The following is a 107,378-nucleotide window of genomic DNA, read 5'->3' as shown; positions in this document are numbered from 1 at the left end:
CCACCTTGATGATTATGGGGATAGAACGTATGGAGTGGCTGCGGATCCAACTTTTCTGGCCCCATCTTCCCAACAGCTGAAGGTCCCGAAGCTTTTGCTTGTGTGAAATTCTCTACTTTACACTCAGTCTTGGCTTTACAAATAAAGAACAGGCTACTGTTGTGACTGGCGCTCGTTTAGATAAAGTTAGATCAAAGCTGAAACAATGTCTGCAAAAACACTGATACTGGTCTACATAACAGAACCAAAAATAATATTGTAGTATGTTACTGTGTAATTTCTTCTGAGATTTTAGGATGATTGTACAAATGGTCACATTTTTCTACAACACAACATCATGCTCCATTAGGCAAAATATTTTATTTTATTTTGAACTAAGCACAGCTAGGCTATGCTACAGTTTGTTAACTCCGTCTGCTTGGTAACACGTTCGCTCACTACATAAAACAACACTAGGGTTCTTCGTAACTACACTGTAGGGTTCTTTGTAACTACACTGTAGGGTTCTTCGTAACTACACTAGGGTTCTTTTTAACTACACTGTAGGGTACTTCAAGTACACTAACTCAAGATCTAAATATGCATATCCCCCTGAAACAGATCATATGTTTGGTATGCAGATTCTGCATGGATGTTTTACCGGTAATACTTGAGTTATAGAATTGTGAAGGGAGGTTTGTAGATCAGAGACTGTAAAGTACAGAATCTTGCACATGCACAAAAGCTTCGCGACCTTTAACTGTCGGGAAGAGAGGTCCAGAAAGTCTTATTGACAGCCACTGCCTAGAAAATGGGTGTGTTCGGGGGATAAGACTTATGAAGCCAACTAGACAAAAGTCCTCGGGTGAAGTCTGGGGAGGTGCATCTGCAACAGCCGAAAGTTGGACACTAGTGGTTTTCCAACAGCAAGGCTCAGATCACATGGCAGTGTCAACATAGCTGCTGTTTGCAAAAGTTCTTCAGAATAAATGTAAAAGTTTATCACACACTCACAAACTGAAAACATACTGTGTGTACATTTAAATGATTAGAAAGTCTCGTATCACTTTCATTTGTAACCCCTGGAGCTTTAGAGTCGTGGCAAGTTGGTAATGTCTTTGGTCACGTTCCCGTGGGTCATTCAAAAACACCCTAATGATTGGTTGACAAATAGTGCCTCTCACAATACAGGTGATGGCTGCATGGTGCAGGTGATGAGAAGCAACTGCAACGACTTCTTCAAAAACTGCATGACGTTTGATCACATGATTCTTGTAAGGTTCATGCAGTCAACATGTAGGCGCAAGGCGGACACTTTTTATAACTATAATGCAACACACTTTAAATGGTAGTGACCAACGATGGTCACGATTTGGCAAAAGTGATCCACTTGAACGCGCCCAACTTTACATAAATCATGTGATCAAAGGTCATGAAGGTTTGACTGCAGTCGACAGTACGTTTCTGCAGGTGCTCTTCACCAACTCCATCCTGCAGCCATCACCTGCATTGTGGGAGGCTCTATTGTCAACCAATCATTAGGTTATTTTATATGACCCACACCGATGTGACCAAAGACATGGCTGAAACAGGAACCAACTTTGCCGCAATTCATGTATACAGCGGATATGTACAAATGAATGTGATATTTGAGGCTCTCCTTTGCCAATTGATAGTAAAATGTACACACATAGTGGCAAGAAAAAGTATGTGAACCCTTTGGAATTACCTGGATTTCTGCATAAATTGGTCATTAAACTTGATCTGATGTTCATCTAAGTCACAACAATAAACCAACACAATCTCCTTAAACTAATAACACACAATTATAAGTTTTCATGTCTATTGAACACACCGTGTAAACATTCACAGTGTAGGTTGGAAAAAGTGAATGTGAACCATTGGATTTAATAATTGGTTGACCCTCTGGCAGAAATAAACTCAACCAAATGTTTTCTGTAGTTGCGGATCAGACCTGCACAACGGTCAGGAGGAATTTTGGACCATTCCTCTTTACAAAACTTTCATTTTAGCAATAAGATGTTCGGTGTGAACCACTCTCAAGGTCATGCCACAGCATTTCCAATCGGGTTGAGGTCAGGACCACTCCAGAAGGTGTATTTTCTTCTGTTGAAGCCATTCTGTTGTTGATTTACTTCAGTGTTTTGGGTCGTTGTCCTGTTGCATCACCCAACTTCTGTTGAGCTTCAATTAGCGGACAGATAGCCTTACATTATCAATGTCTTGATAAACTTGGGAATTCATTTTTCCGTCGATGATAGCAATCTATCCAGGCCCTGAAGCAGCCAGCAAAGCAGCCCCAAACCATGATGCTCCCTCCACCATACTTTACCGTTGGGATGAGGTTTTGATGTTTGTGTGCTGTGCCTTTTTTCTCCACACATAGTGTTGTGTGTTCCTTCCTTCCAAACAACTCAACTTTAGTTTAATCTATCCACAGAATATTTTGCCAGTAGCGCTGTAAAACATCCAGATGCTCTTTTGCGAACTTCAGACGTGCAGCAATGTTTTTTTTTGGACAGTAGTGGCTTCTTCCATGGTGTCCTCCCATGGACACCATTCTTGTTTAGTGTTTTACGTATCGTAGACTTGTCAACAGAGATGTTAGCATGTTCCAGAGATTTCTGTAAGTCTTTAGCTGACACTCTAGGATCCTTCGTAACCTCATTGAGCATTCTGCACTGTGCTCTTGCAGTTATCCTTGCAGGACGGCCACTCATAGGGAGAGTAGCAACAGTGCTGAACTTTCTCCATTTATAGACAATTTGTCTTACCATGGACTGATGAACATCAAGGCTTTTAGAGATACTTTTGTAACCCTTTCCAGATTTATGCAAGTCAACAATTCTGAGATCTCTTTTGTTTGAGGCATGGTACACATCAGGCAATGCTTCTTGTGAATAGCAAACAAATCGAATCAAATCCAATTGTATTTGTCACATACACATGGTTAGCAGATGTTAATGCGAGTAGCGAAATGCTTGTGCTTCTAGTTCCGACAATGCAGTAATAACCAACAAGTAATCTAGCTAACAATTCCAAAACTACTACCTTATAGACACAAGTGTAAGGGGATAAAGAATATGTACATAAAGATATATGAATGAGTGATGGTACAGAGCGGCATAGGCAAGATACAGTAGATGGTATTGAGTACAGTATATACATATGAGATGAGTATGTAAACAAAGTGGCATAGTTAAAGTGGCTAGTGATACATGTATTACATAAAGATGCAGTAGATGATATAGAGTACAGTATATACGTATACATATGAGATGAATAATGTAGGGTATGTAAACATTATATTAGGTAGCATTGTTTAAAGTGGCTAATTATGTATTCTACATCATTTCCCATCAATTCCCATTATTAAAGTGGCTGGAGTTGAGTCAGTGTGTTGGCAGCAGCCACTCAATGTTAGTGGTGGCTGTTTAACAGTCTGATGGCCTTGAGATAGAAGCTGTTTTTCAGTCTCTCGGTCCCAGCTTTGATGCACCTGTACTGACCTCGCCTTCTGGATGATAGCGGGGTGAACAGGCAGAACCTCGGGTGGTTGTTGTCCTTGATGATCTTTATGGCCTTCCTGTGACATCGGGTGGTGTAGGTGTCCTGGAGGGCAGGTAGTTTGCCCCCGGTGATGCGTTGTGCAGACCTCACTACCCTCTGGAGAGCCTTACGGTTGTGGGCGGAGCAGTTGCCGTACCAGGTCGGCGATACAGCTCGCCAGGATGCTCTCGATTGTGCATCTGTAGAAGTTTGTGAGTGCTTTTGGTGACAAGCCGAATTTCTTCAGCCTCCTGAGGTTGAAGAGGCGTTGCTGCGCCTTCTTCACGATGCTGTCTGTGTGGGTGGACCAATTCAGTTTGTCTGTGATGTGTACGCCGAGGAACTTCAAACTTACTACCCTCTCCACTACTGTTCCATCGATGTGGATAGGGGGGTGTTCCCTCTGCTGTTTCCTGAAGTCCACAATCATCTCCTTAGTTTTGTTGACGTTGAGTGTGAGGTTATTTTCCTGACACCACACTCCGAGGGCCCTCACCTCCTCCCTGTAGGCCGTCTCATCGTTGTTGGTAATCAAGCCAACCACTGTTGTGTCGTCTGCAAACTTGATGATTGAGTTGGAGGCGTGCGTGGCCACGCAGTCGTGGGTGAGCAGGGAGTACAGGAGAGGGATCAAAAACAGTTGTTTTTTATAGGGCAGGGCAGCTCTAACCAACATCTCCAATCTTGTCTCGTTGATTGGACTCCAGCTTAGTTGATTCCTGACTCCAATTAACTTTTGGAAAAGGCATTAGCCTAGGGGTTCACATACTTTTTCCAACCTACACGGTGAATGTTTAAATGATGTATTATATATAGACAAGAAAAATACAATAATTTGTGTGTTATTATTTTAAGTACGCTGTGTTTTGTCTATTATGACTAAGATGAAGATCAGATCAAATGTTATGACTAATTTATGCAGAAATCCAGGTAATTCCAAAGGGTTCACATACTTTTTCTTGCCACTGTATATTTTCAGTTTGTGAGTGTGTGATATGGGAGTTGGAGACGTGTTTATTTTGACATGATAAAGAACTACTTTTCTAAGCAATGTCAACACTGCCATGTTACACTGAGCCTTCCTGTAGGAAAACCACATCAGTGTCTGACTTATGGCTGTCGCAGATGCACCTCCCCCAACTTCACTCCTCAACCTTCGTCTACAGTCGGTTGCTTTCACCTTACCACTCAAACGAGCCCAATATCTGACCCTGCTGTTTCAGTGTTTGGGGACAATGTCTGTATTCTCTCCCCTTTGCTGGCTTCTGCCAGCCCTTTTTACCCTAATACTGTTCTCTCTTTCTGGGATTTGCACAGCATGGGTTTATTCATTTGGGAAAACATTTCAGGCTGTTCATAGAGGTATAGAACATACATATGTCATACAGGGCTATTATTGTTTTGTCTTATTATCTTAGAGGTTTAACACCATGAATAAGCCCCATGCTTTACTGTTGGCTGAGAGGCTACAAGAGCTAGTATTGTAATCTGGGAGTATGATGTGCTTTGTCAAAAATAAATGAACATAGTCATTATTCTATGAAATCTAATGAAACACATACAAAAAAAAACCTTTATGTGTTTTGCACACTACATGGAATTAGGGATTCAAACTTCTCTCACTTCTTTGAAGACATCAGCGTCATCACATTTTAAAATTTTAGGCCTATCCGTCATTGTTGACAGATTCACTCACGCGCATCAGTGTTCTGGCTTTGCATTGCTGCTGTCCTCTTCCCCCACCCCGTTTTCATCCCTTTCATAATTGCCACCAACATAATTACACAGTTGCTGTGGCAACCGTTGGTGCACCCCTCTTTCTCTCTTTCGCTCTCTTGCTCTCTCTTTTAATACTGACATACACAAAAAAGATAGTGAGAGACTGTATCAAGGCAGAAAAATATCAAAGACCCCCATTTTTATGTATTTTTGCGCATTTATCATCTGATGACCAGCAGCATTATGATGACTGATGGCTGTCATGTTTTTCTTCTAACACCTGTGACACTGTAGAGCAGCAGGGTTGGACTACCTCATTTTGGGCCCCGGGGCCCCTACCTCCAGGGGGTTTTGTCATGAGGCTGAGAGAAAATGTTGCAGTTTTAAAGCTAATTTCAAGCAATTATACACATTTTGTCATGGGGCAAAGTTTAAAATGAGCTTTTTATAGTTTATCTCATGCTATTCTTCACATTTGACCATGAGGCTGAGAGAAAAAATTCCACTTTTAAAGCTAATTTCCTGCTATTCTACACATTTTGGCATTATGCTGAGAGTAAACTTAGCAGTTTTTAAGCTGATTTCCTGAAATTCTACACACTTTGCCATTGCTTATGACGTGTTCATATGCTATCTTGGGGGCCCCCTGGAAGTCGGGGGCCCCGTGGCACGTTTGCCGTACATAATGGTCCATAATCCGGCTCTGCATAGCAGTTGCAGTGCATCATTGAGAAGGATAGCTCATGTCTTCTGTATACATTCTTTCTGGTATTGGAACCAATCGTATTGGAAGCATAATCACTTCCTTAAGCCAATTACAGACCATCATGGATGAGTTGGAATTCAGCATCCGAAAGCCCTGGAGAGAACTCTCATCAACACCAGTTCGAGCGACCAATGGGAGCGCACTTGGGCTTTGCGGACCTTAGTGAGACCAGTCGTACAATCCCATAGGCATTTTATGATCGGGGTCGGTCGGAATTTCTGACTGAACTCTTATATCAGCCTGGAATAAATGGAACGTAAATTTGCAGAAGAAAATGTGTAGTTTAATTCAGAAAACAAAAATCTGGCGACCTTCCTTTTGCCGGTGTGATATACCTATTGTGCTGCACTTGCTTGCTATTGTGAGTTTCGTAGGATAGCTAGATTTGCGTTTTCTGGTACGGATTTTTTTTTACCAGACAATTATATGTGCAACACATGGAATTTATGCACATCGTTTAGTTACAAAATGTATTTCACCGGGAAAAGTTAGACAATATTTCCATAAACTTGCCATTGCACAGCTTGTAGGCTATTATAATAATAGTTTATTCCATCGATAGAGTCAACTAAAAGAGTTTAGCTCAGGCTAGTAAAAATAAATAGTGCAGATATGTCATATTGTCGACGGATATGCTGGTACACAACATTGGGCAGCAGTTTATCGACCACAAAATGAGGAGGGTTTGTCACAATAATCTTCCTTCAACAATTTACAAGACAGTCGTTATTGCCTAACCAGAGCGAATTTATCGCAGCAATCCAGTGCGCACAGTCTCCCCGGCTGTTATCCGGCAGAACGCGCAGGTAAGTCATGGCAATATAACCTTTTTTGATGCAGGAACATCATGAAACAAATGCTCAGTAATAGTTTAAATTGTCTTCGTGTTTCTCGTTACCTCGGGTTCCACATATGGCACAAAGTGATTTGCTATCAATATGGATAAATATAGGATACAGCAACAAAACGTATTGATTTGAAAGCTGCGCCACAGAAATTAATTTATCACACAAACACGCTTGTAAGACGCAGCTGATACACATTGACACAGTTTTTATACATTGATACTTCATATGTGATTAGACTACACACACGCAGCCAGTCAGTGTATACACACTCGGGTTCTTATACACCCACGCACGCCTAATGATACATGCAAGTCATACCTCCGTAACCCACATGCAATAATGTATGCGTGCAGTGGCTGAGCTACAAGTTGTTAACCTGTAAAAGATATAGATGTGCCGGAATCCATTCATACACAGACCGGTTACAGCCAGATATGGGTACACAAGCAGCTGCAGGTTCATTGCGCAGTTAAACTCACTATGGACATTTCAGATTGTTTGCACTAGGCTACTTCTTCTCTGCTGGCCTTTTATCAGAACTAAACCCATTTTTTTTGTGCAGTGTGCATATTAGACTCTATTGTTTTTCAAAATGGAATATGAAAGGAATGTTGTTCAAATGTGAGCATTTAACATTTTGCTCTTCACAGGGTGTGGAGATATTTCCCTCTCCACACCCAGATTGGATCAAAGCAATCTGAAACCAATGAGTCATGATGGACAAGTTTTGTTAACATCTTCTTCACACTATAGTATCATAAATCAATAAGCAAGATGCTGTTGCTGTGATACAATGGCATGCAGGATTAGTCCTGTGTGTTTGTTCTGAATAAGTTTAGTGTCATGTCATAATGTCCTTCCTTCAGTGGACATGGAACTCATGGATACATCATTCTGATCTGCACAGCACTGAGTGTTTTGTCCTTCACTTTTTGTTCCCATGTATTCTCTCACTCCCTCCCTCCTTTCCTCCTGTCCTTTAGCATGCAACGTTGTATGTGAAACAGCCTTGCCTCTGCCCCCACTCCTCATGCAACTGCAGTGCTTCTAGTCAGGAAAAGACATAACTATAGAGACATCTATAGAGAGGAATCTATAGAGAGGAATCTAACTTTCAATGTTACAGTATAAACTCAGTGGCCAGTTTAAGGTACACCCATCTAGTACCGTGTCGGACCTCCTTTGTCTCCAGAACAGCCTGAATTCTTTGTATCATAAAAACGTTGCTCAATTGGTGTCAAGGGACCTAACGTGTACAAGGAAATCATTCCCCACACCATTACACCACCGCTACCAGCCTGTCCATGCAGGATGGGGCCATGGACTCTTGCTGCTTACGCCAAATCCTGACTCTGCCGTCAGCATGACGCAACAGGAACTGGGATTCGTTGGACCAGCCAAAGTTTTCCCACTCCTCAATTGTCCAGTGTTGTTGATCACGTGCCCACTGGAGCCGCTTCTTCTTCTTCTTGTTTTTTGCTGATAGGAGTGGAACCCAGTGTGGTCGTCTGCTGCAATAGCCCATCTGTGACAAGGACCAATGAGTTGTGCGTTCCAAGATGCCATTCTGCACACCATTGTTGTACTGCGTCGTTATTTGCCTGTTTGTGGCCTGCCTGTTGCACGATTCTTGCCATTCTTCTTCGACCTCTCATCAATAAGCTGTTTTCACCCACAGGATTGTCACTTACTGGATGCTTTTTGTTTGTCGCAACATTCTCGGTAAAGCCTAGACTGTCGTGGGTGAAAAGCCCAGGAGGCCGGCTGTTTCTGAGACACTCGAAACCGCGCGCCTGGCACTGAAAATCATACCATGCTTAAGTTGCTAATTTTGCCCATTCTAACGTTCAATCAAACAGTAACTGAATGCCTCAATGCCTGTCTGACTGCTTTATATAGCACGTCACTACCATGTGATTCAATCTGTAGTGGCAAACTATTTCCGTAAACTGGCCATTGATTGTATAGTAGTAACTATACAGATATAACAATAGAGACTAACTTACAGTATTTAGTGGTAACTATAGAGATATAACCATAGAGATATCTAACTTAAGATGTTACAGTATATAGTGGTAACTATAGAGTTCTAACTATAGAGACATCTAACTTCTGATGTTACAGTATATAGTGGTACCTATAGAGATATAACTATAGAGATATAACTATAGAGATATCTAACTTACGATGTTACAGCATATAGTGGTATCTATACAGATATAACTATAAAGACCAACTTACAGTATATAGTGGTAACTATAGAGATATAACTATAGAGACATATAACTAATGGTGTTGCAGCATATAGTGGTAACTATAGAGATAGAACTATAGAGACATCTAACTTATGATGTTGCAGCATATAGTGGTAACTATAGATATATCTAATTTACTATGTTAAAGCATATAGTGGTAACTATAGAGTTATAACTATAGAGACTAACTTTAGATGTTACAGTTTATAACAGTAACTATAGAGATATAACTATAGAGATATCTAACTTATGATGTTACAGTATATAGTGGTAACTATAGAGTTATAACTATAGAGACTAACTTTAGGTGTTACAGTTTATAGCAGTAACTATAGATATATAACTATAGAGACTATCTTCAGGAAAAGGTGGTAACTATAGAGTTATAACTATAGAGACTATCTTACAGTATATAGTGGTAACTATAGAGATATAACTATAGAGACTAACTTATAATATAATATATAGTGGTAACTATAGAGATGTAACTATAGAGATATCTAACTTCTTATGTCACAGCATATTGTGGTAACTATAGACATATAACTATAGAGACTAACTTACAGTAAATAGTGGTAACTATAGAGACATAACTATAGAGACATATAACTTCTGATGTTACAGTATATAGTGGTAACTATAGAGATATAACTATAGAGACATCTAACATCTGATGTTACAGCATAAAGTGGTAACTATAGAGATATGACTATAAACATATCTAACATCTGATGTTACAGCATAAAGTGGTAACTATAGAGATATGACTATAAACATATCTAACATCTGATGTTACAGCATATAGTGGTAACTATAGAGATATGACTATAAACATATCTAACATCTGATGTTACAGCATATAGTGGTAACTATAGAGATATGACTATAAACATATCTAACATCTGATGTTACAGCATATAGTGGTAACTATAGAGATATGACTATAAACATATCTAACATCTGATGTTACAGCATATAGTGGTAACTATAGAGATATAACTTTAGAGATATCTAACTTATGAGGCTGTAGCATGTAAGGGTTATTATACAGATTTAACTATAGAGACATAACTACAGGGACATCTAATTTCTGATGTTACAGTATATAGTGGTAACTATAGAGATTTAACTATAGAGACATCTAACTTCTAATGTTACAGTATATAGTGGTAACTATAGAGATATAACTATAGAGACATCTAACTTCTGATGTTACAGTACATGGTGGTACCTATAGAGACTAATTTACGGTAAATAGTGGTGACTATAGAGATATAACTATAGAGATATCTAACTTGTGATGTTTCAGCATGTTGTGGATAACTGTAGAGATGTAACTATTGAGACTAACTGACAGTGTATAGTGGTAACTATACAGATATAACAAAAGAGACTAACTTACGATGTCACAGTCGTGGTAACTATAGAGATTTAACTAGAGTGATATCTAACTTCTGATGTTACAGTATATAGTGGTAACTATAGAGATATAACTATAGAGACTAACGTACGAAGTTACAGTCATGGTAACTGTAGAGATATAGCTATAGAGACCTACAGTATGCAGTGGTAACTATAGAGATTTAATTATAGAGATATCTAACTTACTATGTTACTGCATATTGTGGTAACTATAGAGTTATAACTATAGAGACATCTAACATCTAACTTACGATGTTACAGTATATAGTGGTAACTATAGAGATATAACAACTATGGAGATGTCAAATTTATGATGTTACAGTATATAGTGGTAACTATAGAGATATAACTATAGAGACATCTAACTTACGATGTTACAGTATATAGTGGTAACTATAGAGATATCTAACCTTCAATGTTACAGCATATAGTGGTATCTATACAGATATAACTATAGAGACTATCTTACAGTATATAGTGGTAACTATAGAGATATAACTATAGAGACATCTAACTTCTAATGTTACAGTATATAGTGGTAACTATAGAGATATAACTATAGAGACATCTAACTTCTGATGTTACAGTACATGGTGGTACCTATAGAGATTTAACTATAGAGATATAACTATAGAGATATCTAACTTCTGATGTTACAGTATATAGTGTTAACTATAGAGACTATCTTACAGTATATAGTGGTAACTATAGAGATATAACTACAGAGACATCTAACTCCTGATGTTACAGTACATGGTGGTACCTATAGAGATTTAACTATAGAGACATCTAACTTCTGATGTTACAGTACATGGTGGTACCTATAGAGATTTAACTATAGAGACATCTAACTTCTGATGTTACAGTATATAGTGGTAACTATACAGATATAACAAAAGAGACTAACTTACGATGTCACAGTCGTGGTAACTATAGAGATTTAACTAGAGCGATATCTAACTTCTGATGTTACAGTATATAGTGGGAACTATACAGATATAACTATAGAGACTAACTTACGAAGTTAGTCATGGTAACTGTAGAGATATAGCTATAAATCAAATCAAATTTTCAAATCATATTTTATTTGTCACATACACATGGTTAGCAGATGTTAATGCGAGTGTGTAGCGAAATGTATACTTACAGTATACAGTGGTAACTATAGAGATTTAATTATAGAGATATCTAACTTACCATGTTACTGCATATTGTGGTAACTATAGAGTTATAACTATAGAGACATCTAACATCTAACTTACGATGTTAGTAGTATATAGTGGTAACTATAGAGATATCTAACCTTCAATGTTACAGCATATAGTGGTATCTAAACAGATATAACTATAGAGACTATCTTGCAGTATATAGTGGTATCTAAACAGATATAACTATAGAGACTATCTTGCAGTATATAGTGGTAACTATAGATATATTACTATAGAGACATCTAACTTCTGATGTTACATTATATAGTGGTAACTATAGAGATATAACTATAGAGACATCTAACTTCTGATGTTACAGTATATAGCGGTAACTATAGAGATATAACTATAAAGACATCTAACATCTGATGTAACTGTATATAGTGGTAACTATAGAGATATAACTATAAAGACATCTAACTTACAGTGTTACAGTATATAGTGGTAACTATAGAGATATAACTACAGAGACGTCTAACATCTGATGTAACTGTATATAGTGGTAACTATAGAGATATAACTATAGAGACATCTAATTTACAGTGTTACAGTATATAGTGGTAACTATAGAGATATAACTACAGAGATGTCTAACATCTGATGTTACAGTATATAGTGGTAACTATAGAGATATATAACTTACGATTTCACAGTATGTAGTGGTAAGTATAGAGATATAACTATAGAGACTAACTTTCACTATATAGTGTAACTATGGAGATATAACTATAGAGACATCTAACTTCTGATGTTATAGTATATAGTGGTAACTGTAGAGATATAACTATAGAGATATCTAACTTCTGATGTTACAGTATATAGTGGTAACTATAGAGATATAATCTATAGAGACATCTAACTTCTGATGTTACAGTATATAGTGGTAACTATAGAGATATAATCTATAGAGACATCTAACATCTGATGTTACAGTATATAGTGGTAACTATAGAGATATAATCTATAGAGATATCTAACTTATGAGGCTGTAGCATGTAATGGTTATTATACAGATTTAAATATAGAGACAGAACTACAGGGACATCTAACTTCTGATGTTACAGTATATAGTGGTAACTATAGAGATATAACTATAGAGACATCTAACTTCTGATGTTACAGTATATAGTGGTAACTATACAGATATAACTATAGAGACATCTAACTTCTGATTTTATAGTATATTGTGGTACCTATAGAGATTTAACTATAGAGACTAATTTACGGTAAATAGTGGTGACTATAGAGATATAACTATAGAGATATCTAACTTATGATGTTTCAGCATGTTGTGGATAACTGTAGAGATGTAACTATTGAGACTAACTGACAGTGTATAGTGGTAACTATACAGATATAACAAAAGAGACTAACTTACGATGTCACAGTCGTGGTAAATATAGAGATATAACTAGAGCGATATCTAACTTCTGATTGTCCAGTATATAGTGGTAACTATAGAGATATAACTATAGAGACTAACGTACGAAGTTACAGTCATGGTAACTGTAGAGATATAGCTATAGAGACCTACAGTATGCAGTGGTAACTATAGAGATTTAATTATAGAGATATCTAACTTACTATGTTACTGCATATTGTGGTAACTATAGAGTTATAACTATAGAGACATCTAACATCTAACTTACGATGTTACAGTATATAGTGGTAACTATAGAGATATAACAACTATGGAGATGTCAAATTTATGATGTTACAGTATATAGTGGTAACTATAGAGATATAACTATAGAGATATCTAACCTTCAATGTTACAGCATATAGTGGTATCTATACAGATATAACTATAGAGACTAACTTACGAAGTTAGTCATGGTAACTGTAGAGATATAGCTATAAATCAAATCAAATTTTCAAATCATATTTTATTTGTCACATACACATGGTTAGCAGATGTTAATGCGAGTGTGTAGCGAAATGTATACTTACAGTATACAGTGGTAACTATAGAGATTTAATTATAGAGATATCTAACTTACCATGTTACTGCATATTGTGGTAACTATAGAGTTATAACTATAGAGACATCTAACATCTAACTTACGATGTTAGTAGTATATAGTGGTAACTATAGAGATATCTAACCTTCAATGTTACAGCACATAGTTGTATCTAAACAGATATAACTATAGAGACTATCTTGCAGTATATAGTGGTATCTAAACAGATATAACTATAGAGACTATCTTGCAGTATATAGTGGTAACTATAGATATATTACTATAGAGACATCTAACTTCTGATGTTACATTATATAGTGGTAACTATAGAGATATAACTATAGAGACATCTAACTTCTGATGTTACAGTATATAGCGGTAACTATAGAGATATAACTATAAAGACATCTAACATCTGATGTAACTGTATATAGTGGTAACTATAGAGATATAACTATAAAGACATCTAACTTACAGTGTTACAGTATATAGTGGTAACTATAGAGATATAACTACAGAGACGTCTAACATCTGATGTAACTGTATATAGTGGTAACTATAGAGATATAACTATAGAGACATCTAATTTACAGTGTTACAGTATATAGTGGTAACTATAGAGATATAACTACAGAGATGTCTAACATCTGATGTTACAGTATATAGTGGTAACTATAGAGATATATAACTTACGATTTCACAGTATGTAGTGGTAAGTATAGAGATATAACTATAGAGACTAACTTTCACTATATAGTGTAACTATGGAGATATAACTATAGAGACATCTAACTTCTGATGTTATAGTATATAGTGGTAACTGTAGAGATATAACTATAGAGATATCTAACTTCTGATGTTACAGTATATAGTGGTAACTATAGAGATATAATCTATAGAGACATCTAACTTCTGATGTTACAGTATATAGTGGTAACTATAGAGATATAATCTATAGAGACATCTAACATCTGATGTTACAGTATATAGTGGTAACTATAGAGATATAATCTATAGAGATATCTAACTTATGAGGCTGTAGCATGTAATGGTTATTATACAGATTTAAATATAGAGACAGAACTACAGGGACATCTAACTTCTGATGTTACAGTATATAGTGGTAACTATAGAGATATAACTATAGAGACATCTAACATCTGATGTTACAGTATATAGTGCTTACTATACAGATATAACTATAGAGACATCTAACTTCTGATTTTATAGTATATTGTGGTACCTATAGAGATTTAACTATAGAGACTAATTTACGGTAAATAGTGGTGACTATAGAGATATAACTATAGAGATATCTAACTTATGATGTTTCAGCATGTTGTGGATAACTGTAGAGATGTAACTATTGAGACTAACTGACAGTGTATAGTGGTAACTATACAGATATAACAAAAGAGACTAACTTACGATGTCACAGTCGTGGTAAATATAGAGATATAACTAGAGCGATATCTAACTTCTGATTGTCCAGTATATAGTGGTAACTATAGAGATATAACTATAGAGACTAACGTACGAAGTTACAGTCATGGTAACTGTAGAGATATAGCTATAGAGACCTACAGTATGCAGTGGTAACTATAGAGATTTAATTATAGAGATATCTAACTTACTATGTTACTGCATATTGTGGTAACTATAGAGTTATAACTATAGAGACATCTAACATCTAACTTACGATGTTACAGTATATAGTGGTAACTATAGAGATATAACAACTATGGAGATGTCAAATTTATGATGTTACAGTATATAGTGGTAACTATAGAGATATAACTATAGAGATATCTAACCTTCAATGTTACAGCATATAGTGGTATCTATACAGATATAACTATAGAGACTATCTTACACTATATAGTGGTAACTATAGATATATAACTATAGAGACATCTAACTTCTGATGTTACAGTACATGGGGGTAACTATAGAGATATATAACTTCCGATTTCACAGTATGTAGTGGTAAGTATAGAGATATAACTATAGACACTAACTTTCACTATATAGTGTAACTATGGAGATATAACTATAGAGACATCTAACTTCTGATGTTATAGTATATAGTTGTAACTATAGAGATATAACTATAAAGACATCTAACTTCTGATGTTATAGTATATAGTGGTAACTATAGAGATATAACTATAAAGACATCTAACTTACAGTGTTACAGTATATAGTGGTAACTATAGAGATATAACTACAGAGACGTCTAACATCTGATGTTACAGTATATAGTGGTAACTATAGAGATATAACTATAAAGACATCTAACTTACAGTGTTACAGTATATAGTGGTAACTATAGAGATATAACTACAGAGATGTCTAACATCTGATGTTACAGTATATAGTGGTAACTGTAGAGATATAACTATAAAGACATCTAACTTACAGTGTTACAGTATATCGTGGCAACTATAGAGATATAACTACAGAGATGTCTAACGATGTTACCACATATGGTGGTACCTATGTAGATATCAAACTTCTGATGTTACAGCATGTAGTTGTAACTATAGAGATTTAGCGATAGAGATATCTAACTTACGATGCCACAGTATATAGTGGTATCTATATATATATAACAACAGAGATATCTAACTTACAATATTACAGTATATAGTGGTAACTATAGAGATATAACTATGGATACATTTAACTTACAATATTACAGTATATAGTGGTAACTATAGAGATATAACTATGGATACATTTAACTTACAATATTACAGTATATAGTGGTAACTATAGAGATATAACTATGGATACATTTAACTTACAATATTACAGTATATAGTGGTAACTATAGAGATATAACTATGGATACATTTAACTTACAATATTACAGTATATAGTGGTAACTATAGAGATATAACTATGGATACATTTAACTTACGATGTTACAGTATATAGTGGTAACTATAGCGATATAACTATAGAGACTAACTTACAGTATATAGTGGTAACTATGGAGATTTAACTATAGAGACATTTATCTTCTGATGTTACAGTATATAGTGGTAACTATAGAGATATAACTATAGAGACGTCTAATTTACGATGTTACAGTATATAGTGGTAACTATAGAGACTATCTTACAGTATATTGTGGTAACTATAGAGATATAACTATAGAGACGTCTAATTTACGATGTTACAGTATATAGTGGTAACTATAGAGATATAACTATAGAGACGTCTAACTTATGATGTTACAGTATATAGTGGTAACTATAGAGATATAACTATAGAGACGTCTAATTTACGATGTTACAGTATATAGTGGTAACTATAGAGATATAACTATAGAGACTATCTTACAGTATATAGTGGTAACTATAGAGATATAACTGTAGAGACATCTAACTTCTGATGTTACAGTATATAGTGGTAACTATAGAGATATAACTATAGAGATATCTAACTTATGATGTTACAGTATATAGTAGTAACTACAGAGATGTAACTATAGAGACGTCTAATTTACGATGTTACAGTATATAGTGGTAACTATAGAGATATAACTATAGAGACTATCTTACAGTATATAGTGGTAACTATAGAGATATAACTATAGAGACATCTAACTTCTGATGTTACAGTATATAGTGGTAACTATAGAGATATAACTGTAGAGACGTCTAACTTACGATGTTACAGTATATAGTGGTACTTATAGAGATATAACTATAGAGACGTCTAACTTATGAAGCCGTAGCAGGTAATGGTTACTATACATATTTAACTATAGAGACATCTAACTTACGATGCCACAGTACATAGTGGTAACTATAGAGATATAACTATAGAGACATTTAACTTACAATGTTACAGTATATAGTGGTAACTATAGAGATATAACTATAGATACATTTAACTTTCGATGTTACAGTCGTGGTAACTGTAGAGATATAGCTATAGCTTACTTACAGTATACAGTGGCCCGTTCCAAGATGGCGTAGCAGTCAGACGTCTTTGTCCTGTCGTGTCCCTTGTATATATCGTTTTACATCTTTTTCGTCGCATATCCTTTAAAATATTTAGCTAAACCTCATCATCTAAATACTCTCCTGCAACCCGCCTCACCCAATGTGGCGTGGATCTGCTTTTTTTTTCCTAAAGTATTTATATTTACTTCGGATCTGGAATCCCTCAACTGAAGCTAGCCACCTAATTACTAATTCCACGACTGGTCTATCAACGTCACCGCACGAAGAGGCAAAAGCAGACTTACCCCCATCGCGACACCCCCCAAAGGCTAACTTTCTAGCCCCTGCTATCTGCTTGCTTGCTAACCCGGTCGGCTAACTGCCAGCTTGCCTGCCCAGTCTGCTAACTGCTAGCCCTTGCTAACTGCTTGCTTGCTTACCCGGTATGCTAACTGCTAGCCCTTGCTAACTGCTTGCTTGCTTACCCGGTATGCTAACTGCTAGCCCCTGCTAACTGCTTGCTAACCCGGCCTGCTAACTGCTAGCTTGCCCCGGTCTACTAACTGCTAGTTTCCGGCCCCGGCCTGCTAACTGCTAGCTTACCTGCCCGGTCTGTAACTGCTAGCCAATGCTAACTGCTTGCTTGCTAACCCGGCCTGCTAACTGCTAGCTTGCCCCGGTCTACTAGCTGCTAGCTTGTTTAGCCCCGGCCTACTAACTGTTAGCTTGTTAGCATCGGCCTGCTAACTGTCTGAATCGCTGTGTCCCCAGCCAGCCCAACCCCTCGCTGGAGCCATATGTTCACTTGGCTACGCATGCCTCTCCCTAATATCAATATGCCTTGTCCATTACTGTCTTGGTTTGTGATTACTGTCTTATTTTACTGTAGAGCCTCTAGCCCTGCTCAATATGCCTTAACCAACCATGTTGTTCCACCTCCTACATATGCGATGACATCACCTGGTTAAACATCTCTAGAGACTATATATCTCTCTTCATTACTCAATGCCTAGGTTTACCTCCAATGTACTCACATCCTACCTTACCTTTGTCTGTACACTATGCCTTGAATCTATGCTATCGTGCCCAGAAACCTGCTCCTTTTACTCTCTGTTCTGAACGTGCTAGATGGCCAGTTCGTATAGTCTTTAGCCGTACCCTTATCCTACTTCTCCTCTGTTCCTCTGGTGATGTGGAGGTTAATCCAGGTCCTGCAGTGCCTAGCTCCACTCCCACCCCACAGGTGCTCTCATTTGTTGACTTCTGTAAACGTAAAAGTCTTGGTTTCATGCATGTTAACATTAGAAGCCTACTCGCTAAGTTTGTTTTACTCACTGCTTTAGCACACTCTGCCAACCCAGATGTCTTAGCCGTGTCTGAATCCTGGCTTAGGAAAACCACCAAAAACCTTGAAATTTCCATTCCTAACTATAACGTTTTCCGCCAAGATAGAACTGCCAAAGGGGGCGGTGTTGCAATCTACTGCAGAGATAGCCTGCAGAGTTCTAAATCAAATCAAATCCAATTTTATTTGTCACATACACATGGTTAGCAGATGTTGATGCGAGTGTAGCGAAATGCTTGTGCTTCTAGTTCCGACAATGCAGTAATAACCAACGAGTAATCTAGCTAACAATTCCAAACTACTACCTTATACACACAAGTGTAAAGGGATAAAGAATATGTACATAAAGATATACAGTGCCTTGCGAAAGTATTCGGCCCCCTTGAACTTTGCGACCTTTTGCCACATTTCAGGCTTCAAACATAAAGATATAAAACTGTATTTTTTTGTGAAGAATCAACAACAAGTGGGACACAATCATGAAGTGGAACGACATTTATTGTGATTGTGTCCCCACTTGTTGTTGATTCTTCACAAAAAATACAGTTTTATATCTTTATGTTTGAAGCCTGAAATGTGGCAAAAGGTCGCAAAGTTCAAGGGTGCCGAATACTTTCGCAAGGCACTGTATATCTCACTGGTCACCCCCAAAGCCAATTTCTCCTTTGGTCGTCTTTCCTTCCAGTTCTCTGCTGCCCATGACTGGAACGAATTGCAAAAATCTCTGAAGCTGGAGACTCACATCTCCCTCACTAGCTTTAAGCACCAGCTGTCAGAGCAGCTTACTGATCACTGCACCTGTACATAGCCCACCTGTAAACAGCCCATCTATCTACCTACCTCATCCCCATACTGGTATTTATTTATTTTGCTCCTTTGCACCCCAGTATCTCTACCTACACATTAATCTTCTGCCAATCTACCATTCCAGTGTTTAATTGCTATATTGTAATTACTTCGCCACCATGGCCTATTTATTTCCTTAACTTACCTCATTTGCACTCACTGTATATAGACTTTTTGTTTTCTTTTGCTCTACTGTATTATTGACTGTATGGTTTGTTTATTACATGTGTAACTCTGTGTTGTTGTATGTGTCGAATTGCTACGCTTTATCTTGGCCAGATTGCAGTTGCAAATGAGAACTTGTTCTCAACTAGCCTACCTGGTTAAATAAAGGTGAAATAAAAATAAATAAAAACAGTATATTGTGGTAACTATAGAAATATAACTATAGAGATCTAACTTCTGATGTTACAGTATATAATGGTAACTATAGAAATATAACTATAGAGATCTAACTTCTGATGTTACAGTATATAGTGGTAACTATAGAAATATAACTATAGAGATCTAACTTCTGATGTTACAGTATATAATGGTAACTATAGAGATATAGTCTATAGAGATATCTAACTTCTGATGTTACAGTATATAATGGTAACTATAGAGATATAGTCTATAGAGATATCTAACTTCTGATGTTACAGTATATAATGGAAACTATAGAGATATAACTATAGAGATATCTAACTTCTGATGTTACAGTATATAGTGGTAACTATAGAGATATAACTATAGATACATTTAACTTACGGTGTTACAGTATATAGTGGTAACTATAGAGATATAACTATAGATACATTTAACTTACGGTGTTACATTATATAGTGGTAACTATAGAGATATAACTATAGATACATTTAACTTACGGTGTTACAGTATATAGTGGTAACTATAGAGATATAACTATAGATACATTTAACTTACGGTGTTACAGTATATAGTGGTAACTATAGAGATATAGCTATAGCGACATCTAACTTCTGATTTTACAGTACATAGTGGTAACTATAGAGATATAACTATAGAGACATTTCACTTCTGATGTTACAGTATATAGTGGTAACTAAAGAGATATAACTATAGAGACTAACTTATAGTATATAGTGGTAACTATGGAGATTTAACTATAGAGATATCTAACTTCTGATGTTACAGTATATAGTGGTAACTATAGAGATATAACTATAGAGACATTTATCTTCTGATGTTACAGTATATAGTGGTAACTATGGAGATTTAACTATAGAGATATCTAATTTCTGATGTTACAGTATATAGTGGTAACTATAGAGATATAACTATAGAGACTATCTTACGTATATAGTGGTAACTATGGAGATTTAACTATTGAGATATCTAATTTATGATGTTACAGTATATAGTGGTAACTATGGAGATTTAACTATAGAGATATCTAATTTATGATGTTACAGTATATAGTGGTAACTATAGAGATATAACTATAGAGACATTTATCTTCTGATGTTACAGTATATAGTGGTAACTATGGAGATTTAACTATAGAGATATCTAATTTCTGATGTTACAGTATATAGTGGTAACTATAGAGATATAACTATAGAGACTATCTTACGTATATAGTGGTAACTATGGAGATTTAACTATAGAGATATCTAATTTATGATGTTACAGTATATAGTGGTAACTATAGAGACATCTAACTTACAATGTTACAGCATATAGTGGTATCTATACAGATATAACTATAGAGATATAGCTATGGAGATATCTAACTTCTGATGTTACAGTATATAGTGGTAACTAAAGATATATAACTATAGAGATATCTCAATTGTTATGTTACAGCATATGTAATTTTTCATTTTTACTTGTAGGTGGGTTAGGATACTGGTGTTACATTACAGGAATTATAACTGCATGATGTTTCACTCTAATTTGCGTCTTTAGTCGTGACAAGTCTTTTGGATTAGTATATCCTGCTGGAAAATGCAGGTTGGGATGCCTTTTCATGAGAATAGATGTTGTTAGTGGAAGTGATAAGGAATGTGGTGATGGAGATAGAACAATGTATAGATAGAGGATGAAATGGAAGATATTATGGTATCATGGACAACCAGTGATGATGGAGGTAGAAGTTTCAGAATTGGCTAATAGGTGTAGATTGGACTATACCTCATTTTCTCTCTCTCTCTCTCTCTCTCTCTCTCCATCTATCTCTCTCTCTCTTACACACAGACAGAGCTGCAGTGCTATTCTAAGAGAGTTAGCTGCCTCAACCCACGCACCAAATCTGAGAAAGAGAGAGGAAGGGAGAACGAGGGAGATGGGAGAAAGGAGAGAGCGAGAGGAATGAAAGGAGAGAGCGAGAGGAATGAAAGGAGAGAGGGATAGACTACAGAAAGGTTCAGAATGCCTGTAGAGTATACTGCAGTCACACACACACACACACACACGCACACACACACACACACACACACACACACACACACACACACACACACACACACACACACACACACACACACACACACACACACGCACACACACACACGCACACACACTATCTCTCTGACTGACATACATGCTGCCACTTCAACAACAGCATTAACAGTGTTCATTGTGCAGATATCAGATCTTGCAGATGCAAGTGAAAGGACATCCAAATCACTCTCTTCCATCATATTTCATGCTTGTTGTGTCACCCTATCTTGTTATGTTGTTTGGGTTGTGCATTTGTGGGTCTGTCTAACTGTGATGTGCTGTGCGGTGTTATATTGGTAAGTGCTGGGAGAAATGTACTTGATTCTGTGCCACCCACACACCGCCCTCCCACTCACGACCGTCTCTGCGTCTATACCTCTGGCTCTTCCCGCTCCCCACCAACTCTCTCTGCTCATTTAAATCCCGACCCTACATTTATCACCCTGCTCTCGCTCTCTGTTTCACTCTTTCTTTCACTCCCTCTCTCATCTGCTTTTCAGGAGCTGATGCTCCTGCAAAAGGCAGACACACTAACACACAGACACACCTAGCATACCTACATGCACTCACACCGTGAAGGAGTAGCTTTGTATGCATGGATTTATTGTGTATTTATTTATATATGATCCTAAACTGTCAATGAATTATCACATCCTTCCAGTTAATTGATCTTTATTCATCAGCTCAACCTTTACCTGTTGGTTTGAACGTTAGAATGAGTGACATGCCCCTTTAATTGTGTGAGCTGACTGCGTTCAAGCTTAGTTAATTAGCTGATTGCACTTGCACACACCTGTGGCCTGCTGCCTGAAGCACTTCAGTTTGTTTAAATGGAGGATGATGTTCTGTGTGTGAGTGGGACTGCTGGGATGTCTGCAAGTTTTTAATAAAACTACACTATTTATTACGATATCACTATCTCTGTCTCATCAATGTGAGGGCCAGCTATCTCACACATGCATAACAGCACACAAATTCAGGTGCATATGGCTGGCTGCCCTGCACACACACACACACACGCACACACTAATGCACGCACACACACACACACAAAACAGCTCACAAATTCCGGTGCATACAGTATGCATGGTGCACACTTCTTGACAAGTTCTATTCCAATTTATAGCTAGAAATTCTTAGCAATTCACGAGTGTCTTACAGAGTGTGTTGTCTGTGTGTTGCTGTGGTGTGTGTTAGAATACGAGGGGGGGGGGGGGGGCTTGAAGTCCATTCTCCTAATCGATTATTTTTATGTTCCATACAGGATCCACAAATCTGTGGAGACATTCCAGGCCTGATCCCCTTTTTCCAAATCTGTGAAGACATTCCAGGCCTGATCCCCTTTTTCCAAATCTGTGAAGACATTCCAGGCCTGATCCCCTTTTTCCAAATCTGTGAAGACATTCCAGGCCTGATCCCCTTTTTCCAAATCTGTGAAGACATTCCAGGCCTGATCCCCTTTTTCCAAATCTGTGAAGACATTCCAGGCCTGATCCCCTTTTTCCAAATCTGAAGACCATACAGGAAATCAAGCAGAACGTTCAGGGAATAGAAGAGTTCTTTATAAAAACTTGGAACAACAGTGAGAACTGCTGGTTGTATTCTCCATTGTTTTTATTGACATGTATTGAAACAAGTAGAGCCATCAGTGATTTCAGCAGCCCCCCTGCCTCCCCTATCCATGCCCACATGCTCAGCAACAGATAAGAGCCATCAGTGATTTCAGCAGCCCCCCTGCCTCCCCTATCCATGCCCACATGCTCAGCAACAGATAAGAACTGTTTTGATAATTGTATGTAATTATAATTTGTGTGGGAGACGGAGCTGTCTCTATTATCACCTGTAACCTCAGACACAATAACTCCACACATTTACATATTTCTCTCCAAAAATGCTTTTCTTTCAGTTTTAGGACCAAATCAGGAATAATCAGAGTTATTGAAGGAATGGCACATGTGAACTACAATGTGCTATTCAGTCCTCAACCATCATAATGAGACACAACTGAATTCAATCTGTAGAGTTACATCTAAACCTCAAGCTCTTTTCCTTGTATATTTTATACTAGACATACATACTAAGTTTGTACATCTAAAAACAGAGGTACCCATCCAGCCACTAGCTGTCTATTTGATATAATACGATTTGTCGTAACGTTTTATACTTTCTCCTCATTTGTGGTATTCACTGTCCTCTGTCCTTAATGTAGGGCGCTGGCTCTGTAGCCTTCAGCCTAATCAGAGGAACAGTAAGTGCCTATGCATTTTAGATAAGGCCATAAAACATTTAAGTAAATAAGTGGCCAATGCATTATGTAGTTAGTGACCTGTGATGTTTATATGCCTGGAAGCGCAATGTCCTGCTTTACAGTCACACAGTATGTTTACACTACGCCACAGCCATTCAGTGCCCTGACCCGTCAAGAACCACAACCTCTCCAACTGCCATTCAAATGGTCTGCAACATCTAAAAGCACAGGAACACAAATGATTTAGATTTATTTAGCATGAGATTTATTTAGCATGAGATTTATTTAGTACACATCTTTTATTTAGCATAATATTGAAACATTTAGACATTTATATGTAGAGATTTTCTACTTTTTCAGAGAATATTAGTTTACAGGTTGAGTCTAAGTGCAAACTGGGAATGTATCCAGCGCCAAAACGACATGATTGAATCATTAACTGTTTACATTTTAGGAACAATGTTTACAGAGGACTGTTGCCCTTAAAACCCAGGCCTATGTGTCATTTTGTGACATATTATTTTACAAGTGCCATAACCGAAAGGAAATGTATAAAATTGCCATAACTCATTGAGGAAGCTTACTTCTTGTCTTCAGCTAAACAAAGCACAGCGTGTTCAGGAATACGTCATGGTGAAGGTAAAAACCCTCTGTTTGACCTTTCATCCAAGGAGATTGCATCTATTTTTGTATTTTTGCATGTGAATGTTATAACCTCAAACTAACTTCACATGATTCATAGCTAGGTTTTGTATGGTAGATAGATTCTAGAACTAGGAGAAGAAATAGACGATCTGGGTTTGATCAAGATCATCATTTTCAATTTACCCTTGTTTACTCTGTGAGGCTTATACAGATCTGATTTTACTGTAATGGGATGCAGAATATTATCGCAGAAGATGTTGAAGATAAGAGTAACAGAATGAAAGCCGTGTAAATACCTCTGTCACCAATGGTTGACACTTAACTGGTTGACACTCATGACTTCCATCTCTTAAAGCATATCTAGAATTTATTCACGAAGTTCATCAGACATATTCATTATTAAATTGAGATATTTTGAAACTATGAGTACCAAACAACTCATATCTGATACCTAAATGTTTCAAATAGTGTTTTAGTGGTTTAATTCTGAAAAAGGACAGCCTTGTAACAGCGTTGAGTCGACAACAGAAAATAGAGCTCTTAGTCATGTAAAGATGACGCCCACCACCAATCTCCAAGTCTTCGCCGTCTCCCTCCTCTCTTTCCTTGCTGCCCCACTTACCACAGCTGAGGACAGCTCCCCCTCTCCCTCTCCCCTACGTACCGACCCCCGGCCTCGCCAGGGGGGCTCCACCGACCCCCCTCAGTCCGTCCCCAGCCCCCCTCTCCTCCTCCTGGCCATCCATGCCAACCTCCGACCCGCTGCCCTCCGGGGCAGGCCCAAAGCTCCAGAGAAACTTCCAGAATCCCCTGGGGTTCTGGAGACCCCTCCCCGACCCCTGGCCCAGATCATGTTCCCCAAGAACGTGACGTCTGCGGCAGCGGGAGCCCTAGCTCCGCCGTTGGGTACGGCCCAGGTGGCTCCTCCTCCCCGCACACTGGTGGACGTGGACGTGTGCCATGGTTACTATGACGTCATGGGCCAGTTGGACAACACCTTCAATTGTTCCAAGGACAGCTTCATCTACTGCTGTGGCAGCTGCCACTACCGCTTCTGCTGCCCCGACCCCACCCGTCGTTTGGAGCAGAGCAGCTGTACCAACTACGACTCCCCGGATTGGGCCAAGACCCCGCCACCAAACGCCATACTCCTGGATGATGATGAGCCGGAACTGGACCCTCTGCAGCCTCTGAGCCACAACACAGGCTTTGTGATTGGAGGTGTCATTGTGTTTATGGTAGCAGTTGCCGTGGGGATTAAGATAATGTTCAACAAGGTGTCGCAGCAGGCCAACAACGGAGAGATCAACATGCCAAGGTGAGGGGAGGGGTCAATCAGTACCAGACCAGACAGATGAACAGACAGAGTGTAAGACAGACAGACAGTCACACAGACAGATAGACAGATGGACAGTCAGACAGACAAACACAGATTCTTTCATCATTTCATAATGTCGTTATAACATGTTTATAGCATGTTTCATTCATAAGATCAGACAAGATATGATATCGTTAATGCCGGGGGGGGGGGGGGGGGGGGGGACTGTTATTACTCCAGGCAATAAAACACATTTTACACCTGCAAATTACTTATACTTTTACATTTTTGACATTCTCTTTTTGGTTTCTCCTCTCAGAGCGCTGGTGGACATGTTGCGTCACCAGTCCAGTCCAGTGCAGCAGGATGAGAGGAACAACAGCGTGGCTCTGGGTGGTTCAGGGGAGGGACAGGGTACGCTGGGCAGACCTCCCAAAAACCTCTACGCTCCTGGCCTGCCCAGCAAGGACAACAGACGTGAGTGGCCAGGGGAGCATTCAGTTGGAACAAACAGGAAATGAGGACAAGCTCTAATAGTACACTTCTGTTTCAAAGTCGTTTCTCCTGTTTTGTGCTGTTGTTGGGCTTTAGGCTTAATTCAAACTGTCTTGTAAGAAAGGGGAAGGAGTAAAATGGATTAGATTAGATGAGGTTATTAGTCACATGCACAGTGTTGCAGATGTAATCGCAGGGCTCAGTGAAATACTTATGATCCGAGCTCCAACAGTGCAGGTCAAAAAAAGACAAGTGAATGAGACAATAATAAAAATAATATTACAACTGTAGCAATGATAATGTATATTGGGGGGAGGGGCAGGGTAAGTGTTATTGGGAGGGGGTAGAATATCCATAGGGGGAAAAGCAAGGGGGAGGGAGTAGGTAGCTCCCTAGTGGCTATTCAGCAGCCTGATGGTTGGTGGTAGAACCTATTGGCCAGTCTGACAGTTTTTGCCATGATACTCCTATACTGCCAGTGTCTGGGCGATGGAAGCAGGGAGAACAGGCCATGATGGCTTGGGTGCCACGAGGTCCCTGATGATCTTCTTGGCCTTCCTGCGACGCCTGGTGTTGTAGGTGTCCTGGAGGGCAGGCAGTGAGCACCTAATGGCTCGTTTGGCTGAGCGTACCACCCTCTGTAGAGCCTTGCAGTCAGCGGCGGTGGAGTTGCCATACCAGGATGCAATGCAGACCGACAGTAGTCTCTCAATGGTGCTCCTGTAAAACACTGTGAGGGCCCTCGGAGACAGGACAAATTTATTCAGCCTCCTGAGGTAGAAGAGTCGCTGCTGTGCCTTCTTTACTACGGTGTCCCTGTGGTTTGACCATTTCATCTCATCGGAGATGTGTATGTCGAGGAACTTGGAAGTTTTCGAAGAGGGACAGTTATGTGAAACAAAGTGCAATATCCTGGTCGATTCCCACAGGCTCAATAAATGATAAGTGAGTGAGTGTGTAAAGGGGAATTGGCCCAGGTAATGTAAAAGAGGATGGATGCCTTGATCTTAATGTGATTAATAAACCATGAAGATAGAAATCACCTGATAACATCCACAATTGAGCACATCATACAGTGTATCCCTCTGCTGTCTCACTCACGTACACACACATCTACATTATGTATACACTGTTGCTCCACAGCTGATGACTGTTTGTTTGTTTTGCAGTGGGGAATATTCAACACAATTTTATCCATTCAGGAACCAGTCCCAATCACACTGCTACCATCGGTAAGTCAACTGGTGGTGTAAATGGTTGGTTCCAGTGACATACTGTAATGTATGCATGTTTGCATGTATGCACCCTTGCATGTTTTACAGTTTTTCACAATAATTTATAAATGTCAATGATACCAATCTGGTTAGATAAAGGTTGTCCAAAAAGCAACAATTAAGAAACAAACACACCATAACATAGCTGTCTTTTGACCCCTCAGAACACGCCCCCCGTATGAACAACACCCAGCTGGCGGCAGGAGGCACTCTTCTGTCCAGCAAACACAACAATACTAAAGGGCAGCCCTCCTTCCACCACTCCCTCCACAACCTGGCACAGCTCCCCCCATCCTACGAGAACGCCACCAAGCCAGAGCTCAACAGATACTCCTCGCTCAAACGCCTGGGTGAGTAGTGTACCACGTAGCAACATAGAGATAGACCCCGTTACACAGAAAACAATAGCTCTATGACTTATGTGTTTCACTATTCCTCTTTTGATTCCAGAAAAGAGTGGTCTTGATGAATATTCATCGGGCTACTGCACCACCAAGAGGCGTCCCCACACGGCCCAGCCCGCTCTCCAGTCCTCCAGTCACCACATCCCCTGTGGCGGAGACTACAACACCATGGGTGGGAGGGGCACCCTCCCTCGCCACGCCCCCCGCCCCTGGATTCAACCCACCGGCCTACCCCCCGTCTCCCCCACGGTCAACCCCTACCCCCTGGACCCAACCGAGCAGCACTACAACCTCAACTACGACACCCTGTCCAAGCCTGCCAGGAAGGTCATGTCGCAGGACCAGCTGCTCAACATGGGGGACGTCCCCGGGAACACTGGGACCCTCTCCAGGATGTCCAAGAACCAGCAGCACCAGTACTACAAAGCCATGGCTGCTGCTACTAAGAACTCCAACACCCAGACCCTGACAAGGAAGCCCCAGGATCGACCCCAGGAGCGGCCTCAGTCCAACACACAGACCCTGACAAGGAAGCCCCAGGATCGACCCCAGGAGCGGCCTCAGTCCAACACCCAGACCCTGACAAGGAAGCCCCAGGATCGACCCCAGGAGCGGCCTCAGTCCAACACGCAGACCCTGACACGGAAGCCCAAGGATCGACCCCAGGAGCGGCCTCAGTCCAACAACCAGACCCTGACGAGGAAGCCCAAGGATTGGCCCCAGGAGCGCCCCCAGGATCGCCTACTCATGTCCCCAGATCACCTGGAGGAGAGCATGAGTAGGGGTGTCGGAGGGATGGGAGTGGGTGTGCAGGATCCATACGCCCATGGAGGCGGGGGAGGCATGGTCCCCACTCTCCCCCGGGGTGGTCTCACCCCTCAGCAGAAAGCCCAGTCCCAGCAGAATGTATGTGCCACGCCCTCCCTGGACCGCCACCACATGATCAAGATGAACTCTCACCCCACCTCAGGGAGGGAGCAGGAGAGAAGCCAGGGCATGACGGGGCATATGAGTGGAGGCATGGGGGGCTGGGGTGGTAGCGAGATGCCCGGGGCGGGGGTTGTCATGGGAACGGGGACGCTAGGGGGCCACAGCGCCAAGAGGATGGCTTTCGCTGCCAAGAGGCAGAACACTATTGAGCAGTTACACTTTATACCAGGAGGGGGCGACGGAGGAGCGGGAGGAGGAAGTAGAGGAGGAGGAAGTGGAGGAGGAGGGGGAGGCAGTCAGGGCATCAGGACAGGCAGTAAGAATGAGGTGACAGTGTGAGGGGCACCAGGTAGAAATTGCCATCAACTGCAGATCTAGGATCAGATTATCTCACCCCTAAACCCACCCTTAACCATTAGGGGGATTAACAAATATCTGACTCTGTATCAGTGGTTAGGGCAAATTCTACCTACTGTGTGTGTGGTCTTCATGAAGAGAGTAGACATATGAGAATAGGAAGGGTAGAGAAGGAAATATGGTGATTCAATCTGTACATATAGGGAGATGAAGGACTTGCTTAGAGGTCAAAATGGTAGAGGAACGGAATTATCCTGCCATTTTTATATATGTGATACATCAGCCATATTTCATATCTAATGTGCCATATTGCCATACACTGATTCCATGAATAACTGAAAAAAAAACGTGGGAGAAATTAGATAGCTAGGACTTAGTTAAGAAACTTGTTTGTTCATGCATAACCTTGTGTTTTATATCAAATGTTTTACAGAATAAAGAAACTTTTGAGCCATATTAGAAAGGAGGGACAATAATAATACAGATAATACATCTACGTATGAGAGAGAGAAGAGTGGTGTACGGCCAGACTGTGTACTTCAGTGTTACATAGAAAAACAGGTTACACTTGTATCAAAGGATGCTATTTTCCCCATGGAGCATTGAACTGATGATCTTCATGACCTATGATGTGGAATGTCGGATGATGTAGGGTATTGAATCCGGGGAGTGGTGTACGAGTGAGCCCGCCTCATTGTGACGCAGGAAAACAGAGCTGTCGATAGTTGCTTCTTGTGTGAATGAGTGAGTGACATTGGGAAAATTGCTTCCATACATTCCCTAGTTGCCCCCAGTAACTGATCTGAGGTCAGTTTTGCATCCCACCACCGCCTAATAGTTATGCTCAGCATTTGGGGAGGTTGAGCTGATCCTAAATCTGTGCCTAAGTGCAACTTCTACCTGGAGCTCCCCTGTGACCCACCTGTCTTCATCAGGACAACCAAATCTGATTGAGCCATGAGTCACTATGGTTGACGAGGAACTTCTGAGTTGATCAGCCTACCAATAGGAGGATTAGCTACTGCAACTACAGGGTATTTTCTTTCATAGAGCACAAAAAGTACACTATGATGCAGGTGTTGCACTTCATAATACGACTGACCTTCAAAGCCATGCATTGGGATACAAATAAAATACCACAGAGAAAGCACGTCTGACAATCACCATTTTATTAATCTCACCAGAGGAGAACTGACACAAGCCAACATTTCTACAGGACAATACAAATGATTGGCTTCAGAGCAAGCCAAAGTGTATGTGTCTAGGGAATTGACTGTAACAAGGCAGTGGACTATAATGCATACTGTAGGATGACTCCAATGATGAAGCAGTCAGATATGAGGGTGAGACTCAGAAGTGACTTGGTTGGCTAGGATGCCCTTCATCAGAAGAGGACCTTGCTTGTTCGTAGTAACACACTCCAACCGTTCTCTATTAGGTAGAAATGTCATAATATCAATAATAATGCTTAATATTAAGGGCTATCCTATCCTACATGTATGGCTTTGGACCATATAATACAGCATATTAATGCTTTCACTTAATTTGTGGTGTTGATATTGTCACTGATGTGTGAGTACTAATGTCCTGTAGATGCCTGGAGTCAAACTTGTAAAAAAAAACATGAGCAGTTTTTTTCCAGCCCAGCTCAAAGAGGGAAACACTAAGACAGAAACGTTTTTGCACAATCCCCTGATATTTGCACCAGATAAAGACAGACATATTTTGTATCACGTCTTAGTGGTTTACATTCAGCAAAAAAGGACACTCAGTCACTGGTGATGCGCGGGGCTGTGATTGATAAACTTAAGGGACTTAAGAAAATGAACAGACTTGTTATCGACTAAGAGAGAAGTATAACTGTATATATATATCATCTACAGTATACAAAGTGTCTCATATTGCTTACAAATGGACAGAAGAAAAAAATCTGACATAATTCAGGAGATAAAATGACTGACATGTTGATACAGATTTTCTTTTGACAATCTTCATATACACAATGGTAACTTACCCAGTAAGCAAAATGGCATCTTTTAGATGTCCATGGACGTCGGCGTCAGACGGTGTTCACTGGGTAGTCCGTGTCGGTTATTGTCATGATTACAACAAGTGTTATTATTAATGATTATTATAATTGTTGTTATAATTAATGGTTATCTTATAGTAATGATGTTGGTGTTATTTTTCTTAGTGAGATTTTAAGTGTTTACATGTTTTTAGATACCTATCTTTCTCATGACATTTTGTTTGTTTTTGTTACATCTGAACACAAAATGGGGATTCAAACTAACACTGTCTAATCTTGATGCATGTCAACTCCATGGCTTGGTAATGCATTGACCATATGCCTGAATACAGGGATTTATTACAGTATGTTTTGAGACAAAGGCCCAATTACAAACCTCTCCCTAGTCCCTTTCCCTAGATGGAGCCTTCTATCTAGACTATTTGAAAATATTGCATAGGTATTAGCAAAAGTTGTGTTGGTTCCACGTGTTGGGGTGGATTGATTACACTCACCGTTCACAAGGTCATACAATATTGATAGGGACTAGGGAGGGAAAAGTTCTGGGTTTGGGACCAAATTGAAACACTTGCTAACACCACAGCCTAACCCAATAAAACCCAAAGGGTTAACACATGATGTCACAATGTATGTGTTTACATTAATGTCTTAAACACAGGTAGATAAAAAGGGTATAACAGTAACTACCTGAATGTTCAGTAACAGTGTCTTTTTTCAGGGAATTAGGACAGCTAACCTAGTTTTAGATTTGTATTCAAGTCACAGAAAGTCTGTAGCAATGTCTGTACTATCGCCACAAGCCATAACCATTGAAACAGTCATTACATACACTTCTGCCATTATTTTGTACATGGTAAACCTTTTTTTGTGTAAGTATATTGTATTTTGTATAGCTAGTACAATCAGAATATTCTAATGGGTTGTGGCTCTCTTCTATAACAAATTAATTTGAGGCTTCAACAAATTATATGTGAGTATTTAGTGGAATGTACAGTGACCACCCAAATGCTTAACATTTAACATATTTCTATATAGCCTATTATGTGGCAACAGGGATATTTTTGATGAGTAATGACAAATAACACATGTAATAGATGGTGAATAAAATAAGACACAAAGAGATGAATGAATAGGTGTATGTTTCGACACCATCATTAATTCATTTAAACATATGTAGAACGACGAAGGATAAATCTAAATCTAGATTTGTATGAGATTATATAGATTTGTATGGGATGATATTTACAAGTGAACTTCATGAATGTTTTCATGACTATTATTAATTTTAATATATAAAGGCCTACTTTTAATTTCTCCAATGCATTTTGATCCCCTTGGATACAGCAGTGATCCAACACTACATTTGTAAAATAAAGTTGGTGGAAAAGGTTGTCAGACTTGTTTCTTTCATCAGGGTCTTACTCAAGTACTGATGAAATTGTATGATATTTGTAGTGATAAACTAGCCATCCTACTCAACTATTCTCATATGAAGTGACTTTACTGACAGGTAAGATTGAATAAATGTTAGACATTCTGTGGGAAGTTGTTCCTAAATCTACAGTAGGCTACAACTAAATCACTAGCTAATATGGCAACCACCCCCCTGGAGAGCGACTGTCCTGCAAGCTTTAATTTCAACAAAATTATAACGGTTCCCCAGGACCGTAATTAACTGAATCAGGTATGTTACCACGGGTTTGGAGCAAAAACCTGCAGCAATAGCCTTCAGGAGTTACCCCTGATCCAGGAATACATTACCATTTCAATGAAATCATACATTTGCATGACAAAGCCTGCACCCCGCACGTGCCAGAATGACAAGCAAGTATGTCCAGACATCTAGGCATTTAAAACAACTTTTATATGAATGATAATGAAATGCAAGTTAGCAAATACACGGCAGCCATTTTAACACGTCTGGTTGGTGAATGCTATGCCCAGCTGCAGCATGAAGCCAGTTAAAATGGCTTCAACCTCCCGCAGAGTCTGAATCTATTTCTGACGGATTTTTATCACATTATTTGTCATTCGGATACCTATACGGGTGACTACTTGACATAATATACCATAAAAAATCTTTACTAAATGTAAATAAGAATAATTCAATGCAAAATATCAGTTAGCTATAGATAGCATGCTTGCTATCCAAAACAACTACTGAACCACAGGTTATGCTACCCGGAAATATTTCACGGGCCGGAAAGGACCAATGTTAAGTGAGCACACGTCATTCCCTTTTACCCCCCCAAAATTATAACCGACCGTCCAAAACATTTAAGCCGACAAAAACATCACCAACTCATCATTACCAATGGGGATTGATGCTGTCAAATGGCGAGGAAAAGGTTGCAGACTCAAATACTGAGTATTTAAAAGCGAAAGGGAGCCGAGCATTCACCTAGCTCAGCATCAGTGAACATGGCTATGGCTAACGAGTCGAAAACATTACGCAGAAATGGAGAGCTAAGCGAATGATAGCTAGATGGTAGGAAGGCGTGACAGGCCGCATCCTGAACTTGTACTTGGATGTGTAGGTAAATAATCAATTTCGTATTTCATTCTGCCAAGAGGCATTCATTGGCTTTTGAATGCATATTTTTTTATGCTATAGATAGCAAGCCGTGTGTGTTGTGTATTTGTATGGGTTGCATGCGATATCTGCTAGCTAAATAGCAGAATGTTATACCAAAAGCTGTCAGTTTTGCATGTAAGCGCTTCTTTGCAAAACTCCCAATGTTTGTCAAAGCAATGTGCAACCCAAAGTTAGTAGTTCCCGTAGCTAGTATTGTGCAATTATGCAATTTTTGCAGTGGCTGAATAACAGTTGCTGATTCTGAATTTCTGTCCTCCACACAGGATTGGTCATCTACAATACTAATGTGAAAGGCGATCAAAAAGATGCGATTGGGAAATAAAATCCATCTCCCTCCGCTGTTGGGGAAACACATATTTTGACTCATTGACATCTGTCAAAATTCAAAGGTAAGATTTTCCATAACGTGATCAATATTTCGCCGATGTCTTATCAACATGCAATAATAATTCATAATAATTCATGTTTTATTTACAGTAAGGGGGTCTTAAAAAATGTGACAGTGCTCAGTTCATAAGAAACTATATGCAGTAGTAATACCCTAGTAATAAACAATGAATACATTAGAATAACAGTAGTAATAAGATAGTCATTCAGCATACTATACTTACATTTGGAAAACTATTAATTTTAGTAAGACTGACATTTGAAAAAATATATCATTACTAAGTTTTATTTTATCTAACCTTTATTTTAACAGGTGCGACATATTGAGACCTAGGTCTCTTTTTCAATTGCGCCCTGGATAATACGACATAAATATACACATTGTTAACAAAACCATGTGTAATTTGTTTTGTGGCATCGATGAATGTGATGTTCAAGGTTCGTGATTGCATTTTCATCACCTACTTTATCCCTTTTCAATCATTTAAAAAACACATTGTTTAAAAAATATCTATATATATATACGTGTGTATATATTATATACCTTTTTTTGTTGTGTGAATTTATTTTAAGTGAAAGAAATTTTTATTTTATCCTACACACTTTGGTGTATCATAATGGTACAAATGTTGGTGTATTTACAAATGTAAGCTCTTTAATTTAACAGTTTTTATCAAACAGAAATATCTATTTTGACAAATGTAGTCTCTGTTTTTCAGTGAGGAGAAGAAAACATAATCTCTTCCCAGAGAATGAGTGAATAAGCTGACGTGGATGAAGGGAAACGATGATATGGATGAAAACACTGTAACTGAAACAGCCAACCAACAGCTGTTGACTGAACTGCTCTCTAATAAAGATTGTTCTGTGCCATAAACCACCAAGAGACCAACAACCAACAACAATTGCACACCAAAACAAGGCCTTTTCTCCCCATGAAACTGTACAAAGTGTTTAAGTCTAAATAAAATGGCACCAACCCATCAAGATAAAAAGAGAATACGGTATCCACGTTGAAAAGAACTGTGAAAACTGTTTGCATTTGAGAAAAAATACCCTTTACACTAAATAACCCCATTCCCCACACACTTGCTCCCTCTCCTGTTGGATGGAGAGTGGGGGCAGTGGACGATCGGGCGGAAGTAGCAGCAGCCGAAGTGCGCGAACAGGGGGGACCGGCAGTGTTATCGGGCGGAGTTCGGGATCGAGCCGAGGCGACTCAGGCAGTTCCAGGTCAAATAGTGGCACTGCAGGATCCCTCGGCCGAAGCTCATCCGTTGGCGGCAGTGGTGGGATCATTGTCGCTGCTCCTGGTGCTGGAGGTGTGGCTCCTGCACCCCCATGTGCCAGTGAGTGGGAGATGTTCCAATTTGGAAAATACAATTTGGACATAATAGAGATGTTAAGCGGACACCAGGCCCATCAGTTCAAAGGCCTTGGGTTAGAACGACAGCTACAGCATCAGCAACAGGTGCAGCTTCACCAGCACCAGCTCCAGCAGCAACAACAACAGCAGGCCGAGACATCAGGAGCTCTCCTGTCTGGGCTAGGCCTTGGGTCCCTCCAAGGGGCCAGAAGCAACGCCTTTTCCGATTCTGCCTCTATTTTTGCCAAAATGAGCGCCCCTCCTCCCCCTCTACAACAACAACCTTCTTCGTCCTCACAAAGCTCAAGATCCAAGTCAAGCAAGATGAGTAGCAGCAGCTCAAGCCATGTGTCGGGCTACCCACAGTTCCTGCGTTCCTTCCACCCGACAGAGGCAGCTCTTTCACAGGAGCAACTGCATTCTGGGGTCAGCCGCTTCGAGCACTTTTCTGGAGGTAGCAGTAGTGGGGGTTCTGGGGGATTGGGAGTTGCCCCCCCTCCACCACCCCCTCTGCATCCAGGCCTCTCTGTCCCCCAAGCATCACCTGGCCCTTCATCCTCTTCCCCCTCCCCCTCCAGTTCAGTGGTAACTAACAATCCCCCCAGTAGCAGTACAGTCACCTCTCTGGGACACCAGCTGGTTGGGGCCCAGTCTGATGCACGGAGTCTTCATCAGCAGTTCAGTTGCATGCTAGCTGCTAATCAGTACTTTCTCTCTGGGGTGCCTGCTAACGCTAGCTTAGAGCAGTTTCTGGTTCAACAGGGAACCCACAACCACCTGGGGATAGGTTTAGGTCAGAGTGAGGGATCCAGCTCAGGCCTTGCTCCGCCTCCAGCTCTGCATTCCTCTCATTCGCATTCCCTCTCTACCGCTCAGCCACAGCAACAGCAGCCTCCACAGCAGCAGCAGCTGCCTCCCCATACCCTGTCCCACCCCCACTCGCACTCGCACTCCCACCCTCACCACCCCCTACACCCAGGCTCCCAGCCCTCTTCCCTGGGTGGTTTTGACTTCCAGGGCATCCCAGTGCTCTCCTCCAACCAGCTGGCCTCTCTGATGCAGCAGGAAGCAGGCCTGCCGCTCCCCCTGCCTCTTCATCTGTCCCTCTCCAAGGATGACGGCAAGGGGGACAGCAGTGGGGGCGGAAGCAGCAGCAGTAGAAGGAAGAAAGCGATGGCTGGCTACCTGCCACAGAGGAAGTCAGATGGCGGCAGTAACAGCAGCAGCAGCCACAGCAGTGGGAACCCCAATGCTAGCAGCAGTGCAGGGGGGCTGGGCCACGACCCCTCCCCAGGGCTGGTTGGGGGTGGGGGCGGAGGGGTTGGCATGTCAGGTTTGGGAGGAGATCCATCCCTCCTTGCCTCTTCATCATCCTCATCTTCGTCATCAGTTGTCTCATCCTCCTCTTCCTCTGGCCCCTCCTCCACTGCAGCATCAGTCCTGGTTACTAATGGTTCTCACCTATCCAAACCTGATAACATGGGCTCCATGCCATCTGCATCTACACAGGCTGACACTGAGCCCCTCTATAACTGTGGTGAGTGTGGAAAAACCTTCACTCACCTCTCCAGCCTTCGCAGGCACCTGCGTATGCATGAGTCTACGGCAGCAGGTACTAGCAATAATGCCAGCATTAACCCAAACCCGACTCATATCCAACCACTAACTGACCCCAGTCTCCCACACTCCACCCAGGAACACTCCACCCAGGATCTGAACTCTCAATCTAACTCGCTGTCCTCCCAACAATCAGCCAACTCAGTCCAGGCCTCATCTTCCTGCCCCAGCCCTGACAAGACCTTCAATTGCTCAGATTGTGGCAAACATTTCAAGAAAAAGGGGCACCTCCTCCAGCATGGCGTCATCCACTCAGAGGCTCGCCCGTATGGCTGCAGCATCTGCTCCCGGGCTTTCAACCGCCGTGAGTCGCTGACGCGACACGAGAAGATTCACCAGGACAAGCCCTTCCGCTGTCCAGCCTGCGGTCGATGCTTCCGTGAGAGTACCTCTCTACTCAACCATGCTGCCTCTGGCACATGCGGCAAGCCAGGTAGGGCATCAAAACCACAGGGCAGCAGCAAGGAAGGAGCTGTAGGGGAGGGCAGAATGGGAGGAGGGGGCGGAGGAGAAGGTGGAGTAGGTGGGGATTACCAGGGTAGTAGAGGGGTGATTTATGGGAAAACTGAGGAAGATGAAGAGGGTGTGATCATGGGAGGTGAGGGAGGTCAGAAGTCAAGGCTAGGGTGTGATGGTGGTCTGTTTCAGTCAGAGAGGGGAGGGAATGCTAACAACAGGGACAGGCCAGATGGTAAATACCCCACTGATTACTCTCGGAATCGTTACACAGGCTACCATGACGACCACCGTTCTCAAGGTAACCCGTCTCCATGTTACTCTGGAGCCTCCCCCTGTGGCAGTGGGATGGTGGGCCCGGCGCTGAGGAAGGCACCATTGGCCCCGACGCTGCACCCCCACCCTCAGAGTCAAACCCAACATCACCACCAGCAGCACCTCCCCCTGTCCTCTCTCCTGGATGACTCTGAAGACGACGTCACCAGCTCTGTCAACAACGCCATCTCAGCCATCGCCGCCGCAGCTGCCGCCAACTGTGATATGAACAGTGGGAACAGAGGCGACGATAGGAGGGATATCATCGGAGGGCTGTTGGGGGGGCTGGACTTAGGCCCATTGGGGTCCCCTTCATCAACATCTGGGATGGATAAGACCTATAGAGGAGCAGGGAACCAGGATGGTATGAGTGGTAATATGAACCACAACCAACAGCAGGGGAATGATCCACAGAACCCTGCTGCCAAACCAAAACGTCCCCGGAAACCCAGAAAGCCCAAAGACCCCAACGCTCCCCCTAAACGCAGGCAGTACACCCCCAGAGCTCCCAGGGAGTCGAGCAACATCCCGCGGCCATATCTGTGCAGTGTTTGCGGCAGGGGGTTTGCACGCCGCGAGACCCTGCGTAGGCACGACCGTGTCCATACTGGGGAGAAGCCCCACCGCTGCAGTACATGTGGGAAGCACTTCAGAGAGGCCTTCCACCTCACCAAGCACCACACCGTTCACTCTGGGGAGAAGAACTACAAGTGCAGCCTGTGTGGGAAAGAGTTTGGCTACTCCCAGAGCCTCAAGAGGCACGGGAAACTCCATCAGAAAGGGGAGCTGGAAGAGGTCCCCACAACACCAGGAGGGGAGAACCTCAACAACTTCAACACAAACCCGTCGTGTGGGATGGGCCAAGACAGGGAACAGAACCAAGGAAACAGCTCCTCCTCCTATTATTCATACCCCCAAGATGTCAAGCCTCAAGGCTCCAACAGCCAGCCCCCGCCCAGGCTCTACACCTGTGCCATATGCTGGAAGTCTTTCCGTCATCACTTCCACCTGACGGCTCATCACCAGACGGTCCATGAGAACGGAGGTGAGAAGCTGTTCAGCTGCGAGGTTTGTGGGAAGGCCTTTGCCTACTCCAACAGCCTCACTCGACACAGGCTGTCGCAGCACGGGCTGGCCCGCACAGGCCCTGACAACGCACAAGGGGACGGCAGTGGGTCAGGGGTAAACAGTGCAGCTGGTGGTGGAGTGAGTGGGACTGCGTCAGAGAGCGAGGCAGCCACCAACGCCCTCCTTCAGATGGCACCTTCCACTGAGGGCCACGGGGGGCAGCAGAGTCACAGTGTTGTCACCCACAGTCATCAACAACAGCCACCTCAGCCCCCAGCTGGCTACTCCCCCCTTTTCTATGATGCTGGTACGGCCCACTCCTCAGCCTCCAGCATCCCTCCCTACTCTCAGCCTCTGCCACCCAACTCCACAATCATGCCCCCTCAGCACCAGCATTCCCCAGCAAGGGTGAAAGGGGAGCACATTTACCCAGCTGGGTCCAGTAGTCACACCCTTCACACTACAGCTCCATTCCAGCCCCTCACGGAGCTGCCATCCGACCACCATCACCACCACCACCACCACCATTCTTCACATCACCACCACCGTTCAGAGCCACAGTCCCAGCAACCACACCACAGGAACATCCAATCACACGATGACATGAGGAGACACAAGAAGAAGAGAAAGTCCGACAGGAGGGAGGGAAGGGGGGACATGTGGGGGGAGTCCTCAGGCTTCGTCAGAGACGAGGAGAGGAAAGACCAGAGGAAGAGGAGGTCTGTTTTGCAAAAACAGCTGAGGAAGAAAAAGCTTCTGTTGAAGATTAGACGAGGGGGGGGGGGCGGGAGGGGGAGGATATGAGCTGGTCACAACAAGAGGGATGAAGATACAAATCCTGTCATCTCTCAAAGTCCCAGTGAAACGTTTTTCCTGCTCCATCTGTCCCCACGCCATGTTCGCCCGCCAGGCCGGCCTGCTAGCCCACAGGGCAGCTAAACACACCCAGAGAGTCCTGTCCCCCCAGGAGCGTCTGTGCTGCGGTGTGTGTGGGAAGCAGTCTCACAGGCTCCTGGAAGCCTTCATCCACCGGGCGACTCATCGCGCCCGAGGGTCCTTCTCCTGCAGACGCTGCTCTGCTCGCTTCTGGAACGCCCCCCTCCTCCGCAGGCACAAGGTGACCTGCCGACATAGGGCCAAGGGACTTCCACGAGGTGGCGCTATCCGCCTGAAGTTGTCCAAGAGGGCGGGGGAGAGGAAGAGCAGAGAGGAGCAGGGGGAGATGTCGCACTCCCTGCTTACAGAGTACAGATACTGAGCTTGCTGAATTCTAAGGTAGTCGTGTTTATATTTTCATTGATAGGAAAGGGAGAGGTTATCAGTTATGGACTATACATAGAAGAAGATGGACTTTAAAAAACAAAAGCCTTTGGGGGGGGGGGGGGGGGGGGGGGTTTAAATTGGTCTGGTGTCTGTCTGGACCTCATCAACTCAACCCACTGACTGTTAGAACGAGTGTTTTAACAACATGAACTACTGTAGATCAACCAAGGATCACCCGGAATTCTTCCATCCAAACTGTATGGGAGGATGTTGAAAGACATGACTGTTTTCATATGATCATTAACCCTTAAGTGCATTGACACTATGCTTGGCTGACACTGTGCAGTTATTAGACATGTTTAGGTGATTTGACCTGCTAATTTAACTCTACCCCCTCAGCCTTACTAGCATCCCTTCTATACCCCTAGCTGTATGATAACTCTGTCTCTGCTGTGTACTATGTCTTGTTGATGTTCACCTAGAGCCCCTTTGGGGATTTTTTTAATGTAAAAAGTGCATTTAGTAGGAGTAGGGAGAGGGTGGGACACAGACTTCTGGTTGGTAGAGAGGCAGTCTGTTTGTCGGTGCATGTGTGTTTTTTGGTCAGTTTGTTGCGGAGGTTGTGAACTCACTATGTGATGATTAATTCAGTACATCCAAAAAGGACGTGTTTTAAGCGTAAGTTAACAAAGTCCTGAAAAATGTCCCCAGTGATTTAATCACGTCTTTAAAAATACATTTGAGAATCTTAATAGATTGAAGTGAATACCACTTCCAGACAAAAAAGTGTATCTTACAAAAAGCCTTGCTAATCATGACTTTATTTCATTTTCATGCCTGTGGAAACAATTGTAGCTTTTATACCAAGATATTGAGATCAAGACAGGATGAACAAAGCTCACTGTAATGTATATTGTGTTAATATCTTATCACTGCTGTGTTTCTGTTTTCACAAAGTACTTTATTTAGCTTTTACTGTTCCTTCATAGTAGCAAAAGCAGTTATGATTACATGCATTAATGTGTGTTTAACTCCATCTGTCTACCTGCCAAACCTGGATTCTATCCTGTCCTCTTCTCTTATTTTTTGCTGAGTTGCAATCATGATCATAACCCTGTCAGGCCTTGTTTTATCTTCTAAAGAAAAAGAATAGTTCTAAGTACATTTCTATCACTTTATTTACTTAAAACAAAGATAGTTGTTGATTATACTTCAGCATTGAATAAAACATAAGTGTTCTCTGCTGTTCTTTTTCTCCGTGTATCATGTAAGGCTAATGATGAAGAACGGCATAGTTACTGATAACTAATCATGTGGGTATTGGTATTGTTACAAATACCAAAATCAGTATAATAGTTTTGTCCCAGATATAGTTAAATAGCTGTGTGGGCCTGATGGATTTCAGGATGTCATCATGGATATACAAATGCATTTCAACTTAGCACAACTATGGTTATCCAACACCACTATGGTTATCCAACACCACTATGGTTATCCAACACCACTATGGTTATCCAGCACCACTATGGTTATCCAGCACAACTATGGTTATCCAGCACAACTATGGTTATCCAGCACCACTATGGTTATCCAGCACCACTATGGTTAACCAGCACCACTATGGTTATCCAACACAACTATGGTTAACCAGCACCACTATGGTTATCCAGCACAACTATGGTTATTCAACACCACTATGGTTATCCAGCACCACTATGGTTATCCAGCACCACTATGGTTATCCAGCACCACTATGGTTATCCAGCACCACTATGGTTATCCAGCACAACTATGGTTATCCAGCACAACTATGGTTATCCAGCACCACTATGGTTATCCAGCACAACTATGGTTATTCAACACCACTATGGTTATCAAGCACCACTATGGTTATTCAACACCACTATGGTTATCCAGCACCACTATGGTTATCCAGCACAACTATGGTTATCCAACACCACTATGGTTATCCAGCACCACTATGGTTATCCAGCACAACTTATGGTTATCCAGCACCACTATGGTTATCCAGCACCACTATGGTTATCCAGCACCACTATGGTTATCCAGCACAACTATGGTTATCCAGCACAACTATGGTTATCCAGCACCACTATGGTTATCCAGCACAACTATGGTTATTCAACACCACTATGGTTATGCAACACCACTATGGTTATGCAACACCACTATGGTTATCCAGCACAACTACTTCTCTTATTTTTTGCTGAGTTGCAATCATGATCATAACCCTGTCAGGCCTTGTTTTATCTTCTAAAGAAAAAGAATAGTTCTAAGTACATTTCTATCACTTTATTTACTTAAAACAAAGATAGTTGTTGATTATACTTCAGCATTGAATAAAACATAAGTGTTCTCTGCTGTTCTTTTTCTCCATGTATCATGTAAGGCTAATGATGAAGAACGGCATAGTTACTGATAACTAATCATGTGGGTATTGGTATTGTTACAAATACCAAAATCAGTATAATAGTTTTGTCCCAGATATAGTTAAATAGCTGTGTGGGCCTGATGGATTTCAGGATGTCATCATGGATATACAAATACATTTCAACTTAGCACAACTATGGTTATCCAACACCACTATGGTTATCCAACACCACTATGGTTATCCAACACCACTATGGTTATCCAGCACCACTATGGTTATCCAACACAACTATGGTTATCCAGCACCACTATGGTTATCCAGCACCACTATGGTTATCCAGCACCACTATGGTTATCCAGCACCACTATGGTTATCCAACACCACTATGGTTATCCAACACCACTATGGTTATCCAGCACCACTATGGTTATCCAACACCACTATGGTTATCCAACACAACTATGGTTATCCAGCACCACTATGGTTATCCAACACCACTATGGTTATCCAGCACCACTATGGTTATCCAGCACAACTATGGTTATCCAACACCACTATGGTTATCCAGCACCACTATGGTTATCCAGCACAACTATGGTTATCCAGCACCACTATGGTTATCCAGCACCACTATGGTTAACCAGCACCACTATGGTTATCCAACACAACTATGGTTATCCAGCACCACTATGGTTATCCAGCACCACTATGGTTATCCAGCACAACTATGGTTATTCAACACCACTATGGTTATCCAGCACCACTATGGTTATCCAGCACCACTATGGTTATCCAGCATAACTATGGGTATCCAACACCACTATGGTTATCCAGCACCACTATGGTTATCCAGCACCACTATGGTTATCCAGCACAACTATGGTTATTCAACACCACTATGGTTATCCAGCACCACTATGGTTATCCAGCACCACTATGGTTATCCAACACCACTATGGTTATCCAGCACCACTATGGTTATCCAGCACAACTATGGTTATTCAACACCACTATGGTTATCCAGCACCACTATGGTTATCCAGCACCACTATGGTTATCCAGCACAACTATGGTTATCCAGCACAACTATGGTTATCCAGCACAACTATGGTTATCCAGCACAACTATGGTTATCCAGCACAACTATGGTTATCCAGCACAAATACTTCTCTTATTTTTTGCTGAGTTGCAATCATGATCATAACCCTGTCAGGCCTTGTTTTATCTTCTAAAGAAAAAGAATAGTTCTAAGTACATTTCTATCACTTTATTTACTTAAAACAAAGATAGTTGTTGATTATACTTCAGCATTGAATAAAACATAAGTGTTCTCTGCTGTTATTTTTCTCCGTGTATCATGTAAGGCTAATGATGAAGAACGGCATAGTTACTGATAACTAATCATGTGGGTATTGGTATTGTTACAAATACCAAAATCAGTATAATAGTTTTGTCCCAGATATAGTTAAATAGCTGTGTGGGCCTGATGGATTTCAGGATGTCATCATGGATATACAAATACATTTCAACTTAGCACAACTATGGTTATCCAACACCACTATGGTTATCCAACACCACTATGGTTATCCAACACCACTATGGTTATCCAACACAACTATGGTTATCCAACACAACTATGGTTATCCAACACCACTATGGTTATCCAACACCACTATGGTTATCCAACACAACTATGGTTATCCAACACCACTATGGTTATCCAACACAACTATGGTTATCCAACACCACTATGGTTATCCAACACAACTATGGTTATCCAACACCACTATGGTTATCCAACACAACTATGGTTATCCAGCACCACTATGGTTATCCAACACCACTATGGTTATCCAGCACAACTATGGTTATTCAACACCACTATGGTTATCCAGCACCACTATGGTTATCCAGCACAACTATGGTTATCCAACACCACTATGGTTATCCAGCACCACTATGGTTATCCAGCACAACTATGGTTATTCAACACCACTATGGTTATCCAGCACCACTATGGTTATCCAGAACCACTATGGTTATCCAGCACAACTATGGTTATCCAGCACAACTATGGTTATCCAGCACCACTATGGTTATCCAGCACAACTATGGTTATTCAACACCACTATGGTTATCCAGCACCACTATGGTTATCCAGCACCACTATGGTTATCCAGCACCACTATGGTTATCCAGCACCACTATGGTTATCCAGCACCACTATGGTTATCCAGCACCACTATGGTTATCCAGCACCACTATGGTTATCCAGCACAACTATGGTTATCCAACACAACTATGGTTATCCAACACCACTATGGTTATCCAACACAACTATGGTTATCCAACACAACTATGGTTATTCAACACCACTATGGTTATCCAACACCACTATGGTTATCCAACACCACTATGGTTATCCAGCACAACTACTTCTCTTATTTTTTGCTGAGTTGCAATCATGATCATAACCCTGTCAGGCCTTGTTTTATCTTCTAAAGAAAAAGAATAGTTCTAAGTACATTTCTATCACTTTATTTACTTAAAACAAAGATAGTTGTTGATTATACTTCAGCATTGAATAAAACATAAGTGTTCTCTGCTGTTCTTTTTCTCCATGTATCATGTAAGGCTAATGATGAAGAACGGCATAGTTACTGATAACTAATCATGTGGGTATTGACTCTATAATGAGAAAAATGTTACAAATACCAAAATCAGTATAATAGTTTTGTCCCAGATATAGTTAAATAGCTGTGTGGGCCTGATGGATTTCAGGATGTCATCATGGATATACAAATACATTTCAACTTAGCACAACTATGGTTATCCAACACCACTATGGTTATCCAACACCACTATGGTTATCCAACACCACTATGGTTATCCAGCATAACTATGGGTATCCAACACCACTATGGTTATCCAGCACCACTATGGTTATCCAACACAACTATGGTTATCCAACACCACTGTGGTTATCCAGCACAACTATGGTTATCCAACACCACTATGGTTATCCAGCACCACTATGGTTATCCAACACCACTATGGTTATCCAACACCACTATGGTTATCCAACACCACTATGGTTATCCAACACCACTATGGTTATCCAGCACCACTATGGTTATCCAACACCACTATGGTTATCCAACACCACTATGGTTATCCAACACCACTATGGTTATCCAACTTATTGGCAGGTCAATCCAATTAATGTTGCATATTTGACCAGAAATGCTTTTTTTTGTTGCTTTGCTTTCCATGACCCCAATTTGAAATGGCCACAACTCACAACCACCCAAAATAAATAAATAATGGACATCTACAGCCTACAGTATTATGTTAAATCCACTAGATGGCATTAGGCAACTCATTTCTACTCACTGTACTCTGGCCCCTGTGTTTTAGTGTGTGGCAGTCACATGTATTTTACACCGATAGGGGGTGGATTCAAGAATCGGAAACGTGCAGTGTCCATGTCTGAGCTGTGTGTGTCAGTGAGTGCGCACGTCTGAGCCGTGCGTGCATGTGAGTGACCGAGTGTGTACAAATGTGTGTGTGTGTGTGTTTGCAGAATCATGCTTGCATGCGAGTGTGAGATAAATCTATTTGTGTACGACACAGATAGAACATCAACATAAATGCATACATACATAGTCTTCATACAGAATTGCAAGGTAGTTATGGCTGTCCTACTGACCTAGTTCTGTTAGTTTGTGTGGATATAGGCTATTGTAATGTAGACTACAGTATTAGAGTTCACCTTAATGAAATATGACAGCTGTGGTCTGTTGTTCTGGTTTGACTTAAGTATTTTTTAGGTGGCAGCAGCACTGTCACACTAACTGCTATAGAGGGATATGCACATTTCGCTTCATTATGTTTATTCCCTCTGTTTCAACACCAAATACTACTAAACATCAATCATTCATGTCTAAATACAAAAAGAAACATGAAATGCTAACTATCATTTTAATTTCTAGATACCTGGTCTGTTCGTGTGTTAGTGCATTTCCCACATGTCATGTAGGACTACAGCCGAAGAAGCATATTATAGCCTACCTATCAAATCAGAGTCACCTTTGTTCGCTAAGTACATTTAACCTGGTGAGATGGTGCTGCCACAATAACAAGAGCCTACTATAGCTTAAAGCAAAATTGATTATGATTTCAAATAGAAAACCATTTTTAGACCATGTGAATGTAATTTAAGGTAATTTGTCAGTCTTTTCTATATTCTAACTACCTCTTCTGTAGGTCTGTTCTATACTCTCTCAAACCTTCTCAAATTGTTCTAACAGATGAATTATCATGAATAGGTCAGGCATAAAGGCATGCAAGGTTCGTTTTGCAGTAAACACACATGTATGATAGTTTATCATCAATCAGTGTATCAATTGTTTCCCCATGAATTATACTCATGCTGTTGGCATATGCCTATTTGTAGAGAAAACAAGTGACTGGTACACACAGTAATATCCTCAGAAGGATGTATATTGTTCCTGGGATCTGTCTAAATATTGTTTTTCCAATGTCCGACTAGCAGTCAAAAAAAAGGAAACAATTTCCTGTGGCTCTTTGACTGTGGGTTAAAATACAGTACTGCAGACACCTCGCGCTGTTCTGCTTTGAATCGGTCTCACGCGGCCGTAGCATGGGGGGAGTCCGTAGGGCGGGGCGGGTGGCCTAGTTCTTTCCAATAAGCGCTCACTAGGGGAGGAGACATTATTTTCTCCAACCAATCGAAACTAGAGCAACATGCATAAGGGTTGCACCTCCTCGTGACTGGGCCATGTGCGCTATTACAGCTATTCTGCTTTTAGGAAGCAACGTGCTGCTGTGTTCCTTTCGCCTGAAAACCCGGCAGCCACTCACGTTTTCTCTGGATTACAAGCGGACTGGGAAAACTGTAGTCTACACTCAGTTGCTTGCTCATAGAATGGTGCAGGGCCCATTGCCATTATAATGAAATAATCACATTGGCATTCTATTTGGGCAATAATCTGTATGCCTAGATTAACGTTCTATAGAGGATATGTCTCAAGGTCCCCTCAATTGCTAGTGTCATTTAAAGATGTTCATTCAAAGTCATGATGATAACGGTGGCGGGTGATTGCTAATTGACCATTTGTTGTCCGTCTGTCCATGAGCATACAAACAACAAGTGCTTGGCGTGCCCCCTCGAGGTGTGGCACGAGGGGGGTTGTGTGTTTGTCATGCATATTGAACAAATAAGCCAATCATGCCTTCTCTCCCGATTTGCCCTATGAGTTGTGACGTCACGTGAACTGCCCGTGTTCGTTCCAGCTGAGAGGACAGCCGTCGCGCAGCCCAAATCCAAGCCCGTGCTTCAGTACGTTGGCTACACAAAGTACGCGGGGGAAAATAAGACCCCCCCCCCTCCCGAAAGAACGATAGAGCGACAGGAAAGCTTCAAGAAAAAAGTAATACAGCTTGTCACCCGACAAATAGTGCGCGTACTCAGAGCCTTCTCTGTTTTTCGCTCTTCATTATTTGTTCATTTGGCATTGTGGAGTAGGACATTATTTTTCCTTGCTTCGAGTTTCATTTTGATCATATTTGAATCGTCATTTTTTGGGGAGTTGATCAACTCAGGATATTTTTCGACAACAATTTATTGATCTCCAGCTCGGATTTTATTTTGTCCACCTTTGAATTGACCATGGGCACCAGTCATTAGTTTGACGTTTTACAACTGGTCTCTATTGGAGAATAACATCTGGATCTGCACCGGGGATTTAAAATAATATACTGTTGCACCATATCTACTGGAATACTGTCTATTATAATGATACAACAGTGGATATAAGAACACTTCATAGCCTAAATAGAGGGAAAGGTAAGAAAATGTTTATTGACATTCTAAACAAATCAAAGGGACACGTTTTGCAACTATTGCTTGTTATTATTAGGCTACACTGGTATACTGAGCCTGGGAGTCAAACTTTAATGTTCTCATATCTTGTCGAGATATGCACTCACATATGCGTTTTATATTATTTCAACAAGTTTGTAATGTCATTTCAAATAGACTATTCATTCCACCTGGTTTGTACCCAATTCTAACTATAATAAATGTTCATTCAATATTCTCGTTAATTGGATAGCGGTGATCAATCTGCCAGTCCTTTCGACTCCGCCTGCGCCCCAGGATCCTAATCAACAACCAGGTCCGGCCAACTATGTCCAGGCAGCTCACCCAGCTCCTGACCCCGGACCTCCCAGCCGGCGCTAGCCCACAGTTCGGGAATTGCAACCAGTCTGGTGGCTCCATCAGCGGTGGACACCTCAACTCCATGGCTAGTTTGAAATCCCTCCTGCAGCATCCGATGAAGGGAGACCGTGCAATTCTCAAAGACTGCTGCGACGTTAAAGGTGAGAACTTTGATTAACATTGTTATCATGCTGTTACCACTGAAGGTTCTACAGTGCAACAATGTTGCTGTTTGCTGCACTTACAACAGACACTGCATGCCAATGTTGTTTTTCTGTTATTTAAAAATAAAGGAGAGCCGCACTCTCTACGAGCTCAGATGCAAAAAAAAATATTTACCAACGTTTCGACAGCCAAGCTGTCTTCATCAGGGTACAACCCTATTTCTGTTATTTAGCATATTTTGTAACTGACATTCAATGAAATCATATCTACCAGTCTCTATTGTCTGCCTGACTCAATTGAGTACAGTACAGTGAAGACAGCTGTGCTCACCAGCATAACTTAATATCTGGCCCTGCCATTGTCACATGCACATGACATGACACATGCACCACAGTCAGACATGTTGTTTAGAAACAAAACAGATAAGGTATACATACTGGTGTGGTTCTTCAGTACAGAACTCAGCTCTGAATGATGATTCATGATTGACATTCTGCAACCAACACACACCATGGGATATACATGGTGGTGGATGTTGTCCTTTAGAACTGATTCATGGTCAGTTTGTATTTTCACTTCTGACAGTACAGGTCAGGACCAGAATAGGAAACTTTGTCTCAGAACAGAACTTACACTCTTAGAAAAAAAAGGTGCTATCTAGACCCTAAAAGGGTACTTCGGCTGTCCCCATAGGAGAACCCTTTGAATAACTATTTTTGGTTCCAGGTAGAACCCTTTTGGGTTCAATGTAGAGGGTTCTGCATGGAACCCAAAAGGGTTCTACTTGCAACCAAAACGGGTTCTCCTACGGGGACAGCCAAATAACCTTTTTGGAACCCTTGTTTCTAAGAGTGTAGGATCAAATACTCTTTGGAAAATGTTAATATAATCCAACCACTCCTATAGTTTAGAGCAGTAAACTAGAAAGGAAATTATGGGATAGTAATCATGTTCAAATCATCTATAAGTGACTTTGTTGAGCTTCACAGTCAACTTGAGATACTTTTGGATGATTTGGACATGCTAATATCGGTCCCATGACTTGAATAGGATTTGTGCCACAAATGCTAAAACGTTAGCATGTGGAAACAGTGCCAGGGAAACTACTGTCATACCTTATCCATAGACAGTTTACAGGGTAAGGAAACCAATATGCCATTACGTTATTACATGGTCATTAAGCATAACAAACACTTTTATCCAAACACAAAGGTCACTCACTGTCCAATTATGACCCCCAAATGTCCAACAGAATGATGGTGCCATCCCATGTTGCACTCTGCTGTGAGCTGAGCATGATGTTCTCATATGGATTATAATCTCCGCCCCTCCAATCCCCTGGCATAGTTTTAGATTAGCATGCAGATTAAGATGACATCTTTTGGTATAATATCTGACATGCTAAACAGTACCAACGAGGCCTGTGGTATGGATGCCTATATTACCAAATTCATTTGTCTCACCAAATATAGACATAGACATGCAGACATGTAGTAAAAATCATATTGCTTTTCATCCAGCATTCTGATTTGGATTCTTGTGCAGTTTCTTGTATGACCATCTGTTACGGTCTGACTGAAGCATTCAGTGGTGTTTGTGCACATAGCAGTGCAGCTGATGCATCCAACGGTCACACCATTCTACAGATATCATCTATCTCTCAGTATCTGTAGAGTTGACACATCTATAGGATCATTGTGCCTCTGGGCCTCAACAGCTATGAGGCTTGGGCCATAGCACCCTCTTGTCTCATTGAATTAAATGAAATATGTTTACAAGAACGCCTACAGCTTTGGACATAAGATAATTGTATCCTGTCATATGACCCTAATAAATTCCCCCCCCAAAACTAAAAAGCAAAGAGTGTATATGGAAGAAACCTTGTGAGGAACCAGACTTGAGGGAGTGTATATAGTGGGATACCATAACACTTTTTATAATCCCAAAATCACCTCTGACAGCACCAGGGGTCAAACATTTGATGCGACAACTACAACTCTTGAGAGTTCCAACCCCTGTCCATCGTTTACTAACCAATAACCTCCATTTTGTCTCTCTCCCACCATCCCAGACAAAGACAGAACCATCACAGACATGGATGAGGACTCCTTGGGTGGCGGGAACGGCGGCTGCAACATGCGTAGCGGCAGCAGCGGGGTGAGCAGCAGCAACAGTAACGTCAGTGGAGGAGGAGCTGGAGGATTTAACCAGTCTGCGTTCCTGGGACCCCTCCTGTGGGAGAGGACCCTGCCAGTGGAAGGAGGCCTCTTCCAGCTGCAGTACATGGACCTGGAGGAATTCCTCACAGAGAACGGCATGGGCGGAGTCCACGGCCAGAACAGTTCCAGTACAGCCCAGATCCCATCCCAGAGTTCCCAGTCGGCGGTGCCCAATCAGAGTTCCCAGTGCCCCCCCTCATCGCCCCCACCCTGCTCTTCAGCCTCCTCCTCATCATCCTCATCTTCCCCATCGCTCATCGGCCTGGAGGTGGCCCAGTCCAACATGCAGGGAGGACTTGACTATGGTGAGTAACCCGAACCGAGTGTCGGAGGAGGGGAGGGCAACATACAGAGATTTCTATGATGATTTTATCCCATGGATACAATACGGAACAGTGTACATCTGTTTATTGTACACATCTTCAGTAGGAACATGGGGAGACGGGTGGAGATTGAGACGGTTTATGGTGATTCTATGGAAAGGGATTGTAGGGGTGGTGGGTGGTTGGTGAATGTATCGTAGTTCACATGGTATCGACAATGTATTCAGTGGTCCAGTTTGGCCAAATGAAGCAAGGATTATGGTGCCATGTTGTTTTGGCCTTGTGAAGTGGCAACTAGATGAAGGACTAAAATGGAGGATCAGTGACATGGCAGTTACCATGGTGACCCTGTATCAATACAGGGTGGTTATGTCCGTAGAGAGAAGGCTGTAGTAAAGTCTGCACAAAGTCTTCATGTGATTCAGCTCTTTAAGTTGTCCTCAGTACTCATATTGAACTCCTCTCCTATGGTGACCAAGCATCATTTTCTGTGAAGCCAAATGGAATCCCTTAACGCTGAGTTAACTTGACAGAGAGGGAACAACAAGGAGGGGTTGAGAAAGCAACGACAGGAATTTCCTGTAGGCTACAAACTACCCTTCACACTGAGCTAGGTTTAACATTTAGGCTGCCTGAGAGAAAGAGACAGAGTAGACATTTAACAAATGCATCTCATAGCACTGACAAAGGGGTTTGGTTTGGTTGGTTTATGTTCAATTCAGGTCCAACCAGCCATTTACTGAACACTACGGTCTTACTGTACATAGGGAGATCGAGACAGAGATAAGGAGAGGAAGTAGGTGTGTGTAGTGAATGCTTGTGATCGCGTGTCTTTAAATCTCTCCTCACCTCACACGCTACAGCAATGTGCACGTGCAGCGTCCCTTCACGTGCAGAGGCTGTGAGCACTGGAGCAGGAGAACGAGAGGCAGGGCCAAGCGGAGGACTGGGAGGAGCGGAGCGGCACGAGGGTGGGAGGGAGAGGGAGGGAGGGAGGGGGGAGGAAGAGGGTCCCATTGCCTGCTGATACTGAAGTTCAAATGGAATGTTTGAATGCAGAAGAGAGAGATTTACAGAGATAGTAATGATTAAGATGTGGTGCTGTACAGTAGATGGGGAATGTCAGTAGCCATTGTATTTAACCCTTCATGAACTGGTTGTTTTTTAGCTGCATTTCAGTTGTATTCCAATGTCACATGTCACAATAATACACTTTAGACACTTTAGACATGAGTTAAATACGACACTTTCACATTTACAAGACAAGTCGGATATGAATGTAAAATAAGAATTGATGAAGCCAAAATTTATATTGCGGGTTGGATGATGTGTTTGCTACATAGTTCTATTACACTGTAATAGAAGTATTACAGTGTAACACAAATTATGAGGCAAGACAGGAGAACGTATTTGTAATGATCTGATTTGAGTTTTCATTCAGACACCTGACCATTGACTTAACTCGAGGTGGGTGTAGTGTAGGCTGTGTTCTGATTGTGTTCTCGTAAAGGAGGAATAGGAAGAGGAAAAGGCTGTTTGGGGTCTTTATGATAGGAATGTCAAGGTGTTATGTGCATTAGGCCCTAAAGGGGGTGAGTGAGCTTTAAAGAACTGATTTCAAGGGGTGGGGTGACAGTTGTATAACAGTTTTAGAAACATTTCAAGAAAACTGTCAAAACCAGCCTTATAGGAGTCTGGGCATGTTGATAATAATATTAAACCAGGATTGAAATATATACTCTGACTAAAAGGATGATATTGAATGTTTATACACAAGAAAACTTGAGAATAGTGCTCTTGCATACGTAAAAGTTCCCATTTGAGTTCAATTTCTCCATGATAATTGATTCATATTGAAGTGAAACTCATGCTCACGATACTTGGAAAGACTTGGTCTATAGAATTCACACTTGAATGCAGGGAGAAAAACGTTCCTGTTTATTAGTTTCTCAGAGCAGAAAGTAGCTCCCTTCCACCACCTGGTGGACATGGTCTGTAACTACAGCCTATCAGCTCTACAGCTATTTTACTTTACAGATTTTGACTTGTAGATAAATGCTGTGTGTTATTGCTCTCTGATGGACCTGAGAGGTCAGTGAGTCATAATGTATCTACATGGAATCTCCTGGTTCATATAAAGGTTTAATAAGAAAATAACAACCGATTCTCTCTCTTTCAGGAGGCAGTCAATCGAGCATGAACGACGACTGCGGCTCGCCCGGTTCCTCTGTCTCCTCTTCGTCCTGCACTCCTCTCATGACGCCCACATCCAACGGTCCAGACGTGATGGGGGGCTTTGAACCCGACGCGGCCGATGTGGCTCTGTCCAGCGTGCCCGGCCAGGACGCCTTCGACCCCCGCAGACACCGCTTCAGCGAGGACGAACTCAAACCACAGCCCATGATCAAGAAGGCCCGCAAGATGCTGGTGCCAGCAGACCTCAAGGTTGGTAGTCAGAGAGTAGGTAGAAGTATTAAGAGTTGGTAGAAGTTGTCCCTAACCTCTGGTCCAGGGTCAGATCATTTTCTACAAGGTAATGTCAGTAGGTCTGTATCTAACGGTGTCTCCCTCTTTCAGGATGATAAGTACTGGTCCCGGCGGTGTAAGAACAACGAGGCAGCCAAGCGTTCTCGTGATGCGCGGCGCTTGAAGGAAAACCAGATCTCGGTCCGCGCCGCCTTCCTGGAGAGAGAGAACCAGGCACTCAGACAGGAAGTGGCTGACATGAGGAAGGAGCTCGGTCGCTGCCGCAACATTCTCAACAAATATGAGAATCGCCATGGAGACCAGTGAAGAAGAGGAGGAGAAAGAGAAGAAACTGATGGGTGGAATGGGGTGACATGATGATGATAACGATGATGATGATGATGAATGTATGAGACGATGAGAAGGGTGATATAAAGAAGCTCAGGTGTCACGTTTTGATTGATGTCAGAGTGGGCAGGGTTAAAGGTTAGGGACAGAGAGATTACATAATCCGGAGGACTGTTGCCCCTTTAGACGAAAGAAGAGAAGACGTGACTTTGAGGATTTTGATATCGGAGAATTGTATATTTTTATATTAAGACTAGAGGGGGAGCAAATTTTGGAAATCATTTTTGTATATTTTCTATATGAATGGGAAAGATGTAAGATATAGAGAGATGGAGGGCTATGACAAAATATCTTTTTAAAGTAAATTGATAAAGGAGATGCTATTTTAGAGGTGTTAGACAGGGATTTTTAGACAGGATTCAGAGTCCGGGACTAGGAGGCAAGGCATCCATTTTAAACTGTAAAATAGAGAGCAAAATGATTTTAAAATTGTACAGTTCAAAATCTCTTTGTGGATTTTACTCAAGCACTTCATTTGTTTTCTTTGTTGTGTTTCTAACTGATGGGGTTTTGGGCTGAAATGGTAGGAAAGTGAAAGAGAGAGAGAGAGAGCGAGAGAGAAATGGGAGAAACACTATTAACCCAGCACAATCTTCAGCACTTGTCCAGTGTTTGTAAATAACAAGTCCTTCATATTGTTACAACTTTTGCAACCTTTTAACAGTTTGGACTGTTTAGTAGTTGTCTAGATGTCTGGGCTTTGGTGCAACAGCTCTTACATTTGATTATAGCTGCACTATCTCCTCTGTCATATAGAGAATTGTATTATGTGACCCCAAGACTAGCAGGGCATTCAATCACACTACAGCTAATGGATGGGGCGACTGTTAGTTTTTATTATGTATACTATGAACTCATATTGCTGAGCCCTTGGCCATCTCTCTCTCTCGCTCTCTTTCTGTCACTTTCTGTCCTTCTAGATTGCTGTCAGTTCTAACTGATATTGAATATCTTGCCCAAGCTGGGTTGGTAGGATTCTTTAGTTGTTCTGGTTACAGTGGACCGTTTTGATCTTCTCTCTGCATTGTGATGTTTTATTCCTTCCTATGTTTTTTTATATCGAATTGATCCAATCCCAACACGGTTAATGTCGCTTACAACCAATCACGAAAAGGCTACTTTTACCCTTAACCAATCCTAACAACCGGTCTCTGTGGTTCTAGATTGTATACATAATACCACAATGTCTTCACACCCTCCTAAATAGTCCACCAACTACCCAGGAAAAAGCACACTTGTGTTATTGTACTATATTAATGATTTTAGATAGCATTCTTATTATTGGTAGAAGATAAATATTGTCTATATTGAATATACCAGTTTGTGTATTTTACATAGGTATATGCTAAGTGTGAATGTTGCAGAGATGAGATGCGTGTATGACTGCATATATGCAAATGTATTCCAGGAGATGGGGTTTGTGGTAGGGTGTCATATCAAATGTGACCCTATTCTCCCATATACCTAGGGAATAGGTTATCATTCGAGATTATGCTATTATTACTCTCCCCATCGATCGGAATGGTGTTAAATTCTCAGATTTCTGGGACTAATAAAAAAGCCAAAATTTTAAATGTTGATTTATTAAGGTTGTTGATACTTTCTGTCAGTTTTCCGGCATTTCTGTGTTGTTGAGCATCGTCTTAGTATCCACATAGTGTCGTGTTTCACTACCGACTCACTAAACCCAGGGGAGAGAAAGGGCCCAGTCAACCCAGTGATAGTGCTTCTTTTCCTCAACGACCATGTTATAAATAACTACCATTACTATGATTATGATGATTGTTACCCCCTTTATTGTTGCTGTTATATATAATTGAATGATTTTATTTCTTTGGATGAACATGATTTGTTTCGTATTGAAGCATCTTTGAACTCAAGCTATCCTCACAGAGAGACTATTCAGAAATGCATCCCGGTTTTTATGTCACTTCCTGCCCTGCACCATATACATCCTGTTTTGGTCCCTCGAGAGACGCTGGTTTGTTCATAACCCCTACGGACAGTTTCTATCCGGACTTCTCTGAAACACAGTTCCCAGAGGAAGATGGCCATCTTGGTTTCTCTGTTGATCATGGATTCCACAATCTCGCTGGCTCATCTCATACCTGGAGAACGACAGCGGTAGAATCCCATGTACTTCTGACTGTACACGTCTGTTCAGTTCTCTAGTTGTGTATGGACTATGCACGCTAGCCACAGTTTTCCTCTTGGTTTTCAGCAGCCTATTTTCACCTCAGTGACTGTATGTATGCTCTCCCAACTGGATGTTGTTCCTGATCTCCCTGATGTGGATGATGATAACTCTTATAGTGACTTTTATTGAACTACAACTACCCATCTGCACCGGTGGTGTCCACTGTTCCAGCCCACTCAGTGCTGGCAATGGGGATGTCGTCGAACTTTCCCGAAAACACAAATAAAAGATTGTTCTTACTTACTGCTTCTCTGTTTTCTTTATATTTACTCACGTTTTACATTGACATTTTTGTTATTTAGCAGACACTCTTATTCATCTTAAGATACACTATATATACAAAAGTATGTGGACATCCATTCAAATTGGTGGATTTGGCTATTTCAGCCACACCCGTTGCAGACAGGTGTATAAAATCGAGCACAAAGCCATGCAATCTCCATAGACAAACATTGACAGCAGAATGGCCGTACTGAGGAGCTCAGTGTCTTTCAACGTGGCACCGTCATAGGATGCCACCTTTCCAATAAGTCAGTTCATCAAATCGAATCTGGGTTTGGCGGATACCAGGAAAATGCTACCTGCCCCAATGCATCGTGCCAATTGTAAAGTTTGGTGGAGGAAAAATGGTCTGGGCTGTTTTTATGGTTTGGGCTAGTCCCCTTAGTTCCAGTGAAAGGAAATCTTAACGCTACAGCATATAATGACATTCTAGACTTCCAACTTTGTGGCAACAGTTTGGGGCAGGCCCTTTCCTGTTTCAGCATGACACTGCCCCTGTGCACAATTTTTGTATTTATTTATTTAACCTTTATTTAACTAGGCAAGTCAGTTAAGAACAAATTCTTATTTACAATGACGGCCTACCCCGGCCAAACCCTCCCCTAGCCCGGACGACCCTGGGCCAATTGTGTGCCGCCCTATGGGACTCCAGATCACGGCCGGTTGTGATACAACCCGGGATCAAACCCGGACCTGTAGTGAAGCCTCTAGCACTGCGATGCAGTGCCTTAGACCGCTGCGCCACTCATGATCCCGCACAAAGCGAGGTCCATACAGAAATGGTTTGTCGAGATCGGTGTGGAAGAACTTGACTGACCTGTACAGAGCCCTGAGCTCAACCCCATCGAACACAGTTGGGAGGAATTAGAACACCGACCGTGAGCCAGGCATAATCACCCAACATCAGTGCCTGACCTCACTAATACTCTTGTGGCTGAATGGAAGCAAGTCCCCACAGCAATGTTCCAACGTCTAGTGTAAAGCGTTCCCAGAAGAATGGAGTCTGTTATAGCAGCAAAGGGGGGGACCAACTCCATATTAATGCCCATGATTTTAGAATGAGATGTTCTTCGAGCAACTGTCCACATACTTTTGGTCATGTAGTGTGGCTAGGTGAGACAACAACACATCACAATCATATCATGTACATTTTCCCTCAACAAAGTATTTATCAGCAAAGTCACTGGTAGTGGTACTACTCTTTAGCAATAGTTTGATGTCCTCTCTTTATATTTATTTGAGCTAATATTTAAGTATGTGTGTGTGCATGTATATATGTGTGTGTGTGTGTGTGTGTGTGTGTGTGTGTGTGTGTGTGTGTGTGTGTGTGTGTGTGTGTGTGTGTGTGTGTGTGTGTGTGTGTGTGTGCGTGTGCGGGTGCGGGTGTGTGTGTGGGTGTGGGTGGGTGGGTGGGTGGGTGTGTGTGTGGGTGTGGGTGTGGGTGTGTGTGTGGGTGTGGGTGTGGGTGGTTGTGGTTGTGTTTTTAGGTGGAACTCCCTGAACTAGATGCTTGTGGCTTAAAGCAAAGCAACTATTTGATCATTGTTAATGGCATTGTTTGTCATCATATAGTGCTTTGATAGGCTGGTCATGGCACACATTAACTCCATCATCCCAGTCACCCTACAGACCCACTCCAATTTGCATACTGCCTCAATAGATATACAGACGATGCAATTTCAGTCATATCTGTTCCGCCCACCATTTACAACTTTCAGATGAGACTGAATTAAGATGACGATTAATATTGTCTGCTATTGATGTAAAATATTACTAGGTCTTTAAGAGTTTATTCGGAAGATAACAGCTCTATAAAGATTATTTCGTGGTGCCCGACTCTCCAGTTAATTACATTTACATGTTTAGCTCAATCAGGTAATATTAATTACGGGAAAATTATTTTATAGAATAGCATGTCATATCACTTAATCCGACATAGCCAAAGACACAACACTGCCCTCGTCACCAAATTTGGGTCCCTGGGACTGAACACCTCTCTCTGCAACTGGCTCCTGGAATTCCTGACAGGCCACCCTCAGGGGGTGAGGGTAGGTAACAACACCTCCGCCACACTGACCCTCAGGACACGCTGCCAGGACAACAACCTCTCCCTCAACATCAGCAAGACCAAGGAGTTGTTCGTGCACTACAGGAAACATGGGGGCCACCCACATCAACAGGGCTGTAGTGGACAGGGTCAAAACATATAGTTTTGGATGGATGTGCTTTGTGGTCACTTGTTACTGTAACGGCAGATTTCCTCCTCTTCATCTGAAGAGGAGGTGTAGCAGGGATCGGACCAAAACGCAGCGTGTTAAGTGTCCATATTGTTTATTATAAAACAAACTTAACACTAAGAACTACGAAACAATAAATGTGAACATGAATGAAAACCAAACCGAAACACTCCCGTGTGGTGACAAACACAGACACGGAAACAAACACCCACAAGCCAACAGTGTAACCCAGGCTACCTAAGTATGATTCTCAATCAGAGACAACTAACGACACCTGCCTCTGATTGAGAACCATACTAGGCCAAAACAGAAACCAAACATAGAAACACAAAACATAGACTGCCCACCCCAACTCACGCCCTGACCATACTAAATAAAGACAAAACAAAGGAAATAAAGGTCAGAACGTGACAGTTATAATAATAACAATAATAATAATATGATATAAATACTCATATAATACATATACTAATATAATATAAATACTCATATAATATATGATAAGAAGATATGACAATAATGTTTCCATTATTATCAAAATATGTATTTTCTTTAAATATAAAAAAGGATATAGACAGAAGACTATAGTAGTAACTGTAAAATGGTATAGTTTTTCTTTGATTGTAACACTGTTGAAGTGACTCAATAAAAGCAACTGTCCAACAGAGATGACATCAGCAGATGTCTATGGACCTTTATCTGTCATAACTTCCGCCCGAATTTAGTTCCTCTCCTTGTTCGGGCGACGTTCGGCGGTCGGCGTCGCCGGTCTTCTAGCCATCATTGATCCATAGTTCATTTTCCATTTGTTTTGTCTTGTCTTCCCACACACCTGGTTTCAACTCCAACATTACATGTTGTGTATTTAACCCTCTGTTCCCCCCATGTCCTTGTCCGGAATTGTTTATTGTAAGTGCTTGTGCACGTTATTTCTGGTGTGTGACTGGTTTTGTACCCATTGTATTGATTGTTCTGTTTATAGTGATTTTTATTATTAAACTGCGCCGTTCTAACACAGTTTTTGCTCTCCTGCGCCTGACTTCTCTGCCGCCAGTACGACCCCCTTACAGAATTCCGGACCTCACTTATGGAGTCAACAGGGGCAGGTACCCCGGGTACCATTATCGCTGCAGTCTGCGCAAGGACGTCCATTGGGAGTTGGCCTGCAGAGATACCACCCTCACATTCGACCAGCTGGTGGACCTGTCCATCCGGCTGGATAACCTGCTGGCTACCCGCGGACGTTCAGATCGGGGACTGTTGGTTCCACCCCCCCCGCACCCCCTCTCCGATACCCATGGAGCTGGGATGGGCGGTGCGCAGGGAGACCGGAGGGAGTTCCAGTTCGTGCACCATCTGTGGGCAGAGGTCACACTGCCAGTCGGTGCCTGGTTGTTTCCTCTGGGGATTGAGGCAGCAGGCAGGGCACTCTGGCATCACCCCAGGTGAGTCGGCACCATTCTCACCCAGAGCTCTCTGTTGCACATATTTTTTTTATGTCACTTTTCCTGAGTTCTCCCCGCATTCCCAGCATAAGGCGCTCGCCGATTCAGGCGTGGCTGGGAATTTTATAGATAGATCGTTCGCCCATAGTTTAGGGATCCCCATTGTTCCCGTTGCTGTGCCTTTCCCCGTTCACGCCTTAGATAGTTGACCATTAGGGTCAGGGTTAATTAGGGAGGCCACCGCTCCTCTGAGCATGGTGACGCAGAATTAGTCTCTTCCTTATTGACTCTCCTGCGTTTCCCGTGGTGCTGGGCCTACCCTGGTTAGCTTGTCATGACCCCACCATTTCATGGCAACAGAGGGCTCTCACGGAGTGGTCGCGAGAGTGCTAGGGGAGGTGTTTAGGGCTTTCCGTAGGTGCTACTACGGTGGAAAGTCCAGATCAGGTCTCTACCGTGTGTATTTCCCCTGAATATGCTGATTTGGCTCTCGCCTTCTCCAAAAAGAAGGCGACTCAATTACCACCCCATCGACAGGGCGATTGTGCGATAGATCTCCTGGTAGACTCTACACTTCCCAGGAGTCACGTGTATCCCCTCTCACAGGCAGAGACAGTGGCTATGGAAACATATGTCTCTAAATCCCTGCATCAGGGGTAGATTCGGTCCTCCACTTCACCCGACTCTTCGGGTTTCTTTTTTCTGAAGAAGAAGGAGGGAGGCCTGCGCCAGTGTATTGACTATCGAGGTCTGAACCACATCCCTGTGAGGTATAGTTACCCGCTACCGCTCATAGCCACAGCGATTGAGTCAATGCACAGGGCGAGCTTCTTCACCAAACTAGATCTTAGGAGCGCTTACAACCTGGTGCGTATCCGGGAGGGTGACGAGTGGAAGACGGCTTTCAGTACCACCTCAGGGCACTATGAGTACCTCGTCATACTGTACGGGTTGATGAATGCGCCATCAGTCCTCCAAGCCTTTGTAGACAAGATTTTCAGGGACCTGCATAGCAGGGTGTAGTGGTGTATATTGATGACATTCTGATATACTCAGCTGATATACTCGCCGAGCATGTGTCCCTGGTGCGCAGGGTGCTTGGTCGCCTGTTGGAGCATGACCTGTACGTCAAGGCTGAGGAATGCCTGTTCTTCCAGCAGTCCGTCTCCTTCCTAGGGTACCGCATTTCCACCTCAGGGGTGGAGATGGAGAGTGACCGCATTTCAGCCGTGCATAATTGGCCGACTCCCACCACGGTAAAGGAGGTGCAGCGGTTCTTAGGGTTTGCCAATTACTACCGGAGGTTTATCTGGGGTTTGCCAACTACTACGGAGGATTATCCTGGGTTTTGGTCAGGTAGCGGCTCCCATTACCTCACTGCTGAAGGAGGGCCCGGTACGTTTGCAGTGGTCGGCTGAGGCGGACAGGGCGTTTGGTCACCTGAGGGCTCTGTTTACCTCAGCTCCCGTGCTGGCCCATCCGGATCCCTCTTTGGTGTTCATAGTGGAGGTGGATGCATCCGAGGCTGGGATAGGAGCTGTGCTCTCTCAGCGCTCGGGCACGCCACCGAAGCTCCGCCCCTGTGCCTTCTTCTCAAAGAAGCTCAGCCTGGCGGAGCGAAACTATGAATTGGGGGACCGGGAGCTGTTGGCTGTCGTCAAGGCCTTGAAGGCGTGGAGACATTGGCTTGAGGGAGCTAAACACCCTTTTCTCATCTGGACGGACCACCGCAATCTGGACTACATCCAGGCAGCGAGGAGACTGAACCCTCGCCAGGCAAGGTGGGCCATGTTTTTCACACATTTTGTTTTCACCCTTTCTTACAGACCAGGTTCCCTGAACGTGAAGGCAGACGCATTGTCCTGGCTGTATGACACAGAGGAGCGGCCCATGGATCCCACCCCCATACTCCCCGACTCCTGCCTGGTGGCGCCGGTAGTGTGGGAGCTGGACGTGGACATTGAGCAGGCGTTACGTGCAGAGCCCGCTCCCGTCCAGTGTCCCGCTGGGCGTCTGTGCGTCCCGTCTGCTGTTCGCGACTGGTTCATCTATTGGGCCCACACGTCACCCTCCTCTGGTCATCCTGGGATCGGATGGACAGTGCGCTGTTTGAGCGTGAGGTACTGGTGGCCTACCTTGGCTAAGGACATGAGGGTTGTGTTTCCTCCTGCTCGGTGTGCACCCAGTGCAAGGCTCCTAGGCACCTGCCCAGAGGGAAGCTACACCCCTTACCCGTTCCACAACGGCCTTGGTCGCACCTGTCGGTGGATTTTCTTACTGATCTCCCCCTCACAGGGTAACACCGCGATCCTGGTTGTTGTGGATCGGTTCTCTAAGTCCTGTCATCTCCTCCCTCTGCCTGTTCTCCCTACGGCCCTACAGACTGCGGAGGCCTTGTTCAGGCACGTTTTCAGGCACTATGGGGTGCCTGAGGATATAGTGTCTGATCGAGGTCCCCAGTTCACGTCTAGGATCTGGAAGGCATTAATGGAACGTCTGGGGGTCTCGATCAGCCTTACTTCGGGGTTTCACCCCGAGACTAATGGGCAGGTGGAAAGAGTAAACCAGGATGTGGCCAGGTTTCTGCTGTCTTATTGCCGGGACCGGCCGGTGGAGTGGGCGGCGTTCGTGCCCTGGGCCGAGATGGCACAGAACTCGCTTCGCCACTCCTCCACTAACCTCTCTCCCTTCCAGTGCGTACTGGGGTACCAGCCTTGGCATCAGAGCACAGTTCTGGCGCCTTGGCATCAGAGTCAGACCGAGCGGTCCAGCCGCCTGCCCTGCCGGAGGCTGGGTCCGCAGTTTGTGGGGCCATTTAAAGTCCTGAGGAGAGTGAACAAGGTTTGTTATAGGTTACAGCTTCCTCCCGATTACCGTATTAACCCCTCGTTCCATGAGGGGCCTTCAGTATCTCGTGGAGTATCTCGTGGAGTGGGAGGGGTACGGTCCGGAGGAAAGGTGCTGGGTTCCGGTCGAGGACGTGTTAGACCCTTCAATGCTTCAGGAGTTCCACCGTCTTCGTCCGGATCGCCCTGCACCTCGCCCTCCGGGTCGTCCCCGAGGCCGGTGTCGGCGCGCTGCCAGAGGGGGGGGGTACTGTCACGACTTCCGCTGCAGTTGGTTCCTCTCCTCGTTCGGGCGGCGTTCGGCGGTCGGCGTTGCCGGTCTTTTAGCCATCATTGATCCATTTTTCATTTTGTCTTGTTTTCCCACACACCTGGTTTCAATACCATCATTACATGTTGTGTATTTAACCCTCTGTTCCCCCCATGTCCTTGTCCGGAATTGTTTATTGTAAGTGCTTGTGCACGTTATTTCTGGTGTGTGACTGGTTTTCTACCCATTGTATTGATTGTTCTGTTTATAGTGATTTTTATTATTAAACTGCGCCGTTCTAACACAGTTTTCGCTCTCCTGCGCCTGACTTCTCTGCCGCCAGTACGACCCCCTTACATTATCATTGTGTGTGTGTGTTTGAGATCTGGCTCAGGTAGTAATAATCGAACCTGTAACTGTTTGATCAGTAGACCCTGTTGATTACAGGTATGTGTGTGAGTGGGAGACTGTAATGTCAGCTGCTCTGTTTGATCTATTGACCCCCTTCTCTCAGCTCTATCAACATAAATGGGTGAAAGGTCTCTTCCAATGGAATTTTACCCAGTGTTCTAAACACTCAACGCAAACCAGATGTGTGTTCCTGGGCTGTACCTTATGCCTCCCTCTCTCTCCCCCCTTTTCCCTTTTGTTCCCCTCTTCCCAAAATGTTCTGTTTCCCAGTGTGCCTCCCTCATAACGGCTGAGACCAGGGTCTAGGCTGGAAGGATGGACTCTGTGCTGCTGCTGTCTCTGTGGGCTCTGGCTGGCTCTGTCTCTCTGCAGACTGCAGGTAAGCTCAGCTCAGACCTCTATCTCTCTCTCACACACATTTTCTATGACACTATGTAACTGCATGTGATTCCTAGACAGAGCTTGTCCCACCTAGACTGAGCTGGGCTTTGGTTTGGCCCTTGGATAGATGAGTAAATCAGTTGATTATTTCAGATCATTTAAAAACCTAGAGCTTGCATTTGTTTTTCAATGAGTGTACTGCATATTGAATATTTGTTCCTGTCTTTGTTGTATTGACATAGGCTGTGGTTTTGGTTGTGTGTTATGGTTGGGGCATGCTGATACACTCCCGACTACAAAGTTATTGAATGCATTTGCAGTTTCTTTTGGTTGTGTTTTGTACAAAGCATGCAAAACACACTAATCTCTCAGAGGTTAGCAGTCGTTGGGTGGTATGATATTTACTGTATGCCTCTGTAACCTTCTCACTCATCCTTATTCACGAATAACTCACGATTTTTAGAGATCATGGTAGCATCCACATTAATGTAATAGTGTTCAGAAACCTATTCTATTCTTATTAACAGTAAAAGTTACTCCAAAATGACACAATACATTATTTGGCATTCATTTCTATTATGCTCAACATAATCCAAAACACAACCAAAACAAATGCATCCAAAAGGTTTGTAGAGTCATAAGCTTGAAGTAGTCATTGCGTGCTAGGAATATGAGACACAATAGTAAACTAAATGTAACACACTGTAAGTGAATTTCCCCACGTATACAGGAGTAATAAAGGCCCAGTTCACCAATTTTGTATTTCTTTTTTAAATTAATATTTTTCAGGGGTGCTGCAGCACCCTCAGCATCCCTGCTTGCGGCTATGGTAGGGCAGTGTACTGCAGCTGTATGAGAGACAATGTCTGTGTATGTGTGTTTGCACAGTTGTGTGTATGTAGTATGTGTGTCCCCCTGTGTCCACCTGTGTGTACAGTATATGAATATATGTTGTTAATTGGTCACGCATGTGCAGCTGTCAGCATGAGAGAACACGAGTTGGGGGACCCCTCTTTCTCTGTTCCAGATGTGCTGTACATTAAGGGCGTGTCTCTCTCTGTGTGTCTGTGTGTGTGTGTGTGTGTGTGTGTGTGTGTGTGTGTGTGTGTGTGTGTGTGTGTGTGTGTGTGTGTGTGTGTGTGTGTGTGTGTGTGTGTGTGTGTGTGTGTTTGTGTGTGTGTGTGCTGGGCTACAGTCCATGCTGTATTGCGGATATGAATTAATTATGTGTTTTATGTTAAACACATGGAAGAAAAATACAATGGATTCCCAGGAAGAGATGAAATCACAGAACTAGATGCCCAATTGGAATCAGATTTAGGCCCCTATTCTATCAAACTATAACCAGGTTTACATTCTGCACTGTAACCTTTGCTTACCTGAGTACATGAATACCTACAAATGTGCCAGAAGAAAATGGTCCTCTTTGCAATCTTTGGTACCAGGTTTGATAGAAAAAAGGCCCCATTTGATTCCAACTTAAACTTCAGTTCACATTTCAACTACGATTTCATGTTCCGACCTCTCCATTTCACTCACCTGGGCAAGGTCTGATTTGATTCATCTTTATTGAAAATTAAACATCTAATTTACTTAAGTATTCACACCCCTGAGTTAATACATTCAAATCACCTTATAGCTGTGGATCTTTCTGGGTAAGTCTCTAAGAGCTTTGCACACCTGGATTGTACAATTTATTTTTATTTAACTAGGCGAATCAGTTAAGAACAAATTCTTATTTACAATGATGGCCTACCCCGGCCAAACCTAGACAACACCGCCCAATCACGGCCGGATGTGATGCAGCCTGGATTTGAAACAGGTGACTCCTCTTGCACTGAGATGTAGTGTCTTAGACTACTGCACCACGCGGGAGCCCAAAATATTTGCACATAATTTTTTATTTATTCTTCAAGCTCTGTTAAGTTGGTTGTTGATCATTGCTAAACAGCCATTTTCAATCCGATTTAAGCCAACATTCTAACTATGCCCCTCAGGGACATTTTATGTCATCTTGGTAAGCAACTCCAGTGTATATTTGGCCTTGTATTTGGGGTTATTGTCTTGGTGAAAGGTGAATTTGTATCCTAGTGTCTGTTGGAAAGCAGACTGAAACAGGTTTTCCTCTAGGATTTTGCCTGTGCTTAGCTCTATTCCGTTTCTTTTTATCCTAAACAACTCGCTAGTCCTTGCCAAAGACAAGTATACCCACAACAAGATGCAGCCACCACCATGCTTGAAAAAGTGATGTGTTGTGTTGGATTTGTCCCAAACAAAATGCTTTGTATTCAGGAAATAAAGTGAATTCCTTGACCAATTGTTTTGCAGTTTTACTTTAGTGCCTTATTGCAAACAGGATGTATTTTGGGAATATTTTTATTCTGTACATGGCACGTTTCAGGTAAGACCCAGATGCAGACAGTGTTGAAGTAACACAAGTTTATTACTAGGACAGGGGCAGGCAAAACGACAGGTCAAGGGCAGGCAGAGGTCAGTAATCCAGATAGGGTGCAAAAGGCCCAGAATGGTAGGCAGGCTCAGGGTCAGGGCAGGCAGAATGGTCAAAACCAGGAAAAATTAGAAAACAGGAACTAGAACAGACAGGAGCAAGTGTAAAAATGCTGGTAGGTTTCACGAAACGAACTGGCACGAACTGGCAACAGATAAACAGAGAACACAGGCATAAAACACTTGGGGGTGGAGACAAGCACAAAGACAGGTGAAACAGATCAGGGTGTGACAGTACAGGCTTGCTTATTTTCGCTCTGTCATTTAGGTTACTATTATGGAGTAACTACAATGTTGTTGAGCCATCCTCAGTTTTCTCCTATCACAGCCATTTAACTCTGTAACTGTTTTAAAGTCACCATTGGCCTAATCGTGAAATCCCGGAGCGGTTTCCTTCCTCTCTGGCAACTGAGTTAGGAAGGACGCCTGTATCTTTATAGTGACTGGGTGTATTTGATACACCATCCAACTTGTAATTAATAACTTCACCATGTTCAAAGGGATATTCAGTGTCTGCTTTAAAAAAAAAAAACATATACCAATAGGTGCCCTTCTTTCTGAGGCATAGGAAAACCTCCCTGATCTTTTTTGTTGAATCTGTGTTTCAAATTCACTGCTCGACTGAGGGACCTTACAGATAATTGTATGTGTGGGGTACAGAGATGGAGTAGTCATTCAAAAATAAACATGTTATTAAACACTATTATCGCACACAGAGTTAGTCCATGCAACTTATTATGTGACTTGTTAAGCAAATGTTTATTCCTGAAGTCATTTAGGCTTGCCGTAGCAAAGGGGTTGAGTACTTGACTCAAGACATTTCAGATTGAATTTTTTTATTAATTTGTAACAATTTCTAAAAACACAATTCAATTTTGACATTATGGGGTATTGTGTGACAGAAAATCTCAAGTAATTTTAAATTCAGGCTGTAACACAACAAAATGTGGAAAAAGTAAAGGGATGTGAAAACCTTCTGAAGGCACTGTACATAATTCAACTGGGGGTCCGCCTAGGTAATGCATGCTGTCTGCAAAAAAATATAATATATACAGTACCAGTCAAAAGTTTGGACACACCTACTCATTCAAGGGTTTTTCTTTATTTTTACTATTTTCTACATTGTAGAATAATAGTGAAGACATCAAAACTATGAAATAACACATACGGAATCATGTACTAGCCAAATAAGTGTTAAACAAATCCAAATATATTTTATATTTGAGATTCTTCAAAGTAGCCAACCTTTTCCTTGATGACAGCTTTGCACACTCTTGGCATTCTCTCAACCAGATTCACCTGGAATGCTTTTCCAACTGAAGGAGTTCCCACATGAGCACTTGTTGACTGCTTTTCCTTCACTCTGCAGTCCAACTCATTCCAAACCATCTCAATTTGGTTGAGGTTGGGGGATTGTGGAGGCCAGGTCATCTGATGCAACACTCCATCACTCTCTCCCTTATATACCTGGAGGTGTGTTTTGGGTCATTGTCCTGTTGAAAAACAAATGATAGTCCCACTAAGTGCAAACCAGATGGGGTGGCGTATTGCTGCAGAAAGCAGTGGTAGTCATGCTGGTTAAGTGTGCTTTGAATTCTAAATGAATCACAGATAGTGTCTCCAGCAAAGGACCCCCACACCATCACACCTCCTCCTCCATGCTTCATGGTGGGAAATAGACATGCAGAGAATGAAGGCCTGACTCATGCAGTCTCCTCTGAACAGTTGATGTTGAGATGTGTCTGTTACTTGAACTCTGTGAAGCATTTATTTGGGCTGCAATTTCTGATGCTGGTAACTCTAATGAACCTATTCTCTGCAGCAGCGGTAACTCTGGGTCTTCCTTTCCTGTGGTGGTCCTCATGAGAGCCAGTTTCATCTTAGCGCTTGATGGTTTTTGCGACTGCACTGGAAGAAACTTTCAAAGTTCTTGACATTTTTCGTATTGACTGACCTTCATGTCTCAAAGTAATGATGGACTGTCATTTTTCTTTGCTTATTTGAGCTGTTCTAATAAGGTCTGGATCTTTTACCAAATTGAGCCATCTTCTGTTTACCCCCTGTCATGACGTTGGCCTCTTTGGGTATAGCAAGCCCCATCCCCCTCTCCCTGCCTCCCCCTTGCCTCCTTCAACTAGGTTGCTGTGGTCAGAGAGACGTCGTAAATTCCTGAGGATCTCCTCATGGACACACAGTATAAGAGGCAGAGTCAATTTTCATAGAGGACAATCCATCTCACAGAACTTGAGGTACGAACAACTTTCATGTTCCGGAGAAAGTATAAAAGATCGGTGAAGAATCCAGCTACGAACTGGTCCGTTTGTCACAACTTGGGGAAGCTCATGGGAGATGGTGTGGCCACATTACCATAATGCTGTTTATATAATAGCCTCAGATAGAAGGTTTACATCTAATTGTTGTATAAGATGAATGAGTATGTATGATACTGTTTGTATAATTGTGTAATATGATTTTGGACTGTTTAATGAAGAAAAATACAATTCCCTTTTGATTTGAATTAAATCAGAGGACCGCTCCTGACCCCAGATAGGGTCAGGCCTCCTGGGACAGCCCTTTTCGGCCCTTCCGAAAAATAACCCCACTCGGGTTTTCGATCAGCAGACCGAGCTTACCTCAATTACGAGATGGCTAAAGGTTGCAGACCATGTTTTTCTCCTTTAGGGGAGACAAAGGTTGTAGACCATTGCTGAATCTTTTAACCATACCACGTGGTTAAACTCTTAGACTATCGATACCGACAGAATAAGAACAAGTCTTTGATATTAATTACTAGTCTGCAGCTAGGAATTCGGTATCATTGAATGCGAAGAACGACAACTGCCGAAACATCCATTCTATAACAAACCGAATGAATGTCACTTTGAACTATCCACTATAACCACGACAGAGAGAGAGAGAGAGAGAGAGAGAGAGAGAGAGAGAGAGACGGACAATTCTACAAATAAACAAACTTTTCACCAGCGATCAAAACGACACACTGAGGGTAAATATATATATTGATTGTAATTGTTCCCGAATTAGTGAGCGTTCATGTGCAAAGGATTAGCATTTCAATTGTTATAATTATCACTCTGTAGTGACTTCTTAGTCGACCCCACTTCCCCTTTTGTCTAACAAGCCGCCATGCCGGTTTAGCCCACTAGGGCACATTCTCATTTCATTTCATGTAACCACATTTACCTTGTTTGTTTGTTTGTTTATGCATTTCTGTGAATTACTTAGTTAGTAATAAATAAATGATTTAAGACAATTGATGTATGTATGGAGACTCATAGTGAAGACTGGGTTGGTGCTGATAACCAACAATTTACGACGTTTGAAATGAGACTAACGTGACGTAAAGTAAATAATTCATTCATTCGAAGACTAATTGATCAGATAAAATATCAGAAAAGTTATTTTAGGAAATTATAACTTTGTAATCTGAATATTTTTCCTTGCTGCCCCGACTTCCTAGTAATTACGGTTATATGATTAATCAGTCTAATCGCGTAATACTAATTACAGAGAATCTTTGATAAAAACTATCAGTCTTCAGTTAATGATAGTAAAGACACGACACCCCACTACCTTGTCACAACACATCTGATTGGCTCAAACGCATTAAGAAGGAAATAAATTCCACAAATTAACTTTTAAAACAAGGCTTAATTGAAATTGATTCCAGGTGACTACCTTATCTTATGAAGCTGGTTGAGAGAATGCCATGAGTGTGTAAAGCTGTCATAAAGGGAAAGGGTGGCTACTTTGAAGAATATATATTTTGATTTGTTAAAAAATACATTTACTACATGATTCCATATGTGTTATTTCATAGTTTTGATGTCTTCACTATCATTCTATAATGTAGAAAATAGTAAAAATAAAGAAAAACCCTTGAATGAGTAGGTGTCCAAACTTTTGACTGGTACTGTATATATGGTCTCTCAGTGTTTTTATGAATATTGCTAGCAACAACAGAATAAAGGAATTTTGAATTACATATCAACAGTAGAAAAAAGGAGAATATCTTCTATCTAATGATGCCAACTTTATTTCTCAACCCTTAATATAAAGACAATTACACTTATTGGAGCCAATTAAGAAAGTAAGCTTTCTTGACTTGTCTTGGACATACATTTTTCCCAACACAGGGTGTCCGGTTTACCTGGGAGGGGGTCCCTGGGTGGCCGGTTTACCTGGGAGGGGGTCCCTGGGTGTCCGGTTTATCTGGGAGGGGGTCCCTGGGTGGCCGGTTTACCTGGGAGTGGGTCCCTGGGTGTCCGGTTTACCTGGGAGGGGGTCCCTGGGTGGCCGGTTTACCTGGGAGTGGGTCCCTGGGTGGCCGGTTTACTTGGGAGGGGGTCCCTGGGTGGCCGGTTTACCTGGGAGTGGGTCCCTGGGTGGCCGGTTTACCTGGGAGTGGGTCCCTGGGTGGACGGTTTACCTGGGAGGGGGTCCCTGGGTGGCCGGTTTACCTGGGAGTGGGTCCCTGGGTGTCCGGTTTACCTGGGAGGGGGTCCCTGGGTGTCCGGTTTACCTGGGAGGGGGTTCCTGGGTGGACGGTTTACCTGGGAGGGGGTCCCTGGGTGGACGGTTTACCTGGGAGGGGGTCCCTGGGTGGCCAGTTTACCTGGGAGTGGGTCCCTGGGTGGACGGTTTACCTGGGAGGGGGTCCCTGGGTGGACGGTTTACCTGGGAGGGGGTCCCTGGGTGGACGGTTTACCTGGGAGGGGGTCCCTGGGTGGCCAGTTTACCTGGGAGTGGGTCCCTGGGTGGACGGTTTACCTGGGAGGGGGTCCCTGGGTGGCCAGTTTACCTGGGAGTGGGTCCCTGGGTGGACGGTTTACCTGGGAGGGGGTCCCTGGGTGGACGGTTTACCTGGGAGGGGGTCCCTGGGGGGCCGGTTTACCTGGGAGGGGGTCCCTGGGTGGACGGTTTACCTGGGAGGGGGTCCCTGGGGGGCCGGTTTACTTGGGAGTGGGTCCCTGGGGGGCCGGTTTACCTGGGATGGGGTCCCTGGGGGGCCGGTTTACCTGGGAGGGGGTCCCTGGGGGGCCGGTTTACCTGGGAGGGGGTTGAAGACCTCTGACATAATATAATAATATCTGCCATTTAGTAGACACTTCTATCCAAAGTGACTTGCAGACATAAAAAAAAGTTTTCTCATTTGGGTGGTCCCGGATATCAAACCATCAAACCAGCATTCACCATCCTCTACCAACTGAGCTAGAGGGCCACATCTCTCCACCTCTGTCTCTCTCCTAGTCCAGGCATCTGATGCGTGTCCAGAGAGGCTGCTGGGTAACGAACGGAGAAGGACGTGTCCAAAACCCTGTACACAGGACAAGGACTGTGGCAACAAGCGCCAGTGTCTGTGTGATGGCCAGTGTGGCCTCAGCTGTGTGGCTCCAGGTACGTGTGTGTGTTCTGGTTTGTCAGTGTGTCCTCAGCTGTGTGGCTCCAGGTACATGTGTGTGTGTGTTCTTTGTTTGTCAGTTGGACCTCAGCTGTGTGGCTCCAGGTTCATGTGTGTGTTCTGGTTTGTCAGTTGGACCTCAGCTGTGTGGCTCCAGGTACGTGTTTGTGTTCTGGTTTGTCAGTTGGGCCTTAGCTGCGGGGGTTAATTTAAATCATTGCACATGTTCATGTGTGTTCCAAATGAGGAAATGAGGGCACTCAACATGGCTTTACATCATCACCAGTGATGCCCCATCTGGAAGTGCCTTTTCAGTTCATCTGCCCAGAAACACACTAAGCCCATTCTAAACGGTTCTTGATTATCTGATCTTTCCTCGTTAACCTGTCCACTCCTCCATCTCTTCCTCTCTTTCTTCCCCAGGTCGTACTTGTCCCTGGCCCCTGCCCTCAGGGAACAGCTTTGTTGCTTCCCTCCTCTCTCCCACTCCCTCTTTCTCTGCCCTCCTCGAGGTGCGTTGTGACACAGGCTACATGTTGCCCAATGGCTTGGATGCAGCCATCCGTCGTTGCCAAGGCGACCGACAATGGAGCGGTGATGATCCCAACTGCACAGGTGGGTACAAGAACAGAGCAGAGAGGCAGAATGTTCTGGATGCAATTTAGATAACATTATCTCTGCTCATTAGAAGGACCCTGGAAATAGGGAAGGGGAAGGGAAGGGGGTACCTAGTTAGTTACATAACTGAATGAATTCAACTGAAATGTGTCTTCCTCATTTAACCCAACCCTTCTGAATCAGAGAGGTGCGGGGGACTCCCTTACTTGACGTCCATGTTGTTGGGGGATTATCTGCCTTGCTCAAGGGAGTTACTGGCTCAACGCTCTTAACCGCTAGGCTACCTGCTGCCCCCAAAGAATGGAATGGAATACACATACTGTAGATTGCACAGTGAATGGAATAGAACATATTTCACTCCCTCTGTTCCATTCAGTCCATTTCTATGTGTTACATCATATTCTATTCTATTAATCTTTTATCCCAGAAGCAGTTTTTCACTGTTACAAAAAATGGTTCAAAAAGGGTTCTTCAGGGTTCTTCACCCTTTGAGGTTCTAGGTGTCTGTGTGTGAGTCAAATCAAATCAAATCAAAGTTTATTTGGCACGTGCGCCGAATACAACAGTGAAATACAACAGTGAAATGCTTACTTACAGAATCTAACCAATAGTGCTGAGAAAAAAAAAGTGTGTGTGTGTGTGTGTGTGAGGTCAGGAATGAGGGCCTCTGTGATGGTGTTATTTGGTTGGCAGTTTGTCTGTTTGCATAGACTGAGACATTGTGTAACCAGGGCCCATTCTCTAAATTGCCTTAGCAATGGGACGATCAGCTGTTGATACTAGGACTGCTGTCCAGAGAGAGGCAGGGCTTGATTAGTTCACAGTGTCTGTGCCAGATAGGGTGAAAGAGCATGTTCTAGTCTTCATCTCCTCCTGGCTGGGTTCTTTTAACCTTTATTTAACTGTTGTGTGTTTCAGTGTGTGAGTCAAGTGTGTATTTTAAGAGTATGAAGGTCTGCATGCATTTGTGTCCTCTGTGCACTATTGTGTGTGTGTGTGTGTGTGTGTGTACTTATAGTGTTATATGTTCGTGTTTGTGTGTGTGTATGTAATTATAGTGTGATATGTTTATGTTTGTGTGTGTGTGTGTGCACTTATTGTGTTATATGTTTGTGCTTGTTTGTTTGTGTGTGTGTGTGTGTGTACTTATAGTGTTATATGTTTGTGTTTGTGTGTGTGTGTGTGTGTGTGTACTTATAGTGTGATATGTTTGTGTGTGTGTGTGTGTACTTACAGTGTTATATGTTTGTGTTTGTGTATGTGTGTGTGTGTGTGTGTGTGTGTGTATGTGCATGTCCCAATCTCACAGAGCTCCTTCTTAGAGACAGGCAGTAGGTTGGCTGGGTGTCTTCCTGTGTGTATTCTGTACAGTTGTGTATTCGAGCTGTGCTCCATCGTGCTTATTGAGAGGCAGTGGGCGGTAGATCACTGTCAGAGTGTCAAATAGCTGTGTGTATGTATGTGTGTGAGTTTAAGAGAGAGAGACAGAGAGTGGGGGGGGAGAGGGGAGAGAGAGAGAGAGAGAGAGAGAGAGAGGGGAGAGAGAGAGGGAGAGAGAGGGGGGGGGGGTGAGGGGGGAGAGAGAGAGAGGAGGGGGGAGAGAGGGAGGGGGGGCGAGAGAAAGGAAGAGATTTTGTGTATACATTGAATGTGTGTGGGAGGTGGATCACAGATAGTGTCAAAGAGCTGTTTGTGTGTGTGTGTGTGTGTGTGTGTGTGTGTGTGTGTGTGTGTGTGTGTGTGTGTGTGATGTGTGTGGGCGACGGATCACAGTCAGAGAGCTCTCTTGCTCATGCAGCTCTGGGCCATGCTGTTCCCTCTTCTCCTCTCCTCTCTCCTCTCTCATCCTTTCTTCCACTCATCCTCTTCTCCTCTCATCCTTTTCCATCTGAGAGGCCCCTGATAAGGTCTCTCCCCTCAGAGAGAGCCAAGGACAAGTAAGCAGCTCTGGGCTATTTAGTGTGTCTGTTTGGTGAAGCAGAACTGGGCTGTAGAGAGAGGTGTGCAGTGTGTGTGTGTGCGTGTGTGTGTGTGTGTGTGTGTGTGTGTGTGTGTGTGTGTGTGTGTGTGTGTGTGTGTGTGTGTGTGTGTGTGTGTGTGTGCACATATGTGGTGGACTTGACCAGGAAAGAGGTGCACAGCTTTGACCACCTGGTTTCACTATCACTCCTTTAAGACAGAGCTACCTGTCAGCCAACAGTAGTTTCACACTGGGCCCTGGCTGTGTGGGAGGCAGACAGGGAGGGAGGGAGGCTGGAGAGCACACAGAGAGAGGAGGGCCACAGTTAGAACACTGAACCAACCCAGCTCCAGGCACTCACACTCACTCCCCATACAGCCACACACTCAACTCACTCACCCGCCCATACAGAATTTATATAGCTACGTGTAGGATTAGATATATTTCAAAAACACTCAGTGAACTGACCCCTTTTGATGTTGCTCATGTGTGTCTATGGGAGAGTTTTACACAGAAGAGAGCCTCTCTCTACCTGCTGTCGTTACTCTGCATATCACACTACCCATCGAACATCCCTCCCTATAAGTCTGAGGTCACTTCAACTCCCCTACAAAGAGCCTCTCTCTACCTGCTGTCGTTACTCTGCATATCACACTACCCATCGAACATCCCTCCCTATAAGTCTGAGGTCACTTCAACTCCCCTACAAAGAGCCTCTCTTGATATTTATATTTCCACGAACGAGAGGCTCTCGTACTTCCAGGAATGAGCCATCCATGTGGTTACACAACTAATGCAGCATCTCTCTCTTTCTATATTTCTCTTTCTCAGTCTCTCTCTCTCTCTCTCTGCCACTGTCTCTCTCTCTCTGCCACTGTCTCTCTCTCTCTCTCTCTCTCTCTGCCACTGTCTCTCTCTCTCTCTCTCTCTCTCTCTGCCACTGTCTCTCTATCTCTGCCACTGTATCTCTCTCTCACTCTGTCACTCTGTCACACTCTCGCTCTCTCTCTGTCACGCTCTTTGTCACTCTGTCATTCTCTCTCTCTCTCTCTCTCTGCAGCAGTATGCATGCTTATCAACTAGGTATCATAATCTATTTTCAGATTCCTGTTTTCACAAAGGATATTCAGTTTCCTGACTCATAGCTACGACAACCTGCAACACCTATAACCTACAAACGTTAAAGGGACATGTGAGGTGTTGACCGCTATGTTGACGCTGAAGAGGAGACCCCCCATTCCACTTCTCCCTGTCTGCTGTGTCATCTCGCACCTATAGTGCATTCGGAAAGTATTCAGACTCCTTGACTTTTACACGTTGTTAGGTTACAGCCGGATTCAAAAATTTCTTAAATAGTTTTTTCTTCTTCATTGGTCTAAACACAATACCCCATAATGACAAAGCAAAAACGGTTTTTTAGACGTTTAGGCAAATTTATAAAATAAAAAAAATAAAAAAAGTATTCAGACACTTTACTCAGTACTTTGTTGAAGCACGATTACAGCCTCAAGTCTTCATGGGTACGACGCAACAAGCTGGGACACCTGTATTTGGGGAGTTTCTCCCATTCTTCTCTGCATATCCTCTCAAGCTCTGCCAGGTTTGATGGGGAGTGTTGCTGCACAGCTATTTTCAGGCCTCTCCAGAGATGTTCGATTGGGTTAAATTCCGGGCTCTGGCCGGGCCACTCAAGGACATTCCGTCACTTGTCCCGAAGCCACTCCTGCGTTGTCTTGGCTGTGTGCTTAGGGTTGTTGTCCTGTTAGAAGGTGAACCTTCGCCCCAGTCTGAGGTCCTGAGAGCTCCAGAGTAGGTTTTCATCAAGGATCTCGCTGTACTTTGCTCCGTTCATCTTTGCCTCGATCCTGACTAGTCTCTCAGTCCCTGCCGCTGAAACACATCCCCATAGCATGATGCTGCCACATTCATGCTTCACCGTAGGGTTGGTGCCAGGTTTCCTCCAGATGTGACGCTTGGCATTCAGGCCAAAGAGTTCAATCTTGGTTTCATCAGACCAAAAAATCTTGTTTCTCATGGCCGTAGAGTATTTAGGTGCCTTTTGGCAAACTCCAAGCGGGCTGTCATGTGCATTTTACTGAGGAGTGGCTCCTGTCTGGCCACTCTATCATAAATGCCTGATTGGTGGAATGCTGCAGAGATGGTTGTCCTTCTTGAAGGTCCTCCCATCTCCACAGAGGAACTCTGGAGCCCTGTTAGTGTGACCCTCGGGTTCTTGGTCACCTCCCTGACCATGGCCCTTCTCCCCCCTATTGTTCAGTTTGGCTTGGCGGCCAGCTCTAGGAAGAGTTTTGGTGGTTCCAAACTTCTTCCACCATTGGGTTCTTGAGGACCTTCAATTCCTTTGACCTCATGTCTTGGTTTTTGCTCTGACATGCACTGTCAACTGTGGGACCTTATATAGACAGTTGTGTGCCTTTCCAAATCATGTCTAATCAATTGAATTTACCACAGGTGGCCTCCAATCAAGTTGTAGAAACATCTCGAGGATGATCAATGGAAACAGGATGTACCTGAGTTAAATTTCGAGTCTCATAGCAAATGATTTGAATACTTATGTAAATAAGGTATTTCTGTTTTTTATTTGTAATAAAATAGCTAAAATGTCTAAAAACCTGTTTTCAATTTGTCATTATGGTTTATTGTGTGTAGATTGAGTCAAGGCATCTGAGTACTTTCCGAATGCACTCCAGCTGTTACCTTTCTCTCAATACCGTTATTCACATTAGCTAAACACTGCTCTGTGTGTGTGTGTCTGTCTGTGTGTATTTGCGTGTTGTGTTCCTGTATTTTCTATGAATCCTATTATGCACATTAGTTACATGCTGATATGTGTGTCTTTCAACAATGTGTGTGTGTTTCTGTATGTGTGTAGGCTATGAATGGTATTATGCTCAACAGCACATAGGCACCAACAGTGAATGACATACAGAGCCTTTAGAAAGTTCACACACCCCTTGTCTTTTTCCACATTTTGTTGTGTTACAAAGTGCGATTAAAATAGATTTAATAGATTTTTTTTGTCAACAATCTACACAAAATATTCTGTAATGTCTCAGTGGAAGAAACATGTTTTTTTTATTAATGAAAAAGATTATATTTTGATTAGAGAAGTATATTCAACCCACATGTTAGATCACCTTTTGGCAGCGAGGAAAAGCTGTGAGCTTTTCTGGACGAGTCTAAGAGCTTAGCAAGCCTTGATTGTACAATATTTGCCCATTATTCTTTTTAAAATTCTTCAAGCATTGTCAAGTTCATTGTTGATCATTGCTAGACATTTTCAAGACGATTTAAGTCAAAACTGTAACTAGGCCACTTAGTAACATTCAATGTCGTCTTGGTAAGTAACTCCAATGTCCTTGCATTTTAGTTTATTGTCCTGCTGAAAGGGGATTTGTCTCCCAGTATCTGTTGGAAAGCAGACTGAAACAGGTTCTCTTTTTACGTTGCCTGTGTAACGGCTGTTGGAAGGAGAGGACCAAGGTGCAGCGTGGTTCGTGTTCATACTTTTATTTGAACTGAACACTGAAATAACAAAAATAACAAAGAGAATGAACAAAACCGACACAGTTCTGTCTGGTGCAGACACAAAAACAGAAAACAACTACCTTACAAAACACAGGTGGGAAAAGGCTACCTAAGTATGGTTCGCAATCAGAGACAACGATAGACATCTGCCTCTGATTGAGAACCACACCCGGCCAAACACACAGAAATAGAAAACATAGAACACAAAACATAGGATGCCCACCCCAACTCACGCCCTGAAACCAAAATAGAGATAAAAAGGATCTCTAAGGTCAGGGCGTGACAGTACCCCCCCCCCCCCCCCCAATGATGCGGACTCTGGCCGCAAAACCTAAACCTATAGGGGAGGGTCTGGGTGGGCATCTATCCGCGGTGGCGGCTCTGGTGCGGGACGTGGTCCCCGCTCCACCTTGGGCTTGGCCCACTTAGGTGGCGCCTCTGGAGCGGGGACCCTCGCCGCCGACCCCGGAGACCCTCGCCGCGGGCCCCGGACAGGAGGGAGACTCTGGAAGCTCCGGACAGGAGGGCGACTCTGGCAGCTCCGGACAGGAGGGTGACTCGGGCAGCTCCGGACAGGAGGGCGACTCGGGCAGCTCCGGACAGGAGGGCGACTTGGGCAGCTCCGGACAGGAGGGCGACTCGGGCAGCTCCGGACTGACCAGGCTGGGGAAACACACAGGAGACCTGGCTCTGGGAGCAGGCACAGGACTCACCAGGCTGGGGAGACCTACTGGAGGCCTGGTCTGTGGAGGAGGCACAGGATAGACCGGGTTGTGGGGGAGCACTGGAGATCTGGTGCGTAGCCTTGGCACCAGTCTTCCAGGCTGAATGCCCACTCTAGCCCGGCACGTGAGGGGAGCTGGAACAGGCCGCACAGGGTTCTCCTGGCGAACTGGGGAAACTGTGCTTAGAGCCGGCGCAGGATATCCTGGCCTGAGGAGACGCACTGGAGTTCTGGAGAGCAGGGCTGGCATCACCCGTTCTGGCTGGATGCCAGCTTCGACCCGGCAAATGTGGGACGCTGGCACCGAGCACACTGGCCTGTGAATGCTCGGCCGAGACACAGTGCGCAACACCCCATAGCACGGGGCCTGACCAGTCACATGCTTGCCCCGGTAAGCACGGGGAGTGGGCTTAGGTCTCCAACATGACTCCGCCACACACCCTGTGTGCCCCCCAACAAAATATTTTTGGGGCTGCCTCTCAGTCTTCCTTGCCAGCTGTGTTCCCTCATACCGCTGGTTCCTTTCTCCTGCTGCCTCCGCTCTCCTGGCCATGGGAGGCGATCCCTTCCAGCCAGGATCTCCTCCCATGTGTAGGATCCCTTGCTGTCCAGAATGTCCTCCCATGTCCAGTCCTCTCTTTCACGCTGCTTGGTCCTTTGGTGGTGAGTAGTTCTGTAACGGCTGTTGGAAGGAGAGGACCAAGGTGCAGCGTGGTATGTGTTCATACTTTTATTAGAACTGAACTCTGAAATTACAAAAATAACAAAGAGAACGAACGAAACCGAAACCGTTCTGTCTGGTGCAGACACAAAAACAGAAAACAACTACCTTACAAAACACAGGTGGGAAAAGGCTACCTAAGTATGGTTCTCAATCAGAGACAACGATAGACAGCTGCCTCTGATTGAGAACCACACCCGGCCAAACACACAGAAATAGAAAACATAGAACACAAAACATAGAATGCCCACCCCAACTCACGCCCTGAAACCAAAATAGAGATAAAAATGATCTCTAAGGTCAGGGCGTGACAGCCTGTGCTTAGCTCTATTCATTTTCTTTATATTCAAAAAGACCTCCCTAGTCTTTGCCGATGACAACTATACCCACAACATGATGCAGCCACCACTATGCTTGAAAATAGGAAGACTGGTGCTCAGTGATGTGTTGTGTTGGATTTTCCCCAAACATATAATACAGCATTAATTCAGTGCCTTATTGCAAACAGGGTGCATGTTTGGAATATTTTCATCCTGTACAGACTTCCTTTGTTTCATTCCGTCATTTAGATTAGTATTGTGGAGTAACTGCAATGTTGTTGATCCATCCTCAGTTTTCTCCTATCACAGCCATTAAACTATAACAGTATCATGACACAAGGCGAGACCCAGATGCAGACAGAGGAGGCAGATGGTTGGAGTCTTACAATGTTTAATAATACAAAAGGAGTAGGCAAGATAATGGTTGTGGACAGGCAAAAGGTCAAAACCAGATCAGAGTCCAGGAGGTACAGAGTGGCAGACAGGCTCGTGGTCAAGGCAGGCAGAATGGTCAGGCAGGCGGGTACAGAGTACAGAACCGTCAAAACCGGGAGAACTAGAAAAAAGAGAATAGCAAAGGCAGGAGTACGGGAAAAGCGCTGGTTGACTTGGAACATACAAGACGAACTGGCACAGAGACACAGGGATAAATACACTGGGGAAAATAAACAACACCTGGAGGGGGTGGAGAAAAGAATGAGGACAAGTGAAGCTGATCAGGGTGTGACAAACTGTTTTAAAGTCACCATTGGCCTCATGTTGACATCCCTGATCGGTTTCCTTCCTCTCTGGCAACTGAGGAAGGACGCCTGTATCTTTGTAGTGACTGATTGTATTTATACACCATCCGAAGTGTAATTAATATACCATGCTCAAAGGGATATTCAATATCTGCTTTTTTTTACCCAGCCCCTTGCAAGGCATTGGAAAACCTCCATGGTTTTTGTGGTTGAATCTGTGTTTGAAATTCACTGCTCGACTGAGGGACCTTATAGATAATTGTATGTGTGGGGTACAGAGATGAGGTAGTCATTCAAAAATCATGTTAATAAACACCATTATTCCACACAGAGTTATTCCATGCAATTTATTATGTGACTTGTTAAGCAAATGTTTACTCCTGAACTTATTTAGGCTTGCTATAACAAAGGGGTTGAATTTTCACGCCCTGACCTTAGAGACCCTTTTTTCTCTATGTTTGTTAGGTCAGGGTGTGACTTGGGTGGGAAGTCTATGCTTTCTATTTCTTTGTTTTGGCCGGGTATGATTCTCAATCAGGGACAGCTGTCTATTGTTGTCTCTGATTGGGAATGGTGTGGAGGTGTGAATACTTTCTGAAGGCACTGCAAAATATAATCAGCACCCTGTGTGTGGTGTGTGTGTGTGTGTGTGTGTGTGTGTGTGTGTGTGTGTGTGTGTGTGTGTGTGTGTGTGTGTGTGTGTGTGTGTGTGTGTGTGAGCCAGAACAGAATGTACAAATGTGTTTTGTTACAGATGTGCTTCTCACTCTCTCCTCCCTCTCTCTTCCACCCTTCTCTTGCCTCCTCCCTCCCTCATGTGCATCTACGTCTGCCCCCTCTGTAGCCCCCACCTCCCCCCAGGTCTCATGTCCTTTAACTCAGGAGTTGACCAACACCTTCAGCATCGATGGATCCACAGTCGCTGGAACAACCATCCGCTACACCTGTCTGTCTGGGTGAGGGAGGGAGGGAGGGAGGGAGGGAGGGAGGGAGGGAGAGAGAGAGAGAGAGAGAGAGAGAGAGAGAGAGAGAGAGAGAGAGAGAGAGAGAGAGAGAGAGAGAGAGAGAGAGAGAGAGAGAGAGAGAGAGAGGGAGGGAGGAAGAGGGAGAGAGAGAGAGGGAGGGAGGAAGAGGGAGAGAGAGAGAGGGAGGGAGGAAGAGGGATAGAGAGGGAGAGAGAGAGAGAGAGAGAGAGAGAGAGAGAGAGAGAGGGAGGGAGGGAGGGAGAGGGAGAGAGAGAGGGAGGAAGAGGGAGGGAGAGAGCGAGAGAGGGAGAGAGAGAGAGGGGAGGGAGAGAGAGAGAGGGAGGGAGGAAGAGGGAGAGAGAGAGAGAGAGGGAGGGAGGGAGGAAGAGGGATAGAGAGGGAGAGAGAGAGAGAGAGAGGGAGGGAGGGAGAGAGAGCGAGAGAGGAGGGAGGAAGAGAGCGAGAGAGGGAGAGATAGAGAGAGAGAGAGAGAGAGAGAGAGAGAGAGAGAGAGAGAGAGAGAGAGAGAGAGAGGGGGGGGGGGGGGGGGGGAGAGAGAGAGAGAGAGAGAGAGAGAGAGAGAGAGAGAGAGAGAGAGGATGCAAGCTAGAGAGGATGCAAGCTAGAGAGGTTGGAAGAGCCAGGGTGGGAGGAGAGGTTTGAGACAGAGAGAGAGAGATGAAAGACAGATGGCAGAGAAAGGAGAGAGAGAGATGGGTGGTACAGATGAGAGAGAGAGAGAGAGAGAGAGAGTGAGAGAGGATGCAAGCTAGAGAGGTTGGAAGAGGCAGGGTGGGAGAGCGAGAGGCAAGATGAGAGGTTGGAGACAGAGAGAGAGAGAGAGATGAAAGACAGATGGCAGACAAAGGAGAGAGAGAGATGGGTGGTACAGATGAGAGAGAGAGGATGCAAGCTAGAGAGTTTGAAAGAGGCAGGGTGGGAGAGCGAGAGGCAGGATGAGAGGTTTGAGACAGAGAGAGAGAGAGCGATGAAAGACAGATGGCAGACAAAGGAGAGAGAGAGATGGGTGGTAAGGGTGGAAGTGGAGGAACTTCATTATGTAGAGACTGGGCTATCTACAATACTGTTGTTAACTAGGCCATTAATATGCTTTTTACTGACTCACATCTAATAATCACATCCCAATGCATATGTCAATTGGAATCATGTATTGTATGCAAAATACAGACTTTCTGAAACAGAGACAACGGAGAGGTGAACATTTAACCCCTGCTACACCGCTTAGTGTATTACCAGTCAATTAGTCATATAACCACCCCCTCTCTCTCATTCTCTCCCCCCATTCTCTCTCCAGGGAGCTGGTGGGAAACAGTGAGAATTTCTGTAATATTGATCAGACCTGGCAGTATCCTCACCCCATCTGTCAAAGTACGTGTGTGTGTGTTTTATAATATATAGTGTTTGATAGAGAGAGGGCAAGCAGAGGGAGAGCATCAGAGCCATGGAATTTGATGGTTGGCGTGTGGGTGGATGGGGCCTTTTGAGTGTGGTTGTGTGTTTGTGTGTGTGTATTTTGCGGAGGAGGTTATTGTACTCTGCACATGAAATCGGTCTACTTTGTGTGTGTGTGTCTTTTTATGTGTGAGAGAGACTGAAATGTCGGTTGTTATGTTTCATAGTGCTTTACTGCCACCTTTTGGCCGAAACAGAGAATAACATCTCTTGCCAATTCATTCAGCAATGTTCTTGTATCCTGGTCTGATCCTAGGGACTCACAGGGTGTGCAGGCTTGAAGAACAAGTAAATGTGTATATACAGTGACCCTCTCTCTCCTGTTCCAGGGGTGTGGTGCCCGCCCCCCCAGGAGGTGAACCAGGGGTACCTGGTGGCGGTACAGAGGACTGAGTACGATGTGGGCGATGCCATCTATTACCTCTGTAAGAAGAACCACCTGCTGGATGGACCCAACCGGGTCACCTGCCAGCCCAACGGCACCTGGAGCACAGTGCCCTACTGCAGAGGTGAGTTCTAACTGATACACCCAGGGCCCACTGTGTGTGTGTGTGTGTGTGTGTGTGTGTGTGTGTGTGTGTGTGTGTGTGTGTGTGTGTGTGTGTGTGTGTGTGTGTGTGTGTGTGTGTGTGTGTGGTTGAGAGACAGAGAGAGTGTAGGTAGAATATTGACCTTTCTTCTTTATTTGTTCTTCATCCTGTACTTCCTGCTCTTAGCGCGCTGTCCAATCATAGCGGAGCGGAGCCGTGTTCTGATTGGTGGGCTGAAGCGTTGGCCCTATGACGTGACAGACTCGGTGGTTCCTCACGGGGAGAGCGTGACGTTCTACTGTAAACACTCCAGGAAGCAGTGCAGCTTCCCCTACACACAGACCTGTTTCGACGGCAGGCTCAACCCCCCCTTCTGCTACCTGGGTGAGTTGGGAACCCAGAACTGGTGCCCTGTCTAACAGGATCTATGGAAAACCCCTTGGTGCCTTACTAGTCTTTCTATGTGACTGTTCAGTGGTTAGGAGACCTCAGGGTTCAGTCAGAGACAGTATGTGCTTATATTGTCTTCATTTGATGTAACATGTCTATCACCTCCCTCCTTCTGTGTCCCAGAACCCACCTGGCTGCAGTACAAACTGTTCCCTCATCGGCTGGTGTCGGAGATCGAGGCCTGCTCTCTTGTAGACCTGGACTAATACCCCAACACTCCCATCTCTATCTCTTGTCCCCCTCTCTCTCAGCCTGTACCAATGATAGGCTCTACATGTCTTAATAACAGCTGTGTTAATGATAATACATGCATTAATACAGAAGTAAAACGTAGTCATGACTCATATAGTTCAAATGTTCACTTCATGTGTTGTTACCGTGTGACTCTGACTCCTCCCACTGCGGGATCTGACTGACCTTACATGTTGTGTTGTTTTAACATAGTGTGTTCCTGCCCCAAGCTGGCCTCCTTCTGTTGTTGACACACCAAGCCCTGAGGCTTGGAAGTTCTATTGATGGGACGGTTTTCAAATAAAAACTACGTTTTTGCTGTAATGTGATTTTTCATGTAATTGAAATGAAATAGAGATGAACACTTGATTTTCACAACAATTAGGACGCCCTGATATCTCTCTCTCTCTCGCTCCCACACGAGCATGCACATGCACACACACACATCCCTCTTTTGTATTTTCTAAGGTTACATGTACTTGGATTAAATGGTGATCTGATCTGATCTCATACCATATACAGTAGCTGCCCACTGTTTACTCAACATGGATTGAGTCTAGTCGGACCCAGAATTGTCCTTGCTATCCGGTATCCTCGGGACGTCTCTACCTCCACTTTAAAGTTTACATTTGGGTAAGGGCTAAGGTTATGGTATGGGTAGGAGTTAAAGTTAATACGGCCCAAGGATCCCAAATAGCACTAACCGAAGCCGAATGCTGCGACACCATGAGCTCCCACCTCTCTCTGCTCGTGCAGCAGGCTGCGCGCAGAATCTCCAAATCTAACTAGTCCGCCTCTCATTCATATTTGGTCCTCCGGAAGTATCCACAGCTCGGGTAAGCCAGTGTCTATGCAGCGAGTGACTTATGGGTGGAGTATGTAGTTTATTATCCAGTTTTAAATGTATGGGCAGTATACCGGGCGCATCCCACACCTGTTATATTGACAAGTGTATGTCCAGACAATTAAGTTAGTAAAATAAATTACAATATACCGGTAAAGTTTCCTACATCGCCCTTTCTGCCAGCTTTCGGGCTGAGCTCCCTACAGGGCTCGAACCCTCGACTTGTAAAATGGCTGGTTGTGGGTCCATAGACAGCAAGGGCAGTTATTACGGGAAAAATATCAACATAATTTAGACAAATACCGTGGCGTCATTCAAAATAAGTGAGCCGAATATATTACATTAAATGCAGTTAGCAAACATTGTCCCAGGTTCGAGTGTCGTGTCCATTGATGCGCAGTACATCCACAGATATGAAACAGGGTTTGGCTATTCGGACCTCGGACTGCGCGCAATGGCGTCTCCCATGAACAGCGACACTTTTTATTCCAACATAAATACAGTACAAGGATGGATAAGGGTTCAAAAGGAGGAAAACAAATATGATGTCGACCCAAACCCGTTGCCAGATATTTAACGAATGTCTTATTTTGTGTTAGACTATGACAGGCAAATGAAATTCTGAAATCGAAAGAAAAAATGGGCTTTACTCCCGGATAGTATGATTTCGCTGACATCATGCTCTCTTGAACCCTCCACTGCAGACTGTCGCGTTCATTCTATGTGGTATATTGGCGACTTTGTTTAGAGCCCGGTAAGCAAATTATATAAAACCAGTGAAGTCCATAATAACAGCAAATGTAATGTAACATGTGCGTAATTTACGCATGTTGCGTTACATTTTTAAGATAGACAATCATAGCAATTAAGCATATCAGGTAATGAATGATTGTAGAACATGAGACCACACGCTGTATCCTTTAAAACAAATCTCGCCTCAAGTTATTGAGATAATAGCAGGAATTGGAACCGGTTTGAATGATGATAATGTTGTCGATGATGACGATAATTGATGATGATGGTGACAATGTAATGGTGATAATGACAAGATGGTGGTGGGGATGTTATGAAGGTGATGGGGATGATTTAACCTACAGTGCCTTCAGAAAGTATTCACACCCCTGGACTTTTGACACATTTTCTTGTTACAAAGTGCCATTAAGATGGTTTTAATGGTCAGTTTTCCCCCCAACAATCTACACAAAATACTCTGTAATGTCAAAGTGGAAGAAAAATTCAAATATGTTTAAAAATATATTTTTTAACAAATTCATGAAAAATAAAACACTATAATATCTTGATTAAATAAGTATTCAAACCCCTGAGTTAATACATGTTAAAATCACCTTTGGCAGTGATTACAGCTGTGAGTGTTTCTGGGTAAGTCTCTAGGAGCTTTCCACACCTGGATTGTGCAACATTTGTCCATTATTCTTTTCAACATTCTTTAAACGTTGTCAAATTGGTTGTTGATCATTGCTAAAGAACCATTTTCAGAGCTTGCCATAGATTTTCAAGCATATTTAAATCAAAACTTCTTGGTAACTCCAGTGTAGATTTGGCCTTGTGTTTTAGGTTATTGTCCTGCTGAAAGGTGAATTCAAATCCCAGTGTCTGGTGGAAAGCAGACTGAACCAGGTTTTCCTCTAGTATTTTGCCTGTGCTTAGTTCAATTCCATAGCTTTTTTTATCCTGGAAAAACTCTGCAGTCCTTAACGATTACAAGCATACCCATAACATGATGCAGCCACCACTGTGCTTGAAGATATGGAGAGTGGTTCTCAGTAATGTGTTGTATTGGATTTGCCCCAAACATAACACTTTGTATCCAAGACAAAAAGTGAATTGCACATTTTTTGCAGTATTACCTTAGTGCCTTGTTGCAAACAGGATTCATGTTTTGGAATATTTGTATTCTGTACAGGCTTCCTTCTTTTCACTCTGTCAATTAGGTTAGGATTGTCGAGTAGCTACAATGTTGTTGATCCATCCTCACTTTTCTCCTATCACAGCTATTCAACCCTGTAACTGTTTTAAAGTCACCATTGGCCTCATGGTAAAATCTCCGGCAACTGAGTTAGGAAGGACGCCTGTATCTTTGTAGTGACTGGGTGTATTGATATACCATCCAAAGTGTAATGAATAACTTCACCATGCTCAAATTGAATTTTTTGTACCTATTTACTAATTGATGCCCTTTGCGAGGCATTGGAAAACTTCCCTGGTATTTGTGGTTGAATCTGTGTTTGAAATTCACTGCTCGACTGAGGGACCTTAGAGAGAATTGGGGTACAGAGATGAGGTAGTCATTCATGTTAAAAACTATTATTGCACAGAGAGTGAGTCCATGCAATTTATTATGTGACCCGTTAAGCAATGTTTTACTCCTGGACATATTTAGACTTGCCATAACCAAGGGATTGAATACTTATTATACTTATTGACTCAAGACATTTCAGCTTTTCATTTTTAATGAATTTGTAAAACTTTTGAAATACATAATTCCACTTGGACATTATGGGGTATTGTGTGGTAGGCCGGTGACAAAAATATCTACATTTAACCCATTTTCAATTCAGGCTGTAACACAACAACATGTGGAAAAGGTCGAAGGGTGTGAATACTTCCTGAAGGCCCTGTTTTTGAAGTAAAACAAGAATAGGAGTTTAAGAAATTCATAATAGCCTATTTAGTCTATGTGAATAGTTTGAGTCTAGGCATATTTCATTATGCACAATGAAAGAACAAGTAAGATACTCTAACAACATGATACTAATTTAATCAACTTCCTAATTTTGCTGCTCTGATATCCTGTGAAATAGCATAAAGACACCTGGCCACCTCAGGTCATCTTCCTTATCAATGAAGCCTATAGTCATTTGATTGACAAGTCCTCATATTATTTTAATGTAATAATTAATCTCTTGTTAAGATGATAAAATATTGAATCCCCATTTTACAGATTCAGGCATGTTCCAAAATGGATTCTCAACAGACAGGGGCTCTGACCAATGGTGGCTCAGATGACAGGAGTGTCGGCCAATCCTTGAAGAGATCGGGGACTGTGCCAGAGATCCATGAGGAGCCAGTGGACTCCTTGATCTTATCCTGCCCACCAGGTAACCTCCAATAATGCTCCCTTAAACAGGTGTACTCCAGTACAGGTTTCCAATCAAAACCTTTTTAGGCCAAACGAGGAGGGGCTGGGAGAGTGCCAGATGTGAGCGGGACACAGCCAGCATTACAGGAAGCAGTTGAACCCTGCGGGCTCAACCAACCAATCACAGTCTCCTGGTGATTGCGATCAACCAATCAGAGTCAAATCAGACGTTCCTGGATTGTGCAACAGGCCATTCACAGACTCTGCAGCTCTCAGCTCTACCAAAGACCTGTCTCCCTCTGATTCTAAAGGGAGTAGGTTAGAAGCCAGAGCTGTTTGGTCTGGGACCAGTTGAAATGCCCTGACCTCCACTACTGTGACTGGTACGGGTCAGATGGAGGATGTGTGTGTTGAAGAGATAAAACACACGGAGGAGCCTCTCTATAGGATGGAGACAGAAGAGAGGGATGAGAGGAGAGATGGAGAGAGTGATGTTACACAACACAGGAATGGTAGTCCCATTGTCCCTGAAACGCCTCTCATCTCCGACACAGCCAAGGCAGAGAGGGATGGAGGGATAAGGGGAGAGAAAGAAAGGAAAGATAGAGAGGATGAGAGAGTGATCCCTCTTTTCCTACCCCCTAGTCGATGTCATGGTGGAAAAGAGAGACCGGGAGAGGATAGAGGAGAGAGAGCAGAGGCAGGGAAAGGAGTTTGGGGGAGAAGAGAGGAAGAGGAGGGAGAAGTATTGGATCTGAGCTTCCCTAAAAAGAGAGAGATTAAGGAGAGGAGCCTTTGGCATGAGAGCTCACTGCTTATGGAGGTAGATGAGGTAGAGGGGGATGGAGATAGGGACATAGTAGAGGAAGATGATGGCGATGATGAAGAGGATTCTATATTGAGAATGGATGGAGCTGACATTTTGGGGGGACCTCTCTTGTCTCCCTTGTTCTTCTCTACCTCCGTTTTCACCTCCCTCTCTTCCATAGACTCTGAAAGTGAAGGTCTTCTCCTGATAGATGACCAGGGTATTCCATACACACTCACCCCTGAGGGGCACAAAGTGCCCCAAATGGACTCTTCCAGGCCAGACAACCCCCCCTCAAGCCAGCCAAAGGTGCATTCCAGCTCATTGGAGGTAGAGGATGACAGGTCGTCTCATATAACCACAGCAGGGGTCACTTACCTCAGCCAAAGTTTAGTAAAAACTCCACACACACACAAGGAAAACACATGTCCCGCTCCTGTTACATCTATGAAACCCTCACAGAAGTCAGAACTTCTAAACAATACAGAACACTCAAAGAACCCAGAACTCTCACAGAATGCGGAACCCCCTAAGGTTCTAGATTCAGGTGTGAAATCTGTTAGTGAGGCTAGTGCTGCTGTTTCCCAACCCTCTGGTTCTGCTGTACACCTCCAACCCCCTCAGCCCATCCAGATCCTGACTAACCCCTCCTCCAACACCCCCATCCTCCTCTTCCCCTCCTCCCCCCAGCACTCCTCCATTCCCCTAACCAAGACTGATACCAACCCAGGCCTCCTGGCCTTCTCTCTCCCCCTCCCCCTCTCCCTCACCCTAAACACTCCCAGTGCCTCCACCTCTATGTTCCTTCTCCTCTCCTCCTCCACCACCTCTTCCTCCGGTCAGTCTTTCTCTACTTCCACCCCCATTGCTCTTATTGACCGCTCCACCGGTCAGCTCTCCCAAATCACTGCCTCCTCTTCATCCCCTCTTTCTCTCTCTCTCTCTTCTGGTCAGCTTGCCACATCAGTGTCATCCCTCCCTGCCAATCCCTCCCACCCAGTTATTATATCGACACCCAACAACTCCCCTACCATCCTATCAAGAGAGAGTTCCAGCGTTAACCCTCCCGCCCCCCTGACCTCCCCCTCTGTGGTCTCCTCCCCTCCCTCCAAGCAGCCCAGTGCTGATGGCAGTTCTAAAGCAGTTCTACTCAACTCACATCCTCACAAACACACTGAACCAAACTGTTGTGACCCCAACACAGATCATCATTCACTATCTACTGAAGAAACCCAAATGGAGTCTGTCCCAAATGGGCCATCTCCTACTAAAGCCCCTCCCCTTACACACCTGCAATCACCTTCTCTGTCCTTTGACTTCCGTTTGGAGGCATCCGACCAATCAAAATCCCCAGAGTCAAAGCACACCTCCCTCCCATGGGACGACCATCTCTACTTCTCCTCTGCCACCGCTCCTCCCTCCCCTCCCCTTGCCCCCATCTTCCCCTCCAGCGGACCCAGGAACCTGAACCCCCTGGACCCTCTGGACCCCCTGTCCCCAGCCTCCTCTCCCTCCTCTGGGCCACGAAGGGTCCTCTACTGCCCTCTCTGCCCCAGGATCTTCTACTACCTGTCTGACCTGGAGCGTCACTCCATCACCCACTCTCAGAACAAACCCCATGTCTGCCTGCAGTGTGGCAAGGCCTTCAAACGCTCCAGCCATTTGCAGGTGAGCTCAGTTGTTAATAAATGTTTGAATTGTGTTGTGGTGATTTGGTGGGCTCATGATGACATATTGTTTTCAAATCAAATCAAATTTAATTTGTCACATGCACCGAATACAACAGGTGTTTCACCTTTCACCTTACAGTGAAATGCTTACATACAAGCCCCTAACCAACAAAGCAGTTCAAAATTAAATAAAAAAATAAACAAGAAATAAAATAAGAAATAAAAGTAACAAATAATTCAAGAGCAGCAGTAAAATAAGGGGGTATGGTACAGATGTAATTGAGGTAATATGTACATGTAGGTAGAGTTATTAAAGTGACTATGCATAGATAATAACAGAGAGTAGCAGCAGTGTAAAAGGGGGGGTGGGCAATGCAAATAGTCTGGGTTGCCATTTGATTAGATGTTCAGTAGTCTTATGGCTTGGGGGTAGAAGCTGTTTAAAAGCCTCTTGGACCTAGACATGGTGCCACAGTACCACTTGCCATGTGGTAGAAGAGAGAACAGTCTGACTGGGGTGGCTGGAGTCTTTGACAAATTCTAGGGCCTTCCTCTGATACTGCCCGGTATAGAGGTCCTGGTTGGCAGGAAGCTTGGCCACAGTGATCTACTGGGCCATACGCACTACCCTCTGTAGTGCCTTGCGGTCGGAGGCCGAGCAGTTGCCATACCAGGCAGTGATGCAACCAGTCAGGATGCTCTCGATGGTGCAGCTGTAGAACCTTTTGAGGATCTGAGGACCCATGCCAAATCTTTTCAGTCTCCTGAGGGGGAATAGGCATTGTCGTGCCCTCTTCACAACTGTCTTGGTGTTTGTACCATGATAGTTTGTTGGTGATGTGGAGACCAAGGAACTTGATGCTCTCAACCTGCTCCACTACAGCCCGTCGATGAGAATGGGGGCATGCTCGGGCCTCCTTTTCATGTAGTCCACAATCATCTCCTTTGACTTTATCACGTTGAGGGAGAGGTTCTTGTCCTGGCACCACACGGCCAGACCTTCCTATAGTCTCGTCGTTGTTGGTGATCAGGCCTACCACTGTTTTGTCATCGGCAAACTTTATGATGATGTTGGAGTCGTGCCTGGCCATGCAGTCATGAGTGAACAGAGATTACAGGAGGTGAGTGAGCACGCAGCCCTGAGGGGCCCCTGTGTTGATGATCAGTGTGGCGGCTGTGATGTTACCTATTCTTACCACCTGGGGGCGGCCCGTCAGGAAGTTCTGGATCCAGTTGCAGAGGGAGGTGTTTAGTCCCAGGGTCCTTAGCTTAGTGATGAGCTTTGTGGGCACTATGGTGTTGAACGCTGAGCTGTAGTCAATGAATAGCATTGATGTTCCTTTTGTCCAGTGTGGAGTGCAATAGAGGTGGGAAAGGGCAGGATCTGAATTGGTGGTATGCAAATTGGAGTGGGTCTATGGTTTCTTGGATAATGGTGTTGATGTGAGCCATGACAAGCCTTTCAAAGCACTTCATAGCTACAGTCGTGAGTGCTACTGGTTGGTAGTCATTTAGGCAGGTTACCTGTTTTGATTGTGTTTGAAGTGGAACTAGGTCCTTTGTGTCAGATTTCATCTTGTAATGACTGCTATGTAATAAGTAGGTATAAACATATCATAATTTATGAACATGAATGTATAGTATTATCTAACAAACGTGACCCTTGTCCTTTGACCCTGAACAGAGACACAAGCACATTCACACGGGCGAGAGGAACTTTGTGTGCCCCATCTGCTCCAAGCGTTTCAGGGAGGCAGGCGAGCTGCAGCGCCATCAGAGGGTACACACAGGAGAGAAGCCCTACCAGTGCCCGCTGTGCCACACACGCTTCGCCGAGCGCAACACCCTGCGTCGACACACCAGACGCAAACACCCTTACCACCAGGCAGCCATGGAGATGCTGTCCGAGAAAGGAGCAGGGGGAGGAGGAAGAGAAGGGGGGGATGGAGATGAGGGCACAGAAGAGTGGTATAGTTCCACTGTGTCCAACTTGGACAACTCTGACTCTGAACCAGATTCTGAGGTCATTTCCTGAGGCTGATCCTCTTGAATAAAGGAAAGGAGAAGAGGAGAAGGAGGAGGAAAAGAAGGAGGAGGAGGAGGAAGAGGAGAAGGAGGAGGAGGTGGAGAAGGAGAGCAAAGATGGTGTATCTTCACTGTTTTCGACTTGGACAACTCTTGACACTGAAAGGGATTGAAAATTACTTTTGAATGAAAAGTACCTGAACGGTACTTTCCAATGAGAACATTGGTTATATTTATAAAATGAATTACTCTTGAATGTATTTTATTTCCATTTCCTTACAGGGTCGGAAATTATCACTGATCTCATAAACCATTTTCCATCAAGTATTCCTTCGATTTTCGTCATTTCCACAACTATAGGACGGAAAATGTTAATGGACATTCTAAAAAATGTCCATCCTGCTATAACAATACATTTGCACTACCAAAGTACAAACAATTATGTTGTAAAAAGCGCTGTCGCAATGTTTTATTGTAAAACTGTTCTTTTTTTTTTACCCCTTTTTTCGTGGTATCCAATTGTTTTTAGTAGCTACTATCTTGTCTCATCGCTACAACTCCCGTACGGGCTCGGGAGAGACGAAGGTTGAAAGTCATGCGTCCTCCGATACACAACCCAACCGCACTGCCTCTTAACATAGCGCGCATCCAACCCGGAAGCCAGCAGCACCAATGTGTCAGAGGAAACACCGTGCACCTGCAACCTTGGTTAGTGCGCACTGCGCCCCGCCCGCCACAGTAGTCGCTGGTGCGCAATGAGACAAGGACATCCCTACCGGCCAAGCCCTCCCTAACCCAGACGACGCTAGGCCAATTGTGCGTCGCCCCACGGACCTCCCAGTCACGGCCGGTTACGACAGAGCCTGGGCGCGAACCCAGAGTCTCTGATGGCACCGCTGGCGCTGCAGTACAGCGCCCTTAACCACTGCGCCACCCGGGAGGCCCCCTGTTCTTTATTACTATATTTTTTTCTTCTCTTGTGGGAGCTGTACTTACTATTGAGTGAGATTATTTAACTTTCTTACTATTAAAGACACTGTCGTTTGCACTTTTGAAAAGTGGATTTTGTGTTCAAATGTGAGAACAATAGCCTCCAATTTGTCCTTTTGACATGGTTTTTACGTTGTGATTTCTGCTGCCTATGCCTTCAAAACAAGGTGCCCTCATTTGTTAAATGCATAGAACAGAATTCTTACCAATCCTTATTGTTGCTGATTGCACCACTGATGCAATTGTAGCTTATTATTATTTCAGTTAAACCTCCCTGTGTGTGTACAGTGCCTTCAGAAAGTGTTCATACACCTTGAGTTATTTCACATTTTGTTGTGTTACAGCCTGAATAAAACAATGTATTACAAATATTATTTTCTCATACACACAATACCCATAATGAAAAAGTGAAAACATGTTTTGAGAAATGTTTGCAAATGTATTGAAAATGAAAAACATAAATATCTAATTTACGTAAGTATTCACTCACCTGAGTCAATACATGTTGGAATTACCTTTTGCAGTGATTACAGCTGTGAGTCTTTCTGGGTCTCTAAGAGCTTTGCACACTTGGATTCTACAACATTTGCACATGATTATTTTTACAATTCAAGCTCTGTCAAGTTGGTTGTTGATCATTACTAGATAGACATGTTCTCTTGCCATAGATTTTCAAGCCGATTTAAGTCAAAACTGTAACTAGGCTTCTCAGGAACATTCAATGTTGTCTTGGTAAGCAACTCCAGAGTATATTTTCCTTGTGTTTTAGGTTATTGTCCTGCTGAAAGGTGAATTTGTCTCCCAGTATCTGCTGGAAAGCAGACTGAACCAGGTATTGCTTAACTTTATATCCTGAATAAGCAAATCAAACACTGTTTTAAAGTCACCATTGGCCTCATGGTGAAATCCCTGAGCAGTTTCCTTCCTCTCAGGAAAAGGAGTTAGGAAGGATGCATGTATCCTTGTAGTGACTGAGTTTATTGATACACCATCCAAATTGTAATTAATAACTTCACCATGTTCAAAGGTATAGTCAATGTCTGCTTTTTTTTTTACCCAGACCTTTGCGAGGCATTGGAAAACTTCCATGGTCTTTTGTGGTTGAATCTGTGTTTGAAATTCACTGCTCGTCCCAGGGACCTTACTTACAGATAATTGTATGTGTGGGGTACAGAGATGAAAATAAAAATAATTTTAAACACATAGAGTAAACACAAAAATATTTTTGGGCACATAGAGTAAGTCCATTCAACTTATTTTGTGACTATGCTAAGCAAATTTGTAACTCCTGAACTTATTTAGGCTTGCCTCAACAAAGGGGTTGAATACTTATTGACTCAAGACATTTCAGCTTTTAATATTTTATTACTTAAATTAATTTTGGAGAAACACAATTCCACTTTGACATTATGAGGCCAGTGACACAAAATCTAAATTTAATCGATTTTAAGTTCAGGCTGTAACACAACAAAATGTGGAAAACGTGAAAGGGTGTGAATACTTCCTGAATGCCCTGTACCTACATTGTATATTACAAGATTTGTACATGGTGTTCCTGGCATCCTTCACTAGTCTCCTTTCCTTCAGGACCATCCATCAAATCCTGTCAGATCAGTAGTCATGGAGAAATGGAAACAAGGGCATAAAGTGAATCAAGTTAAATACAAGTTTAGTACGTGATTAACTTGAATTATTTTGGGCCAAGTGTCGATCTATTAAGATAATGCATTTTATTTTTTAATGACGTTGACATCATTCAACCTGAAATCCACTCAGGCCTTTCTGTCCTGGTCTCTGTGGTAGCTGATATATGTGCTAGGTTTGTGACCTGTGGAGTTGGGATGTTTCCAGGGGCTAATTGGGTTTGTAAGGCAGGCTTCAGTTTGTTTCTCCTACTTCCCACAGGAGTCGCACAACCGTTGCCAGCTGGCCTCCGGGTTGGTTGCGCGCTGTTTTAAGAAGCAGTGTGGATTGGTTGGGTTGTGTATCGGAGGACGCATGACTTTCAATCTTCGTCTCTCCCGAGCCCTTACGGGAGTTGTAGCGATGAGACAAGATAGTAGATACTAACAATTGGATACCACGAAAAAGGGGGTCAAATAAAAAACAAAAAACAAGTTCCAGTGCTAGCTACTGGTGCATTATTAAAACCAATACTGTATTACTCTAGATTATTACATTACAGCACTGTTCTCCAATACTGTATTACTCTAGATTATTACACTACAGCACTGTTCTCCAATACTGTATTACTCTAGATTATTACACTACAGCACTGTTCTCCAATACTGTGTTACTCTAGATTATTACACTACAGCACTGTTCTCCAATACTGTGTTAATCTAGATTATTACACTACAGCACTGTTCTCCAATACTGTATTACTCTAGATTATTACACTACAGCACTGTTCTCCAATACTGTATTACTCTAGATTATTACACTACAGCACTGTTCCCCAATACTGTATTACTCTAGATTATTACACTACAGCACTGTTCTCCAATACTGTATTACTCTAGATTATTACACTACAGCACTGTTCTCCAATACTGTATTACTCTAGATTATTACACTACAGCACTGTTCTCCAATACTGTATTACTCTAGATTATTACACTACAGCACTGTTCTCCAATACTGTATTACTCTAGATTATTACACTACAGCACTGTTCTCCAATACTGTATTACTCTAGATTATTACACTACAGCACTGTTCTCCAATACTGTATTACTCTAGATTATTACACTACAGCACTGTTCTCCAATACTGTGTTACTCTAGATGATTACACTACAGCACTGTTCTCCAATACTGTATTACTCTAGATTATTACACTACAACACTGTTCTTCAATACTGTATTACTCTAGATTATTACACTACAGCACTGTTCTCCAATACTGTGTTACTCTAGATTATTACACTACAGCACTGTTCTCCAATATTGTGTTACTCTAGATTATTACACTACAGCACTGTTCTCCAATACTGTATTACTCTAGATTATTACACTACAGCACTGTTCTCCAATACTGTATTACTCTAGATTATTACACTACAGCACTGTTCTCCAATACTGTGTTACTCTAGATTATTACACTACAGCACTGTTCTCCAATACTGTGTTACTCTAGATTATTACACTACAGCACTGTTCTCCAATACTGTATTACTCTAGATTATTACACTACAGCACTGTTCTCCAATACTGTATTACTCTAGATTATTACACTACAGCACTGTTCTCCAATACTGTGTTAATCTAGATTATTACACTACAGCACTGTTCTCCAATACTGTATTACTCTAAATTTTTACACTACAGCACTGTTCTCCAATACTGTGTTAATCTAGATTATTACGCTACAGCACTGTTCTCCAATACTGTATTACTCTAGATTATTACGCTACAGCACTGTTCTCCAATACTGTATTACTCTAGATTATTACGCTACAGCACTGTTCTCCAATACTGAATTACTGCTAGATTATTACACTACAGCACTGTTCCCCAATACTGAATTACTGCTAGATTATTACACTACAGCACTGTTCCCCAATACTGTGTTAGTCTAGATTATTACACTACAGCACCTTTCTCCAATACTGTATTACTCTAGATTATTACACTACAGCACTGTTCTCCAATACTGTGTTAATCTAGACTATTACACTACAGCACTGTTCTCCAATACTGTGTTAATCTAGATTATTACACTACAGCACTGTTCTCCAATACTGTATTACTCTAGATTATTACACTACAGCACTGTTCTCCAATACTGTATTACTCTAGATTATTACACTACAGCACTGTTCTCCAATACTGTATTACTCTAGATTATTACACTACAGCACTGTTCTCCAATACTGTATTACTCTAGATTATTACACTACAGCACTGTTCTCCAATACTGTATTACTCTAGATTATTACACTACAGCACTGTTCTCCAATACTGTGTTACTCTAGATGATTACACTACAGCACTGTTCTCCAATACTGTATTACTCTAGATTATTACACTACAACACTGTTCTCCAATACTGTATTACTCTAGATTATTACACTACAGCACTGTTCTCCAATACTGTGTTACTCTAGATTATTACACTACAGCACTGTTCTCCAATATTGTGTTACTCTAGATTATTACACTACAGCACTGTTCTCCAATACTGTATTACTCTAGATTATTACACTACAGCACTGTTCTCCAATACTGTATTACTCTAGATTATTACACTACAGCACTGTTCTCCAATACTGTGTTACTCTAGATTATTACACTACAGCACTGTTCTCCAATACTGTGTTACTCTAGATTATTACACTACAGCACTGTTCTCCAATACTGTATTACTCTAGATTATTACACTACAGCACTGTTCTCCAATACTGTATTACTCTAGATTATTACACTACAGCACTGTTCTCCAATACTGTGTTAATCTAGATTATTACACTACAGCACTGTTCTCCAATACTGTATTACTCTAGATTTTTACACTACAGCACTGTTCTCCAATACTGTGTTAATCTAGATTATTACGCTACAGCACTGTTCTCCAATACTGTATTACTCTAGATTATTACGCTACAGCACTGTTCTCCAATACTGTATTACTCTAGATTATTACGCTACAGCACTGTTCTCCAATACTGAATTACTGCTAGATTATTACACTACAGCACTGTTCCCCAATACTGAATTACTGCTAGATTATTACACTACAGCACTGTTCCCCAATACTGTGTTAGTCTAGATTATTACACTACAGCACCTTTCTCCAATACTGTATTACTCTAGATTATTACACTACAGCACTGTTCTCCAATACTGTGTTAATCTAGACTATTACACTACAGCACTGTTCTCCAATACTGTGTTAATCTAGATTATTACACTACAGCACTGTTCTCCAATACTGTATTACTCTAGATTATTACACTACAGCACTGTTCTCCAATACTGTATTACTCTAGATTATTACACTACAGCACTGTTCCCCAATACTGTATTACTCTAGATTATTACACTACAGCACTGTTCCCCAATACTGTGTTAATCTAGATTATTACACTACAGCACTGTTCTCCAATACTGTGTTAATCTAGATTATTACACTACAGCACTGTTCCCCAATACTGTATTACTCTAGATTTTTACACTACAGCACTGTTCTCCAATACTGTGTTACTGATAGATTATTACACTACAGCACTGCTCTCCAATACTGTGTTAATCTAGATTATTACACTACAGCACTGTTCTCCAATACTGAATTACTCTAGATTATTACACTACAGCACTGTTCTCCAATACTGTGTTACTGATAGATTATTACACTACAGCACTGTTCTCCAATACTGTGTTAATCTAGATTATTACACTACAGCACTGTTCTCCAATACTGTGTTAATCTAGATTATTACACTACAGCGGTGTTTTTTTGATGTGTGTTCTGTTCTGCAGTCCACTTGAACTTTTCTGGTGATTCACCAAATGTTCAAAGTACAGAATCAATTTTGTTCAAGTCATGACCCTGTATTTACCCTCAAGGCACGAGCCCATGATGGGTCCTGACCCTCCATTTCGGAGACACGCTGTACTGCAGTTTCTCTGAAGTTAGGCCACTGTGAGGTACAGTAACTGAGGTCATATGTGGTCATTAATTCAATGTGACTCTACCATAAAAAGGACTAATTAATTCAAAAGAGTCTCTCCCTTTGTTGACGCCACTGGGCTATTGCAACGATTGCGAATGTTTATAAAGTCTGATGATGGAGATGATGATGCATTTTTTGCTGGGTAGGTGTGTGAAAGCCTCAGTGCAGCTGTGTGCAGGTACGTGCGTGTGTGTGTTTGTGCGTGCCCATGAACGTGTGTGTGTCTGGTTCCCATCCAGTTTGGATGGCGCTTCAAAGAGAAGTGACAGACAGACAGATGGACTGATGGACACAGAGAGCTGTAGGGTTGGTGTTTGTGTGTGTGTGTGGTGAGAGAGAGAGAGAGAGAGAGAGAAGTGAAGTGGCACAGGCTGTGGCCTCCGAGTGGCCCAGGGCTCAAAGCCAAGCGATTGAAGAGATACACATGGCAGCAGAGGAGGATGACTGTAGAAAGGCCCATGGAGTTGGTGGAATCGTCCTTTAAATCATGGCCACTTTCTCAGCTGGGCCCAGGGCACTTTAATTAGGTCAGGTGGAAAATGTTTGACAGATCTCAATTTATTAAAAGGAGGAAATCACCACCACCAGACCTCGCTGCTTTCTCATCCTCAACTCCATCCAATCCAGACATTCTGTGTGTCCATGAATCAATGTAAATCCACCGAATCTGTTACCTTTCTTCTGAACTAGCTGTTGTGATCGGGAGAGCGGGCCATCAGTTATTGTTTATAGTTAATACCGCGGAGCGCGGCTTGGAGCGCACACTTCAAACCTATTGTGTTATGTAAATAGACAATGATCATGGCCCTACAGATCATCACAGGCCAATTATGCCATTGATATGTGGTTAATATGTAATGAAATGTACATATAAAGACAAACCTGAAAAGATGAAATATGAAACATAATTATTGTTTGCTGAACTGATCAATTCTGATGTCAAACTGATGGAGATTATAGATTGAATAACTGATCGATATATATGTATTATCCTCCTCATGATTATGATGAATGGTTATGATCCTAAATGACTCCATTCTGCTTCATTTTGAATTCCTATGGAACCTTATTGCTGAATTACCTCATCCTAACCGTCCAGTTACCCACACAGATTCCAATTAACTTTCAATTTTAAAGCTCTTTACGTTACCACTCACAAACTTTAAAAAATTACATTTAATTAAAATATTTAGCAGCAGCACATACACTGTTACCAGAAGGGGCTGGTGGGAGGAGCTATGAGGACGCCTCATTGTAATGGCTAGAATGGAATGGTACGAAACACATCAAATACATGGTAAAAAAGTGTTTGACTCCGTTCCATTTATTCCATTCCAGCCATTCCAATGAGCCTGTTCTACTATAGCTCCTCCCACCAGCCTCCTGTGACTGTTACTTCATCTTGTTCCACATTAAGTTCAAACCCCCGAGCTGACAAGGTACAAATCTGTCGTTCTGCCCCTGAACAGGCAGTTAACCCACTGTTCCTAGGCCGTCATTGAAAATAAGAATTTTTTCTTAACTGACTTGCCTGGTTAAATAAAGGTAAAATATATATTTTTTTAAATTAAAATAAATGTGAACAGAAGGATCAGGATCTATGGATAGAACTCACAGGATAGAAGGTTGTCTGTTACCTTGTACTAAAGTCCACTAACACACACGTGGTTGAGGTTAGAATGTGCAAGGTTTAGCTGTCTCTTCTACTCAGTGCCTGCAGAATTGGTCTGGGTTGCCATGGTGATAGTATATCGGTAATACCTGTCATTGCAGACTGTGGCCACTTGTGGGCACACTTATTCAGATAATGCACTGTGCTGTACCCACATTATGCATTACTCTACTAAGGCCAGTGAGGGCCTCAGGACAGGATTCCTTTATTCCCGTGTGTGTGTGTGTGTGTGTGTGTGTGTGTGTGTGTGTGTGTGTGTGTGTGTGTGTGTGTGTGTGTGAGAGCGAGAGAGAGAGAGAGAGAGAGAGAGAGAGAGAGAGAGAGAGAGAGAGAGAGAGAGAAAGAGGGAAATGAGAAAGAGATGAAGGCCTTTCTGAATGCAGAAGCCACAGTGCACAATTAGGTCTGCAATGTGTGTGTGAGAGAAGCCGTTCACGTCACCAGTAACAGAGAAAGGTTACGTCCCTGCACCAAGGCTGCACCAGACACAGTATAGGATTAACACTCAGAGTGAGAGAGAGAGAGGGAGCGAGAGAAAGGAGGAGGGTAACAGGTGCTAATCAGAAAGGGAGTCCCAGACGGGGGGGAGGGGGCAACCAGAGGAAACAACGATTACATCATCTTTCTTCCAATGCCATCTGTGTGTGTTTCACTCGCTGTAGTAGCTGACGTGTATAGTGTTGAATCATCCGCATACATAGACACACTGGCTTTACTCAGAGCCAGTGGCAGGTCATTAATAAAGATTGAAAAAAGTAAGGGGCCTAGGTGGCTGCCCTGGGGAATGCCTGACTCTACCTGGATTATGTTGGAGAGTCTTCCATTAAAGAACACCCTCTGTGTTCTGTTAGACAGGTACCTCTAATCCACAGTATAGCAGGGGGTGTAAAGCCATAACACAGAAGTTTTTCCAGCAGAACAAACATTATGATCAATAATATTAAAAGCTGCTCTGAAGACTAACCAGAATGACTTTTTCTTCCCTCCAGGCCTGAGGGCAAACACTTTCGAGTAGGCTTAGATTGAAGAGATGACAAATAGGAGTGGCAATATCATCCGCTATCATCCTCAGTAATTTTCTACCCAAGTTGTCAGACCCAGGTCATTGTTGATAGACAACAATACAAATTTCACCTCTTCCACACTCGTTTTACGGAATTCAATAATTTGGTCAGTTATGCGTGTATGTGTCGGTCCAGAATTTGTTGCTGGCATGTCATGCCTAAGTTTACTAATCTTGCCAATGAAAAAATAATTAAAGGGAGTGAGACATATAGCTTAGAGGTGGATCTACAATACACAACATATGGTGTGGAAAGGGACTCCTCTCACATTAGACCACTGTAGAACGTCTGCCAAGTTTGGATTTAGGAGTAAACCTCATCATTGTAGAAATCTTTTACTGTCATCTAAATCTATACAACCACAATTCACCCGTACAGTGGCTCTGACTGTGGCTGTGACTGGTGGTTATCTGGATGGTGTCTGTACTAATGTCTTGTCTGCTGCAGTAAGTCTCTCCTAGCTGTGCTCAGTGTAGTCAGGTTGTGGATCAATATGTGCTTCTCTCCAGATAACATAATTCATTCGCTGTAACTTCCTCTCCTGTCTTCCCTTCCTCTCCTCTCTTCTATTCCTCTCTTACTGTAGTCCTGACTCCTTACCTCTCTCTCCCTCTCTCTCTCTACCTCTCGCTCCCACTACTTCCCTGTCTCCCCACCACTCCATCGTTCTATCTCGCTCCCTCTCACTACCCCCCCCCCTCTCTGACCTGCTGAACCAGCACACACCAGCCTGTCTGTCAAACTAACTGAACAGGTGCTCCTGCAAAGACTACCCTTCCGTCCCCAATGTCCCCTCCCCCTGCTAAGCCTACTGACAGACAGACACACACACACACACACACACACACACACATACACACACTCACACTCATATTCAGATATATACACTGACGTAAACTGACTTGGCCTGGGTTTCTGTGCCTGCCATATATTTCACATGCACACGCAAACGCACACGGACACGCACACGGACACGCACACACACACAGAATACATCATGTGTAAGAGGATGACGTAGGTATTTAGACAGGGACGCTGACTTACTAAAGTTGCATTCCTTGATTTACATAGAACATTATCAGATGGAACTCTACACATCAAATCATACTGTAGTACTTACCGCAAAGTCCTACAGTAATACCTACCAGGCCTGAGGGCCACCTAGGCCCCTCACACCTCAGCAATATCCAATATCCCTAATCATTATTTGCTTTTAAATACATAAGGGAGGAAAAAGTATAAGCCTCAGACTAGTGTAGTGTATCTGGCCAAAGTTTGTAACAATGCCAAGTGCATGTTTACATGAGTCATCAATTTTGTGAATACTTTTGACACAGACACACAACCACTTATTGTCACTCTAGCTCTCCATCAATCAGCCAATCAGTCAACAGATGTATGTTGCTGGGACGGTTGAAGGAGGGGTAGAGGGGTGAGGGAGGGGTAGAGAGATAGAGACAGGGGAGAGGGGTGAGGGAGGGGTAGAGAGAGACAGGAGAGAGGGAGTGACCAGGACGCTTTAGGGAGAGGTCCAGAGAGAAAGAGCGAGAGAAGGATAAGGTTAGTTCTATGATAAGGAAGGAACGAACATCAGATCCTTTCCTCCCCAAGTTCACCTTTAGAACCCTTTTCCAGGGGATTAACGAGTGTGGAGAGAGAGACAATATAACAAGAAAAGGAACATGAAAGAAATCGTCATTAAACGCACTTGAAGTTATCTCTTCCTTCTTGCACCTCTCTCTAATTTAATCTTAAACCCACTCCAAGTTCCCCCAAGGGACTTCTCTCTCTATTTCAGTAAGTATTATCTTTCATTCTACCTCATTTACTCTCTCTCTCTCACACACTCTCTCTCTCTCTCTCTCTCACACACTCTCTCGGTCTTCCTTTCCCTTCCTCGCTCTCTTTCTCTCTGTCTTTTTGTGTCTCAGTGCCCTGCTATGTGATATGAGGACTCATCAATACCCTACTGTATGGGTAGTGCTCTAATCTAGTTTGTAAATAACTGTGTGTGTGTGTTTGTGTGATTGTGTATTAATGAACACCAGCTCAGTGATTTCGTGTAAATAATCTCAGTCACTCGGTGTGTGTCCACTTTCATACTGTTCAGGCTTTCCCAATTTGTCTTATGGGTGGCCAGCGACATAGTCAATAAAGTCAATAAATGGTGTGTGTGCATTAATGAAGTGTGTGTGAATTAGTGGTAATAACCTCTGTCTCTCTCCCATGGTTCTCTGTGTGTAGATAAAAACATCTATTTCTCTGTGGCAGTTTTCACTTTCTTTTGCTTTTAAATCTGTGCATCCAGCCATCGGAGCACGGTCGTCTGCATAGTTGTGTCCTCTGTGCACTCACTGTTTGGCATCTGGGTATCTGTCACTGCCTCTGTCTCTGTCACTCATATGGCCTAACTCACCCTGTCTCTCTCTTCTCCTCGCCTCTCCTCCTTTTCCTCTGTCGTTCTAAATGCTTCCTACTGTCTCTTCCTCTTTCTTTCTCGTTATATCTACGGTATGTGTGTCTCTCCTCTCTTTCTGTGATTGTGGCAGTCTGCCGTGAGAGTCATGGTCTAGTCAATGTCGATGTTGTCTCTCTACTACTGTCCACTCTATCCTGTGTGTGTCAGATGGTGTCTCTACTACTGTCCACTCTATCCTGTGTGTGCCAGATAGTGTGTCTCTCTACTACTGTCCACTCTATCCTGTGTGTGTCAGATGGTGTCTCTACTACTGTCCACTCTATCCTGTGTGTGTCAGATGGTGTCTCTACTACTGTCCACTCTATCCTGTGTGTGTCAGATGGTGTCTCTACTACTGTCCACTCTATCCTGTGTGTGTCAGATAGTGTGTCTCTACTACTGTCCACTCTATCCTGTGTGTGTCAGATAGTGTGTCTCTCTACTACTGTCCAATCTATCCTGTGTGTGTCAGATGGTGTCTCTACTACTGTCCACTCTATCCTGTGTGTGTCAGATGGTGTCTCTACTACTGTCCACTCTATCCTGTGTGTGTCAGATAGTGTGTCTCTACTACTGTCCACTCTATCCTGTGTGTGTCAGATGGTGTGTCTCTCTACTTCTTTCCACTCCATAACTCTCTTCTGTCTACTGCTCTGGTCTGTGTGTCTGGTACTCAGTGTCAATATATTTTTCTCAAGGGATAAACAAAAGCATTGACCTCCCCTGTTCCATCTCTCCCTCTATCTGTTCTCTGCTTTCCACACAGAGAGAGACAGAATCAGAAGAGTCCATTCCTCCTGATTCCCACCCAAGTGGGAATAAAAACAGGATTCCACTCTTTCTTTCTGTTCCTCCTCTCATCCCTCCTTCCCCTCCTCCTCTCCATCATGACGTTGCTGGCCTCTGAGAGGTCGCTTCTCATCCGGAACAAATTCCGCTCAGGTGAGGGTATGGCTGGGCCGGATGCAGTGGGGCTGCATCAGGCCGGTTGGTGTGGGGCTGGATCAGGCCGGTTGGGGTGGGGCTGCATCAGGCCAGGCCAGGCCGGTTGGGGTGGGGCTGGATCAGGCCGGTTGGGGCTGGATCAGGCCAGGCCGGTTGGGGTGGGGCTGGATCAGGCCGGTTGGGGTGGGGCTGGATCAGGCCGGTTTGGGTGGGACTGCATCAGGCCGGTTGGGGTGGGGCTGCATCAGGCCGGTTGGGGTGGGGCTGCATCAGGCCGGTTGGGGTGGGGCTGCATCAGGCCGGTTGGGGTGGGGCTGCATCAGGCCGGTTGGGGTGGGGCTGCATCAGGCCAGGCCGGTTGGGGTGGGGCTGGATCAGGCCGGTTGGGGTGGGGCTGGATCAGGCCGGTTGGGGTGGGTCTGGATCAGGCCAGGTCGGTTGGAGTGGGGCTGGATCGGGCCAGGACGGTTGGAGTGGGGCTGGATCAGGCCAGGCCGGTTGGGGCTGGATCGGGCCGGTTGGGGTGGGGCAGCAGGGAGGAATTAGGC

The 107,378-nt window shown here is 43.2% G+C and overlaps 6 protein-coding genes across 11 annotated transcripts; all 6 read left to right on the top strand.

Annotated features, from left to right (window-relative positions):
* The first annotated feature begins 6,047 nt into the window (after positions 1-6,047).
* LOC109881609 (uncharacterized) lies at positions 6,048-32,187 on the top strand. Its single transcript, XM_031787277.1, has 6 exons — positions 6,048-6,840; positions 23,603-26,549; positions 26,869-27,026; positions 28,214-28,276; positions 28,483-28,668; positions 28,769-32,187. Exons 2-6 carry the CDS (start codon positions 25,786-25,788, stop codon positions 29,989-29,991), a joined length of 2,394 nt encoding a protein of 797 aa, XP_031643137.1. The 5' UTR covers positions 6,048-6,840; positions 23,603-25,785; the 3' UTR covers positions 29,992-32,187.
* Positions 32,188-34,231: 2,044 nt separating this feature from the next.
* Positions 34,232-42,345, top strand: LOC109881829 (uncharacterized). Of its 3 annotated transcripts, XM_020473937.2 has the most exons (5): positions 34,233-34,575; positions 34,898-35,023; positions 35,335-35,459; positions 35,741-38,437; positions 38,735-42,345. In XM_020473937.2, the coding sequence occupies exons 4-5, from the start codon at positions 36,130-36,132 to the stop codon at positions 40,645-40,647; spliced, it is 4,221 nt and encodes a 1,406-aa protein (XP_020329526.2). In that variant the 5' UTR covers positions 34,233-34,575; positions 34,898-35,023; positions 35,335-35,459; positions 35,741-36,129; the 3' UTR covers positions 40,648-42,345. The 3 variants fall into 3 exon arrangements, with proteins under 3 accessions (XP_020329521.2, XP_020329522.2, XP_020329526.2); XM_020473932.2 differs by having other exon boundaries at positions 34,232-34,575; positions 35,741-42,345; XM_020473933.2 differs by lacking the exon at positions 35,335-35,459 and having other exon boundaries at positions 34,232-34,575; positions 35,741-42,345.
* On the top strand, positions 40,647-42,354 carry LOC116353140 (zinc finger protein 865-like). Its single transcript, XM_031787279.1, has one exon. It carries the CDS (start codon positions 40,667-40,669, stop codon positions 41,099-41,101), a length of 435 nt encoding a protein of 144 aa, XP_031643139.1. The 5' UTR covers positions 40,647-40,666; the 3' UTR covers positions 41,102-42,354.
* Positions 42,355-48,823: 6,469 nt separating this feature from the next.
* On the top strand, positions 48,824-57,759 carry LOC109884198 (hepatic leukemia factor-like). 2 transcript variants are annotated; one of them, XM_031787278.1, is made up of 5 exons: positions 48,824-49,367; positions 49,636-49,903; positions 51,979-52,431; positions 54,629-54,909; positions 55,027-57,759. In XM_031787278.1, the coding sequence occupies exons 2-5, from the start codon at positions 49,711-49,713 to the stop codon at positions 55,240-55,242; spliced, it is 1,143 nt and encodes a 380-aa protein (XP_031643138.1). In that variant the 5' UTR covers positions 48,824-49,367; positions 49,636-49,710; the 3' UTR covers positions 55,243-57,759. The 2 variants fall into 2 exon arrangements, with proteins under 2 accessions (XP_031643138.1, XP_020331779.2); XM_020476190.2 differs by having other exon boundaries at positions 48,840-49,367; positions 54,629-54,894.
* Positions 57,760-65,143: 7,384 nt separating this feature from the next.
* On the top strand, positions 65,144-85,909 carry ntd5 (ntl-dependent gene 5). 3 transcript variants are annotated; one of them, XM_031787275.1, is made up of 8 exons: positions 65,144-65,370; positions 73,149-73,295; positions 73,723-73,914; positions 82,776-82,887; positions 84,212-84,285; positions 84,699-84,878; positions 85,086-85,283; positions 85,473-85,909. In XM_031787275.1, exons 1-8 carry the CDS (start codon positions 65,307-65,309, stop codon positions 85,553-85,555), a joined length of 1,050 nt encoding a protein of 349 aa, XP_031643135.1. In that variant the 5' UTR covers positions 65,144-65,306; the 3' UTR covers positions 85,556-85,909. The 3 variants fall into 3 exon arrangements, with proteins under 3 accessions (XP_031643135.1, XP_020331781.1, XP_031643136.1); XM_031787276.1 differs by lacking the exon at positions 73,149-73,295 and having other exon boundaries at positions 65,275-65,370; XM_020476192.2 differs by lacking the exons at positions 82,776-82,887; positions 84,212-84,285 and having other exon boundaries at positions 65,248-65,370.
* Positions 85,910-86,838: 929 nt separating this feature from the next.
* LOC109884199 (zinc finger protein 236) lies at positions 86,839-94,589 on the top strand. Its single transcript, XM_020476191.2, has 3 exons — positions 86,839-87,178; positions 89,387-92,000; positions 93,687-94,589. Exons 2-3 carry the CDS (start codon positions 89,919-89,921, stop codon positions 94,035-94,037), a joined length of 2,433 nt encoding a protein of 810 aa, XP_020331780.2. The 5' UTR covers positions 86,839-87,178; positions 89,387-89,918; the 3' UTR covers positions 94,038-94,589.
* Positions 94,590-107,378: the final 12,789 nt, after the last annotated feature.

Source organism: Oncorhynchus kisutch, linkage group LG13 (assembly GCF_002021735.2).
Source record: "Oncorhynchus kisutch isolate 150728-3 linkage group LG13, Okis_V2, whole genome shotgun sequence".
NCBI lineage: Eukaryota > Metazoa > Chordata > Actinopteri > Salmoniformes > Salmonidae > Oncorhynchus > Oncorhynchus kisutch.
The sequence above is the reverse complement of the archived record's forward strand: the minus strand, read 5'-3'. Positions and strand labels throughout refer to the sequence as shown.

Coding starts and splice junctions, on each gene's coding strand:
- LOC109881609 (XM_031787277.1), top strand. CDS start 25,786: ATGACGCCCACCACCAATCTCCAAGTCTTCGCCGTCTCCCTCCTCTCT. Junction 27,027..28,213: donor GCCCAGCAAGGACAACAGAC/GTGAGTGGCCAG, acceptor TTTGTTTTGCAG/TGGGGAATATTCAACACAAT. Junction 28,669..28,768: donor CTCCTCGCTCAAACGCCTGG/GTGAGTAGTGTA, acceptor TTTTGATTCCAG/AAAAGAGTGGTCTTGATGAA.
- LOC109881829 (XM_020473933.2), top strand. CDS start 36,130: ATGGAGAGTGGGGGCAGTGGACGATCGGGCGGAAGTAGCAGCAGCCGA.
- LOC116353140 (XM_031787279.1), top strand. CDS start 40,667: ATGAAGATACAAATCCTGTCATCTCTCAAAGTCCCAGTGAAACGTTTT.
- LOC109884198 (XM_031787278.1), top strand. CDS start 49,711: ATGTCCAGGCAGCTCACCCAGCTCCTGACCCCGGACCTCCCAGCCGGC. Junction 49,904..51,978: donor AGACTGCTGCGACGTTAAAG/GTGAGAACTTTG, acceptor CCACCATCCCAG/ACAAAGACAGAACCATCACA. Junction 52,432..54,628: donor GCAGGGAGGACTTGACTATG/GTGAGTAACCCG, acceptor TCTCTCTTTCAG/GAGGCAGTCAATCGAGCATG.
- ntd5 (XM_031787275.1), top strand. CDS start 65,307: ATGGACTCTGTGCTGCTGCTGTCTCTGTGGGCTCTGGCTGGCTCTGTC. Junction 73,915..82,775: donor TGATGATCCCAACTGCACAG/GTGGGTACAAGA, acceptor CCCCCTCTGTAG/CCCCCACCTCCCCCCAGGTC. Junction 84,879..85,085: donor CACAGTGCCCTACTGCAGAG/GTGAGTTCTAAC, acceptor TCCTGCTCTTAG/CGCGCTGTCCAATCATAGCG.
- LOC109884199 (XM_020476191.2), top strand. CDS start 89,919: ATGGAGGATGTGTGTGTTGAAGAGATAAAACACACGGAGGAGCCTCTC. Junction 92,001..93,686: donor AACGCTCCAGCCATTTGCAG/GTGAGCTCAGTT, acceptor GACCCTGAACAG/AGACACAAGCACATTCACAC.